Genomic DNA, 138456 nt, shown 5'->3' with positions numbered 1-138456 from the left:
AAATTCTCCGGCTGCTGGGAAGACCAGAAGCATCACCTCACAATGCCAGAGAAGACACAACTGTGGCTCACAGCGGCACACCCACCCCAGATCTTAGTCCTTAAGGCCCAGCTGAACAGCCAAGCCCAGGTTTTATGTGGCCATCTCTTATTCCTCCAGTGAGATGTTCCATTCTGATTCTGATTCTCTTTTGCAAGCTACAGATCAGTCCCAAACCTGCTAAAGGGTGTGTTTTACCCCTGAGCTACATCCCCAGCCTGTTTTGAATAAGAAAAGTCAAGCTGCTTTCAATTACTTGTAACTGAAGGAGCTTGACTCAGAAAAGTGAGGTTCTAACCTAAGACGTGCAGGTGGAGAAGCCTGAAGCTGGGGCTCCTTCATTTCTGTGGGTGCCATTTCACTAGGGCTTCTCCCACCACCACACCCATGGGCTCACTTCCACTTTTTCCACACAGGACATTTTCCTACAGAAAATGAGGTCTTGCTAACATTCACAGCAGCTGGGAAGCTAAGGATGAGGACGGGGGTAAGCCGAGAGAGGCTGGCACCGAGGTTCGGCGTGTCAGAATGAAGCATCACGAGTGAATGCAAATTTTCACTGCCGTCTCCATAGTAACATGGAGACAGGTAGTGACAGACAGGTAAAGGGGAGAGTGAATCGCTTAGTTTTTTTAAGCAGGGCTTTATCCACAAGATTCCCAGATCCACATCATGCCCCTTAGCAAGGGCACTATGCCTCTCAGGCTTGGCCCAGCAATGCCATCCAGCCAGGGTGAAGCCCATAGAAAACTGGGTCAAAGGTTTCTCTGCTCAGCTCCGTTCGCTGCAGCTGCTCCCTTGGAACCACTTGCAGGCTGCAGTTCCCGAAGCCCTGGCTACTGAGTCTGTTTATTTCTCTCATTTGTCAAGGACTGTCTGCATACTCCGGCCTGCCTCCTAAGCGCCCAGCTTCTGTTTCACCTCGCAGCCTTCACCAATTCAATTAGCACATTTTATACTCAATCTTTGGAGTCATTAATGAAAATACGACTGAATGCTGAGTAGAAGCCAGGTCCCTGGGGCCTCCCCTCCGCCGCTTCATCCTCTAGCCTAGCTAGCAAGCCTCATTTCTGATCATCTTCACTTTCTGTTCCAGGATTTCCCCCCTCTCTTTTCATCCACTCATTAATCCAATCATTCGTTTGTTCAGTTGCTAGGATGGAGACTTCGCTTAGGATGTCACGGGCAAAAGACTTAACTACTGCCAGCTACTACTATGGTGAGGTGCCTTGGGGAAGCGAAGAAGTACTTGCTGGACAGACTCTGGCCCTCGGCAATAAAAATGGAAGTAAGAATAGCAGAAGCCACTTACACAGTGCTCTCCAGGTACCTGGCTAATATTGTACAGAGAGTATGCAGGCCGTGTTGGTCATGACCCACACTAATGAGGCAGCTGTTGGTCAGGACTACAACTGCCAATTCTAAATTCCAAGTGCTTATTGTGGCTCTCTCCCTGGCTTCTCTGCCTTAAGTGGCCCTTTGTAAAGATGCCCTTACCTCATAGGGTTGCTGTGGGGATTTAAATTATTCAATAAGATAATGGAGAACAGATATTTGAAGTACTGCCCGGTACAGAATATGCATTCCATAAATGATGGCGATTATTATTTAATGTAATACAACTGTCCCGAATCAGGAATTACAATCTGTGTTCTGCCAGCGAAAAGGTTGATTCATAGGGTAATTTACCCAAAGTTCTGCAGATGATAATGAGATAATGAAACCACTCTACCAACTCAAGACTGTTTGATTCCATTCTGCTTTGCTTTATGTTGCAATCTGGGAAAAATGAAAGCAAGCATCAGTAATTCTTTCCCAAGCTAGAAAAGCAAAGAGGACTGCAAAGCACGGGACATTCTCACCGCACAAAGCAGATGCTCGGCAGAGTACCAGGTGGTAGTGATGAAGATGAGGAGGAGGAAGACAGAACAGTCGTGATGATGATGACAGTGGTAGTGGCGGTGGTGGCAGCAATGATGATGATAAAAGCTTGTCGTATTAAAGTTCAAAAAAATGTTAGGAGTTCTTTATTGTGTGTATAGACAGGGGCTCACTCTCTGGCACAGGCTCAGAAGTGCTGGGATTGCAGGTATGCACCGCCACACTGGGCTCAAGAGGGCTCCTTCCCGAGCAGAGGAATAAGGGAGACTTTCATACAGACAGCAGCATTTGAATAGATTGAAAGAATAGATGGGAGTTAGACACAGCAAGAAAAGAGAGATCCCTATGGAGAGAAAAGAATTCTTGAGCAGAGGTATGAAGACAGGAATGCATAGGGTGTGTTTAGAAATTTCGTTTTGGATCCAATGTGGCAGGTGAAAGGAAATAGTGAAGAAGAAGACAAAGCTACATTAGTAAATGAAGCCTTGGAAAACACGTTTGGTCAAGGCATAGATATTTCTCCCAGTTTTGAGTCTCCTGGAACTTTCGCTGCCGGAAGAAGGAGGGTCAGGGAGACAAGGAATGGGATTTAAGCAAGACAGCCATGCAGCCGACTCTTGTATAAACTGCAAATGGTTAAAAATACTAAAGAGGGTTTTTTCCAGGCTAGTAAATGGCACTTCCTTGAGCCACCTGAGGCCTCTTGCTCTGACTACAGGACCTTCTTGACAGCCTGCCATAAATGATTAATGTCTGGCACTATTAATGATACTTTTAATTAATGATAATAGTACTTTTGCTAGTATTTTACTCAAGAGTGAAAACGTGAATGGGGGGCGGAGCAGGTAGGGCGTTGCTGATGAGTGTGGAAAAGTCGAGTCGGCCAGTACACACCAGCCTTGGCTAGTGGCTGGGCGAGCTCCCTGCCAACAACTCTCTTCCTGCTTAGTCACTGGGGCTGCAGTCTGCTGACCACACGTCTGACCTGTTGTGTGGAGTCTGTTTCCCTCCTGGGTCAGTGGAGAAAGGGTCTACAATGGGACATGGACATTGCCACCACTTTAGGTACACATCTGACTGTTCTTTTGAGTTCCTCGTTTGTCTGTGGCTCCTGGCATCTGATTGACCTGTTCTTGTCATTGGCCTGGCAATACTGTAGAAGATGCCAGAATACAGGGAAGCTTTTGCTCAGGCATACCTCCTGGTACCTCCTCTCCTCTCAGCACAGCACCCTTGGGCATGAGCTCAGGTGATAGAGAGGGTGCTTCGGGGCTGCTCTAGCCTCTGCTATATGTAACTTCCTGTTCTAAGCAACAGACTTCATCTACCCTGCAGTTGAGCTTGGTGGCTCCCAGTCCCCCTTTACCTTCTCCAGCCCACCCTTCACAAAAGAGAACCATAAGCAGGGAGGGAAGGGTCCCCAAGGCAGAGCAGTGTCTCTGAGGAGAGCAGGGCCCACAGCCACTCTGCACCTGTGTGACTCTGGAGATGTCCCAGGATGAATGGCACTCATGAACCCTTAGGTGTGGGCCCTGGGTACCATCTAGTACTCCGCCCTTGGAGAGACAGTCCTACTCTTGAGGAAGGATGTCTGGATCTGCAAATTGGCTCACTTGCAGGGTGAAGATATTTCTTTTTCAAATTATTTTTAAAATTAGACTTATTCGTTTTATTTCACATACAAATGTTTTGCCTGCATGTAGGTTTGCGTACCCTGTAAGTGCTTGGTGCCCTCAGAGGTCAGACAAAGGCATCGTATCCCCTTCATATAGGTTCCGATTCCACCTGCACACCCTCACACGGGTTCCAGCTCCGCACCCTTGTACACATTCCCAGGGCACCCCATTTCCTTCGCGTCCCCTGACAGCTGCACAAGCTCTCGGCTCCCCTAGGTCAGTAGCCTGCTGCTCATCCCGTGGCTCCATCTAGACAGGACTTCCTACCTCAGCTGCACTCCCATTCCAACAGTGCCCCCAAGTACCAGCCACTGTGCTAAGGAGCCATCTGGTCAGCCTTCCTTCCTGGTCACCACTCATCACTACCCGACGGCTGCTAACTCAGCCTGTTGCGGCATACTTGAATGCCCTATGAAGTGTAGTCACCACGGAGCTGTTGAGAGGTCCGCCCGTCTAAGTCAGGACATTTCCCCTTCTTTTCCACCTTCTAGAGCTACAGCAGACCAACTAATTTTCACGTAGATAACAATTCCCAAAACTTCTCAAGGGCTAGGCCAGTGGTTCTCAACCTTCCTAATGCTGCAACCCTTTAATACAGTTCCTTGTGCTGTGGTGAGCCCCAGCCATAAAATTATTTTCATTGCTACTTCATAACTGTAATTTTGCTCCTGTTATGAATTGTGATGTAAACATCTGATAGGCAGGATATCTGATATGTGACCCCACGAAGGGGTCATTTGACCCCAAAGGGGTCGTGGCCCACAGATTGTGAAGAGCTGGTCTAAGTCCTGATCCAAACTTTTATTTGCTTCATTCACATAATCCTCTCAGTAGCGCCTAGTGCTCAACTCTGTGAAGTAGACTTTTAGTGCCAATGTATAGGCAGAGGGAACTTGAGTTTGAAGGAGTTTAAGGATGTAGCCAGAGCTTCATGTAGGGAGGAAGGTCCAGATTCCAGCCCAGACTGTTGAAGTCTGGAGTGCTTTGTCTCCCAGAACACCATGTCACCAGGCAACCACAGGTACACAGGACTGATGTCCAATCTTCTCCCCAAAACAGCCAAGAACAGGTCATGTACCAAGCGTGCGTGCATGTGTGCGTGCGTACATGTGTGTGTATGAAGGAAAGGGGGTGAGGCATGCGGGTTGGAGGAAAGGAACACCGAAAGGCTAGTTGGAGAGAAGAGGGGGAATGGAGGAATGGGTCCACGGGGAAGATGGATGGGAGGGGCTGGCTGCAGGGCTGGCAGGTGGTTCAGAGGTGCACAGCTCCCTCTGGATGGCTGTTCAGATCCACTGTGACAGCTGCAGGTTAAACTATAAATGACAATAGCAACTGGCTCATGTTTGCAGCCTTCTTCGTTTATTTTTATTATTATTTTAACATAGGGTCTCACGGATCCCAGGCTGGCCTTGAACTCACTATGTTGCCAAGACCTTGAGCTGTTGATCCTCCTGCCTTGGCCTCTGGGGTGCTGGGATTACTGGGGTGTTCCATCACACCTGGTTTATTTGGTGCTGGGATCAAACCCAAGGCTCCTTGCATGCTAGGCAAACACTCTACCAACTGGGCTACATCCACAGTCCCACTGGCTTCTTCCTGACCCATTTTTCCTAAAGCCTTGAGACACCAGTGCCCTCTCAACAAGGCTACCCATGCCCTGGGATTTGCAAGGGGGCCCACGCTCCTGCCAACAGGACTCAGGCCTGACTACAGTGCTGGTTCTCTGGCAGATGACGGAACTGGCACCAGGGAAGGCTCAGGGAAGGAGTGTCTTGTCAACAGGCAGTGCCCTTTAGAAACTGCTCCAGAGAAAACAGAGACAAAGGGTTTCCTTCCCCTCCCTCACATTAGCAATTCCCCTGGGGTTCTCTCAGGAGCCACGGGTCTGCCTTTACCATCCTCGGCACTGGTCTAAGTTCTTAAACTGTAAACAGGAAATAAAGAGGGAAGCAAGTCTAAAAAAGATGTTGGTGCTGGGGTCTGGGGAGGGGAAGGGGGGCTGGTTTATGACACTGTGGATAAAGTAGAGGAAACGCAGATTTTTCCGTGTTGCATTTGATGGACTTGGGAGCTTGGACCAAAAGCCTGGAGCCCTGTCTCCCTCTGGGAGAGTGGGAAGGGAAGGGAGGAGGGGGAACTTGGAAAATTGGAGTCATCCTGACTTGTCTGCACTTCCCCCTGTCTCTCCCTTCCTCTGCAATCTCCTAGTCAGCAAGTTCTTCCCCATCGCACTTAGGTCTCTCCATTTCCTGAATCCCCACCACCACCAGCATTCCAAATCCTTCCTGCCTCTCCTGGGGCCCATGACTCAGAGTTAAAGTTAGGGTGGTCTTTATAGCTTCGGTTTCTCTTTCTCCAGCTCACCTTTCTCAGCACTTGTAATCCAGCCTCCTAGACGACCCTGCTTAGCTTCACTGTTTACTTTGGTGTAATAAAAAGAGATGAACACTGTTTGGGTGGAAGTGTCACCCCAGTCCCTGGCATCCGAAGGAACCTGGAATGTTCCAGTGAAAGTTCCATCTCAAGCCCCCTCCTCTGGGAGTTGCCTCAGTCCAGACTCTACCCCTGAGAAAGCCTACCAAACGATGACCCCTCCCCAGAGATGCTCAAGACCACTCCCACAGGGTTTTTAAACTGCACCCCAGAGAACAAACATATGGTTTTGGGGTCTTCCTTCCCCAGTTCGCTCTGGGGTTTTGGAAGGCCACCCGTGAGCGTTGGTATCCATTTAACCTGGGCCTTTTCTAATTCAGTTTGATTTGGTTTGATTTGGATTATTGTGTTGGCGGAGAGGCATATGGGGTGCAGAAACTTTTCAAACTCTTAATAGACTAGATCTCAGTACCTCAGAACAACTGATACTGGAGGTAGATACGTAGTCCACAAGGCTGTCCTACACATTGTAAACTTTGTCTAGAATAACACACAGATTAGCTAGCATCACCCCGTGCTTAGGAGCCTTTATCCCTCCCCACCACTTTCACTGTCACAACCCCAAATTCCTCTAGACATTGGCAAATGTCTCCTAGGGGCACAAATTGCAACTCTGTCACTGACTGAGTTCCCTTAGCTACATGATATAAGTTCCCTGAGCTTTAATTTCTTTACAATTAATACAAGGTTAAATAACACCTACCTTAGGAACCATTGTGGGAAATGAATAAAAGAATTCCTAAATAATTAAATAAATAGATTATATATATATATATATATATATATATATATATATATATATATATATAAAAGAATCCCTAGCCTGTGATAAATCATCAAACACAACATGGAAAAAAATCCGTGCTTCCTCAGCTTTGCTTACAGTGACTCAGGCCGTGCAAGAGTCTAGCACACACAGGATGAATGAGTGTGGACGAATGTGTTCGCCTGGAATCTCCAGCTCACTCTGGCTTGAACTGGAAAGCCCCATGCTTCTCTCTCCAAGCCCTGCCCTGTCAGAGAATCTCCAACAAAGAAAAGGCACCAAAAAGCAGCCCAGTCTGCATTCTCAGCAGCTCCTTCCCTGAAGTTGCTAGTCGCCCAAGACCCTGCTTAAACCAGTCAGTTTTTGGCTATCTTTGGGCACAAACCCAGCTTGTGGAGGACACATAATCACCCCCCCCTCCCACCTACAGGGTATCTAAGCTCCCTGCTTTAGTTCGGGCATGTGACCTCTCCTGTTTCAATTTCTGGGACTGGAGAACTCATCTGGGAGTTGCTTTGCTCAAATAAACCTGTTCTTTTACTTTTTTCAGTTTGTCTTGATCTGGCTTACTGTGTCGGTGGAGAAACCTTTATTGGGGTACAGAAAACTATTAGAATGAACAAAGTATAGAATAAATAACCCAAGACCAAACCAAAGAAAATGAACATATCATATCTTTTTGTTCATTTTTTTCCCTCAGACAGGTTCGCATTTATAGCCCTGGCTGACCTTGAATTTGGAATCCTTCTACCTCCTCTTCCTGAGTTTCGGGGTCCCTCCTTGCCCCCACCCACCATACCCGGAACAATATTTACTACTCTTCCTACTCTATTCTTTCATCCAAAAGGCCTGGTCACTGTCACTTTGTATGGTACAAACCAGAGGCTCCACCACGATGTCACCTCACCCTGGGTGTATTCCTAATGGTGTCTATCTACCTGTTATTATAAGAGATAAAATAATGGTGCATTGATAAGCTAGGGATTACCAAAGGGAAACAGAGACATCCAGTCAGAGGAAACTAGACAGTACTGGGCTTTTTTTTCCCCCAAGAATTCACTTCCCCAGGAATGACATAAATCTATTCTGGGGGCTGGGATACTCCCAGGCTTATCATCTATCAACAACTGACCTCTTAATCACAAGGACAATTAAACTTCAGTGGGTGCTTTGGGGAGGGACACTCACATAGAGGGCTTCATCTGAGCTTCTGAAAGTAACCAGGGGCATTGCCCTGTCCGTAACAAGCACAGTGGGGGATACTGAGAAAACATTTATGTAAAAGGCACAGAAAGAGATAGAATAGCCACACTGAACTCACTGCTGTCCATGGGATCTCTCGGGAACATTCTGACACGCATATTCCTCTTGCCTCTTTTTAGTTCTTTGGATTCTGTATTAGGTACTTTTTTTGTTGACCAGAGCAACTTAAAGGAAGAAAGAGTTTATTTTGGTTTATGGTTCCAGAGGGATGAGTCCATCATGGGGTGGGCGGGGGTGGGGGAGGCAAGGCGTGGGGACAGGAGGGAGGAAGCTGACTGATCCTGTTTTTGTTGTTGTTTCTCACACACACAGGAAACAGAGAGAGCAAACAGCAGGGTGAGGCTAAACCCAAAACCTGTTTCCATTAAAGTACTTCCTCCAACAAGACTCCACCTCCTCATGCCTTTAATCCCAGGCAGAGGCTGGTGGATCTCTGTGAGTTTGAGGCCAGCCTTGACTACAGAGCTAGTTCCAGGACAGCCAGAACTACACAGAGAAATCCTGTCTAGAATAACAAACAAAAAGACTCTACCTCCTGAAGGTTCCATAACCCCCCAAAACAGCATCACTGACTTGGGAACAAGTATTCAAATATATGAGGCTGGGGCAGGGGTGGCAGTGGTGGTGGTGGTGGTGTGTGTGTGTGTGTGTCTGCACTTCTTATTTAAACCACAATAGCTTCTACGACTCCATTCTCCCTTAGTTCTGTTCTCTGTTCTGAGGACACCCCTCTCTCTCCCTCCACCTGTGGCCCTCCTGTAAAAAGTCAGCATTCCTCAGTGAGCTTCTTAGCCAAAGTGAAATTACCTGGTGCAAGTGAGAAGGAAGCACGAAACACACAACAAACCCGCTTAGGAGTTCATTCAATCAGACGTGCACAGGCCTGATGATGTCGGTGTACAGAGAGGGCGGGCTGAAGATGGCGCATCCAGCTTTTAAAGGCTGCCTAGCGCATGCGCACAGGGGGATGACGTAGCTCACGCATGCACGCAAGGGTTTACATAGCTGCGTCATGCGTAGGTGATGCAACCATGCCGCATGTGGGTCACACAGGGCCATTTAAGGTTCCTGGGGTGGCTAGGTATTTTTGTCTGAGGGATTGTCTGCACATGCGTGGCCCTGGAACCCGGAAGTGCCAGCCAGGTTGGTTGGCTAGAATCATGACACAAAGTTCCTTCCATCGTGACCCATGTACAACCGCAGCTGGTGCTCACCTTCTACCTGAGTCTTTGCTTCTGGATTCTGGGAATTTCCTATGATGCCCTCAGCCAAGTTCGGTGCCATTGCCCAGGTCTCTTGCCCTAGGATTCTGCATTCATCCCTGTTTTTCTATACTCTGCTCTAGCCCCGAGAGTGATCTCTCAAAGACTCTCTTTACAAATATCATTTCCCTGAGATCACGAACTTTTCTTCCCCAGCAGTCACTGCTCACATTTTCGAGTCAGGACTTTTCTGTTTCTTTCAGTTGCTAGCCAGAGCCTCATTCTGCTTTCTCTGGTACGTTGGGCTCTTTCACCCTTTCTCCGAAGCTGTCTCCCAGTTGCCGTTTGACTATTTGCTGATCCCCCCATACCTATCTCCAAAAGGCCTGCATTTCTCTTCCTTTCCTCCATTTCCCTCCAGGCAGCTGCCAGGTGCTATGGCTTGCCTGCCGTGTGCTGTGACTTTTCTTTTAAATTCTAATATAATTGTTCTCAAGCTTTAAAAAATAAATAAGCTCGAACTCACAGAGATCCGCCTACCTCTGCCTCCCGAGTGCTGGGATTAAAGGCGTGCGCCACCATCGCCCGGCCAAAAAAAAAAAAATAATAATAAATAAATAAATAAATAAGCTCTCCTCACACTACCAATCACTCAATTTAAACTGTCAGGACCTAGCTAGTTATGGCAGAGTCTAGCCATAGATGTTGAACAGACAGATGAATGGAGGAACCCCTCCCCCCCCCCTCCAAGCCTCTAGGCTCGTTTGGTTTATTCAAGGCCTTCCAGTGGAGAACTTGCAACAGAAGTGAGCCGACTCCAGGCCCAACAGATAAGTTGGTCGTTAGGACCCTTAGCAGAAGGGTCATCACAGGAATTGGAAAGGGACCAGTGGGCACAGGTCCTTCTAACACAGACCCCTGAGGCTCTTGGGAGACTGGGTTCCCTCCTGGAAGGGTAGGAAAGGTTCCTTATCTTATTCACTCCCTTGGTGTCACTTTAGAAGAGATTAGACACGCCTCCTTCATCCTCCCACTCCTATCCACAGCCGGAAAGTCTAGCTCAAGAGGTGTGGGAGGGGAAAGCCCGGCAGTCCTCCAATCAGGCTGGACAGAGCAGAGTGGTCAAAAGCACAGTCCGGGTCCACTGTGAGGTGTCCTGTGGCAGTGTTGGAGCTTGTCGATAGCTCATTGCTGAGTAACACAGAGTACTGCGGGCGGGGGAACAATTGCCCAGATAACAATTCAGGCACGAAAAGCCTTTCTAACAAGCTTCGCATCTCTTCGCCTCTGCACACTGCCTCCTGAGGCAAGGGATGCTTCCAAGATGTTGTCAGTGGAGGGATGGGCTCAAAAAGGGGGAGGGGCAGACAGACCCTGCAGATCTGTTACAGGAGATGACTTAAAGAGGCTAGTTACCGTGGGTTAAGCTATCTGTTTTGAGGATTAAGAGTCCTGGGTTTGAACTCAAACAAAAACGGACCTGAATCCTGTGTGACCTTGGGAGGCAATCCAGTTTTCTAATCCTTAACTTCCTTGTTTGCAAAATGGTGATAAAAGGCCATAGAATAAAGTAATCCGTTTGAAGCACCCACTACATTTTGAAACAGACACGGAAGCCCTGGGTTTACAGTAGAGATCATTTTTCTCTGCAGCAGCTTTCCTGGCTGATGTTCACGCCTCCTTTTTAAGCAAAGGACGATATGAACTCAGTTATTTGCTCAAATCTATCTCTATTCACATTTGATCAGCTCCTTCCAAGGAGCCCATCACAGTTCTGAACTCTGGGGATGCCACAGCAAATAACGTCAAAAAACCTCTGCTCTCGGGGCTGGAGGGAGGTTAACAGCACATGCTGTTCTTACAAGGGACCTGAGTTCGGTTCCCAGCACCCACATCTGGCAGCACATAACTCCTGCAAAAGCTCCGGGGGATCTGATAGCCTTTTCTGGCCACCATGGACACTGCATGCAACACACTAAAAGTAAAAATTAAAAAAAACTTTAAAAAAGGGAGGGGTAGGGGGACTGGAGAGATGGCTCAGCAGTTAAGAGCACTGACTGCTCTTTCAAAGGACCCAGGTTCAATTCCCAGCACCCATATGGGCTCACAGCTGTCTATAACTTCAGTTCCAGGGAATCTAATGCCTTCATATAAGACATACATGCAGGCAAAACACTAATGCGTATGAAATAAAGATAAATAAATCATTTTTTTTAAAAAAAAAAAACCACAAACCCTGCCCTTGTTCAGCTTACCCCAAATTTGGGGGAGCCAGGCGATGAACAGAAAGTCTAAGCAATCATGAGATGCTAGAAAAAAAATGTCTTGAGAGAGCCTCAGGGAGCCATAGGCAACGGAGAGGATGCTTTGCTAGGGGATGCCTGCAGTCCAAGGAAAAACGGTCACGAGAAGACTGAGCCAAGGCCCAAAAGGCTATGGCACCAGCACATAAATCTTCCAGAGAAAGAACATTGCAGAGAAAGACAGGCATATGTGCAAAGGCCCGGAGGCATGCACCAAGTGCAGTTAATCTCCATGTTGGGGAGGAAGGGTTCTGCACCCTCAACTGTGGATTCCAACAAGCTCAAATCAAAATTACACGAGGGGAAAAAATGTGACTATACTGAACTTGTATAGAATTGTTTTCTCTTCATATTCCCTCTGCAGCACAGGTTAACAGCTATCTACACAGCATTTCCCCTGCATTAGGTATTATAAACGAGCAAGGTGATTTAATATACAGGAGGATGCTGTAGGCTGTGTGCAAACGCTGCACCACTGGATGCTGGGACTCGAACATCTGCAGGTTTAGGAATCTTCAGGATGGTCTCTTGTAGATACAGAGGGATGGCCGTGCCAGGACAGAGCCCTGCCAGATGAAGAGCACAGGGAGGGCCAAGGAAGGAAAGTAACACTGCACATTATGGTGTTAAAAGCTGTGATCTGAGCTGGGCATAGTGGCGCACACCTTTAATCCCAGCACTAGGGAGGCAGAGGCAGGCGGATCTCTGTGAGTTCGAGGCCAGCCTGGTCTACAGAGCTAGTTCCAGGACAGCCAGAAACCCTATATTGGAAAAAACAAAACAAACCAGCCAACCAAAAGCTGTGCTCTGACTCCAGTTCTGCCTCATCACAGCACCCAGCCGACAGGTTCCAGTGTTTGGATGGGCCGTCCAAGAAGGGCTTTGAAGGACCAAAGTTAGACACCCAGAAGGGGCCAAAGAATCCCATTTGTGAATAATTACGGTCGGGCTTATTTCAGACCCCGAGTCAGAATGTAAGCTTGAAAAATATAGGATCAGGTGGACGAGATGATGTGGCGAGTGAAGATGCTTGCCCCCAAGCTTTACAACCCGAGTTCAAGCTCCAGTACTAACTTGGTGGGAGGAAAGAACCAGGTCCTACAAGCTGTCCCCTGACCTACTGGGGAGGGAGAGACAGGAGAGAAGGAGGGAGTAAATAAAATGCAATTTAAGACAAACTCAAGTACATGGTCAAATAAAGTGGACTAAGAGCCAGATGTGCGACACATCTGCACCCCAGAACTGGGAAAGTAGACACAAGAGACTGTTAAATCCCCAGCCAGCCTGGGTTACGTAACAAGACTGATTCCATACAAAATGGGTGGGGGCAGTGCTGGCAAATGGAGTATTTGAAACCAAAGCACCTGAGGAACCCAGGATAAATACTTCTTGATCCCCCCCCCCCCCCCAGCAGAGATGAGTGTCTGTTTAGCTGACTCTGATAGCTCCCTTCACTGGCCTGGGGCGGGGAGAGGGGGAGGGAACTGGCCTTCTTGAAAATTCACTACCTGCTAGGGCAGCAACAAAGTCCAAATTGACAGAACACAGGGTCAGGAGGTGGCCAGGGAGCTCCAGAGACGAGTCCTCATTTCAGGCCAATTTTGCCACCTGCCGTGTGCCTCAAGACTTTCTGTCTCGGTTTCCCTCCTCTGGGAAGAGACCCTCCATCTGGTTGTCCACCCTTGAGGGTGTTCTAGGACTGGATCAAAGAACCTCTTGAAAGGGCTGGCTGCTACTCCGGATAATTACAAGGTAAACACACATGGGCCTGTGCAGGCAGAGCTGAAGGAGGAAATTGCTCACTTTTGGGGAGGGGCAGACCCGTCCAGGTTATTAGAGTCCACTGGGTGTCTTTGCCAGGGTAAAATGCTTTCCCTATGACTTGAAAAGTGAACTATCATTTGCCCTTTCACAAGGCATTCGGTTACCTGGGTTACAGTACTACCCCCCCCCCCCCCCCCAGTCCATGAGACATGCAGAGCAGGGTCACGGTTCTGACAGAAAGGCTGGGGAAAACAGCAAAGGGTCACAAGAGCTTGGGGTGCTTTGTTAAAGGGGGAAGGGGTACAGTGTGGAGCTAGAGAAGAAGCCAAATAAGGGAGCTGGAGTTATTCCGGAAAGAGCTGTGGCCGTGGCTTCAGTGCCTCTCATATCTCAGCACTCCCCAGCAGCCGAGTACCTGGAGAAGTTCAGCTGATGGCACCTGTCCCCAGATACTGTTGTCTTGTTTGAGTCAGGGTCTTGCTATGCAGTCCTGACTGATCTCAGACTCACAGTGTAGCTCAAGCTGGCCTTCAATTCTCCACAGCTATGAGCCACCACTCCCAGCTTGTCTTCAGCAGGTCTTCTACAGAGAGAAGAACATAGTTACTGCATCCACGCTTGAGGTTAGAATACTACGACTTTAACTAAAAGAGTTTGCAGGGGCCTCAGGAGAGATGGGGAGGACTGCTGATGGAGGTGAACCGAGGGGCCTATGTTTAGCATCAAGAAAATGCTCTTAAACATCTCAATAGCAAATGCCTTTGAACCCCAGACAGGGTTGCTCCTACACACAGCAGAAACACACTCTAAGTGTTTTTCTATTGTGCCTGGAACTTGGAGGTCTAGAGGTAAAATACATAAATAGAGTTAGGGACAGAGACAGCTCAGCACCTGAAGGCTAACACCGGAAGACTACTCTCACGAGCTGCAGCAACAGCTTGGGTCCCAGCTGGTCCTATAGAGCCCTCTCATTTAATCACATGCTCACAGACCTACGATTTAAAATCCTGGCAGCCACGTTCCATGCAAAACTAACAAACAGGCTTTCCTCGTGCCCCTAATACTCGGTCAGAGATTGCGTTACTCATGCCCCTAAAGGTCAGAGATTTTCATGACTCTTCACACAGTTCCCTCTAACATTTAAGGCTCTTACTACGGTGCTCAGTTCCCTTCCCAGATGCCTGTTAGTTACTGCCCAACTTGTGGCATTGTCAGGAGCCATTGGTCACTCGTGGTCAGCTGTTATTCAAAGCAATAAACTGTCTTGTTTCTTCCTTGGTTGTGGGTAACTATCCCACCCCCCCCACACCTCTCATTGAGGATCTTGGGATTCTGGACAGAAGTGGGGGTGCTGACTAAATTTTGTTTGTTTATGTGCTATTGGGCATCACATGCTTGCAGTACCTGTGGAGGCCAGAAGGGGGTGCTGAGTTCCCAGAGACTAGAGCTACCAGTGGCTGTGAACAGTCAGTTGGGGGCTGGGAATTGAACCATGGTCCTCTGCAGGGCGCACCTTTCGCTTTGAGGATGCTTAGTAAGCAACAGTGGAAAAGAGACAGCAGAGGGGAAACAGAAAGAGCAACCATGGTTAAACAGCATCCCAACATCACTCTCTGTCAGCTTCTACAGCTACAATTCCCAGCCCCATTTGATGAGGAAGATCAGTCAGTACCGTTTGTGACATCTTAGAGAAAAAGCTGAGTGCACTTTGAAAACTTTAAAAGCTGGGCATGGGAAGCTTGGCATGAAGTCACATATCAGGATAGGCATTGTTTCTGCCAACCTAGGACACAAGGCCGAGGAAAGTCATGTCTATTTCCGTGGCGGCTGCAGCCTCAGCATCTTGCATAGTGCCTCGCAAAAGTGGTTGTGAATGAGTGCGTGAATAAATATCAGAGAACACAAACTCCAGCTTGCGGGTGCAGCGGTACGCGATGCTCACTTCTCTGGCAGCCTAAAAACTCACTTATTCAGCCAGTCCCCAGTTTCAATTCTCGCTCCTATTACCCATGCCCCCATTTGAAGTTCCTCACACAAAACTGAAGGTAGCTCTGCTATTCTGTTCCCCGAAGGCCTCGCCGATGCTCTCAAAGTTAACCACCCAGCTACTTCCTAGGGCTCCCAGCTTACTGCTGCGGAGCTTTGGGCTGCAGCCGCAGTGCTTCTAAAATGCACTCCTTCCAGGAATGGTTGCTCACATTTTGCCTTTAAGCCCCAGACGTCCATATTATCTTATTAGAACACGGTGGATGGGGCTCTTTCCAGCACCTTCCGCTTAATCTTCTTTGTTGCTTGGGTTGCAGGAAGTGCCTTTGTGGAATATGCATAGCGTTTGACAGAAGAAATTAAGAAGAGAGTCCCAAGTCCAATATACCACTTGGCATAAATCACCTAACTTCTCTAGGTTCTGAAAAAACTATTGAGTAAGTCTCATGTTTATGAGTTTTTTGTTCCCCATGGAATCTACAAATAACATTGCTATTAAGAAATCGACTATAAATGTACCACTTCAAATCCCCCTCACCCTTACTCCACTTTGACTCTTCTCTGCCCCCCCATCTGCTCTTTAGTCTCGTCAGCTCCATCTAGTGGCATGTCTCATATTTTACTACTTCTAAAAATCAAATGTACCTGCGTTAATCATATGTAAATAGCCTATTATAAAATAAATAAAAATACCAATTCATCTCAAAATGATAATAATATGCCCATTAAACGTTTAAAATATTATTATCAATTATTACTATTGTTATTAATGTAGGGTAAAAGGACCAGTCAAAGAAACCCATCCTAGCCTTGAATCCAAAGCTAGTGAAATAAACATATCCTGGATCTAAAACCAGAGCCAGTGAAAGAAACACTCTAGCCCTGAACCCCTGAATCCAGTGTAAATTTTTTTTTTGGCCTGATAAGCCTCTCCACCTATGCAATAATCCAAATCAGACCAAATCAATCTGAATTAGAAAAAGACCAGGTTTAACGGATGCCAGTGCTCCCCGGTGGCCCTCTGGGAAAACACGGAGGAGGGCTTGGGGTGGAACTTCCAGCCAAACACCCAGAACCAAAGAAACACACCCTGACTCTGAAACCAGAGCCAAAGAAACACACTTTGCCCTGGAACCAGAGTCAGTGAAAGAAATATGCCCTGGTCCTAAAACCAGAGTCAAAAAGCTAAAAAGGGCCAGTGAAAGAAACACAGTTTGGCCCTCAAACCAGAGCCAACTCTACCCGGACCAACTAAACCAACCAATCCCTGAGCAGAAAATCTTCTCCCTGGGAAAAGTGCTCCCCTACGAAGCCCTATATAAGCCCCTCTATCTGTTCAATAGTGGGGTGTCCTCTCCCATGCTGACAGAGGCAGCCACTCTCCGGACTCCTTCCCAGATAAATCTGGGGTGAAGATCTTTCACCAGTGCAGAGAAGAACCTTTGCTGAGACTTCCCGTTAAGGGGGCTGAACAGAAAAAAAAACAAGAAGAAACAGTTACATCTGCTGGGAAACTCCCTTGGGAGTGGAGCAGAAAAAGTAAATTTTCATTGTAGCCAGAGGAGATTGCTACATTCCTACAGGGGTTTCCCCTTTAACAGAATGAAGCAGAAGTAACATCCTGGGCCAGAGCACAGCAGAAGAAATAGCTAGCTAGCTCTTCTAGGACGTTCCCTTAGGGGAACAGAGCAGAGTTCAGCTGTAGTGGCTCTCTCTAGAAGAGGAGTAGGATCGCTACCTCCGACGGGGAGACCATCCCCCACTGTACCCCAACTTCAGGTATATTCTGACTTCCTGATGAGTCAGGATAATTTTCCCTCCATAGCTGTCCCTTCACAGCTTCAGGCATTGCCTGATTTCCGGATGAGACAGGATACATTTCCCCCAGTGAAGTCCCCTTGCAGTTTCAGGTATCACCTGACTTCTTAATGAGTCAGGATATCTTTCTCTCCAGAGCTGTCTGTCCCTTGGCATCTTCAGGTATAGCCTAACTTCCAGACAGACAAGTCAGGATATCTTTCCCTCCAGAGCTGCAACACTGGCAATTATCATGGTTGGTTTTTTGAGACAAGGTTTCTCTGTGTAGCCCTGGCTGTCCTAGAACTTGCTCTGTAGACCAGACTGTCCTTGAACTCAGAGATCCACCTGACTCTGCCTCCCAAGTGCTGGGATTAAAGAGATGCTCTGCCGTCACCTAGCCAGAAATTCACCCGCCTATGCTTCCCGAGTGATGGGATTAAAGGCGTGTGCCACCACCGCCCGGCTGGAACTCTGTTTCATAACCACCCACCTTTCTCTAATTATGACCCTTGAGACTGTCCCAGGGTGTTTGGTAAACATCAGTCTGGGTTTTTCTTCCTTCTTTCTCCTGTATAGCAATTCCTTGCCTCCTCCCCAACAAATCCCACCACTTAATTTGGGGAGTGTTGAACCTGGGCTCTTGTCTGCTCAGACACCTAGGTAGATAGCAGAAAGCGTGGTTAAAAGAAAGACAACACTTTTGGGTATCAGGAACTTGGAGAAGTGAAGCTTTTGCTTTGCAAGCACGAGGGACTGAGTTTAATTCCTGGCACCTTATGCACGAGATAGTCACGCATGCACAAAAGTTGTATATGCTTTGCAATAGCAGGGATGGGGAAGCAGAGACAGGAGAGCTGCTGGGGCTTGTTGGCCAGTCAGTCTATCCTAACTGATGAACTCAGGATTTACTTGAGATCCTGTCTCAAAGGAGGTGGACTGTGTGGAGAGAGTGAGGTCCCGCGTGAATGTGTATTGCTGACATGGCCAAGGATCCAAAGCCTCAGATCTAAGGGAATGGCTAAGACTCACTTCCAGTAGCTTTTGAAAATCATTAAGAGTTCATAATTTTTGTGCTTTCTGTGACTGAATGTTTTGTAAACCTATCTTATATTCTAGGTAATTAATAGAATCTCTGCTTGTAATTTTTCAGGAGCAATTTGTAATCCCCAACAAGGCAAAATTTTCTTCTTCAAACATTTTTTTTTACTAAGGTATCTGCATGTGAATCAGCTAGTAAAATATCATTCATATAATGGTAAATTATATACTGAGGAACAGTTTATGGATTACTTCTAATGGCTGTTGTACAAAATGTCGACACAAGGTAGGGGTATTTAAACACCTTTGTGGAAGAACTTTCCACTAATACCTTTTTACAGACTGAGACTTATAGGCACTGTAGGCACTGTGAAGACAAATATTTCTCTATCCTGTTCTTTAAAAGGTATAGTAAAAAAGCAGTCTTTTAGGTTAATCACTATAATAGACCATCCTTTAGGTAATAAGGTAGAGGAATTCTGGGCTGTAAAGAGCCCACTGGCAGTATCTCCTTGTTAATAGTTGTTAGATTTGTTACCATTCTCCATTTTCCAGATTTCTTGTCAATGACAAATATAGGAGAATTCTAAGGACTAGTTGATTCTTCAATATGTTGAACATTTAGCTGCTCCTGTACCAGCTGTTCTAGTGTTTGATATCTAGTGATATCAAAGACCATTGTTCCTCCAGACAGGTTTGTTAGTTAACCATTTCAAAGGTAGGGATATTGGTACCTTTGAAAGATCACCAGCTTCTGTCTCCTTATGTAATCTGAATGGTCTGTGGCTGGTCCTGATAATACCTTTTCATATTTTCTCAGAGGCATTTTTTATTTTATGGCTTGTTTCTGAGATTGGAGGAATGTTAATTTGTTTTTCATTATTGTAACAACTCACACCCCCATAAATCACTTGTTATGTTAGCCACATATAGTAATAATTTCCCTGTCTGTCCTTCTGGCCCTATACAATTGACCCACCTTGGAGTTTGTTTTACCTGAGATTAAGTTCCAACTCCTAGAAACTGAATATTTACCTTCTGAAGATGCCAATCTGGATGCCAAGCTTTTGGTGAAATTATTGTTATATCCATACCTGTGTCTAGCAAACCTTTAATTAAAATGCCATTTATTCATATCTTTAGTTTTGGTCTTTGAGCATTTATAGACGTTTGCCAAAAACACTTGTTTTATGGCCTCTCCTGAAATTTTTTGTTTTATTTATTGAAACTTTTCTATCATCCAGAGCAGTATGGTTTTAACAACAGGCATTAGGTCTTTGAATTGCTCTGTAGAGGAGTTTCCTAAATGTCAACAGGTAATGATTGAACCGAACTTGACATTGGGGTCTGTGAGAGAATCTCCCCCTAAGATATTTATCAGTGGCAAAATGCTACCTTGCCTGTTCCTTGTTCTGCATTCATTAGCTCAATGATGGCCTTTGCCGGGCCTTCTGTTTGGATCTTCTCTAGAATAAACATTGTTTCTAGGAATGCCTGCCTACAATCCCTTTTCAGATGACCTTGTTTACCACAATTAAAACATCTGACGTTTTCATTTGTCTTGAAATTTTCAGAAATTATTTCTACTATTAAATTAGCATCATAAATGTGAGACCCAATATCAGTCATGTTTCTAATCCACCTATGGGTGCTAATCTTGCCTTTAAAAACCTAGTCATCCTTTTAAATTCTGAATTAGCATCTTTAAAGGCCAAAGATTCAATTAACATTCATCTGACTTCTGGATCTGATACTATTTTATTTGTAGCTGAAGTCAATCATTGTAAAAAAAAAAAAAGTCAGTGGCCAGGTGGGGGTGGTATACACCTCTAATCCCAGCACTCGGGAGGCAGAGGAAGGCATATCTCTGTGAGTTCGAGGCCAGACTGGTCTACAGAGCTAGTTCTAGGACAGCTAGGGCTGTTGCACAGAGAAACCCTGTTTCAAAACAACAACAACAAAACCCACCACCACTACCAACAACAACAACAAGGTCAGTGGAGGCTTCTTTTTGGCTTTGTATAATTTTAATAAATGAATCAGACTTCTTCCCTGATTCTTCAACCTTGTCCCAAGCATTTAAAGTTGCTGCATCAAGTGATGGGGATAAGCCAGTGGCATTGGTGGCTCCACACCACTTTGGCACAATCTAAGACCAGGCTTTGGATGCCAGATACTGTGGATTCTTGTTTAACTAATAAATAAAGCTTGGGAATTAAATATTAGGGTATTAGCCTAACAGATCCACAGAGCGATGGAGAAAAGAATCAGGTGCCTTTTTCTCCACCTTAGACTGAAAAAGACCATGAATCTTTTCAAGTCCCTTCTTATGCCTCTCTATCTATCTTCCTCTGAGTCCTCCAGAAAACTCTATGGTTCATTCCAGTCAGCTGAATGTGGATTCTTTCTACCCTCTGATTCAAGACCCAACTCCATTGGCGGTCTCAGAGTGATAATACAAACAAGTCTCCTGCAACAGATATGACCTGTTCCATTTCTCCTGGGGCTGATCTCATGTCCCACTCCTCTCTTCCAAAGAAGAACCCAATGCCTCCCACAACAGGTTATCCTGGTTGGATGACAGAGGGTGACCTGGGCAGAGCAGCAGATACCTATGGTGCATGCCACTTCAGTCCCCTGTGCCAAAACACGTTAACTTCACTTCCCTGTGCCAAAAAACGTGTTCCCCAACTTCAGCTAGTTAAACTAGACTGGGTGGGGACAGAGGGCTCGTCAGATTAGACGTCACTATTGAAAGAAACACATTCCATTGTCAGGTAAACAGGGAGGGTGTGGTAGAGGTGGACCCAGCCCAGCTTCTTTCCAGAGGGCTGAGCTCTGTTGTAAGAACTTGCTGTCTACCCATCCAGTCCCTGACATTCCTACCCAGCAGAGGCCCCTAGACTGGCCCAGCACCTCTCTTCCTGGAACTTTCTCTGCTCACGTATCCTCTCCAATTCCTGCTTGTAGTTTGTGGGTGACTCACATTCTGGTCACCCCTCCTCTGGGAGGAAGGAATAAAGAAGAGAGGTGGGAGGAACTTCCCCTAGGATTGAGGGCACTTTTGCAAAGCTCCAGTTCTACCTCCTATGAGTTGGGCTTTATCAGTCACCAGCTTACTATTTAGGGCAAGAGGAAGCTTCGAATCAAGAAGTCTGGGTCTCTGGAATATCTGGAGAAGAAGTTAATATCAGAGAAATTATCTCCAAGCTACTTTTTTTGTACTCTACTAAATATAAAAATAACCTATATTTATTGCAAAAAATAAGTTTAGAAAATTCTAAGAGCATTCTAAAATTATCCATGTTACATTTCCACAAACATCAAAATTGGTTATTTCCCAGTTTTTCTGGTTTGCCTATAAGTGTTTTTAAAAAGATCTGAACATGTGTGTATGTACGTGTGTGTGTGTGTATACATACATACATATACATATAGGCATCTTTTTCTTTTTCATTTTTTTTTCAAGACAATGGTTTCTCTGTGGTTTCTCTGGCTGCCCTGGAACTCACTTTGCAGATCAGGCTGGTCTTGAACTCAGAGATCCACCTACCTCTGCCTCCGAGTGCTGGGATTAGATTACCGCTCTGCGGGGCCAATTTTTTTTAAAACTATTGTTTCCATTTCAATTATTTGAGGCAGAGTTTTATTGTGCAGCTCAGGTTAGCCTCAAACTTGTGAGCCTCCTGCCTAAGCTCCCTTGGCTGGGATATAGCCGTGCACTGCCACACTGGCTTCTGTCCTTGACAGTTTTTATGCCTTGCCTTTTAACTTCCCGTGGACACTTCCGTTTCCTCGATTACTCTTGAACAATCTTTTTTTGTTGTTGTTGTTTTTTTTTGTTTGTTTTTCGAGACAGGGTTTCTCTGTGGTTTTGGAGCCTGTCCTGGAACTAGCTCTGTAGACCAGGCTGGTCTCGAACTCACAGAGATCCACCTGCCTCTGCCTCCCGAGTGCTGGGATTACAGGCGTGCGCCACCACCGCCCGGCCCACTCTTGAACAATCTTAATGGTTCTATTACAATCCAGTCAATGATAAAGTAGACTTCTGAGCCAGGGGTGAAGCAGGGTTTGCTTTTAGAACAAAGGGAGGCATGAGCAGGGTGCTGTATAATCACTATAATCCTATTGCTTAAGAGGCTGGGGCAGGAGTCTGAGGCAGCTTGGACTACACAGGAGACTGTCTCAAAAAACCAAAAGAAACAGAGATTGATATGAGAGGGAGCCATTTCATCATTTCCTCCCTCCCTCCTTCCCCCATCCTCACCTTTCTCTCCCTCCCCGCTTCATGTGTGTGTGTCCATGTACACATATGTTCGTGGAGGTCAGAGGACCCTGGGTATTATTTTTCAATGCCATCTGCCTGCCCCCTTTTGAGACAGACTTTCTCACTGGTTGGATCTGTGGCTCTCACTGTAAGCTAGTCTGACTGCCCAGGGAGCCCTGCCTACTCCTGCCTTCGTACCACTGGCATTACATGCACACACCACCACGTTCACCTTATGTGGGTTCTGGGGATCAAACTAAGGTCTAACGCTTGCAAGGCACCAACTGAGATATTTTGTCAGCTTCTCTTCCATCCTTCAGGACTCTTAAGGACATCTCTATGAAACCGTCTGTGAGGCCCAAGTTCAGGTTCCATCTGGTCCATAGTACCCCCACAGCATCCCATCATCCCACTATATTTTATTAAACAGACTTCTTTGGACTGGCAAGATGGCTCAGATAATAAGGGCACTTGCTGCCAACCCTGATGACCTACGTTTGCTTCCCCAGAACCCCTGATAGAAGGAGCAGATGGAGGCTTTTCTGTTCCCCTGCAATGTGAGCTCCGCAGCCTCTGCCCGACCCTACCATCCATCAGCATCCCTCTTTTAGGCTCCTGTGGTCAGTCTGGAGTCTCAAGGACCCACTGAGGCCTCTCACCTGCGCCTTTTTTCTACAGCATCTTCCTTCTCTCCATACTCTTTTCTTATGGGTAACACTTCCCTGGGAACAGCCTGGTTACTTAGACATGTGGTTTAATTAAAGAGAGTGGGTTACAACAAGTTACACAGGACCAGCAAACCAGGAGTAACCACTATGACAGTTTTATTCAAGTCTCTGAGAGCCCTGGTGTTGGACCAGGCCAAGATCAGCATCACACTGTGATACAGGGGGAGGCTTGGCCACAAAACCAAGCCTGCTTGGCATCCCTCGTCAGCAATGTACAGTACCTCGAAAGAAATGAAAAGAAAAAGCCAAAGGAAAGAACCTGATAATAAGCTTCCTTCAGGATATTTCCATCTTTAAATATTTCTGGCAACACACAATAATTTAAATTCCAAAGGAAATGGGGGCTCAAGGAGGGACTCTGGGTACATAGAGATGGGGAAAACAGACACAGGAGACTTGTAGTTAAGATACTGGAGGACAAAACAAACAGAACTTTCACTTTCCTTTCTAGACTCAAGGGCCCTAAGGGGAGAAAGCCCTGAGAAAGCTTTTTCAGAAAACCAGGACCCAACCAATGCCTCCCCGGAGACTTTGGACAGAGTCTCAGACCTCTGTGTGTGGAGTTGTGGCTGTGGACAAAGGAGAATGGGGGGCAGGGGGAACAGAACATCAGTGAGTTCACCTCTCTGGATAGCAAGGCTCAAGGTGACAAAGGGGCGGCAGCAGCACTTCCCTAGAGGACAGGAGCTGGAGCAGGCTCTGGGAACAAAGGAAAGTGGAGTTGCAATGACATCAGGGAAGCGATGAACAGGAATCAGGAAAGAAAAACCGAGCCTTAGGTGGTGCTGGGAGGGAGGCGAGCTAGACATCCCAGTGAGCTCAGAATCCCCGCAGAACTGAGAGAAAGGAGAAGGAAGAAAGAGCCACCATCAGCAAAAAATGAAGTTTGCTGAGCTCTGGGGAGATCACAGGTCAGCCAGGGGACACAATTCCTTAGGAAGAAGGTGATTTCAGAAGCTACACGGGTCCAAGCTGGGCGAATTTCACCTCAAGGCTTTTCAACACTGGTCTAGAAATGTGCCCACAGGCTAGAATCATGTCTTAAACAGAGCAGATCAGCAACTTGCTCCCCAGCTCTGTGACTCCAGGATGAACAGCCCGTGTCTGTTCACACATCCAACTGTGGGGCACACTGCAAGAAGACACAAACGTCTGTGCCTGTGTCCAGAGCCTCCTGCGTGGAAGATTTAGTGCTTTCTTAAGATTTGCCATTTAATTCCAGATCTGGCCAGGATAAATCCATGTCTCTGACAGTAAAGAAGAAAACAAAGGCATACGCCTGTCCTATCTGCTGTTGGGAAGTGGAAGCAGAAGGATCAGAAGTACAAGGTCATCTCGGGCTATGCAGCAAGTTTGAAGCCTGTCTGGGCTACATGAGACCCTGTCCGAAGTAATAATAATAATACTAATAATAAAAAAATAAAAGCCATGGCAGACATGGCCTTCAGTGGAGGTAGAGTGAAATGACGACGTGAACCCGGCACTGGTGGGGCTGTGAAGGTATTATTTAGAAGGCTGGCTGGGTAGGGATAGAGATTAACATGGGGTGGGGAGGGACAATGACGACAGAAAAGCGCCCATTCACTCGCTTCTGAGATCTTGGATGAATGAGGTCTATTCACTTCTAGAATTCCCAGAGACGCTGAAGTTAAAGATTCACAGGCTTCTCTATGACCACTTTCCCTCTCCTGGAATACACAGACACCCAGAAAGTGGCCTGAAAGACAGCCAGAGAACATGAAGGAAGGAAAAGACCCCCAGCTACAGTGCCAATGTTGAGAACTGAAGGCTTCACTCTTGTATTTGAATGCAAGTAAGTGCTCCTGGGGGTGGCGGACTGCACTCAGAACGTGCTGTGTGGATTAGCAATGAGAATAAACATAAAGCCTATGTCAAATGCCACAGTCCGATCTGGAGATCCAGGAGAGGCAGGCAGGGCCCATCCCAGGTGGAGGCGAGTGAGACACTTGTATTGGATACAAACCCCAAGGGCATGTTAAAAAAATAAAATTAAAAAAAAAATAATCAAAGGCTAAACCATACTTCAATGTAACTGAATTTTCTAAAATGCCAAAACTAATAAAAAAGCATCCATGATGAGACCAGTGCTCAGCCTAAAGGCTGCCTGTGCAGGTGGCAAGGTGTGAAGGGGTTCAGGAATGAGGGTAACGCAGAACTTTTGAAACCTGCCTGGTCTCAAGCAACTACAAAGCACACCGTACCTCTCCCATGGGGTCTTCACATCTCAGGGTTTCCACCTGTCCTGTCCCAGAGGAAAGGCTGGTCTCTGAACGCTCCATTTGTATTGGTATTTCCCACCCGGAGACACCACCTAGCTGTCATGTCCATACCTGACAATCAAATGTAAGAGCAATCAGAAGGGAATTCAGGGGCAAGGAAACTGGAGCAGTGTGGAGCTCCCACTTAGACAGCTTCATTCAACCCCCAGGATCTTCTCTTTCCAACACAAGACTCAAGGGAACGCAGGGACCAAGGCAGTAAGAAATCAAGAAGGAGCAGTCAGTCCCAGGGCAAAGCTCAAGAGAATCCAGTATCCTAACAAGGCGGTCTATGGCTTCCCAGGAGCTTAAGGAGGCCAGGGTAGAAACGGCCAGAGAAGGCAATGAAAAGTAAAAGAAACTCACCTGGTCTGCAGAGCCAAGCAGGAACCCGGGTCTGGGTTAGACTAGTTAGACCCATATTAATTAGCCTCAATCAAACAAGATTCCAGCTCCTGGTTCCTGCCCTCCAACTCAGTACCAGAGATGCTGAACCTCCATGCAGCAATGCCAGGAAGAGTCCAAGGAGAAGGGCATTTCCCCTTTTATGTGCAGATTTTATTATAATTTGTGAACTAGGAAAATATTGTATTGCCATCGGGAAATGTTTCCAACAACAGCTGTATCTTGACAAGAAGGTCATTCTCAGGTCAAGTTGAGGACAATGACAAGTGATACATGATTGAGCCATATGGCCAGTGTTGGCCTTTGACCTCCAATCATATGTCCATTCACACTTTTCTCCACCAAGGAAAGCAATCTTGCATGATGGAGCTATCTACGCTGGACTTGGAGCTCTGACACCACACACCGAAGAGACAGGCTCTTGCTGTGCTGCCCCAGGCTGGCATCACACCCGAGGCTGAAGCAAGTGTCCTGCCTCGGCCTCAAGTAGCTGGGTTTCCAAGGATGCATCACTAGCTGGACCTAGGTTTTACAGTTAGAAGGGTTTTTAATACGATAGTGAGCATCACCGGCAGCTCACAGGAGGGCTTCTGAGGGCCAGATACTGGCAAATTTGCAACTTAAAAATGGACAGCTTAAGCCGCCAGGTTCTTGCCACCCACAACTCCCTGAGGGCCACTCTTACCTGAATCCAGTCTGGACAAGTCCTTAAGACAAAGTCCAGTACTTCACCAACAAGTAGGACCTGCCTCTCTTCCCAGGTCTTCTAAAGGCAATGAGATGGGTGCTTCTGAACCGTCACACTGTACCATTCCCCCAAACCAATCCAAAGGTACATGATCAAATAAACACATGATCAAATGGTCAGGGTTCTGCATCCATATCCACAGATGGACACTTACACCCTAGGTGTCCACCCACAGCCACCCAGGCTTCAGAGCCCACTGTTCTTTTCTCTGCTAAAAGGAAGCTTGATATTGGTTGGTCTTTGCCTAGCATATGGGAGGCCCAGCTATGGGGGTGGTGTGTAGCAGAGGAAAGAAGAACAGAAGAGATGAATTTCATGAAGAATGACCCTTCTCAACCGGGCAGTAATGGCACACGTCTTTAATCCCAGTACTCAGGAGGCAGAGACAGGTGGATCTCTGTGAGTCCAAGGCCAATCTGGTCTACAGAGTGAGTTCCGGGACAGTCTACAAAGCTACAGAGAAACCCTGTCTCAAACAAAAATAAAAACAAAAGAAAAAAACGAAAAAAGAATGGCCCTTCTCATGGGGCAATTAGTGTCTACAACTAAGAAAGGGGCAAGTCTACACAGCGGGCAATGTCTGTGTCCCTGAGCAACAGCCTGAAGGTCAAGGGGCTTTGTGAGGAGCATCATACTTTGGCACATGATGTCCCATGGACTAGGAGCCACTTTCCCAAAGATTCTTCCAGATCTGGTTTGATTTCAGATTCTTATCAAATCTGACCCTAGGGATGAGCCTAAAAAAGCAGAGACAGCAAGCTGCCACCAAGCTCCCATCTCCTCAATAAAACACAAACGGTAAGGACACCCAGATGACCAGGTTAAGAGAAGGGAATTGGAAAATAAATGATGCTATTGTCACCTGGGCTACATAATCTGGGGGAAGAGCATATGCTGTGTTAAGCCAACCCCAAATCACTCCTCTTCCAGAAGCCAAAGGCTAAAGCTAAGGGAAGACGCCCTGAGGCGAAGGTGGTGAGAACCACACTGCTGGCTTCAGCGTTCAGCTGGCAAGGGAAGAAGCTGCTGGCAGGGAGCCACAGCATATCACACCCTCACAAGGGAAGGATGTGGTGAAGGGTTTTACAAGGAAACCTGACAGGGGTCAAGACACTGGACTGAAGTCATGCAAGAAAAGCAGAACAGGGGAGTAGGGCCAACTTATGCTGTCTCAGAGCCTGGGGGCCAGACTCAATCATTCAGAGTCTGTCTGTCTGTGTTTTTGAGACAAATGTATCGAATGTGAAGGAAAACGATGTCATTCTGTAAATGTCAGAAGAAAAAGCTAGCCCTGTTCTGAGCTGTCCAAAGGCAGGCTATTGTTACTACGATGCCTACCCAATCACAGGATGTCAGGAGCATCCACTACGCTTCCTAGAAATAGCTGTAAGGGTAACGCAGGCATCTACTCAGTTCTTAGCCATACAGATTCCCCAAGGGTAAGCTCTGGGAAGTGAAGACCTGAGGAGGAGACACAGTCCCTGATGCTGTTAGCAGCCCCAAGATAACGATTCTGCTCTAAGTAGAAGGCAAGTCTTTGAGGAAAGGGTGGTGAAAGAAAAGGGAGAAGCTGGCTAATGTCACTCAAGTGGGTTTATTCACAGCTACCAGGCCTGTTCCTAACCATGACCACAGATGGAGGGAACCTAAGTCACATAAACTGTGACTTCCTTAACGTGCATCCCATCTCTAGGCTCGCACGGAGCTGAAGAGGAAATCACCCTCACCACGCACACATCTTAATGCATACTCCCAACCCCGCCTTCTCTTCTCTCAGGTACAATCATTTCTTTAGTAAGGCCTTCTTCTGTCCGAATGCTGGGTGGACAAGTAAGAACCAGAGTCCACCTGCCACTCAATGGCAGGTCAGTGTCATGCAGTGTACACTGCATCTGTAACACTATGTCTTTCCCAGAAAGCTGGCCACAATCAAACATGGACAGGAAAAAAAAAACCCTGCCTGAGGCTGGAGCCTGGGCTGGAGTCGGCTGCAGTCTGTGTCAAAGCCTTAGTGCATCCAAGATGGGTAGATGTATTTGTAGCTTAAGAATAGGAGTCTTGAAAGATCCAGGGAAGGGCACACAACAGACTATCTAGTCCTCAAGAACGAAGCATCATCACCGGGTTGGGTGGCACTACTGAGAGGGTTCACACGCTCTCCTCTCCTAGCTGAGGAGTCAGAGCACAGGGGTAAGGGGAATTGCTTACATTCTCATTTCACGGAACCAAGAGGAAAGAGGAGATAGTCAGCAAAACACTGGCCGACACCACCAGCACCGCTTCCTTGTCGGAGACTAGGGGGCTGCAGGGTCAGGCCAAAGGGAAAAGGGCTCATAAAGAACTTGTGGAAACCAATGTCCTCTCTTAGGTGCTCCCCAGGGCAGGATTTCTATCAGTTACAGAGAAGAGCAGTGATAAAATCTGTTCCATGTGCACCTAGTCCTTCTGGGCATCTAGGCAGCAAAGACAGACTCCAACACCACTGGGGACTGGCTGTTACTGTCACCTAAGTGCCACAGTGCACATACAACACAGGGGGCTCAGAGGAAGTGGACAGTGAAGGAAATACGTGAGAAATCTTTAGATGAAGCTTAGTATTCAAGTTCAAGAAACAAATACTAAACAAGTCAGCACTAGCCTCATCCGGCTGGTCTCTGCTGTCTAGCTCACAGTGCAGGCCCAGCACACACAAGGGCTGTCTGTGCTGAGACAAAGGTGGCCTCAATCAGGTGCCCACCAATGGACCACTGAGGGCCTGAAGAACTGTATCATGCTACTGCCTCCAAACACCCAAAGGTTATTACTAAGGGATCCCGTTAACTTCAAGGGCATCACAAAATGCACAAGTCCAATGAAGAAATCCCCACAGTTCCACATCCCAAGGTCCAGGACCCACCCCCATATGTTTTCCTGACACACTTCAGCTGTGTCTGTGAATCACTTATGACCTAAAGGCCACTGATTCCGGAACTAGAGGAAAGAACAGAGTCTCAACTAGACAGGTACATGTAGGCACTGTGTCTGACCTCAGACCTAGCATCAGTGAGTGTGTCTCCCAAAGAGCTGTTTCTGAGATGAACATGCTTAGATTCAAACCTGGTGTAGCCATGGCCTGAACCCAGGGGGTAGACAGAGCCATTCAATAAGTGTTGATTTCTGCCTTTGTTTCTAAAACCCAAACCCAACCCAAACCAAGGATTCGAGCACCTTTCCACCCACCCTGACCGCTTCCCCTGACTGCCTCCTCGATCCTCCTACCCTGCACTCTCAGCTCTCAGAGATTTGCACAGGTAGGCAGTTCCAGGTCTGTCAAGCCCTCTGGCCCTCATAAGGCCAACCTGTCCCCGTCAGCTGGCACAAAAGGACTTAGGACACAAGACACTCATCGATACCAAAGGAGACACCGAGTCATGGGAAGAGCGGAAGACAAGCCAAATGAACCAATCATAGTGCATCAGTACCAGTGTGTGGACAGTAGAACTCATGGCTGACAAAGGGACCCCAGGACACCTCTGGCTGAGGAGAAGAGGCAGTGGACAGATTTGGCTGATGACTGCAGTGTCACCCTAAAGATGAGGAAGACTGGAGGGTGGGGACAAGCCCTCCCTCTCCTACACAGCCAGAGCTGACACAGCCCCTCCAGTGAACGTGGGGAAAAGATCCTGCAGGGCAGGAGACCCTCTGCAGTGGCTGGCCCTGTCTCCATCCCTTCCATCTTCAAAGTGCATTCTCAGTGCAAGGAGGAGGTCTGGATCCCAGGGGGCCTAACCGAGACAGGGCTGTGCCAGCCAGCTCCCTCCATCTCCTCCGGCGTCCCCCTTGCCCACCCTGACCCTTCTGACACTAAGACCAGAACTCCTGCTGGATCTCATAGGGGGAAGGCCCATGCGTGTTCAGTTCTGCTCTGCACAGGGGCACCGTGCTATCCTGGCTCTGCCCCTCTGCATCCAGGTCCAGAAGCGTCCGCTCAGCGGGGGGCAGTGGCCCTGCTTGTAGAGGGAGCAGAGCTGGGAGTCCAGGCCGCTCTTCTACGGTGCTGCTGCTGCTGGCAAAGCAGGAGTCCAGGTTGCTGGGTGTCTCCGTGCTGGAGCTGTTGGCTGGGGAGGCGCTGCGGGCATGGCTGGGGGACACAAACCACCAAGGGTCCAGCCGCTGCCGGTTGGCAGAAGGACGTGGCCGAGGCAGAAACTCCAAGGTCTTGGGTCTCTCTAAGGTGGAGTCCCCTTGTGTGTTCCAGCGCCTTGGAGTTGGGGGGAAGACCACATTGGGGTCAGGGAGACGGGGGAATTCACCTGGGTCTCGGCTGGGACTGGGAGTTTTCAACATTCCTGGTCAGGGAGACAACGGGGAAAGACATCAGATGATGGTATTGTATTTCCAGGCAAGATGTGCACCTCCCCCATATGCCTAGGCATGTGGGTCAAAGGAATTAAATGTTTAAAGAACACCTACTGTGTGTCATGCAGTGTGCTGCGAGGGGCTAGGGATCTGGCAGTGAACTAGAAACCACCTTGTCTTGGGTCTAGTAATAGTAACAAATAGGGTGTCACATGTATAATGAACTAATTTAAGACAGATGCTGGGAAGGACTCTTAAGATGGTCCCCTGTGTTTGTGAATAAAGTTTTACTGGGACATATTTTCGATGTACTCTAGCTGCTTTCCATTTACAGTAGTATGGCTGAGTAGGTTTTGTTTTTTTTTTTAAACTACTTAACTTTTTAAGAAACTTATCCAAGCCGGGCGGTGGTGGCGCATGCCTTTAATCCCAGCACTCGGGAGGCAGAGGCAGGCGGATCTCTGTGAGTTCGAGCCCAGCCTGGTCTACAGAGCTAGTTCCAGGACAGGCTCCAAAGCCACAGAGAAACCCTGTCTCGAAAAACCAAAAAAAAAAAAAAAAAGAAACTTATCCAAATCCACAAAATCCAAAATATTTACCATCTGGTCCTTTTCCAAAATAGTTTGGGGGCCCCTATTTAAGAGAATGCCTGTCGGTCATGTATGTAATGATCACATGGCAGGGAAAGAGTTAGCAAAAAACATAAAGGTGATTTATGCTGTCCTTATTTCTAAAGGGGTCACACACCCAGGTACAACAGACCTAAGGAGCAAGAGTCAGACACACAGCGGGGTAACGACTGTCGTGCACACTCAAGTCTCACCAAAAGGAAGTGACCATGTCTGCTTCTCTGACTAGACGAGGGGCTGCTTCTTAGCCAGACTTGGGTCTTTAAGGGAGCAAGGGACGGGGACAGCAAAGTCCTAGATTGAAAGTACGAATTCATTGGAGTCTCAGGGGTCAGATGCAAGGCAAGCGTGTGCGCATGGACAGCCACCCACTGGACATGTCTCCAGGCCTGAAGGGGCAGGCGTGACTCAAGGATTGGCAATGGAGAACATAATGGGTGGGTGGCAGCTGACCTTAGGTGTGTGTCTGAACTAATGCTGTAATGGCACAGGCCCAAGTATGTAGCAGAAAACACCCTTCCTAGGTGTGGCAAAGATCCCTTCCTTGTAGCTGAGAATCTTCCGGGAACAATAAGCTTGCCTGCTGTCCCCGGATGATGGAATCACTGCCCTGTGCCAGAGTGGATTCTCAGCATGCCTCGGGCCCGCGTCTGGCTCTTTCTACAACCAGCCTGTCTCCTTTCAAGATCAGGAGAAGATGCCCATGGTGCAGGGCAGAGAGAAGTCAGCCAGCTCTGGACACCCTGCCAATCCCAGGTCATATCTCTTGCATGGTTGAACAAGAGAAGAAATTCAAATTTCTTTGGGGTTATCCAAATCCAGAAGTAGAAAGAGGAAATGAGTCACCTACAAACATCTTTACTCCCTGAGGAGCCGCAGAAGAAGCAAAGAGAAAAGAGGAAGTGGCCAGAACTCACCTGTCCCAGGACTGGGGCTCATTCCATTGCTGGAGGGGCTCCGGCTCGCTAGTGCTGGGGGGGCTCCTGTTGGCTTAAGCGCCCCATCAGAAGGAGTCCGCCTGTGACCACTTGACTGTGTAGGGGCTGTGAGGGTGACATGGGTGGGAGTCAGGGACTGATTAGGGTCTCGCTTGAAGCGCTCCACTCGGACATTAACGAGAGGGTTGTGGGTGCACGAGGTGAGGGGTGGAGCTTCAACTGGACTGACTGGCATTTCATACACAACGATCTCATCACTGTCAGAGCGCAGCAAGGAGCGGGTAGAGTTGCATTCGGAGATGGAGGAAAGAGAGAGCAGTGTCAAGGAGGCGGACGGGTCTCCTAGCAACATCATGGGCTCCTCCTTCTTGAAGAGCTTTCTGGAAGGGGGGCTGGTACTCCGACGAGGGCGGCTGGCCCTTTGGAAAAGACCCTCGCGCTTTTTCTTCTCTTCTCGGGCTGGTGGCTCAGGCTCCTCTGGGGGAAGCAATTGGCACTTGCCAGCTTCCAACAAGTCAAACCCTAGGCCTGTGGCTGCCAGAACAGCTCCACAGCCAAGCAGAGCCACCTCACAGCGCCGGTGGTGGGTCCCACTGCGTTTGAGGCTGTTGGTTGGCGTCAGCTGAGGGGTACTGGTGGCTGAGTTGACTGGGGTGAGCTCCTCATGAACTCCATCACTGGAAGGACCATCCCCATCCTCTCCACGAGGAAATGGGATACAGAGGTAGGACTGGTTGGGCGAATGCTGGAGATGACTCTCTCCATTTCCTGGGCCTTCACCATCTTCATCCTCTGAAAACAAGAGGAACAGCAGAGAAATACAGAATGAAGAGTCTGATCCTTCTCCCAGCTCTGGCTTTCCTGACTCTGCCAGAAACTGAGCATGGAGCCAACGGGACCTGTTTTCTGCCACTCAACTGAGACCAGCATGGGAAACTCATCTGCATTCCAGAGCCCATTTCCCTATTTGCAGAAAAGCAGATCTGCTAATTTGCGGCCTCCTTCATAGGGACTCCTCCTTTGAGTGCGGATGTAATGCCAGAGACAATCTCACATACCTTTAGCCCCATGGGTACTCTTACAAGAACATGCAGTATGCATTCCCAGAACACTAGATAAAAAGAAACATTTCTAATATTTTTTGTATCATAAAACTGGAAGGGCTTTGAATTTCTAGCACAATGCTTAGCAACATGTCTTAAAGTTGGTCTGCACAAGAAGTCAGAATCCTCTACATGGGTGAAGGGCAATCTCTTCAACAGATGGGCCTATTATGACTTGGAAATCTACAGAGAAAAGAAAACTGGAGGAGCTTCTAGAGAACTCAGCCACCATTCATAGCCAGAGAGCCACACTGGAGAGGCTTGGAAAAGGGAAATGTCTGGTTCAAGTCCTCAACCTTGCACACTGCCCTGGAGAAATGACTGCTGAACTCTTGGGGCAGGAAGCCAAAGATAGGTTCCATGGCTATAATACAAGGGAACTGGTTTAGGAAGAGCTAGTAAAATGGAAGCGACAGAGATCAGAGGAAAGGAACAAAAATAAGACAAACCCTACACATAATACTAGGAATGCTTAAACAATCCTGGAAGTCTGGCCATGAATTCTCTAAGAAAACGGAAAAAAACAAAACAAAACAAAACACTTACCTATTTCCATAAGACTGGTGAACCCAGGTAGAGCAGGGCTATTCCTTGGGCCCTTCCCCAAGTTGGGGGCACTGGATGACCACTGTTTGTATCCATCTACCAGGGACTTGAGGCTGGAGGGATGAGGAGGAGACATGTCAACACTGGCTATTTCTCTTACTCTAGCCTCCATGGGCATTTGGGAAATGTCTGTCTACTTAATCACACTGAAAAGCCATGGGGACCAGACAACTCGTCCCGAGCCCACCTATTTCACAAACAAGTGCGCATGCTCTAGGAGATGAAAAGAGGTGGTTTAGTGCAGTCCTCACATGCTGTGGAGCCATTGAAAGATCGAGTGAGCAGGCGGGCAAGCAGAGTTAAGGACTGAGCTTGTGGAAGATCTTGTATGAGCCATTCTTAAGGGAAAAGCATTCAACCCCTAGGCTCTGAACACAATACACTCATAACATTACAAGTATTTCAATGCAAACACCTGCAGTGCAAGGCAAGCATGGGGCAGATGAACCAGCAGAAATGGCCCCGGGCCACTCCACTCATAATGTTTCTCAGGTTCTCCTTCCACGCTTCTATCTCACATGCTTAAGCTTCCAAAGCCATTCACTCTTCAAAAGGAAAAAAAAAAAATCAAGCAAAAAAGTGGCACCAACCCAGTGACTTGGGACAGAACTACACAGGGAGGACACTATGTGGCATTCAAGCCAGCCATTTGTCTGGGCATGGAGACAAAGAAACCCTGCCGTCAGCCACTGGGCAAGCCTGGTAAACCTCCAGAAACAGAATGGATCCCCATCAGCTCCCTTACAAAGAGGGATCTGAGGTCTGGAAGCACTGGTCTTTGCCCTAGAGGGCAACAAAAGGAAGCACTGAGGACTCTTGAATGCTATGGTGGCATTGAAAGCCTAGCATGTCAATCACTGGGGACCCTACCCGTCCCCTGAAGCCTGTCTCTCAGAGTCCCAAGCCACCAAAGGGAGGGAGAAGGATCCCTTCTGCCCCAGTCTCAGAACTCTATTTTAAGTGCTGTCAGAAAGGTGAGGTCAAATAAGACACAGCCCAGACGTGGCTGGTTTCAAATAGAACACAGGGCTGGAGAGAAACAAGCTGCTAAATCCACTGTTTGGGACTCCTATCTGCACGGTTATAACATTTCCTCTAGTAATTGGGGCCCAAAGAAGCCCAGATTAGCAAATAAAAGCCAGTATTCAAGGATATATAGCCAAGTGGCCTTCTCTAGAAACAGCAACTGGGGTGGGTCAACAGAGGGACTGTCCCAAAGTGCACAAAGGTACCGCTCTTAAGAACATAATCAGCTCCTCCCTTGCAGTGATGAGAAATGAACAAATGAAGGGAAGGGCAGCTGCTAACAAGAACAGACTCACCCCAAGTGGAAATGTGCAGACTCTGACGGGGTACTTAAGCCATTAGTTTTTTCCCGTCTCTGAGGAGATCTTCAATGAATAAAGACAATCAGCAATAGGCAGTGCAGACCGTCAGCTCACCCTCTCCCATCCTCAGACTGCCCAGGCTGGACCAGTTAGGTGGCCTGTCCAATCAGCAAACCCACCCCAGGAAAAGAGTGCCATATTGGAGCTGTTTCAGGCCCATGCCCTTCCAATGTAAGGGACAAAGGCCCCCGATGGTCAGAGGGCAACTGCTAGGGGCTGTGAATCATAAATACCCCAGCTGCCTACAGTGAACTATTTTCCTACAGATATACACTGTTGGATAAAAGGGGAGACAGGAATCTTCTTTTCTGAACTCAAGGTTTGTCATTATAAATTTTCTTCAGTCATCAGGCACTAAAGTTAGAAATACTATTAAGGAGAAATCACTAACATTTCTGATATCAAAGACATCTGGACTCAAGTGTGCTAGAAAACACTTTCGTTTCTTCAATAAGAAGTGAGAATAATGAAAAATCAAAGCACATGCTCCCTAATTGTCTCAAAAGTCTGCAAGGACAAATCTACATAAGGAGAAAGAAAAGTGAAAAGTTAGCATTTAGTAGTGTAAAAAAGAAGACTGATCTACTATTAAGACAAAAACCAAACAAAAACCAAACCAAACCAAAAACCAAAATAACAACAAAAACTTTACATGAAACAGAACCAAAAAATTCACTAGAATCCTATCTGATAAGAGGAAGGATCTTGTAAGAAAGGGTCGAGTGGGAAGGGGAAAGGGGGAAAGTGGTGAGGGAGTAAGAAAAACTATAATGATCTATCTATATGAAAATGCTACAAAAATCCATCACTTTGTATGTTCAGTGAAAAAAATTAGTTGAAAAAAATCAATTACCAGAATCCATAGCTGGTATGGTTAACCTGAGAATTATACTAATGTCAGAAATAGCAAATGATTCAGGGTGACTGAGTTTCTCTGAACCAAGCCATAAAGGACAGACTGCAAGGTTCTTGCCCCTCCTCTGCTCTCCTGAGTTCTGTAGATTTGCTGGCCTTAAGTTCTGCATTCACACACGGCACACACAGATGGCTTGCCCCACAAGTGTCCCTCTTCTATTCAAAGGAACTCCGTGGTGGTTTCAAAGCCTTACTTGACAGAGCTAGTTCTTTATAAATCAAATTGTTATTTTTTTCCCCTCGAGCTCAGACACAGGAAGAGTTTGAACGTGAAATGTTAGTATTCAAATGATTACCAAAGTCAGTTTGACAGGTTTAGAGGCTCCACCCAGTGGCTAATGGGAGGTCACCGAAAGCTGACAGGACTACTGCCGTGACAGACAGAATAGCCAGGGGTATTCTAAAAGAAGTCCAAACTATGATGTCCACACTGTGGGTACTGAGTAGATGGCATGAAAGGCAGAGAACCGTCATCCCGACTGACAACTCGGTACATTCACCATGGGCCAGCTAAAGTGATGCACTTCACAAAGAACCCTAACATCCACGCCACACTGTAGGTGAGAAAACATGAGCTCCCACGGTTAGTTTTGGGGCTGAGTCTCATGGCCAGAAGTCTCCCTGGCCTGTGGGAAACTGATGCAGAGAATCTGCACCCTGGCCTCAAGCCTACAAGTGAGGACACAGCGCAGTTAAGACACCAAGACCCTTTGCCTGGCAGGGTGCTGACACATGTGGTTATGGGTAAGGTACGAAAGAAGGTCAGTGGCTGTTGCGGGAGGTCCTCCCACCTATCCTGTGTTCTCGGGTCTACTCTGCTTGCTAGAGGCAAGCAAGCGCCTCATCTAAGAGAGGCTTCCTGACTCAGCTTTAGCTGCAAAACCCTGCAGCTCATTAAGAGGTCCTGCCACGAAACACTTAAATGGTGTTGACGAAAAGCTGAACTCATGCTTTTCGGTTTTCAGCCATAGCAGGAAAACAGCTGCGCCGTTTAAAAATGCCGGCTTTCTGGGCCATCCTGCCAGGGCAAACTCTGACTGTTTGAGGCAGGAGGGCCGGCTACCGAGAGAGGACTTGAGTGTTGTCTGCTGTAGCTCACTTGCTGGCAGGGACCTTGAAATGCCATAGAGTTGTTGCAGTAAACATGGCTACAGCCAGTACCTCAGCCATGAGGCTGGAAAGCTAAGGAATGGACTGGATCTAGCTGGCAAAGCCACGCCTTTAATCCTACCCATATTGCTCAGTAATTTAAAGACTCATGTGGTCAGAAAAAGAGAGATATACAGTAAAGAGAGATTCAAAGACAAAGAAAATTTTTAAATGGTTTACAGTGTGTTAAAAATATATGCAGACTAAAAGTTGAAGTTCTTAAAGTAAAAAACAAAAAAAGGAAGAGAGTTGTTGTGTGTGGTAACACACACCTTTAATCCCAGTGCCTAGAAGGCAGAGACAAACAGATCTCTGTGAGTTCAAGGTGTGTAGTAGTGTACACCTTTAATCCCGAATGCCTGGGAGGCAAACACAGGCGGATCTCTGAGAGTTCAAAGACAGCCTGGTCTACAGAGTTACTTCAGGTCAAAGATACAGAGAACCTATCTCAAAAAGCAAAGAGTTAAAAGTAAAAATAAACAAAATAGAGGTTAAAATAAAACAAAGATGGAAAATACACAGAGAATTTTGATACTGTATGCTATTATGCTCTCTTTAAATTATTTAAATGCTGAGGAAGGAGCAACAGCTGCTAAAAGATATTTATTTATAAATGCTGCTGAACTAATCCAACATAGATATTTTGATGCCTTGAATTTGAAATTTGGATCTAAGGACATGATACTTTGGAAAGGAGTTTCTTATTTTGTTTTCACAGAGGATGAGACGCTGTTCATTTCTTCTATTCCGATTTGGTATGATGGACCACGCCCTCCTGAAGGGTTGGTGTGAACACCTTCAGAAAATTGCTTTGCTCAACTGCCAACTGAGATGAAACTAGCACACAGGTTATACCATGAAAGACCTAATTAACGACGCCCCCATTCAGCAGGAAGCAGTTTGGAGAGAAAAAACTGCGCCCATATTCCCAAATATGGTTTATAAACGTTCTTTTACATTTAAAGGGGGATATGATATAGATATGAATAATTTGCATTAGTATAGATTTTGCTTTATTGATAGAGATTTAAGGTCAATTTTGTTATATATATAAGTGTTTCTGATTTTGATTAAGGTATTGTGATTGTGTAGTTCATTTAAATATGTACTGTATAATTAAGAAATATAGGTTGTTAATGGAGAATCATCGATAATAGTAAAGCTTGTAGTCATGTTAGTTAGATTTTCTAGATATATAGAGATATATTTTAGATAGACATTCTTCATGTCTTTCAAAGATTACAGAATAGGACATTTAATGTTTTAATAACTTAGGACTTTTCATGACAATGAGACACTCTGCTCCTGGCAGCACCAATGTACTTCAAGAGGAAGATGAGCATCGAAGAGGCACCTTATGGAGTTTGATAGCCATTTGGGCAAGAAACTGCTCTTGCCTGGACTATTGCATAAACTGGACACAGAGAACCCGCAGAGAGAGGGCTACTGAACTTGCCTAAGGTGAGATGATCTTTCGGGGTTCCTGATTCATGAAAGAGTCTGCGAGACATTCTGCAGGACACAACAGATAGTGACTGAACTGACTTTGAATTTTCCTGCTTTGTGGAAATGAAATGTCTGCTAAAAACTATGGACCTGAAGGCTGAAGATGGATGCCCCAACGGTACAGAGGAACTTTGGGTGACTGTCCAGGCAGCGAGATGTCTTTGTCATTTCTAGAGTTTGAAGTTTCTTAGTTCTTGTTTACTTAGGTAATATTATATCTTTCTGGAGTCTTTGATGGAGTTAAGAATAGTTAGTTATAGTTATAGTTTTCCTTAGTTATGATAAAGATTATTGTAACTTTTACTTGATAACTGTTTTGTTATATGTAATTTTGCTATGTTAAAGTTAAAGCTTTTTTTTTTTTTTTTGTTTAAACCGAAAAAAGGGGAAATGATGGAGGAAGGTCATTGGCTAATAAAGGCACTGCCCTGGCCCATTTTATTGGTTAGGAGATAGGTGGGAGGAGTAAACACAACAGAACGCTGGGAGGAAGAGGAAGTGAGCTCAGTCTCGACAGCTCTCCTCTAGGGAGCAGACGCCTCAGAGAGACGCCATGCCCAGCTCCCAGGATGAAGCTCCGACCCAGGATGGACTAGGCTAGAATCTTCCCGGTAAGCGCACCTTGGGGTGCCATACACAGATGATTAGAAATGGGCTAAATTAATGTGAGAATTAGCCTAGAAGAGAATGGGCCAAGCAGTGATTAAAAGAATACAGTGTCCGTGTAATTATTTCGGGGCATAAGCTAGCCGTGAGGGTGGCCGGGTGCCGGGGACGCAGCCCCGCCGCCCCTATTACTTCAAGTGGCCCCACAGTCAGGGCCGATTAACGGTGCCCACCTCCACTAACAGGTTAACAGGAGAAAGCCCTGCTAACCCTGCTCTTCCTCCCTTTCCGCTCAACAGATGTCTTAAGGGTGAAGATTCAGGCGTGAGCAGACCACTTAGGCCAACATCCTACATTTCCTTCCTATCTGGGATAGTTGCTGCTTTGAGAACACCTGCAGGGGGCAGCAGACCAGCAGACTGAGTCCAATCCTGTCTGCCGCTTGTCTTTGTAACGTCTGATTGTTCTCATTCATTTATGTGCTGCCCAAAGTCTAGGGCAGTTTTTAGATGTCTCTGTCACTATGCAGACCCAAGAGCCTAAAATGTTATCTGGCCTTTTGTGGAAAGAGCTTGACAATTCCTGCGCCAAGAGGGAACCCAGGACCCAGGAGGCTGGAAAACTCTAGAAAGGTCAGGAAGAGCTTTGTGGTAACGCATATTTGTAATTCCAGCACTCAGGAAGGTAGGAAGATAGAGAGCTTGAGGACAGCTGGGGCTAGCCTACCATAAATAAATAAATAAATAAACAAACAAACAAACCAAAAAAACCCCTGTATTTTCCCAGAACATATTAAAATATACACAAGAGAAACGAAAGTGTTTCCTATCACATTTTAAACTGTTGTGACAGTCTTTCAGGGAGAGAGAATTTCACATCAGCCGGCTCTTACCCTTCATCTCCTGAGGTGAGCTCTTTCTGCCCAAGTGTTCCTGGTCCCCATGTCCGGCCCTTCTTCTTTGGGAGCCTCTTGTCCTCCTCCTCCCCTTCCTCTTTTGGGACAACTGAGCTCCGGCCCCAGGTTTTACTGCTTTCACCTGGTGTCACTGTGAATAACAAAGGTTGAATGAGATAAGTCTCTCCAAAACTGGCAGATGGACCACACAGACACAGATACACGCAGACACACACACACATACAGACACACGCATACACAGATACACACACACACACACACACACTCATTTTTAAGCAAATACTACAGTAAAAATATAAACAGTCCGGGCCTGGCACATGCTAAAGCTGTGGCAAACTTTCTTAGGCCCTAGGCTTTAGAAGTACAGACAGAAGAAAGACAGTGAGGCCCAGCAGGGCAGACAGTATGGAGGTCCTCAAGGTGGGTACCAATCTGCATTTACATCATTCCAGTTTGCACATTGCTTTGCAATTCACTAAGGAGCTTCCTCTACCCATGAGCCCCTGTTGAAGGTGGAGAGACAGCAGTGAAGTTAACGGGGACAAGGAGCAGGAAGTCTGCCATGCACATGCACGTATGTACACACTGTTGAGGAAGATGGCAGAAGTTATGGCTGGAACAAGCCTGAATTAGTCAGTGGCTGAGCAGAGCGGGGGACAAGTGTCCCTGGTGTGTTCTGAAAACCTGTCTCACACTGGATGGCTCGAAGGCGAGGGATGATGGTGGGGCTAGCAGGAGGGCTCGATCGGCTGCTGAGGAGACTCTTCCTTTTATCCATGGTTGGGGAGGCTTGCACCGTGAACTTGTGCTGGAAATCTGCTTGGGAAGAGACAAATGTGTGCATTAGGATCGTCACACAGTCAGTTTCATTCAAGAATCTGATGTGTGCTGGCAGGCCTGAAGGGTAAGCCTTGGTTTTCTGAAAAGCTTTGTTTATCTGAGAAATGTTTTCTTCAGAGTCATCTTTTTCCCCCCAAAGGGACACATCACAGGATAAACACATAACAAAACGAACACACAGATGGCAGTCTTCATAAAGCTCTCATTTAATGGACACAGGTGGAGCAACTGCAAACTGAGAGTCGCTTCTCAGTGCACGTCACCTGATGGATTATTCTAGCAAATGTTATTTGAAAGTATGTTTCAGATGATCAGTCACCATCCATGTCCCTTTCAGGTGCCAAACAGGAAGCATTTGGTGCTGCTCCCAAGGTGCAGGCAGAGAGGGTATTAAAACCAGCCCATGGTGAGAATGCGGGAATTCAACAGAAATGAGGAGATGACTCTAATTCTCACACACCTCAAAGGCAGTTGTGATACTTTTGAAGAACACGAAACTTTCAGCTCTTAGGTTCTGAATTTCAGCCTCTTCATCTAACAGAAGCACTGGGGTCTGCCCACTAGGCTAAACTCTCCCTGCAGATGGGAATGATAGCTTCATATCTGCATTGCTAGTGTACAGCAGTGTCCTAGCACAGCCTAGAGGTTCCAGAGGTACCTAACTACTTGCAAAACCAAAAAACAAAACTGCAATAACAAAACAAAAACACAACCACAGCAGTGTACACTCCCATGAGCATATTCTCTCAATCCGATGACTTAATTCCCTTGGTCTGCATTTAAATCATCATTCCAAAGCTTAAACACCACCCAGAGCCCCTCGGACTATGCCATTTTTCTTTGCTTCCTTACAGTTCTAATAAACTTGCTACCCAAGGCCTTACAGACTTAGCACACAGAGAACTGTTTTAATCTATAGATATACTCACCTGCCCCCTTGGGCACATTACACTCCACCAAGACTCTAATCTAGTTTCCTACTCCTCTGCATTTCCCCCAGGTAACATTACCAAAGTGTACCTTTATGAATGTACTTCTGAGAAGCTATACATAAATCTTATAATATGAATTTTTACATTTTAGCCTAATGTTAAGTGCACTGAGGGCTAATTATGAAAAGAAACTTGAGATGAGCAGCTTTGCAGGATTAAGATATGTGCATACCCAGAATTCCCTCACCCTTCTCTAGCTTTTGCCTACAGTGAAGTGTGCTTTCGTGATCCGCCATGATTTGAACGGCTTGGGTCTAGTGTGTCTGTAATTGCTATAAGCTCTGCAGTCACTCACAATGAACAGTTCCCCAGGAAACCTGTCCTCCACTGGGCAAGACGGCCAGTTCCAACAGGTTTTACTGAGAGTCATGGTCTGTGCTTCAAGCACAGTCTAACTCCCACAAACCCCTGCCACACCCCCCCCCCACGACCCCCACTCTCTGGCTGCCACCCACCGGAGGGGAGGCTGATGCGGTTTCCATCCTTGAGCTTCAGTCGGCTCTTCCTGAACTTGCCCTTGCGTTTCTTCACCCGGGGCTTCTCCTGGCACAACTGGTGAATGATGATGTTGAGCTCTCGTTCCAGGATGTCAATCTCCCGCTCGGCCAGCTCCTGCTCCCTGCGTCGCAGCAGCTCCTCCTGGTTCTTCTGCTGGAGCGCAGCCCGGGTCAGCTCCTCCTCCCAGGTGCGGAGCTCCTACCGAAAGGAACCAGCAGGGAGAAGAGTGCATCTCAGGGAGTGAGACACCAGAGAGCCCAGGGGAGAGGGCGCTCAGCAGCTGGTGGTAACTGAACACATGCAAGCCCTAGTGAAAGGAAAGTGCAGCACAGCCATACTGAATACACTGAAGAGCCCTGTGAATACAGCCAGAGAGGCTACTGCCACGGAGCAAGCCTGGAGACCGGCTGCCCCTTCCTTGAACAATAGTGCCTCCTTATCCCTGGGGATCATGTCCAAGACCACAGGGAACACTTGAAACCACAGATTCTTCTTGTTTCCCACCTGGGCCGGTTCACCCCTCCTTAGGCAACCTGGTGGTCCCCCGCTCCCGGAAGGTCACCATATTGATGCAGAACTTAGTGCGGACACCCGATCGGCATAGCGCACTACAGCCCAGAACTCCTGGACTCAAGCGATCCTCCTGTCTCAGCCTCCCGAGTAGCTGGGACTACAGGCGTGCACCACCGCGCCCGGCTCTTCTCAACTCTGTATGTTCTATGTGTCTTCCTCTAAAATAAATACCTCCATCATAAAATTTAACCTATAAATTAGGCATCGTTAAGAGATTGGCAGCTAATATTAATAGAGTATAATGATAACAACATATTACACTAAAATCACCACTGTTACTACTCTTGTCCTTTGAAACCATTATTAAATAAAATCAGGGCTGGCTGAACTCAAAACGTCCATATCACAATAACCAACAAGAAACCCAAGATCACTGTGCTATCTAGCTAGGGCAGTGTGCAGTGTCAGGAGGATGATCGTTCCCAGGAAGGGCAGAGCAAAACTGGATTGTGACGCTTAGAAAAGAATGCGATTTAAAACAAGAAACTGTTTACCTCTGGAATGTTCTATTTAATACTCTGGACAGTGGTTGACAGTGGTAAATCAAGCCACAGAAAGCAAAACCACAAATGGGGTGGGGCAGGGAGGATTATTGTAACTACTTATTGACAATTTCCATGTTTCCTATTGGCGCGTGTCACTTATAGATTGTGTTATGATTTTATTAATCCAAAAACAGAGAGAGGTGGTCATGACTCGGTGATTCAGCAATCCAACAAAAGCTAATCTCTTTGAATCAGATCCAGAAATTATTTTTCAGTAATTTGCGTAGGGGGATACAATGGTATTGCAAAGAACACAGGGCTTAGAGTCAGATGGCCCACGGTCAAGGACCTGTTTCCTCACTTACTAGCTCCATGAAGGCGGAAGCCACCGGCCCTCAGCTGTGAGATGGAAACACCTGCCCCACATACCATGACACTAGCCGGACAAAGAGGTCTCATAAAACTTTTCAAGCGAAAACAAAGTGAGAAAAAAAATTAGATTCTATTATTACCACATTGCTATTTAGTTATTCATTTAGTCCCTGAAACCAAGTTTTAGCCTAGGCTAGTCTTGAAATCACTTGATAGCCCTGGCTGGTCTAGAACTTACAATGTATTACAGTTTGGTCTCAAACTTACAACCCTCCTTTCTCAGCCTCCTAAGGGCTGAGATTATAGGCATGTGCCAACTTATCACAACGCTATTAACTCCCCCAAATTTCCACAGTACAGAGTGAGCAGAAAAAAAAGGAAATTAGCCAAGACTATAACACAACCACCTTCAGGCCTCTGAATTCAGCCCCTTCCAGACAGCACAGGACATACAATTACACACAACCAGTCTCAGCCGTGTGGATACTGACTGCTAGGGTCATACCACAAGAAAAGAGAGGGGCCACTGGAGGAATGACCACCAAACCCAGAAGCAGACTCCAGCAAGCCAAGAGGTGCCAAAGTCCCCGAGATCATTTCAGCTTGGAACTCTTTCCATAAAAACACAAAAAATTCTAGTTTCAGGCTCCTATCCTCTTTCTGACTGACTCGAAAAGACAACAGCAAGATGTTCTACTAGCGACTTGAAGTGCTGATGTACCCCTCTATGAAACGGTCTTCCCTCTAGAAGTCCCCTGTGGAACCTGGATACCCTTCCAGAACTGTCCATTTTGAGGTGGCAGGAGGAAACACTTGCTGGCAGCTGCCCACAGCTGCTCCTGGGCTGTGGACAATCAAGCCGACCCCGAGGAGGCAGGTACTGGTGTTAGTGGTTGGATACACTGAGTCCACAACCCCCAGAAAGCATCTCTGCTAAGACAAGGCATGCCTTTTCTTCTTCTCTACCTTTTCTTTGGCCCTGAGTTGGTCAAACATTTCCTGAATCTCCTGTTTCCAGTCATCCTGCAGGCAGTGGAAGGAGTCCTTGGGCATCTCGAAGAAACCAGACTCTTCTATGGTCGTGAGCTGGTCCAGGATACTGGTGAAAGATGGACGTGAGTGGGGGTCAGGATTCCAGCAGTCTGAATGGAAGAAGGGAAAGTAGAGGTCAAAGGTGCTATGCTGTACACTCTGCTAAGTAAGCACATGGAAAGCGAGACAAAGCTTCTGGTGCCTGACACCGACGCTAGCTCACCACTTACAAGTGAATTGGGATAACTATGCCCCAATTTCCCACACATACACAAGTTACCAGCCCCAAGAAAAGCATCAAGGTGAGTCAGAAGAGTGAACTCCACCCAGTCGCTGCCTGGCCACCAGCACGGTAGGCCTTTCCCTCTGCAGTTTGCTTGGCTCTGCATTTCTCACAGAGTTATGTTTCTCTCAGTGATTTTAGAGTCCCTTTCTTCCCAGATGACCTTCCGGTCTACACACAAGAGCCTCGGGTCTGGGAACAAATGCCATTGTGGCTTACTTGGTATTACATAATAAGATACTGGAATGCAAGATAGCAGGTTTGAGTTACTAATTTCTATAGTCACTGCAGAAATGAACCTGCTTTGGCGGGGCGAGGGCGCTGTCTAGAAACAGCGCTCCCAACTCTTCCCCTGGGTGGCTAATATTTCTTCTCCCCTTCTGCAGCAGACCTCGTGGCATTAGGAAACATCATCTTCGTGCCGTGTAAAGAAGGTACACAGTCACCGATTTTCCTCGGGCTGGGAGTTACTTACCTTCCATGAGTTTGGCAAAGGGTTCTGGACATGTAGATGGGATAGGAAGGGCGAGTTTATTCATGGCCACTCCATAGGCCACTGCTAAGCCATCAATGCCTCGAAAGGGCACCTCGCCAGTCAGCAGTTCCCAAAGCAGCACTCCATAGCTGGGGAAAAAGAACAAGGCAGAAACTCTGTAAGAAATAACAGCTACTGGCTCACCAAAATAGCTACAAAGGTTTTTTTTTTTTTTTTTTTTGGTTTTTCGAGACAGGGTTTCTCTGTGGTTTTGGAGCCTGTCCTGGAACTAGCTCTTGTAGACCAGGCTGGTCTCGAACTCACAGAGATCCGCCTGCCTCTGCCTCCCGAGTGCTGGGATTAAAGACGTGCGCCATCACCGCCCGGCTGCTACAAAGGTTTTTTGCAGGCATCCCACGTCACCCTCAACGCATAGGAAGATGAATGAAATAGAAACACTAACATAAAGGGAAGTCACAAAGCCTACTAGATAGAAGTAAAGACTCTGGAGCCAGGTACACCTGGTTTAAAGTGTTGTTCCATCTCCTTGCCTATGAATCCACTGGGCAAATCACTACATTGTTCTGAGCCTCTAATCCCTCCTCTGTAGAGATCAAATAACATTATTAGTCTCACAAGGTGTCATAAAATCAAATGCATCTTTATGACCTTAAATAAATACTCAATGGCTACAGAAATTTTATTGTTTTAAAACAAGGTCTCACTATGTAGCTTAGCCTTGGCCTGGAACTCCTAATCCTCCTGTCTCAGCCTCCTGAGGGCTAGGATTATAGGCGTGCACCACTATGACAGACTGTTTAGAAGAGACTCTCCCAAACAGAACCTTTCTGTTTTTAGACAACTTCTGTCACAGATACAGTTTTTAAGCTTTAGAAAACCAATGAGCATCTATTTAACATGGGTTTTTTTGCTCCTGCAAAATATTTCTTTGGATATTATAACCACTAGGTTATACATATTTCTGACTCTAGCGCAGTGTAAGTAGGATCTTCACGGAAGCCTCTGTCTAGTTCTGGGGATAAAGTTCCACAGGGTAGACTGGGTCAGCAGGGCAGAGCAGCACAGTAGCTGTGAGAACTTCAGTGTCTCCTGACTTAGTAAGTTCACAGGAATGTGGAGACAGGCACAACGGAAGGATTAGTGGATAGATCCCCAACCAAAACCAGGCAAAACCACACAGCAGCACTCAGTCCTTCCAAGAATAAGTGAGGACAAGAAAATAAGGCTATGGACACCCAGAAGGCAGGCTCCACTTGCCACTCCAACCTCACACATATTATAACGCTCCTCAGTAGTGTGCAGCTGCCACAAAGGCCAATTAAACCATGATGATTATGATGGATCTAGAGGGATTTCTTGTTACTCTTGCATAGGATTCAGATTCAGTGCCATCACCTATATGGTGGCTAATAACCATCCTTAACTCCAGTTCCAGAGGATCCGACACCCCCTTCTCAATTCAATAGCACCAGGCATGCACATAGTACACACATATACATACATACATACAAAACATTCACACATATAAAATAAGTCTAACTTAAAATTTTTGTAAAGGCAAAATGATAATGAGGACAATTATCAACCCAGTATGCATTTATCAGAACACCTTGTTTGTTTAAAGGACCTTGCTACGTTGGCTGTTTCACACTTTCTATCCTGCCCCAGTCTTCCGAGTCCTAGGTTTACAGGTGTGTGCAACACACTAGACTCTTATTTTCCTTCATATTTTCAGCACATGCTAGACAAGTACTCTGACACTGTGCCCCTCCGCCAAACCTACCATACTTTGTTTTTTGTTTGTTGCTTCTTTGCTTGTTTTCTCTGTGTAGCCCTGGATTTTCCTGGAACTTGCTCTGTAGGCCAGGCTGGCCTCAGACTCAGAGATCTGCCTGCCTCTGCCTCCCGAGTACTGGGATTAAGGGCATGAGCCACCGTGCCCGGCGCCCTCATGACACTTTGTGTGTGCAGGTAGTATGGCATTTTACATACATGAATCTGTGGGAGGACGCAGGCAAGTGGGAGCACTACTTGGCAAGTGAAGAAAGTGAAGTCTTGGATGGGCTTAGTGGTTTCTACAAATGCCCAGCTCCAGATACTAAAAAACAGGGTAAAAGACATAGATCTTCCACACAGAAACTAGTAAGAGGCACAGAAAAAACAAAGTCAGGATAGGAGACAGAGATAAGCCACAACAGATATACGAGGGACAAAGAAACCCTTACATCAGATCAGTGTGGGAAAAGCAAAGGACCTTTGAGCTAATTCTTGATGGCTAAGTGAAAGAGGAAAGTCAGCGCTCCGAGCATAAGAAGGGGCAGCCGTGAAGACGACTGTGCACAGTTTGCTCACAATCACTCCCCATTGTCTAGCGTGACTCCAACAATGCAGCAGCCTATGTACCAGGGCCTACAAACGGCTCCTTGGGGTGGTCCAGCCATCCTGGCTTTACTCTGTTAAGACTTCCAGATACTGCCACTCTCGTTACAAATCTCGACAGGAAATGGCCAGTTGTAAGACTTGTCTCTACAGGAGTCAAATTTTAGTTGGCAGCTCATGAGAACATCAGATACTTAATCAAGTCTACCACGGCATCCTATGTTCTAACCGCTATGCAGTGTAGCTGTTTGTTTGCCGGTCTACGATTCCTAAAGAGTGGGAATACTACGAATAGCGTTTAATCCTTGAATTCTCAGGGCCTCTGGCTCAGGCATAGGTGTCTATAGACACAGAACTGCAGCTCTCACCTCTCAGCACAGGATCTTCTTTTTGCAATAGATGGTGACTATTACAGACAGCTGGTCAAAATACAGAGAAAGTGACTATGGGGTGTCCAACCCCAAGGGGCACATCTCCAGCACAACCCCTACACCTAAGACACACAGAAAATTGTGAAAGAAGAAGCAGAAAATTCTAAAGTCGGAGGGCCAGGACACCCGCTGCTAGATGGTACATTCTAAACATAGCAGGGAAGTCACTCAGGAGGCTGTGTGTGTATAAAACAATAATAATTTAAAAAGAGGTCATACATTTGAGGGGGAGGAGGAGGGACGGGGGAGGAGTGAAAATGATGTAACATAGTTCTTGTGTATGAAATTCTCAAAAAAAAAAAAAAGCCATATGAGTTGTTAGGCAGATGTGGGAATGAGTGCAAGCATGGTGGGTGTGCTACCACAACCCCTGAACACCATCAAGAATTACACTTCTAGGGCTGGAGAGATGGCTCAGCAGTTAAGAGCACAGACTGTTGTTCTAGAGGTCCTGAGTTCAGTTCCCAGCAACCATGTGGTGGTTCACAGCCATCTGTAATGAGATCTGGTGCCCTCTTCTGGCCTACAGGCAGGATACTGTATAAATAAATAAATAAATCTAAAAAAAAAAAACCGATTTTAATAAAAAAAAAAAAAAGAATTACACTTCTAGAGCTGAGGATGTGGCTCAGTGGTAGAGTATCTGTCTAGTATACAGACCACAGCTTCCAGCCTTAGCATGGAGACAGGGAATGAAGGAGGAACAGGATGGGGTGGGAAATAAAGAAAAACTAAACGTCTGCCAAACCTTGAGTATGACTTGTAGTCACACTTGGAAGCTTTTAGCAAGCAACCTCAAAGAGCCCTCAGCAGCCCTGGCCAGATTCCTAGGTTAGAGCTATTCCCACCCTCAGTTTAAATGCCCATTTTAGTATAAATACCCATTTCTACACACACACACACACATACACACACACACACACACAACAATTTTTAAACAAAAAACAATGACCATATACCCATTGACCCCTGTCCTCCATCCAGGCAAAGATGATTAGTGTCTGAGCCCTAAATACAGAGTGTTTCAAAGGCATAAGCATGCCTGGTTTGTGTCCTGGCATCCCTCCTCTGGTGGTTTCCCACTAGGCCTTCTAGGTAGCCTATGAAGAAGTCCAGGCCACCTGTAAGAAGGAGGGAGAAGTCAGGGTTCTACCCTCCGCAGCATCAGTGAGGGATGTCTACTCTATGGGGCTATCGCCTGTGAGCTGCTCCACCTGGAGGCTTAAGAGCTGAGGAGAGGGAGGATGGCACACAGTAAAAATTCAATAAATGACACTTGTAAAAGAATCACAAATCAGTTTAGAACCAGCTTTCTACAAGTTCATCCATGTCCATCCTCACTGGGACCCCTGCTGGATCTGAGCCGCGGTAGGCCAATCAATATGGAAGAGGTTGCTCAAAGCACAGGAACAAGAGTGCAGAGTTTGTGACATGCTTTAGTATCTAAGTGTGGCTGTATGGTGACATGTTTCCAGTATCTAAGTGTGGCTGTACAGTGACATGCTCCCAGTATCTAAGTGTTGCTGTATGGTGACATGCTCCCAGTATCTAAGTGTGGCTGTATGGTGACATGCTCCCAGTATCTAAGTGTTGCTGTATGGTGACATGTTTCCAGTATCTAAGTGTTGCTGTATGGTGACATGCTCCCAGTATCTAAGTGTTGCTGTATGGTGACATGCTCCCAGTATCTAAGCGTTGCTGTGTGAATAGCGATGAACAGGTATTTCCTCTGGTAAACATGAGAGATTGTCTGGAGTCATTCAGAGTATGCTTGAGGGGAGAGGGGTGAAGGCCCATATAAAGGAGTCAGTAGACCATATCTTCAAGAAACTCCCACAGCATAGGAGAATGCTGGGAAGAAGCAGGCATACTATGTTTCCATGCAGTCATCCAGACTGGAACAAGGGCTTATGTCCTAGGTAAATTTTTAAAAATTTACTTAATATTTTTTAATTAGGGGGAAGCATACGTACACTTGTGAGTGCAGGTGCCTCCAGAGTTCAGGAGAGCACTGGATCCTCTCCAGGTAGTTACTGGCAGTTGTAAGTTGTGTGCTGTAAACTAAACTTGGATCTTCTGCAAGAACAGTATGTACTTTTTTTGGGTAAGTTTTTCAAGACAGGGTTTTTCTATATAGATTTGGCCATCCTGGAACTAGCTCTGTAGACCAGGCTGGCCTCGAACTCACAGAGATGAGATCCATCCACCTCTGCTTCCCAAATGCTGGGACTAAAGGTGTGCTCCACTATGCCTGGCCAGTATGTACTGAGACATTTCTCCAGCCTCCCTGAGAACAATCTAAGCTAGAGTCACTGGTTGTGCTGGCTAGTTTTATGTCAACTTGACACAAGTTAGAATTATGTGCAGGAAGAAACCTCAATTGAGAAAATGCCTCCATAAGATCAGGTTATAGGGAAGCCTATAGGGCATTTCTTAACTAGTAACTGATGGGAAAGGGCCCAGCCCATTGTGGGTGGCGCCACCCCTGGGCAGGTGGTTCTGGGTTCTATATATAAGAAAGCAGACTGAGCAAGCCGTGAGGAGCAAGTCAGTAAGCAGCACTCCTCCATAGCTCCCGTATCAGTACCTGCCTCCAGGTTCCTTCCCTGTTTGAATTCCTGTCCTGGTTCCCTTCCACAATGGATAGTGTTGAGGAAGCATAAGCTGAACAAACCGATTCCTCTCCAAGTTGCTCTTTGCTTCATCGCAGCAAAAGAAACCCCATCTGAGATACTGGCAGACCATGTGACAATACTCAGGGTGTTTTCCCTGAAGATGTTTTCCGCTCATCTGCAGTTCACCGCTAAGCTGGTCCTGTTAGGGAACTGAACGATTTCACCGGATGCCTCTCACAACAGCTCCTGCAAGTGGCTTTCAACAGCAGTGATGTTAGGAATAAGGCTCAAATCCTGTATCATGGGGTTTGGGTAAAAGTTGAAAGAGTTTGGCCTATTCCCCCATGAAACACAATCCCCTGTAGTAGCCCTGTCCTTTACTGACTGTCACCATAAGACCCTCAGTTAGGTGTTCACACTCCCTTTCCACTAAGAACAGGCACAGAAGCTGGTGAGAGGCTATCCACATCACAGCAACAGAGTGACTGAGTAAAGAACAAACCCCGAGAGAAGTGAGACAGGAGAATAGCACGTTATCCTGTGAAGGGGTAAGGGAAAGAGAGAGCACCCAGTGGCTGGGACTAAGGGGTCCCTGTTCCTGAGAGAGCTTTAGCTGGACACACAGTAGCTGAAGGTGCGTTTGGTCTCTTCATAGCCAGCCAGATAAGAGAGCACAGGCAACGGGACACAGAGGGCTGTGTGCAAGAGAGCATAGGCAATGGGAGGAAGGGCTGAGTACAAGAGAGCGCAGGCAATGGGAGGAAGGGCTGAGTACAAGAGAGCGCAGGCAATGGGATGGACGGGCTGTGTACAAGAGAGCACAGACAATGGGAGGAGGGGCTGTGTACAAGAGAGCACAGACAATGGGACGGAGGGGCTATGTACAAGAGAGCACAGACAATTGGACGGAGGGGCTGTGTACAAGAGAGCGCAGGCAATGGGAGGAGGGGCTGTGTATAAGAGAGTGCAAGCAATGAAATAGAGGAGCTGTGTACAACACACAGATTATCTCCACATCAAAGGCAAGTCTCTGGCCATGGATAAGCTTGGCCTCCTTTCCTACAGACTATAACACAGAAGGAACCACAGCTCAGGCCAAACCATTGGGACAAGGACAGGAAGGGAACCTGGAGAACCTGGGTCTCACAGGGCACAGCTATCCTGCCAGCCTGGGACGCCTGAACTACTCCTTGAAGCAGAAATACACTTCGCTTATGTAAACTTCCATATCAATGGGTCTCCTTGCAATAATAGGTTAATTAATATATCAACAAGGATTAATTAGTATCAGTCTTACCACTTAACATTCCAAGTGTTAAGCCGCAACGAGACTGCTATTTTAGAGATCTATAGCAGTTGACTATCAGGCCAAATATTTTACAAAAAGAAAAACCACTCCCAAGTAGGTAGTTCACTCTGTAGCTAACATAGGGCCAGATGAGAATGGACATACAGAGTACTAAATAACTCTGAAAGAAATTAAACAAATCAGAAATCTCACATTTATGGACTGAAAAACACTATGTCTATGATGTCCATAGTCCCCCAAATAACTCACAGACTAAACACAATCCCTCTGAAAATCCTAGGTGATGGCACCTATAATCCCAGTACTTGGGGATACAAAAGCAGAAGTAGCAGGTATTCAAGGGCATTTTGCCTATATATCTAATCTGAAGTGAGCTGGAGCTATACAAGGCCACTCTTTAAAACAAAAATCACAATTGCTTATCTTACAAAATTAACAAAATGATACTAAGATTTATAAAGAACTGCAGTGGATTCAGAATGACCAAAACAATTCTGAAAAGGCAAAATTGGAGGGCACTCATATCCTAAACTTCAAAACTTACTACCAAGCTGCATATTAACGTGCAGACACAGACACGCTAACAGAACTGTGAACCCAGGAACAAGCCCTCACAGTTCTCCTGGGATGTTTCTGGTAGAGATGACCGAGTGTTTCAATGGGAAGGGAAGTCTCTTCAACGCGTGGTCCTGGCACAGTGAGCAGATATGAAAATATAAAGTTTGACCTCTGGTGCAGGACAATTGTCTATATTCTGTCAATTATGTTTTAAACAAACACTAATTGGCCAGTAGCCAGGCAGGAAGTATAGGCAGAACAACCAGACAGGAAGTAGAGGTGGGTCAATGAGAACAGGAAAATTCTGGAAAGAGGGAAGCTCCCTCTGCAGTCCTGACCAGACACAGAAGAAGCAAAATGTGACTACGTTGCTGAAAAAGGTACTGAGCCATGTGGCTAACACGATAAGAATAATGGGCTAATGTAAGTTATAAGAGTAAATAAGAAGCCTGAGCTGATGGGCCAATCAGTTAATGATTAATGTAGACCACTATATGATTTCTTTGGGACTTAACGACAGCTGGAACCAGGCAGAACAAGGACTGGGCAGGACAGAAACCTCCAACAAATGGTGCCCAACCAACAGGCCTCCACCTCATACCAAATGAAAATCAAGTCAACATGGATCAGAAGCCCCAGGGTAAGAACCAAGATTATAAAATTCTCAGAAGAAAACAGAGCTAGGAATCTTCACAGCCTTGGCTGAAAAAATGCTTCTTAGGATGACAACAAAGTCAGGCTGTAAGAAAAAATAAAGAAACACTTGGGCTTCAGAGTACACTACCAACAATTATCCAAAGGACATAGAATGGAAAAAAATTAAAACGTGTTAAAATACATGCAATAATAAACTATTTTAAAACTAAAAAAGAAACAACCCAAAAGACAAGCCAGTTTTTAACTGGCAAAAGAGTTGAACAGACACATCTCCTGAGAAGATACACAATGCCCAATGAACACAAGAGAGACTCAACTTTGAGAGTCATTCAGGAAATGCACATTAAAAATACTGTAAAGACTGAGAGAAACAATCAATAAATGGGATCTCCTGAAACTGAAAAGCAAGCCGATCGGTAGTGATGCATGCCTTTAATCCCAGCACTCGGGACACAGAGGCAGAAACAGGCAGATCTCTGTGAGTTCAAGGCCAGCCTGGTCTACAAGAGCTAGTTCCAGGACAGGCTCCAAAGCTACAGAGAAACCCTGTCTCAAAAAAAAAAAAAAAGAAAAAAAAAAAGAAAAAGAAAAAGAAACTGAAAAGCTTCTGCAAAGCAAAGGACACGGTCAACAAGACAAAACAACAGCCCACAGAATGGGAAAAGATCTTCACTAACCCCACATCAGACAGATATACAAATATATATATTGGTCATCAAAAGACCAAATAATCCAACTAAAATAAAATGAAGTACAAACCTAAACAGAGAACTCTCAACAGAGGAATCTAAAATGGCTGAAAGACACTTAAGGAAATGTTCAACATCCTTAATCATCAGAAAAATGCAAATCAAAACAATTCTGAGATTGCATCTTACACCTGTAAGAACAGCCAAGATCAAAAACATTGATGACAACTTATGCTGGAAAGGTTGTGGGGTAAAGGGAACACTTTTGCATTGCTGGTGGGAGTGCAAGCTGGTACAACCCCCTTGGATGTCAGTGTGGCAATTTCTCAGAAAATTAGGAAATCACCTACCTCAAGACCCAGTAATACCAGTTTTGTGTATATATCAAAAGGATACTCAATCGTGCCAAAAGGACATGTGCTCAACTATGTTCATAGCAGCACTGCTTGTCATAGCCAGAACGTGGAAACAACCTAAATGCCCCTCAACCAAAGAATGGATAAGGAAAATGTGGTACATTTACACAATGGAGTACTACACAGAAGAAAATAATAACGATATCTTGAAATTTGCAGGCAAATGGATGAGCTAAAAAACATTATTTTGAGTAAGGTAACCCAGCCCAGAAAGTCAATTATCATATGTACTCACTCATAAGTGGTTTTTAAACATAAAGAAAATAAGCCTACAAATCACAATCCTAGAGAACCTAGACAACTATGAGGACCCTAAGAGAAACATACATAGATCTAATCTACATGGGAAGTAGAAAAAGATAAGCTCTCTTAAGTAAATTGGGAGCTTGGGGACCTTGGGAGTGGGTTGAAGGGGAGGGGAGAGGCAGGGAGGAGAGCAGAGAAAAATGTAGAGCTCAATAAATATCAATAAAATAAAAAAAAATACAGTGAAGAGCCAGGCAGTGCTCTTATAATTCCAGTACAAGGGATGGAGAGGCAAGCCTGGCCTACAGAGTGAGTTCCAGGACAGCCAGGGCTACACAGGGAAACCCTGTCTCTAAAAACAAACAAACAAACAAACAAACAAAAAACCCAGTAAAATCCTGCTTCACAGACTAGGATGGCTATAACCATAACAACAGCACCAAGAGTAGATGCTTGAGATAGAGGAGTTAGTGGAGTGGACCAATGGCATTTAAACGGAGTATCTGTGCATGAAACAGTGCGCTAGGCCCTCAAAAAGTTAACACATATACTTAATGGTATGAAGGCACAGGCCCAAGTCAGCAGAAAACATGCAGTCACAACAGAATATGTGTGTCCATGTCCACGGCAGTCTTATTCATAACATCCCGAAAGAGAAAACTCACTCTCTATCACGTAATGAATGAACAAACATGGCCTGCCTATATCATGGAATACTAAAAAGCCATAAAAGGAATGAATGTCTAATGAAGCTACAACATGGCTGGACTTATGAACACGTTACATCTAAGAAGTGAGTGACAGAAGAACACGCATTGTGTGATTCCCCTGATGGGAAATGGTGATGAGGCTAATCCAGAGACAGCAACAGATCAGACGTGGAGGAAGTATGACAGGCAGAAGGCATGGGGTCTCTCTGAGGTTTAGAACAATCTGGGAAACAGCGATCACATTGGGTGGGATGGTGGCCCTAACAATATCTGTTGATGTTCTTGAACTTAGAATCTGTAAGTGGACGGGGGTCTCCTCTGGGATCTTTAGGATGGGGCCCTGCTGTACTTATTTCAAACTCTGGCCTCCAGAGCTATGAAAGAGCAAATCTCTGTGGCTTTAACTCATCTGGTGGGTGGAAACGTGGTACAGCGGCTTAGGAAGCAGGTAACAGTGGCAAGTGACGCTCAGTTTACTCATGTATTTAAGCTTGTTTAGGTTTCGTTGGATCTTTGTTGTTTTTATGAGACAGGGTCTCACCTATCCCAGGCTGGCCTCACCTATGATCCACCCACCTCCACCTCTGGAGTACTGGGATTACATACCCACACCACCACTCCCAGTTCTCTGGTGTTGGAGATCAAATCCAGGGTCCCGTGCACACTACTACTGTGCACACTCGTTTACCTACTGAACTGCATCCCAGTCTTGGAAGTCAGCTTTATAAACGTTAAAAAGTTCTGGCCTACATACTGTAAAGGGTGTGCTTTATGATCTATGAATATCTCAAGGCAGTTAAAGGAAATACATATATACAGAAGCACACACACATGCACACATGGTCACTGCCACATGCCAGGAAGCACTGATCCTAGACTGAGGTGCACTGATCACCCACAGTCTTTTCTTGTCTAGGACATCTATCTGATGGTAACTTATCCTTCCTCAATGGCAACATGATTTTTTAAAATTCTACGTCCTTGTGACCTCTTGGACTGACACTTGCTAATAGAGATTGCTAGCCATGTCTATTCTGTACTCCACAGCTCTTAGGGTCTGCTGCGGACTCATCTATTCCCATTTCTAGATAAATGTCCAACACACAGAGCCCTGTGTAAAAGAACAACTAGATAGCTGGAAGGGACCATTTCCAAGTCATCAAGTGACTCAGGAGCATACAGGGAGGACACCAGGTTAAGTCCACCCGGAGTCTCACAGTAGCAGCCGCTGAAGGCCAGCAACGTGGCAGGGCCAAAGTTCCTGCTTGGTGTAGGGTGACTTCCCACCCTTCAGTCAGAGACAGAAGTGCATGGTGCCCTGGACTCTGCTGCCCTTTCCTGAGGAGTGACCTACCACATGAAGTGCCTGCAGAGATGACGTAATTGCCGCAGCATCCCTTAGCAACCCAGAATTCAGTGGAGGTCCCTCTGAGAGGTCACATAGCCTGACTTGGGCTGCCCACAGGCCACACAGACCTGGGAACTTGGAGGCTGCACCTCTGGATCTTACCTCCACACGTCACTGCCTTTGGAAAACATGGAAGCACGGATGACCTCGGGTGCCATCCAAGCGTATGTCCCTGCCGCGCTCATCTTGGTGGTCCGGTGCCATTCCCGAGCCAGCCCAAAGTCAGTTATCTTCAGAATCTTGTTACTCAGATCTCCATTCTCCACTTTCTGCAGGATCAGAACTGACGAAGACAGCAACAAAAAGAGAATGGATAAGCCTGAATCGCAGGGTCTCTGCCATCCACCTGCCCCCTCCTGCAGGCGCCACTGTCCTGCCGTGGTGCCCTGGCGGCAGAAACACCATTTCACCACCACCCACAATACATTCATTCTGCACCATGGATTTTTGTTGGCATCCTCTCAAGTCTCCACAATGCAGGCATTCCAAGCTGAACATCCCTTATCCAAAAGCTATTTAGAGGTGAAATCTACAAAGGTTCTTGCAGATCTAAAAGGACCCCAAATTCTGAAACATACATTTGGGCTTAGGAGTATTCAGCCTGAACTGTCATCTTTGTGCCACAAGCCAGGGCTGGAGACCAGGCCCGACTTGAGAGGCTGCCCTCCTGCCGCAGAGTGTCAGGAGAACTGTGAAGTCACAAGGACCCGTCTGAGCAGCAGCCCCCTGGACTTCCTGCATCAAAGCACATCTAGATTATACCCACTCACAGGCCCTGGGACTGGAGATGCACGTTGGATTTTCAAAGTTTCAGATACAATGTCTAGACAGCATCTGTGACCCCCTCACAAGCCCATCCCACCTACCTTCTGACACGGCGACACTTACGTCATCCACAGAGCTCATGTTCAAGAACCATACCACTGAGTTACAAAATAAATACTGCAAAAAACCCATCCCCTACTCCACCCCCAAAATTTGTGTTTTAAATAAATTTGCCATTTTATGTTGGGCCATATTCATAGCTATCTTAGACACATGAGGCTCATATGCTTATGGGTGGGACACCACTGACACTCTGAAGAAAGCCTGTCTGTTGGACCCTGGAGATTTTCTCATAATCCAGGCAGGTCCCACACAACCAAGTGAGAAATGGCTAATGAACTGGGGAGGGTCAGAGGCACACACACACACACACATGATATCCTCAGTGAGCATGCTCAGGGAAGAGGAGCTGGTACAGGGATGACTCCAAAGCACTGCAGTGTGGGAGGCGGCTGGGCTCTCCTAGGACGGCAGCTGAAATAGCCACCTCACCCATATGTAGTCCCAGACATAAACGTAGCCCAATAGGAGACAGGCTAGCTAAAAATCACCCCAAACATAATGGACTAAGATGCCACACTTAGGGAGCTGTGCCGGTGCCTACAGGACAATCCTTCTGTCAAGTGGCATGGTTCAAAAGCTTTGTGTCAGCACAGCTTCTTTAGCTGGACACAGCCTTGCCTGAATCTGAGTATGTGGAAGTTCAGAGCAAGAAGGAAGGTTCCCTCTTTACCCTGTGAAGAAGAAACCGGCTGGAGACAGTGTAGCAACTAAATTTTAAAAGGGAATTCATCAGCTAGGCCCAGGAAAACAGTAAAAATGATACAAGTTAGCTCTCAGCCCAGTGTACCAAGCTGGCTTAGAGGTTTCCTATTCTCCTCCAAGAACTGCAGGGCTTCTGAAGTCGGCTGTACAGAGATGTCTTACTCTCACTGCAGACCCTGACAGCAAAGACCCTTCCATAGCTAAAGAACAGAGTCTAGGAGTGCAATACTTGGGTCAACTTGAAGGATAGGAGGAGGTGCTTCAAGACAGCCACAGCCCTCTTCTCTACCCCTACTCCAGTCCACTGAACTGTCACATCTTGAAGGGCTATGGGCCAAGGAGCTCCAGGTCGGATGTGCTTCCCAGGAAAGCAGCAGTATGGCGGATTACCAGTAGCTGCAGAGCTGGAGGCTGAAAAGAAAACAACCCCACCCTAGACCTAATGGACTAAGCCTCCCTCTCCTCCTCCACACCCTCTCTACTCCAGACACATTCCTTCCCATCCTAGCTTCCCCCACCCAGGAGCTTGAGCAGACACAAAACAAGAGAAGAAAAAAACTTCCTCTCCACATTTAGTGGTTAAAACAACAACAAAACAAAACAAAAAAACAAAACAGACCTTCCAGAATCTTCCCAGGCAAAAAAAAAAAAAAAGAGAGAGAGAGGAAAGCAGACATTCAAAAGCCAGGCAAGTGACACTAAGGGAATTTCCCAAGCCCATTCCAGAGGCCACTGGCCACCAACTATCCTCAAAGCAGCTCAGATACAAGAAACTCAGAGAGAGTGCCTCCCCTACACACAGAGAGTAAGGTCCAGTCACCCAGAGCCCTAAGTGGCAGGGATAGGGTATACTAGGGAGAGAGATGACATTTGATATTAGTCTATCTGAGGGCTTAAATGAGATGCAAGATTGACAGGGCAGGAATCAGCCACGGATTGTCTTTCTGCGTGGAGTAGTCCAGCTACCTACAAGTCAGTTCCACTTACTCAGCACTGCCCACGCACCTCATACTCAGCTGACCACACACTCACACTGTTTGGACTCTATGGCCTAGGGTCCTACCGTCATCCACAGACAGGGACTATAATCTGAGACCGGTCTGCCGCTCAGCAGGCAGTGGCAGGCCACTGGCTCCCACGTACTTAGTTAACTCAGCACCAGCGCGTGTACACCTCACATGCTGATGGACACCTGTTAGCTGAGGTGAAATATGAGAGATGAAATCAAGCAGTGTACAGCCAAGCATCCAGTGGAGTGCCGCTCACCTTCAGCATTGACAGCTGCCACCTCTATCTGTTCTATTTTCACTGCCCCAAAGGAAGTCCTGCAAGCACTATGCAGATATTCCCCATTCGCCTCTCCTCCCATGAGGAACCACCGATCTGCTTTTGACGTACCCACTGTGAAAAGTTCATGAAATAGAATGCTGTCTTATTTTACTTACCGTTTTCAAGGTTGGTCACACTATAGCTTAACAATACTCCACTGTAATAAATTCCTGCGATGTATGTAAATAGGACAGCTGCTCATTTGGGATCACGTGCTGAGTAACTGAACATGGCTGCCTACTAACATCTGAGTTCTCTAGTCATCTCTAAGATGCAGGGGATGACTCTCTCTGTTTCATCCATTTGAAAGAGAAGTGAAAAGATTAGGCCAGCTGTGTCCAGTTGATGAGGGTTGGGGACAGGGACAGAATTCACACCTCTCACTTCCCAGCCTTGTCCTTCACCTCTGTGCCAGGTGATCCAGAGACAGAGAGAAATTCTGTCTTTAAGGTTTAACTCAATTTCCTCAATGCTATGGCTGACTGACTACTCATCTCTTCTGCTATCCCACTGCTACTTCCTCAGCAGCCAAAACCAACTGTACAAAATTCAACTACCCCCTGCTGAGGCATGGTAAGTGCCTATCATCTTTTTCTCTAGAATGCCATGGAATGTGACTCCCAGAGGGTAAAAGCTTCATTCTCGTCTAGAATCCATGATATCCTGCTCCAGGAACCACAGGGCCAGGCTCTTGGCAAGAACTCCCTCCTGCCTGGCCAGTTACTGGCTGAGAAGTACCTGTGCATTTTCTCTGACTATTGCTTACCCTTGTGAATGTTGAAACGTACTGGGGGATGATTATGCAGAAGGGAGCAGAGTCAGAGAAAGTAACGCCTCAGCCAGGGGCCCCCAGTAACCAGCATATCTTGATGCAATGAGAGGTGTGGGTTAAAGAAGAAGGGATAATTTGGAGATACGGCCTGCAATGTCTGCGCCAGTTACTTCGGCACCCTCTGGCCAAGACACCTGACAGAATCAACCTAAGGAGGAAAAATATTCTCAGGTTCTCTGTTTCAGAGGACCTCAGACCACCACAGTGGTGAGGGCACGGTGCTCACTGCGGAGCACTGAGTGGTAGTGAGTTGCCATGTCACAGTCTGAGCTACAACTTTTTCAAATCCTGCCCTTTGCGACTTACTTCTGACAGCGGGCCTTCATGTCCCAAAGGCTCAACCACTACCTATTAGTTTGGCAATGGGCTTTATGGACTAGTTCTCCAGCCTTAAAAATAAAAAATTATATTTATTTGTGTGTGCACGTGTACATGCGTGTGTGCATGCATGCATGTGTGTGTTTGTATGTGTAGAAACACTCATGCTATAGCATGCGAGTACAAGTTGCAGGTCTGCTGCAGGGATCAAACTCAAGCCCCTTCAAACTCTAAGCCGCCCAATTTCCTTCTCTTTCCTCATCTACTTTTTAAAATATTCTTTGCTCTTCTTTTCTTTCTGAGCTACGTCACACTGACTTCCTGGTCCTTCAATTGAGCTTTTATTCCCCATCATGGTTTTCTAAATCGGAAAAGTTCTTTCTCATTTTCTCATTTGTTTCTGGAATGAGAAGTACAAACGCCCCTTCCTGGGTGGCAGGGGCTTCTGTATGATGGGTCTAACGTTTCCTCTCTGCCTTTTTGTTTGTTTTCTACCACTGTAGTTTCTCGAAGGGTTTTTCCAGCCTCTGCTTTAATCTCTGGAGGACTTTGCTGAGTCAGACTCATCCTGGGCTCTCTGATGCGACTCAGCACATAGTTGTGCTTGTCTTCAAAAGGGCGCACACACTGAAACATTTACACAGGAACTGATGGGGTGTTGGTGATTTCCTTCAAAATAATAATAGGTGGGAATGAGTGGGGTGACAGATGGAAGAAGAGCTATGAGGCTGAGTACATTCTCTTCACAAGGGCACAAGTCTTCCTTAGGAAGAGGAAGAAACAGGGAGAGGGAGGAGAGAGGAAGAGAGGGTGGGCGGGAGGGAGACAAATCAGAGTGTCAATATCTCTTTTACCTAAAGGAGAACTCCCCAGAGCCATAGCAAGACAGGAAAAGAAAACAGCAACAGACATGGACCCAAGGATAGCGGGTCCCAGCTCCAGCCCTGCGACATCCTCCCAGGACTCCATTTCTCTATCTCTGACACTCTCGAAGCCTGCAATTCCCTGAACGCGCGCGTCATCAGTCTCCCAGAACTCAGACAAGCTCTGCCAACTGTCATGAGATAAGAAGGGTAAAACTCACAGTTAAGGGGGAGTTAGGGGATGATTCTGCCCCAGAGGCCTTCGGGGTGTCCATGGTGACATTTGAGAGATTTCATTCCTGCACTACAATGCCTCCAAGGAAGAAGAAGAACAATCCAGAACCCCAGCCACAGCCAGAAGCCGCGAGTGCCCACAGAGCAGCTGCTAACATGAAGCAGCCCCTCTGCGCTGACTCAGCAAGCGCCCAACAGGAGAGCCTGGCCAGGGACCACTAGCAGGCACAAAAGTACAGTCAGGGCATATCCCCCAGCCTCTCCCAGTCTGGCCCTCTGCCCACTCTATCCCTTCAGGCATAGCCAAGGGAGAGCAGACTTGCTTACTTGGCAAATGATTCACTGCCTAGACTCCCTGACTCCAGGCTTCGGCAGAGGTGTGGTGCTGCCTGAGCATGGCAGGGAGATGCCAGCAATCGCTGGGGCCCTGGCTGGGTTCACGCTGTCAGCAGAGTCTCACTGAGTTCCACCTGCACAGCCAACAGAGCTGGGCTTCCCCACAAGCATCCAAACCTACAGAGGAGTGGAGAAAATGGAGACTCAGGGCACTAAAGACCTTGCCCCTCTTCGGAGAAAAGAGGAAATCAAAACGAACAGACAAGTGTACAGCCAAGAAAACTTAATGCAATGGCCTTTCTCTGGGTCTCAGATAAAGCAAAGGTGAACCACAATGGCCTCTCCTGCATGAACCATGAGGTACTCGATAAATGTGTGTCCTCACTGAGTGTGAGTGTGTGTGTGTGTGTGTGTGTGTGTGTGTGTGTATCAAGCAAACACAGAATGTTTCTCTTAAGTTTCTTCAGGACTATAAGTACTTGTTCTAGGCCTCCATCAGTCACCTAAGAAGCTATACTAATGATTTCTAACTTTTAAAACTATGTCCTTTCTGCTTTAGAAAATGTCTTTACAGTGCTACTTAGTGTCCACTAACTTAGAAGAGAAAACGTAGGCACAGCTGATAATTATGGAGGCCTTAGAGCCCGGTTCTGTACTAAGTGATTTACACCCATCATCATCTTTAATCTTCTCAACAGGAAGGCAGGTGTATTGCTAAGCCTACTGTCAAATATGGAGCCTGGAATCCACATAGGCTGGTTCACAAGAAAAGCAGAAGCCAGACATCACTGAGTCCTCAATCAAGGCTCCAGACCACTGTGCTATAGTGGGCAGCCCTAAGAGAACACTTAAAGGGAATTTACATTTCATCAACACACCACCACCTATGCACATTTGAAAACAAGAAGCAGAAATAGCCATGCTTTGTATAGAAACATCCAGCTGCTCCCTTTGGGGGAAACCATTCATTTCAATGGTTTAACAGAAATTAGGTAAACAGAAGGCAGCACATTCCAGCCTCTAAGACAGCTGCCTAATGCTTTTCCCACCTATGCAGATATCCAACTCCAGGGGTGCTAACAAATGAGAGAGATCTCTAAGTAAGGGTTAAAGCAGAAGGTTAGAGTCAGCAGTGAGAGAAGCCAAACTGAAAACAAAGCAGAAACAGACTGCGGCACTAGCGATCCTGGCAGCCTGTCACGGAAGGACTGGGATTAATGACAGGAAGAGCCTGAAAGCTGTGACCCATTGCTGGTCAGTTGTTCTCTCTCCCCACACTGTAACAGGATCCACCTAGACACAGTTCCAGAAGGCCATGGTGACTTACAACATAACCCAGTCTCCTTGTCCCAAGGACAGCCGGTTAAGTGATGAGTGGCTAGCCGCTCAGGGCCTCTGGCCCCAGCCCTCATCCATCCCTACACTGTGTGGCCTGGACGGCAGCTCCCATCAAGGACCATCAAGCCAGGACCACACCCCGAGCTGGCAGAGTTGTGAACGGAACAGAGATGCTGCACCAGCCCTGTTAGCTTTCTACTGCTGTGATAAACACGGGGAGCAAAGGGTTGGTTTCATCATACAGCTCACAGCCCCTGATAAGGAAAGTCAGTTTCTAGAGGCAGAAACCGAAGCAGAGGCCATGGAGGGGTGCTCCTTACTGGATTCTCATGACTTACTCAACCTGCTTTCTTATGCAACCCAGGACCACCAGCCCGGGGTGGCACCACCCGTATGGTCAGCCCCTCTACAGGCCAATCTGATGGAAGAGTTTTCTCAGCTGACATTCCCTCTTCTAAAGTGACTCCAGCTCATGTCACGTTGACAAAAACGCTAGGCACAAAAGAAGCGTGGCCGGCTGTCTACATGTGTATCTCCACTCTGGTCTTCAGAGCTTCCACCGGAATATCCCCTTAGGTTCTGCACGCAGCACCACAGCCTACAGCTTCAAACTCTGCCACACTGCTCCACAGAGTTCCAAACAGTCGGGCTCATCACGGTGACAGCTCCGTTTCTCGGGACCATCTTGTGCGTCATTACTTTTCTCATTGCTGCATCAGAACACTGGACAGAAACAACTTCAGAGGAGAAGGTTTACTCTGGCTCGTGGCTGGGGGATGCAGTCCATCACAGTGGGAGGACAAGGCATGGGTTACATAGGATCAGCACTCAGGAAGTGCAGAGCTGGGGCAGGAGCCAGGAGTAGGCTATAACCCTCTAGCCCCAAACCCACGGTCCAGTTTCTGCCATTTACACTCCACGTCCAAAAGGCTCCACAGTCTCCCCAAACCGCACCACCAGCTGAGGACCAAGTGTGCAAACGCATGAGCCCGCGAGGGTCATTTCACATCCAAACCACAACAGACATGGGTTAAAACCCCGTGTCTAAACAGGGGGAACATCCCAGGGAACCAGATCTCAGAACAGAGATCTGCAGAGCCCCTCTGTGCTGCTGTGAAAGGAACCAACCTGAAACATATGCTTCAGCTGTGCACTTATTAAAGTATTGTGTCACATTCTATAATAAGTTTTGATAAGAACCTTTTTACATGGAAAAAAGTCTGCACATTGAAAACCCGTGTGAATCAGATACCACGCTAAGCACCACGCTAAGAAGAAATTGAACTAGGACTCATAAAGATGTTCAGCTGGCCAGGAAGTCAGAGACCTTTGCTGTCTATTGTAAGCCACACATATGCTTCGGTCCTCCATCTTTCCCTCTGCTTTTGCTTATGCAGATCCCATGTACCCCTGGCCGGCCTTTAACTCACTATGTAGCCCAGGATGGCCTTGATCTTATATGTCTGCCTCTGTTTCCAGAGTACTGGGATTCCAGGCATGCATCGCTAAGCTCAGTTTCTCTCATCCTTTTTTTCTCCTCTTCTTCTTCTTCTTCTTCTTCTTCTTCTTCTTCTTCTTCTCCTCCTCCTCCTCCTTCCTTTTTCCTCTTCTTCTTCTTCTTTTTTTAAGAAGGCCATTCACTGTTAACCAGCCAACACAAGCTAGCCTTTAATGCCTCAGCCCATGAAATCCTCCTGCCTCAGACTCCCAATAGATGGGAATACAGGTGCATGCCACTAGATCTGGCACAATTCTGTTTTGCCTTAAAGAGATTTTGTAGCATTGTACTTTACATCTAATTAGATGGTGTTAGCAATGTGAAAGGGATACCTAAGCAACAGAGACCTGTTTCATCTTTTTAAGCTAGATCATCCGCGTGTTACTTAAAATTCTGTTTAGTGTGCACAAGGCCCTGAGTTCATCCCCAACACAGCAACAACAAAGATTATGTTCAAAAGATATAGCAGGGGCTGGGGACACAGCTCAGTGAGTGAACGCACTTCCCATGAAAGTCTGAGAGCCTGAGTCTCAATGCCCAGAACTCAAGCAAAGGCAAAGTACATAGTGTGAGCGTGCGTAATCCTAGTGTTCCTATGGGAGGACAGGAGGCAGAGCCAGGACGACCCCTAGCAGCCACAGGACAGCTGACCTGGCCCACACAGCAGGAAAACAACCAAGAGACCCTGTCTCAAAAAAGGTGGACGGTGAAGACTGACACCTGAGGTTATCCTCGGACACATACATGTGCGGCATGACATGTATGTGCCTGATTCATTCACTCATACAAATGCAACACACATTTATACTCACACATTCTACACACACACAAGATAGAGTAGGCAATTTAGTACTATCTGTAGCTACATTATAATAAAAAGTAGCATGCCAGAATAAATAGTTCAACTTAAATTTTAAGGCTTCTGTCTTCTGTCACATATAAAAATCACTTGACAGACATCTATCAAAATGCTAACACTGGGGAATCTGTGTAACAGGAGTCCAGGTGACAAGTTTTCTTTATGTTCATCCATACTGTCAAACTCATCACATTTCTGCATAGACTCGCATTATTATCAAAATTTAAGTCACTTGGGAGGAGACAAGGGAGAGGGAACTGGAATGGGCATGCAAAAAAATTAATTAATTTTTAAAATTAGGTCACTTAATAGCAGCGGCTACAATTTCTTTCATGCCTTCTCTTTCTCTGGTGCGGTATGGAAATTCCACACACATTCCACATGACCCACTCTTTCTGGCATCCCTGCAAGCTGCGTACCATTCCCATTTTACCCATGAGAAAGCTGGGGCTCAAAGCTAAGTGACTTTTCTACATCGAAGACGAAAAGGCAGGCCTGGAACGTCACCCTGGCTTCTCCGTCTAGCTCCCCTACCACCCCACACAAGCTGGACGTCAAGCAGTTATGTCTTCACAATACCCTGTTTCTCCTCAGCACTGGAACCTCATCTTCTTGTCATGGGGCAGTCTCAGATTATAGAAAATTGGGCAGGAACCTCCTCTAATTCAGTGGTTCTCAACCTTCCTAATGCTGCAACCCTTTAATACAGTTCCTCATGTTGTGGTGACTCCCAGCCATAAAATTATTATTCATTGCCATTTTATAACTACAACTTTGCTACTGTTATGAATTGTAATGTAAATATCTGATATGTGGGATATCTGATATGTGACCCCCTAGGGGGTCACGACCCACAGGTTGAGAGTCGCTGTTCTAGCCTAGTGCTGACATCTCTGTTAGTCACACCAGCTCTGCAGGTGGCTTTCTGGATAGCACTGCCCAGGGGACAGGTGTTTCTCAATGACAAGACAAAGGAAGAAAACCTGTGTTTAGAAGAAGAAAGAATTAACAGTCGCTACCAAAGCCATCACCAAGTCTACTTCTACCCTCAAGTGCACTTCCCACTGGAACCCTGGGGACTTAGCCTAAAAGCAAACGACTTGAGTACTATCCTGTGGCAGCCTTGTCTACCTAGGTTAGAAGCAGGTGTCTGGGACTCTCATGAGCATGAAAGATCAAACCAGGGCACTCTAGCCACACGTGGTGGTAAAGCTTGCTGGCGGACGTTTCTCCTGTTATCCAGGCACAACTCAGGACAAACATGTGCCAAAAGCACCAGGCTCAAGACAGTACATCAGCTTGAGAGTTGGGGTAACAGTGCCGAAAGGCAGGGCAAACAACCTTCTGACACCAGGTGTGCAGTCAGTAGAGAAGATCTGCGTTCTGCTGTGAGCGGTGGGGCCAGACCCTGCAAGACATGCTCAATCTGGGAAACCCAGGCAAACCCTCAGAACAGCAGTGTTGTGACGGCTGCCAAATGCACGGAAAAGAACGAACAAAGCAGAGGACTCGAACGACCTGCTTTCCCCACGAGAATGTGACTCTCGTGATGGGACTGGGCAGCCTGCAGGCCCAACACAACACCATCAATCCAGGATCTCCTGTCTTGACTTCCAGAACCTGAACCTTCTCCTACCAGCTTATCAGACCTTAGGCTATGAGAACTACCAGACAGGACTAACCCATCTCTCATTTCCTGCCAACCTCTCAGGCCCTGTGGCTTCCAAGATCCACTGCCCTTCACCTGTGACAAGTCACCCTCAAATTACCTATTCTCTTTTCTAAGATGCCGCATCTTACCCAGTGACTCTGCCCAGGACAGCAGGAAGGGCCTCGGAGAGTGGTGACTCACACACAGCACAAGGCAAAGAGCAGGCATCCGGCTCAGACTTCAGGACTCCAGCCCCACTGCGCACCAGCAGCCTCAGCCAACCCCAAGAGAAACTCACTGCTCATTCCCCCAGAGAGGTTCCATCTGTCAACTCCAAAAGGCAGAAGGGACATGTGGCTAGCTGTGGTCCCTACGAGTACACCAAAGCTCATGCTGACCTCTAGGCTCCCTCAGTATCACAAGTACCTGTTCCACACTTCAGAGTCCATGCTAGCCTCCTAGCCCTTCTCACTCCGTCCAGCTCACGGGCTTCCCTCTACACAGCTACTCATTCTCTTTACAACCCTACTATTTCAGCTTATACCCTCACTCCCTCTTTCTCTCTCTCCCTCCCTCTCTTTCTCTCTTTCTGTTCTCTCTTTCATAGCTGCAATAAAAATACCATGCCATCAGTCGACACACCATTCACAAGAAGTGGATTTCCTTACTCCATCCTGTTAGGTCACAGAAACCCAGGACAAATGGCTGAGGTATGTACCTAGTAATATATCAAAGCTGATGCTAGCAAGCTCTCCCAGACTCCTACCCTAAACCTCTCCCTCCTAGGGCCTGGGCTTCTGCTTCCCTTCCTCCAGTCCAATCCCTGTATAGCTCAGCCATTTTGGCTATGCCCTCTCTTGGCCTCTGAGCCCTGGGCCACCTCTCTTGGCTATTCTCTTGCTCTCCCTCCCCACCTCTCTTCTCATGGTCCAGTTTAGTCTGCCAGCCATACTCAGCCTGGGCTCTTCTGACTGCTTTCTCCCTTATGTCTACAATAAAAACCTTCTCCATACTTTAGGAGTAGCCGCATCCTTCCTTCTTATTTCACTTTTTCATTCATATCCCAGCCCAAGGTTGTCCTAGTCACCCATACTTTTTTTTTTGATTATACAGCACTTTTTGATCATGTTTTTTCTCCCTTCTGAGATGTCTTCATCAAACCCCTCCCCTCAAGGCTTAGGTTCCATGCTGAAAAGGAAGCAGAAAGATTGTAAGAGCTAGAGGAGGCAGATGACTTCAGTGACCCATTCTTATGCCTACAGAAGTGATCGGGTTGGCTGTGTAGAGCCCTGAAGCACAAGACACTCCCTCTGCCCAGGGAGTCACCTGCCTAGCACACTGACCCTTAACACACTGAGCTTTGTCCTCGGAAGGCAATGAGCAGAAAGAACATCAAGGCCCCACCCTGCCTAACTGCAGTGTCCACTTGGCTCTCTGGGCAGGAGTCACAACAATAACCACAGCAGCGCTATTTCTTGCATCTTCTTAGATCCCAGGTGCCGTTTAAGAACTTCACATCCACACTGCCTCACCCACTCCTTTTAGCAACCCTGCAACCCGCATGGCACCACCAGTTTACCCATGAGAAAACTGGGGCTTGAAGGGCTCTGGGGTTAGCTAAAGCCTCTAAAATATAGTCCCTATCCAAGATCAGCACTAGAACCAGGAGAAAAATCCAGGCTGTTACTCCAAGAAATCAAGGTTCCTCCCAGACAGTACTCATAGTTGAGAATTCACAGATCTTGGCAAGCCAAAGAGCAGCTGCTCTGGTCACTGAAAGGTCAGCAGTCAGCACAGGGAGAGGAGGTGAGAGGGACCTACAGGTGATCCACACAGGAGGGAACGGCCCCTATTCCCTATTCTCACAACCCCACCCCCTTCACACTGTCTGTAAGTTACATCCCCGCCATCACTACTATTTACTGAGCACTTACTCCATGTCAAGTATCTTTACATAATTTCCTCCTGCGGACACTGTGAGAGAAATGCCTCCTGCTCTGTATTTGCAGGTGAAGCAGCGGCCGTTATCCCCAAAGTTTCATGAAGAGGAAGTTGTGAAGTGGGGTGCTTTGTTCCTCCCAAGACATCTCTCTATCTCATCTGCTCACCGTGTTTGAGCATAACGGTGGAAGGTTCTGGGGAGACAAAAACACAGAGGGAGAAGTGCCCGGGAGGAAGACAGAGCCCCTTCCGGAGCTATAAGGATGGGGCTTGCTCCAGGGAGGAGAACCATGAGAAAGCCACTCTCAGCTTTTAGAGAGAATCATGAGATTCCAGCCCAAAGGGTAAGCTGAGTGTGAAGACATCCAGGAAGCAGTCCCTTGTAGCTGGGGAGGAACGTTAATGGAGAAGAGAGGCCGAGCCAGGGGGTGCAGACCTGTAATCCCAGCTACTCAGGAGGCTGGGGTAGGAGAACCACAAACTCAAGACCAGCTGGGATAACTTAGCCTGTGTCAAAATGAAAAGAGGCAAGCAGGCTGGGGAAATAGTTCAGTGGTTGAGTATGCGAAGCCCTAGGTTCGATCCTTCCAGAGAGTAGGGGTGGAGTGCAGTGAAGGACGGGAGCAGGACTAGAACAGCAGGAGGTTTTAGGCAGGGAAGATGTGATAAGATCTGAGTTTCAGTGGAACCACCATGGGAGCAACTGAAAGAGCAATAGACGGGCAGGAAGGGCACAGTAAACAGCCAACAACTGTCCGGAGGGAAGACTATTGGAATGGATATCATCATTGTTGCTTTGACTGGATTCAGAATCACCTCAGGGTGTTTGGATTCTATAGAGGTTTAACTGAGGAGGAAGACAGAACCATTCCATAGGCTGGAGAGTACTAGACTAGACAAAAAGGCAACTCTTGCTGTCACACCTTCCTCAACGTGAACCAAAAGCAGTCTGTGCTTCCTTCCTGCCATCGCTTCTGTCAGTCATTTGTCTCAGCGATGAGGAAACAACTAATAAAATGGTTGATGCCAACTACTGGTTGGGAACACAACTAAGAGGAGAAAGAGATAGTAACTAATTCATATACAGAGACCAAGCTTCTCCCCCACCCCCAGAAGACCCAGTCTGGGACTCAGGGTATCCAGAAAGGCAAGTTACTTCACAGGACCAGGACACTGGGGCTTCAGTTCAAATACTCAAGGGTTTCAGGTTCCATCCTTCCCAGCTCAAATCTGGTATGTACCAGAGAGAGAGAGAGAGAGAGAGAGAGAGAGAGAGAGAGAGATATCAAAGAAAGCATCCACCTTCATCGTGTGCCACACCTGTGGTTGCTACATGATTCAACAGCCTTTCTGAGTTGGAGGTCAGGAGACAAGACAGGGAACTGACATATTTATAGGTCGCAATTCATCAGTCTTGAAAAGTGACGCTGGCCAGCCCCAGCTTCCCCTGGGGACTTCACTTTCATCTCTTCCCTGGCCACTGTACCCCTTCCCAGGGCTCCCATACTGCTGAGAAAAGGCTGCTTTGTGGTTCAAATAGAAATAGGTGCCAGCGCTCAGCTAAGCCTCCCGACACGCACCTCCTCTCTCACACATCCTAAAATATAACTGCTTCAAAGATGTCAATTTAGACATTGACAGTCATGGCCATTTTGTGTGAATTAAGCCCAGATAACACAGCTGGGGCTTCATCCCTAAGACCAGTGAGACACAGACACCACTAGGGAGAAACAGAAAAATCAGAAGCAGGTTTTTCAGGCAACCACTGTCTTAAAGGGGGGGAAAAATCATGTCAAACATCTTCCTATCCTGCTTCCTTCTCCCACCTTACCAGCTCAGACTGACCAGGGGCAGTCCATCTCTCCAGGTCTGGACATACCCAGCTATAAATAGGGTAAGAATAACCAGGAAAGAGGAAGTAGACTGGACCCTCGATGGTTTTGTCAACATGTTCCTCTTTCCTGACATGATAACACACTGTGTGGCTGCTGCAGAGACTCCCCAGGATCTCCAAGCCGGGCCCCCTTAGTGAGCACCGAGGAATGCATTTCGTGTTCACACGCATCTCCCACCTCCTGTGCTTTTCTCAGGTGTGACCGTGACAGCTTTGCTGAGGTGGGTGTGTCTTCTCCACTGGCCTCTGCTTAGGCTTGAGGCTCCCTGTAACTACAGAGTGTGCAGAAGTGGTACCTCGCAGCTTCTAAACGACCACAGAAAAGATGGTGCATTTCCACCCCATTCATGGGTACACTTCTGCTTGCAGACTTGAGCTGTCACAGAAGGTGAAGGGCTTTGAAAGGGCCAAGCCCATGATCCTCGCTGTCAAAGCCTCCTGGTGCAGGCACCAGACATTATAGGAAACAGTCTTAAGATGGACAATCCTCCCTGTCTCTTCCTGTGGCCTCACACTGAGTCTTCTGCTGCTAAAGCCAAGGACACCAAGAAGTAGGAGGGATAAGACGTCCTACTGAACCCTTTTCAAACTCCTGACCCAAGGTCCCACGAGCATAATCAAAGGCTCTTGTCTTGGCGGGAGATTCTGGAGCAATGGTAATGAAAACAGTAGATGACAATGTGTAGTCCTAACTGCAGCCACTAGAGAAGCAGCTGCCCCTGGAAATAAACCCTGCAATGGAGGAGCATTCGCTTCGTGTTAGGTATGATGTTAAAAGCTTACATTCGTAACTTCATTTACTTCTCATTACAATGCCGAGTTAATAGTAGGGTTGTCCTCATTACAGAAAAGGAAATGAGTTCAGAGGTTGAGGATTCTGCCCAAGGCCTGACTGCTTGATTCAGAACTCACAACACTGAAACAGGCCACATGAAGGTAAGCCTTCTCCATGAAAGATTTAACCTATGTGGAAGCATCATATGCATGTTCGGGACTTCATGTTTGGGAATTTCCAGTTTTCAATGAACACATGGCACCATCACAGTTAGTGCAAGCCTCTGCCCTGTTCCCTCCCCACCCTATCACCATTTCCTCCTAAATCTCATTCTGTTTTTTTTTTTTAAAAAAAAAAAAAACGCCTAATTCTTCCACCAAGGCCTTGCTCTGAGTTCTCCTTCTGCCTACTCCTAAGCCATAAATCTTTGGCTCACTATTTTGTTTTGTGCCACATATGATTTTCTGGCTGTCTGGGTGTGTTTACACAGTATGCCTCCTGAGGACAGAAAGAATGTGCTAGAAGTAATGCCTATGCTATGCAGATGGCAGATGACACATTGCATGTCCTACAACATCTACACAATAGCAAGCACACCCCATTTTCACAAAGACCTGCCAAGTAATCAAACTGGTTAGGAACCACAGCTCACACAAAATGCAAACGCTTCAGGCTGTCACCTGCACATCACCCAGGATATGGAGAAGAGAAAGGATCCGAGGGCTGAAGAAGCAGTGCTATATACCACAGAGACCACAGATCTCACAGGCCAGGAGGCCCAGATCCAAAGGCTTGAAACGCTGGGAGGTACCATTTTAACCACAGTGTATCTTCAATGGCTGTGGAAAGTTGTGACATCCAGAGTAAAATTTCCTATGAATCATTCTCATCCTCTCCATCGAAGAGTAGAAAACCAATCCCAAGCTTTGCTCACTGGATGTCCTTCACACTATGCTATGGAGGCTTTTCTGGTTTTCTCACACCTCCATGCCCACTGAGGAGGAAGATGAAGCTTGTATATACAGAGTTCCAGTCTCCCTTCAACATAACTACAGGCCCTCTTCTCCAAGAGACAGTATCTTAGGGGTTGGGGGAGTAGGCCTTGAGTGTTACGGCCTGGCCCCAGTTGAGGAAGAGCAATCTGCTTTCTGATTGGTGCCATAACCAACATGTCCAACTAGCATGGCTGGACAAACTCAAAACCATACTGATCCTAAGGAGTAAGCAGGGCAGAAGGAGGACAGTCTATTCTTTTTTTCTCCATGTGGGAACACAGGTAGACATAAGAAACATAATCAAAACTTGCCAAGGAAATGTTCTAATGCTTTATTCCCTGTCCAAAATGAACCCCCAGGTGAAATAAGAAGGTTTTAAAATATTTCTTTTGTGGGGAAAGGGATAAGGCAGGAGGTGATATGGATGTTCTTCTGTATATGTGTTGCTTTTATTGGATAATGAATAAAACTATTTTGGCCAATGGCTTAGCAGAGCAAAGCCAGGTGGGAAATCTGATATAAAGAGAGTAGGCAGAGTCAAAGAGACATCTTGTAGCTGCCAAAGGAGCAGACACCAGAGCCTTACAGGTAAGCCACAGTCTCGTGGTGATACATAGATTAATAAAAATGGGTTAATTTAAGATGTAAGAGCTAGCTAGGAATATGCCTAAGCTACAGGCCAAGTAATGTTGTAATTAATATAGTTTCTGTGTGATTATTTGTGTCTGGGCAGCAGGAAAAAGAACAAGCAGTCTCCATTTATAAGCAGAGAGCATAAAACATAGAAAGATATATAAAAGAAGTCATAGGGACAACAGCAGCATAGCATGATATTCCTACAGGTACAACAGTGGCACCCTCATCTTGGTGGTAATGAACAGATGCTAACTGGACTTAAGGCCCACTCAACAGAAGGGAAATCATGCCTGGTACTGGAAACATATTAACTACTTGGGGCTAGTGAGGTTATGGATCTTTGAGGAGAAACTGCTGCCACCACTTTACTAAACCTGCATAGTCTGTAACTATATTCTAAATACTAATCCTCACACTCACAGGTAACTACAGCTCCCACAGCTCCTCATGCTTCCCGTTACCGCAGATGGAGGGCATATTTCAGAAAACCACAACTGGTCAAAGCCTAGAGAACAGCAGGTGATGGGGTGTCCAGTCCCAGCGCTTCCAGCTGGAGCTCCTGCATCTAAAGCTCGGGGAAGGCCTAGGAAAAGGGGATGGAAGGACTGTAAGGGCCAGAGGACCAAGAAGGACATCTGCTGTGAGACTGTGCCTCCCAGAAACGACAAGGAAGCTGTACCCATGACATCTAAGCATGGCTGCCTAAACAAGACCTGAACAAGGACACCACCAACAGAGATGCTAACATGGAAGGGGGAATCCAGGGGGGTCCCATTCCAAACAAAAGAACTACAGACAACTAGTAACCGCTGAGAGAGAGAATGAGTCTTTCCCAGGATGTGCCCCCTAATTGGTTATACAGTACCAAGTGGTCAGCCCTGAAATAGACATACAAACAACACTAGATAGTCTCAGCAGGCTTTGTATATGTATTTATGGGTATGCACACATATATACACACATATACAGTTGCTTAACTCATTTTAAAAAATGAGGCCATGGGGGGCTGGAGAGATGGCTCAGTGGTTAAGAGCATTGCCTGCTCTTCCAAAGGTCCTGAGTTCAATTCCCAGCAACCACATGGTGGCTCACAACCATCTGGAATGAGGTCTGGTGCCCTCTTCTGGCCTGTAGACATACACACAGACAGAATATTGCATACATAATAAATAAATAAATATTTTTAAAAAATGAGGCCATGAATTTGAGGTGGGGCATAGGAAGACTGGAGGGAGAAAAGGGGAGTAGGGGCAGATCCATGTGTTTCTATTTTAATTTTTAAAAAAGTCCTTTTAAAAACTCATAGGGAAATGTACTATCTTATAACCCAATTTAAAAGATACATATACAAACACACACATACAGATATCCTGAAAGGCTCTCTAACACTGCTTCTAGAAGCTATTGATTATTAGACAGAAATTCTAATGCCAGGTATGGCTAAGGAAGTAAGTCTTAGAGGCTCCTGCCACTCCTCGTGGTAGCTCACCAGAACTGGACAATAAGATCCTATTGCTTCAGACACTATACACCTTGATTGCAAGATAGAAAGAAGTCAAGCTGGCCCTGAAAAGGAAACTTCCTCCGTGCTGTCTGTCTGACTAGTGTCAGAAGATATTAGCAGGTTGCTGGGGGAGAAAAGGTGTCAATAGTCTGCCCCAGCTGCGAACCCTACCGACTACAACAGCAAACTGACAGCAAGACACATGCGATGGTGCAATAGTGGCAACCGTTGTTACTGGGGGTAACCAACCCCTCTCTGATCGGGTTTGAGGCTACAGGAGGTAACCTAGTAATAGACAAACAAACAAAACTGCCTACTAGATATTTATGTGTACACTCCCAGACAAATGCCACCCTCAGACTTATTCAGTAAGCCCTTCTTTCCAGGGGATTATAGCGAATGCAGAAATGCCTGGATGCTCAAGGTGCCCACCAGTGAGAGCTGACAGCTCACTCCTAAATAAGACATATATATATATATATATATATATATATATATATATATATTACTTATATATAGAAGTATGTGTATATATATATGGAATGCAAGACACAATGGCAATCGTGAACTTACACCAGCTGCAGTTGCCTCATTGGGTCTGCAGCCAGTCCACTGCCAACCCAGAATAGACCCATTGACAGTCAGGTGTGGGTTCAGGAAGGGTTTAGCCCTTAAGGGTAGATTCTGGGATATGGGGGGTTGCTGCCTTGTACCTACCAGTGAGGCATTAACTCCAAGTGGACAGCCACACAGACAATCCTGGTTAAACTCAATGGGTCACAAAATAAACAGATAAAATATGAATCTGGATAGGAATGGGAGGGGATAAAGGAGCGTGGGGAAAGAAAGAAACCAGCACGCATTACATACATGTATAAAATTGCCAATGAATACATGTAATTAACTGGAAAGAGGAGAAGGAGGACTGTCTCCTTTTTCCCCAAGAAGCGGCACCTTTACTCTTCAGAAAGCCATTATCATTATCCTTCCTGCCCCCCAACTCTCCTCCAACACACTACATATCAAATAAAGCACCAAAAAGCTCATGAGGAACCTATAATTCATGGTTCATATAGCCCAGTCACTCCTAAGCTAAAGACTCACATGTAAGAACCCCAGGGCAGAGCTGGATCCAATCAAAAGAAAGGCAGAAGACAATATTTTAAAGTAAGTTTTTCTGACTCTCATTTTTTTCCTCAGCATCCAGAACAGCATGGCTTCCAATGTTCCCTTCAGTCCCACTCTGTCTTCACCTAAAGGAGCTCCTCCACTGCATGCTCAGATACCTTTTTAAAGACTGTCCCTGGGGCTGGATATGTACAGAGCACCTGCGAGGTCCTGGGTTCAAACCCCCCAAAAGACACACACACACACACACACACACACACACACACAGAGACAGAGACGAGTCTGTCACACCAGTTTTGCAGGATTCTAGTTACTGTGCCCTCCCTCTTCCTTCTACTACAGAAGTTCAGAAGTCCGAGAGCAGAGAGGCCAAGATTCTCACTGGGAGCTGAGCAGGGGAGACAGCTGGGGCACTCTCTGCGGCCAGCTGGGTGCTATCTCAGTAGCAGACCCAAATGGAAGCATTAGGAATGAGTAGTGAAGTCAGAGTTTTCTCTCACGGGATTAATCCAAACACCATGAGTGGGCACTGCAGGGCACGCTCAGCTCCCCTCCCTGAGGGACAGTCACACTGGTCAGAAACCTGACGACACACTCGGCTGTAAGGACCCTGCTCCCAGAAGAGCGGGCTCCAAGGCTCTAACAAACTCTTTTCACTGTTTGCAATAGTTTTCAGGCTAATTTTTTTTTTAATTTTATAAAGCATTTTCTGAAATCTAGTTATACTTTCTTGGTTTAAATAAAAACAAAACTACAACTCAAATTAAAGTGAAAACAAGAGCCCAATAAAGTAAGAATTGTATGGTAGACGATGTTTTGGAGAGCTGTATGTAGAAACAATATTAGTTTAGGAGAAATATGAACAAAAGTAAAATAGAGGTTCATTTTGTGATTTTGGAGGGGCCTAGGGCAAGGGGCCCGGGCAGAAGGGGGGTTGGATTTTAGGACCATGAGATCTAAAGGTGGCAGAGTCCTTGGGTAGGACTCCTGCAGTTCCTTAGATGGAAATAATGAATCCCACAAAGGTTCCAAGACCAAGATTAAACTTGGTCAAACTAAATCATACCAGATTCTGGATGACAGATGTGTCCTGTGAAGTGCTCGACAGGGTCTCCCACCGCAGCAAAGAGTAGGGAAACTCCACCCAGGCATTTGAGAGCTCAGGACTTGCCATTTGGTAGCTGTATGGATGCTCTTAAGCAAAGCAGTCAAGTACCCTAAAACTCAGTTTTCTCTACTGTAAAACAGGGTACTACCATGTGCCCTAGTGTGAAGTATTTCAGATAGGCACTGTTTCAAATAAAAAAGTTTTTGTTTTATTTTTGCCGTTGCTTTGAGATGGGTGTCTCATGTAGCCCAGGCTGACCTGGCATTCACTATGGCTGAGGATGACCTTGCACTCCTACCTAGAGCCTCTTGAGTGCTGGGATTGCATGCAGGTGCCAGTACACCTGGCTGTTCAAGTGAAGTACTAAAGAACCAAACAGAAAAGATGATTATTCTTTACCCCCATCTCCAGGCTATCCCACTTCATGTAAAAATCACATCATCCAAAGGAAAATTCTACGGGGAAAGCCTGCCTCTGTATTTGGAGCCCACTGTCAGCCTCTGGATTGGGTCTCTTCCCTTTTTGCCAGCCACTGCACAGGAAAACGGTAAACTAGTCTTATTAACTGTGATTAGAAGGGCAGGCCTCCTATGGCACTTGAGAGGGGAATTCTTTTTTACACAACCATGCCAACAGCTGAGAGAAAAAGACTTCTGTGCCCCACCATTCCTGTCCTTATGTATATAGGTAGCCAGGAGTTCACTGCCCAAACAATCATAACATTTTTTTCATAAAAATTATACTACCCACAAGAGCAATGAACATTCGATCCTTCAGCAGAGCACAACAAAGAAAACGATGAAGGACACACACCACTTCAGTCCCCATCATTGACCTTGCCTTACAAGGCCTTATGCATCCTGATTCCTTGGACCAGGCTTGGATCCTCTTTCCACTATCATCTGCAACACTCTGGAATTAGCAAAGTAACAGGACTGTGATACTGACTGAATGGGGCTGAAGAGCTGGCTCAAGCAAAGAGCACTTGTTGTTGGGGGCGGGGAGAGCAGGTCCCATCACCGGGAAGCCAACAGTGTGAAAAGATAAGAATGAAAACTCCGTGCAGATTGACTTCATCAGCCTGGACCAGGCTTCGGGGAGTCTAATAACAGGCAGTTTATTCCCCACGTAGTTAAGCCCAGCATAAATTAGAGACGAGTTTCCTGGTGTGATAAAATCCCCACTGCATGAGGAAGGGCAACTGAAGGAACAGGGTTCTAGAGATAGGTTACCTGTACTAACTTAAGGGCTAAGGGTCTCTAGCCTGGTCTCTGATCATACAGATAGCACAGAGGTCATGGGAGCTGTTAGTACTAACTTAAGGGTCTAAGAGTCTCTAGCCTGGTCTCAGTCATATAGATAGCACAGAGGTCATGTGGGATATTAGCCACCTCTGGCCCTGGTGTGTGGGAGCTATCAGAGGCATTTAGATTACTAGCCACCTCGGATCTTCACTGTGAGAGTTTGATATGGCCCGACCCAACAGACACTGCAGATCACAAAGCTGTTGATCACGTCCATTCTCAGCGTTTTTCATCTTCCCATTGGGAAGCCTATGTGCCTAACATTCCTGGTTTCCCTGGAGACCCATGGGCTCAAGGACCTTTGTGCTCTGCTCCCAACAGTTGCTCTTGCAGAGGATTCGGTTTCAGTTTCCAGCACCCATGCTGAGGCTCACTACCATCTGCAACTCAGTTCCAGAGAATCTAACAACCTCTCTTTACCTCTGCAGGCAAAACACACACACACACACAATTAATTTTAAAAATAGTTAAAGTATCACCACGAGACTCAGGAATGACAACTGCAAGACCCTGGCAAGCCACTCAGCTTCTAATCACAGCGATAAGGCTCAATAAACTCTACTCATTTCAACAAACACAAAAAGTTAAGAATGACCGGAAACTAAAAATTATCACTATTTTCCCTACCATGATCCTTTTTTTTTCTTCCTCCTAAGATTAATGGGATGCAGAAACCAGAAACTCTAAGTATTCAGAGAGCAAGTACAGCATGACTTCACAGGATATGAGGCATGCAGACAAGAATAGGAGAACTGAGTATAAAGATGCAGACAGTTGGGTCTGCCCACTGGATTATATCGACATTTTTGGCTGTTACATTGCTTTACAGGCACATTTACTTCCAAGCCATCACAAAAATTCATAGACAAAGATTACTAGGACTAGTCACTGAGGGTGCCCTGCTGCCCCAATGGCTGAGGGATATGTGGATGGTATTGCTGAGAGGCAAACACTAGGCTTAGGACTACATAAGGCAATCCAAGAAAGTCCTCAGAGTCCCAGGTTCCCAAATGGTTTATGAAAAGAGAACCAAAAGCAAAGGTCCAAGCCAGGCATAATGACACACACCTTCAGAGGCAGGTGGATCTCTGTGAGTTCAAGGCTAGCCTGATCTACAGAGCGAGTTCTAGGTTAACCAGGACTACAGAGTACAAAGAGAGACAGACAAAGGTTCAAAGAGAACAATACACCTTGACAGAAGCAGAATCTATCTAGAAAGGAACTAGGGCCAAGAGGTGAGAGCAAAATTTCTTAAGGACCCTGGAACTGATGATGCTAAACACCAGGACCCATGCCAGTGGCTACATAATATACACAATACTGGGGGTGGGAGAAAGCCAAGAACGCCTTTGGTGTCAAGAATTCTGATTTTCAAAAATCCTTAAAAGAAGAAAATAACAAAGATGATAAAAAAGAATCCTACTGAGATTCTTACATTTTCATAGAAAAAGAAAACTTGATTGCAATTTGTTTCTTAGGAATAAACTTGGGGTTTATTTAGGAAGGATGGCAAGTGACTTCTTTTGTGTGTCACTGTCTTTTAGCCATGTGTGGATTACATTACACTTTGAATTTTTAAAATCTATAGTGAAACCGAAGAGAACACACCAAAGCACGGAAAGCACATAGAAGACTAAATTCCAAAGGCAGCAGCATGAAGTGTGATCTATAAAGGCTAGGGAGCAAGTGCAGCGGCCAAGGGTCTAGCTTGACAGTCAACGGGGGAAAAGCTAGAGCTCACTGAATGTCAGGGACAGTTGCGAGTTCATCAGGCAGTCCTGTTCAATCCTCACTTCCATCCTGTAAAATCAGACGGGTGCTATCATAATTATTGCTACTTCACATTGGCAAAACTGAAGGGACACAGACTAGGTCCCCTGCACAAGGCCCTCAGCTAGCAGAGCCAGAGGCGAAGTCAAGCCAGGCACGGCTACAGCTCACATAGGTCATTTCCATAGGAAAAGGGGGTTCACCACCTAAGACAAGGCTCTAAGAAAAAGAGTGAGTTTAAAGGATGTCCCTGTGTGGAGGGAGCATGAAAAAACACACAGGACGAGCTCTGCAGTGCTTACAACTATAAACATTTCTGGGGGAACCTAGGGGATACTGTTCACCACAGACTTGGAGAGCACTGTATAAAACAGAGCTGTTACACAGAAATGGAAAGAAGCAAACATACTAGACTTCCCTTCCTGAAAGACCACAAAAATAATGAAAAAGCAGAGAATTCAGCTCACCCTGAATATCCCCAAGTCTTTTTTTAATTTTTTTATTAAATATTTATTTATTTATTAGGTATACATTATTCTGTTTGCTTGTATGCCTGCAGGGCAGAAGAGGGCACCAGACCTCATTACAAATGGTTGTGAGCCACCATGTGGTTGCTGGGAATTGAACTCAGGACCTCTGGAAGAGCAGGCAATGCTCTTAACCACTGAGCCATCTCTCCAGCCCTATCCCCAAGTCTTAAGTGAGACTGCAGAACAGGCTTGTATGGGACAGCCAGATGTGAAAGGAGGCATTCGCTTTGACCTCAGCAGCAGACTGCAAAAGAAAGGTAGGGAGGGGACAGCAGAGAAGAGATCCTGCCTTAGTCCTGGAGTGTATGTCAATTATCAACTGAGCGTCCAGCAGAGCCCAAAACTGGCCAGATGTCCTACTCCATCAGACCACAGGTCCTAACAGACAAGATGGGTAGCATTTTCCAGGGGGTCAAGTACCCCGGGTTAAGGCTGAGTACTTAACCCGCGGGGCTCTTCCACAAGAGGGGCTTGCACCATCATCAGGAGGTTGTGAGATCTCTAGCACTTTTTCCAGCTCCCAAGGAGACAAATCTATTTGTCTCAGTGTGAAGGTGAACGATACCAGGCCAGCTCAGGAGGCAGGAGGCGCCTGACTTCAGCAAAGCAATTCACAGTCAAGTACAACTACACCTGTGTCTATCTAAAGTCATCAGAGATGGCACCAAGTTCTTTTTCTTGGGGGAAAAAAAAATAGAACAATTTACTGAATATGGTACCCGGGTGGGATTCATTCGGCCCCACATTATCCCACCTCACTGCTGCCGTATGTATTGTCCACAGTTTTTTATAGGTAGGATTCCTGGACAGCATTAGGCACTTGAGAAGTGAAAAGACTTGATCTGTCCTTGTTTGGTTTCTGTTGGTGTGATAAACACCATAGCCAAAAGCAACTTGGGGAGAAAAGGGCTTTGTCTGGTTACATGTCCTTGTCACAGTCCACCACCCAGGGAAGCCGGAGTAGGAAGGGCTCAAGGTAGGAACTGAAGCGGGAGCCATGGAGGAACGCTGCTTACTGGCTTGTTCTAGCCACAGCTTGCTCAGCCTGCTTCTTACATAAACCAGGACCACCTGTCCAGTGGTGGCACAGATGTGCCTAATGGCCATTCTGATAGAGGCGTTTTCTCAATTGAAGTTCCCTCTTCCAGGCAGCCCTGGCTTATATCAAGCTGACAAAAAAACTAACCACGATCATTCAAAGTCTGTCTGACTCCCAAGCCATTGTTCTTTCCATCAAAACTGCCACATCTCCCAAAAAGAGGGTAAAGCCTGGAGAAGTGGGGGGGGGGGGGGGGTAACCCACGACTCAGTTTATAATATGTCTAATTTCTGTTACTCTCACAGGGCCCCACACAGGGCCCCAGGGTCCTCCTGAAATTATGTTGGTGAGGTTACAGAAAAACACAATTAAAACCACACATATGGTCTTGAGCCCCACGAGAAGAAGACCTATCTGGATTCAGAGTAAAAGAGGCAAGCTGAGCCACCAACACCCCTTGCTTAGCTCCAAGGACAGAAGTGGCAGACAGCTAACTGTGTCCTGCTTTTAGGATGACAACTGTCCTTGGTCTGTTGTAAATCCCATCGTGATTCATGTGACCGGAGCATCTTCTGTCTCCGAAAGGCCATCTGTCACAGCCTGAGCAGCAATGGGGACAGAGGAGCATGCACAGGTTCCTGTCAACTGTTTCTCCATTAAAGTACACAGCCCTTTCAGGGGACCTAGACCCTTCACGGAGCCCTGAAGCAGGGGAATCTGGGCATCCTGCAATCTGTTGTGTGGATGCAGATAAACCACGTAGTCACTGCCTGCCCCTGACAACACTGACATTTGCTCTAATTCTGGGAAGGATCTCAGACAACATCTCGTCCAAACCTCTCACTGTACAAAGGAAGAATCTGAGGTAGTTAGGGACATTGCAAGGTGCATCCAACAATACCTAGCTAGTTGATGTCAAGGATGCAATTGGTATTCACATTCCTTCTACTATCCCAGGCCACCTCTGAAACAGATGTCCAATTCAAAGTCTCTCTGATGAGGATCGCTTGTGACCATCTCTGACACTTGTATTAATAAAAAACTAAGCTGCTGTGTGATAATGCTCTTGTACCCTGTAAAGATGTCATTCGTACTGGCTTAATAAAATGCTGACTGGCCAGTAGCCAGGCAGGACGTATAGGCAGGGCGACCAGACTAGGAGAATTCTGGGAAGAGGAAAGGCTCAATCTGCAGTCGTCACCCAGATGCAGAGGAAGCAAGATGAGAATGCTGCACTGAGAAAAGGCACCAAGCCACGTGGCTAAACATAGACAAGAATTATGGGTTAATTTAAGTTGTAAGAGATAGTTAAAAATAAGCCTGAGCTAACAGGCCAAAAAGTTTATAATTGTTATAAGCTTCTGCATGTTTCTTTGGGACTGAATGGCTGTGGGACCAGGTGGGACAGACACCTCCATCTACACTAAGCCCTCTCATCCTAACCCTGCAGAGGTTCCAGAGTAGACAGGCCCTATGTTAATAACCCTGACTTAGTAAGAGGTGCAGAGTATGGTTCAACAAGAGGGTTCCAGGGTCCCAGAGGGGACTCTGTAAAGAGCTGTGTTCTCTGGGCCTAGGCAAGAGGCTGTATTCTTCAGACTGTGATCTCATGACTTTGTGTTCATAAGCAACCCTGAGCTACATCACAGAGAGGACAAGGTTCATTAGAAGCCTGCGCTAATAGGCTAAGCAGTTTTGTAATTAATACAGTTCCTGTGTCATTATTTCGGGTCTGGGAAGTTGGGAAATGAACAAATAGCCTCCAACTACAGGTGTGGGAGGTCTCTCTTTCTGGAACCTTCTCATCCCCCTTTTCTCCCCACTTTCTAGTCATCAACTGTTCTTCCCTCTTCAGGTCAGTCTCCTACAAAAAAAAAAAGTCCCTAGGAAATCCCACAATGCCCCTGTTGAGCATATGCCTTGATCATCTTTCTTACGGTACTAATGTCCCTTCCACCCTTCTTGTCATTGACTAGCCCTGACTTTAAGCTTCTGTGTGAGTTTGTTTTAATCAACATCCTTTTCTCTGACCTCACAGGGAACTCCTTGAGGGCAGGGCTTAACCCTGTGTTCTAGCTTACTGCTATAGCCCTAACACCCAAAGAGAGCCAGGGCCTATGGTTATTGCTCAGTGGTAAAGAACTACCCAAGATTCAGTCTCCAAGGCCACCAAAGGAAAAAAGGAAGGGGACAGGGAGGGAGGCTAGGTGGGCTAATAGGTAGGTAGGTGAGAGCCAGGAAGGCCCTGGGGAAGGGACCGGACGCTGTTTTCTTCTGCAGAGTCATGTCTGCTGGCTTGCTGTTTGCCTCACTCTGGCTTTATTCGATTACGTATGTATTTTGGCTGCAGAAAGTACTTCCCATCAACTGAGCACAATGCTCTGGGACATGCCTGGTAGCCACTAGCTAAACTTAGACACAGCCTCCAGTGACAAAAGGTAAGTCCAAGGTTTTTACTATCGGCATACTTTTCCCCAGCAAAACCTAAAATATCTAGTCTTTTCTATTCTAACTCAAGTCAGGCTTGGGTGGCAAGCACATTTACCTTCCGAGCTATCTTGACAGCATGGGGTTTCATTCTTGAGGCACACGCAAAGTCACCCGCCTACCTCTCAAGGAAGATGAGGAGCTGATCCCTACAGCTGATCCCTTGCTAAATACCAGACCCATTCTGGGATAGTTTGTGGTTTCTTATTTTAGTCACCCACCTATAGGAAATCTCTGCTTTTCTTTTTTTTTTTTTTTGGTATTTTTTGAGTCAGGGTTTCTCTCTGTAATTCTAGTTGTCCCGGAACTTGCTCTGTAGACCAGGTTGGCCTCAAACTCAGAGATCCACCCGCCTCTTCCCCAAATTTGCTTCCCCAAATGCTGGAATTAAAGGCACGTGCCACCATCACCAGACTTTTAGGTTTTTGTGGCTAGTCTTCATCCTCTTCCAGGCAAGTCTGAGGCCACAATGCCCCCTTACAGGGTGCCTATGTCTTACCTGCTCCATCTACAGGCAGGAATACGACCTATCAGGAGTATAGGGTGAAAATGCTGGCATCCATCTAGTGTATGAGCCATGGAAAATCCTACACAGAGACCGAGGCAGAGCCTTTGGCTAATGTCTGGCCCATGTACTCCAGAGTGAGAAGATTCGAGGAAGAAAAGGTGAGGCCGACAAGAAGATGGCAGTTGAGTCCCCACACTGTAAGAAGACTTGTCTTCGGCTTCCTGGGCTTGTGAGGTGGCACAGGACTGCAGGTGGTGGTGGGCGAACATGAACTCTGAGCTGCAGGAGAAGCTGCAGCCAAGTTAACACAATGGAAACAGGGTGGCATGAACAGCAAGCTAGCGGGCCCCAAGTCGGCCTGAGGAGCAGAGGCTGGCCCGAGCAGACGGGTACTTCCGACCAGTGACATTGCAGTAGTAGCTGTTCGGGCAGGTCCCGGCAGCCAATGGCTGACTCCCATGTAGACACTTGGCAGCAAGTTAGCCAGGCTGGCACTTACGAAGACATGGAGACAGGGGGCAGAGACATTCGAGAATGGGAATGAAAACACTGCTTAATGCCACACTCAGGCATCCAGAGCAGACTGGTGGGCTCAAACAGAAAAGGCCAAGGCCCTGGGGATCACAATGACAATTAAAAGCAAACTCTATGCAAGTGAGATGTGAATGGCATCCTTGAATAAAAGGAATTTACATTTTAAGAACCCAGAGTAATTCAGTTCATGTAACCACTCATTCATTCATTCACTCATCCATCCATCCATCCATTCATTCTATATATGCACATACTGAGGGCCACAGCATATCCCTGGAACCATGCTGGTAGCAAAAGACAGACAACTGTTCTAGGGAGAAAGTCCCTCTGGAGGAAGACAGAGATGGGCCAGCAAGGACCTCAGGAGAATGTCAAGCTGTCATATAAAAGGGGGGCAGGTGTACCTAGCCCCAAATCAAGTACACTTCCATTTACCTCTGCAAGGATTAAAGAATGAGTTGCTTAGGGGCTGAAGAGATGGCTCAGAGGTTAAGAGCATTGCCCGCTCTTCCAAAGGTCCTGAGTTCAATTCTCAGCAACCACATGGTGGCTCACAACCATCTGTAATGGGATCTGGCCTGCAGGCATATACATAGACACAATATTGTATACAAAATAAATAAATATTAAAAAAAAAGAATGAGTTGCTTAGCCTTGCCTACAGAGCTAATTCAAGGCCAGCCTAGACTATTATAGGAGACTCTAACTCAAAAGCTTGAAAACAAACATCAACAACCTCCTTAAGATTTCCTGAAGGCACAGGCAGGAGGTAAACTAAACTTGAATACAATTTGGATGCTATATGACTCAACAAACAGGCCAATACTATTCATAAATACAAAAAATTAAAAATCTTACAAAAGGGCCATACAACGTAATAGTGAGACACCCTGCTGTCCACAGAGTAACAGTGAGACACCCTGCTTGCTGTCCATGAAGTAACAGTAAGATGCCCTGCTGGCCACGGAGTAACAGCGAGATACCCTCTGTCCACAGAGTAACAGTGAGACACCTTGCTGTCCATGGAGTACCAGTGAGACACCTTGCTGTCCACGGAGTAATAGTAAGAACCCTGCTGTCCACGGAGTAACAGGGAGACACCCTGCTGTCCACAGAGTAACAGTGAGACACCCTACTGTACAACAGCAGCAGGCAAGTACCAGTCTAGGGCCCAGGAACATAACAGGCAAATTAACAGGACCAGAAAGAAAAGCACACACCAAGCAGTGTGTTTATCAGAATACTAGAGGTAGGCATTTCAAAATTCATATGCACATAGAAAAAAACTAGAAACATTATTTTACCCTGTGTTTTTTTTTTTTAGAAAAGGAAAGAAGTTATTCAATTAAACTGAAGTAGCAACAGTATCTTCTAAGTCCTTATATTTTCTAAAGCTTTTTCATAGCATCTTATGTTATTTTTTTTGGTTTTTCAAGACAGGGTTTCTCTCTGTAACAGTCCTGGAACTCACTTTGTAGCTTTGTAGGCTGGCCTCAAACCCACAAAGATATGCCTACCTCTGTCTCCCGAGTGCTGGGATTAAAGATGTGTGCCACCACTGCCTGGCTCATTTTACTTTTATTTTGGGCAGGGCTGGGGCTTGAACCCAAGGCATGTTCATGCTAGGTGAGCACTATACCACTGAGACATATCACCAACCTCATAATTTAAAAAAATAATAATTTACTTTATTTACTCTCTCTCTCTCTCTCTCTCTCTCTCTCTCTCTCTCTCTGTGTGTGTGTGTGTGTGTGTGTGTGTGTGTGTGTTTGTGTGTGTGTGTATACAACATCTGGGAGTCAGTTTCTCTTTTCACCATGCAAGTCCCAGGAACTGAACTCAGCTCATCCAGTTTGGAGCAGATGGCCTACTGGGCCATCTCACCAGCCATACCTTGTAGCTTTTCATGGAACTATTCAACTGCAATATTGCTGAATGCTTTCATACCAAACCACCCACCACACAATATCCTGAAGTCCACCTACTACCCCCAAAAGATGAGATTTCCTTTAACCGATTATCATTCTCCAGTGCCTCTAGTAACAAGTAACTGGTCTTCCCCAGTGGGAAGAACTAGGCTGACACAGATCCGTTTTTATAGGCAGTGGTTTTTTACAAGTACTTTTAAGAGGTGATGTTCAAGTCACTGATGTAATACCGTAAAGTAATGCAAGCCATTACTTTTAAAAGAGGTCCAGGTCTTCCATCTCAGGGCCTGGCTGACTTCCTCAGCTGTGTGATACTAAACAACTGTGATAAGGGTTTTCCCTGTATGAAGCCTCCACAGCAAGGCTGCTGGCTGCTTCTTCCATGACCTATGCCCACCTGTAGTAACAAGCCTTGATTATTAGTGACATCAAGCTGTTACGAAGTCTTAGTAAAGTGGCTAATTAAAATGTTTTATTATGAAGCCCCTCCTTCGGCTAGCACATTCTGCCCAATTAATGTAAGAACATGGGTTTAAACAGGGTCTCTGGGAAGCTACTGGGCATGGACTCAGCTGAGGGAATGTCAGCCCCGGCATAAACTATCTCTCTCTGGACCAGCGTGGAGGTGCAGGAATAAAGACACAACTCATATGGCTTTATTGGGAGGGAGATTTTTACTAATCCCTCATGAAAACCTGAGTTCACATGTTGAAAATTTCTCTCGTTTATTCTCCAAGCAGCCTTTATACCAAAAGGTAAACTGAGGGGAAAATTCATTAGCATTTTGTTTTCTAGGTGACAGGGCGAAAGGCTTTTAGTCACTTCTGCACCGTTGACCACACCTTTCTACGTCTCCCTATCTTCCTGCTCTGTACGCTAGCTCTCAAATAGGCCTGAATTAGCATCTCTATCCCAGGCATCCTCCAAATTACAAAGAAGGAGCAAAACAACATCCTGTCCCTTTGTTAAGGTGGCGACAGCCTGTCTGTAAGGCTACTTGACCACCTCAGGTGCGCTATGGCTTGAGAGCCTGGCTGCCATACCATGTAGAAATGTGGGGCCTGTATAATATTGCCCCACAATTTACTCTCTTAATAATTTTAAAATAAAAACCTGTGTTTTTGCAACAGGTCATAAGATTATGCCTGTCTTGGGCAGAGACTTTTATTATACAGGCCACATATTTCTAGTTACCTAGAAAACAGGATGCCAATAAACTTGCCCCTCAGCTTACATTTTGGTATAAAGGCTGTTTGGAAAATAAACATGGAGAAATTTTCAAAATGTAAACTCAAGATTTCATGAGGGATCACTAAAAATCTCCCTTCCGACAAAGCCATGTGAGTTGTGTCTTTATTCCCGCGCCTCCACACAGGTCCAGAGAGATAGCTTATGTTGGGGTTTGGACCCCAACAAGGGAAACAGGCATTCTATGCTTCTGCTTTCCCTCCTCCTTCAGGCCTGTACCTGGATCAAATAATAGGTACCCTTCATGGCCATCCTGGACCAGAAGGAGACTGAGGCTGGAAGCCAAGTGCTGGGATGATGGCATAAGAAACGGGAGTATGGATCTCTGAATACACTGTGCAGCAGCCCCGAAAGCCTCAGACGTCTTTTCAAAGGTAGATTGAGGGTATCTCTCGGTTGCTGTCACCCTGTTTGTACACTGAGTCCAACTGACACCCAATGACAATTACATGCTAACAAAGGTTACTCTACCCCATACACATCCCATTGCCAGTAAACACCAAATGGCTGAAACATATGACCAAGATAATAAAACATTTTAATCAATCACTTTTTACTAAGACTTCATAACAGCTGGATGCCCATCACTACTTTCTCTTTTCCATATAGACAGCCGTATTCTTGACTAGTTCAAACTCAACTGACATATACTTTCTGGTATTTTGTCCTCATATGACAGTGATCAAAAATCCAACCTTCCATAACCCCTAATAAAAACAAAACAAAACAGAAGTGTGTCTCCAGTTTACAAAACACGAAGAAATCACAATTCCCAAAATGGAAGCAATGAGCAAAATGGTGGCAGACTATTTCTGAAATGACTTCAATGAGGCTCTTACTGATAAATGCCTTCCCAGGCAAACACTCACCCACAAACTACTGTTCACAAGCCAAATCTACAGCCTATACCAACATTGGCAACAGCGGGGTGGTAGGTAGCACATACATCTTGACAAAGTCCTTTGAGAAGTCCACTCCTTCCCAAAAAGCTCCCGGCTGCAAAGATGGATGGAAGCAGAGCCCCACTTCCTGGAAAAGAGACCTGCAATCTCCTGCCTTCTTCTACAGCAGCACAACTTGGCAAGGCAACGTCTCCTTTACAAAAGCCTTGTTTCCACAACAGTAATCTGGTAGAAGGGAAATTTTCTATGCGTAGCACAGATTATGGTCAAAGTTTAAAGTTTTACACTTCCATTACCCTGGCCCAGATTTCTCAATGGGCTAAATTATATAACGTTATTTCACGCTGCCTAGCTCTCTCAGAATAGTAAGGACATAGAGAAAGTTAAAGACAATTCAGCTTCTACCTCACTTTTTCTATCAACACATCTGCCTCTGACCCCACCACCTCTGGGCTGACAGTCAGAAACTCAAAGTCTCAATTCAGTTAATCTATTTAAAGAGCAGAGTTTCGGAGACGGGATGAGAAAACCATAAAATCTCAGCAAAGAAAAAGGAGGAGGTAAGATTTTATCTCATATAATACGAATCTTTCACACCCACCATTAAAGTTATACCTAATAGTTTATATTCTCACAAAGAGGAAGTCTTCTATTATTAAAGGAGCAGAGTACAGACAGAAGGGATAAAGGAAACAAAAATCACTTTAAAGAAATCACAAAGTATAATCTCTCTCTCTCCCCCTCTACACACACACACGCGCACACACACACACACGCGCACACACACACACACACACACACACACACCAAACAAACAAACAAAAAGCCAAGTCTGAAGAACCTCTGGGCTCAAAGCACACAGATGCAGAGAAATACCCTCCTCTCAGGGGCAGGCTACTCAAAATAAATGCAATACCATTAATCGCACGTATCCTCTCTGCAGTCAGCCTGAACAAGTGAGAGCACCAGGAAAATTATCCCTAGCTGTTCTGCCAGCCCACGTGCAAGACTTGAGTCTCCACCAACTTATCATTTAATTATACCTAACACTGACTTTACAGCCAGTTTATGGAGTCTGTGTATTTAATACACAGTTACTTCCCAGTTCCCTGCAATTGCACACTAGTTATGGAATTAATTAATAGCACCCCTGGGCTAACAGGAGGTCTAAAACACCACCAGTCAGGTCATGCTCTCCAATTGACACTGCCACCTGCACTGGGTCTCAGTTAAACACACACCTCTTCTTCTGATGGTTCCCTCTCTCCTGTGGCTGAGAAGTGGAGGTAGAAATGCAGGCAGGCTAAAAGGGTTTGCTTTGGGCTGGAGAGATGGCTCAGTGGTTAAGAGCATTGCCTGCTCTTCCAAAGGTCCTGAGTTTAATTCCCAGCAACCACATGGTGGCTCACAACCATCTGTGGAGAGGTCTGGCGCCCTCTTCCGGCCTTCAGGCATACAGACAGACTATTGTATACATAATAAATAAATAAATACAAAAAAATAAAAAATAAAAGGGTTTGCTTTTTTGCTGCTCCAGAAAGGGGAGATCCTCCTTTGGGGGATTACACACACATTTCCCACAAATAGGAAAAGAAATCTATTTCTGCATATCTCAATCCAACACTGACAACGCTCCCTGCTAATTATCAGTTCACAAACCCCTCAGGTGCCCCATTCCTCTCTCCCCACACTGCCACTCCATGAAACCCACATTTACTAAAGCCACAGAGCACGGGGGTGGCTGCTCTCCACACCCAACCCAGCCCAGCTCCCCATACTCACTGTTGCTGGACTTAAGGTCTCGGTGGATGATGGGGACAATTGCCTCATCGTGCAGGTAGTTCATCCCTCTAGCAATCTGTACAGCCCAGTTCACCAGGATATCTGGGGGAATCCTCTTCCCAGACAGCACTCTGTTCAAAGGCCCTCCACGAGCAAACTCCATGACCAAGCAGAGGTTGGGTTCCTTCAAGCACACCCCTCTGAGGGCGATGATGTTCGGGTGCTTCAGCATGGCAAAGAGCTTGGCCTCTTGGCGAACATTCTCTATGGTCTGGCTGATGTCCTCATCGGGGTCATGGCGAGCTGCTTTCACGGCGACCTCGTCGCCTACCCAGAAAGCACGGTAAACTTTCCCAAAGCCCCCAATGCCGATGATCTCCTCCAGGGTTAGCTCCGCAAAATCAATCTCTAACACTGAGAAAGAAGAAAACAGGAAGTCAACCATATCCTTTGAACCATACTTCCACTGGATAGGCAAACACAGCCACAGTAGGAAAGCGGGACCTCCCTGTCTCCCCACTGTAAACTACATAAGCAGTGGAGATAGTGGTTAATATGTGCATTATTCTTAGTGACTACCAAATAGCAGACATTTGATAGGTGTTTACTGTAACATAAATCCTACTTGGAAAATCGGGAGACTCTTGTACCAAGACCACCCCACTTTAACTCAAGAGAATACTGGGGTGACCTATTTTGAAAATTGCTTTGGTTCATTTGTTCTTGGTGGTGGGAGGCACACAACCCAGGGCTAAGCAGACACACAGCAGCTACAGTTTAGTTTGTAAACAGCATTTGGAGAAACAGGATCACCGGATAAAGAAGGGCACTAACTAACTCCCACAGCAGGATGGGGGCAGGGGTGAACGGAAAAGGGACATGTGAAGAAAGGCCTAGAGAAAGAGTAGAGAGGGACTCTCATCACATCACAGACAGGGTAAAGGACAATCTAGGTGGAGAGGAGGGCATGGTGACATAAAAGCACGCGACACCTGGAGGACATTAGGGAGTCCGCAGTAGCTAGACTGTTGTACTGGGATAAGAGGTTTAAGCCTTGTTGGGAGTAACCAGATGGCAAGAAACTTTCAAGCAATTCTGAAGGGCTTAAAAGTACTCATGTACCCTTAAGAAAGGGAGTTCTGTGGCTTAGAAAGGATACCATCTCTGTCAGCCATGAACAACATAATGGGAAAGGAAGTCTGGAGCAAAGAGCCACTAAGGGACCAGAGTGCAGCTCAGTGGGTAGAACCTGACGTGCATGAAGCTCAGGGTTTAATCCACAGCACTGCATAAAACAGTGTGGTGGCGCAGGCCAACAACCCTGCACTCAGGAGATTGAGACAGGAGGATCAGGAGTTCAAGGTCAACCTAAGCTCCTAGCCTGTTTGAGGTGAGCCTGCTCTAAACCCTGTCTCGAAAGGAAGAACCACTAAGGAGGCCCTGGCAGTGAGTGATGCAGACCTGCTGAGCCTCAGAGGTCCTGAACACGGAAGAACTGAGTCCACGTGAAAGACTTCCAGGACTTGGTTCTATCGGGATCTGGTTCCTGAGACGTCCAGGAAAGGAGCCTCGTGGAAAACATCTCACTCCAGCAGACCTCAGAGCCTCAGGCCCATCCTCGACAGTCACTTCAACCACTCATTGTGCTTCCAAGATCTAGAATCTGAGCCTAAGGAATCTGATTAATTATACCTTAGGTACCAGTTAGAAAAGACAGATAACAGTGGCCACCAGTGATTATAAATGTTGGGCTAGATAGACTATTGAAAACTAACTGAGCAGGAGAGGAGGGAGGGGAGATTGGTTGGTATGTAAAATAAATGGGAAAAAAATGTTATTTAAATAAAAAAATTAAAAATGCAAAAAAAGAACGAGCATACCGCTGTTTCACGTCTCTCCTGAAACCTGTTCTCTGTTCTCTTTAGATTCACCCTCACGTTTGAACTGAAACGTCCATTTTACAGAGAAACCTTAAGACCAAATGAGGGCAAGTTCCCACTAAACACCTTTGCAGCATCCTCCATTCCACAAGACTCGTCAAGAGTATGGCTATTTAATTACTCGTCCACTCTTATCATTGTGACACGATGAGAGCCACAGGGCAGAGATTCTGCCTGCCACCATTGCGTGCTCTGTGACAAATATTTAGTGGGTGACCAGCAAACAAATTTATATCTGTTTGAAAGGGGTGGAAAAGGGGTGGGCAGGGTTTCTGAGAGAATAACCACACTCCACCAAAATAAACAAGCAGACAGACAGATAAACCAAGCAACAAACAAACCCAGGAAGACAAAGATGTATTTCTAGAGTTCGGCAAGAGCAAACTGGATGGCTGTTCTCCCTGATGTGGCCTGCCCCATCACACTCCACTGCTCACTTGGAAGCTGATGAGGCTCAAATTTTTGTTTTTACTTAATCTTAATTCTTCTCATTTTCTCTCTACTTGTATTTTGCAAAGCAGCTGTCAGTCTGCACAAAGAAAACTCTCAGGAGAAGATGAATGGTCTTTACGTACTCATGAAGCAGAGTCTATCTGGACCCTCAAAGTTCCATAAGGCTAACTTAACCCCTTGGGGATGCAACGGAGTTCCCTGGGAAAGTCCACTCTTAGCATTTGTATAGTCCTGGGTTTAGTCCCTGATACCACGAAATAAAGAAAAGAGGGAAAAGCTATTGCCTCTTGGGGTATGGGGGGGGGGGGTCCCCCTGAAGAATAAATGACATGGCAGAAGCTAGCAATTGACACCCATCCCAATATCCTTCCAGCACCTGACCCTCTTAGTATGAGAGGCTAGAAAGCTAAAAAAAAACCCTACAAAACCCAGGATCCCTTATGGCAAAGGTACTGGATGTGAATTAAGGGACACACAAGATTGGCAAAGCCTAAAGGTGGAGACCATCTTCTGGCTGCCTCCCCTGGCAGGTGTGGCTGTCTGCAGCAGCATGCCGGTGTCCAGTCACTAGCTCTACAGCTGTGCAAATGAATGTTCTCTAGTGAAGTGGCTGCCGAGTCTCCAGGCTGCAGATACAACAGGATATCCCGGAAGCTGCCATCTCCAACAGCAGCTCCAAATGCTAAATTTCATTGGTAAAAACAGTGCCAACTTGCTTGCTGGGTCAGCTCTGCAGCGCCCAGAATGCTCCCCTTAAGAGTGGCTTCTCCAAGCCCTCCCAAGAATTCTCCAAGCACCCAATTTCCTGTGCTGAATCTATTTCTTGCTTAAAATAGCTTCTGTTTCTGAGTCCTAAAAATGAATCCTGACTAATTACTAACTTTTGCCTGATGTCATTCACATGAATGAGAAAACATGCCAACATTAAAGAGAGATTTAGAAACCCCTTTGAAAGATATGTGTCTACTTGGTCTTTGGCAGCAAGGAATATTCTTTTTATTTTTTTTTTCCTACCAGTCCTTACTCTAGTGAAAAACTCTGTGCCTCATCAATAAACTGTATTGATTGCCTTATTTCTTCAACCAAGTCTTTGAACTAATAAACTATACTATTTCCCTTATGTGCACCCTGGGCTCTGAAGCATACTTGTCAACACACAGTAGGTGCTCAATGTTTACCAGAGGGTGCAAAAGATGGGACTCTGGTCTTGGGTGCTGAAAGGACAGCTCCTCCAGCAGCACTGCCCACAAAGGCTAGCGGGGAAGCAGTGACCTCTCTTGGGGCAGAAGCTAGGACCTCAGCTTTTCCCTACTAAGTCAAGAGACATAAGAAAGCCAGCCTGTAAGAAAAGTATAGAAGATAACAAAGGACTGTCTTCTTCTTTCCCTGCAGAGAAGTCCCTTCCAATGGGCTTCCAGGGACAGATCTTCAGCTTCAGAGAACTTGCGGGCTCTCCTTTCCTTCTCTGCTCCAGTCAAGACCTGGTTTTAAGCAAGAATCAGGTCAACTTGCCTTCAGTACACTTTTTTTTTTTTAATTTTCTGTGGGAGGCTATTTCTAGGAATATCAACAGAACCCTATTTCATGTTGGAGTCAGGATGTTATTTCCTCTAGAATGTATTCTTGGAGACCGACTGAACCAGTCAAACTACCTCATGGGCTTGGGGGGCGAGGGAATGGTATATTTTGTTAATTTTAAATTCTTCTACACAGAGCCAGGGGTGTAATACATAGCTGTAATCCCAGCACTCAGGAAGTAGATGCAGGAGGACCATAAGTTCAAGGACAGCTTGAGCTACATGCTGAGATCCTGTTTCAAAAAGGAAAGTTAAAATATGCTAGGGCAGGGGACAGAAAGGTGAGGCTTGCTAGGACTTACGGCCGCCAGTCTAGTTGAAAATGCTCCAAGTTCAGTAAGAGACAGTCTCAAGGCAGACATCTTTAGAAGACTCCCAGCATCCTCCATTCATGGTACAAGTGTGCATGGGTACATGTATCTGCACACACACATGTACACACACACAAACACATGTACACACACACACACACAAATCTTAAGCTTATCTAAAAATCCATCCTTACACTGGTAGTGAATTCAGGGAAAACAACCGGAACTTAACAAACAGTGCTCTCAGTGCTGTGCTGCAAACAGCCTGACAGCACCCTAAAGAAACATTTCAATAGTTATGCATCTCCCAGGTGACCAACTGCAGCTTACATGTTTCACCTATTACAAAACAGAGGATGAGAGATCTCCGAGGTTATACAGATTTGTCATTCATGGAGAGCCAAGCCCTGGTACCTACAGTGGCAGGATAAGAGCACAATATAAAATGGCTTATATTATCCCTAGCATATTTTTCTTTGATAAAAGATTAATTTCTCCTTCTGTATTGAATAAAGCTTGAAGCAAAACTTTCACTTGAAAACAACACTGTAAAACTAAAGCTGGCTCTCACTGCTTGACTGGGCATAGGTATTCCATTCGCAATCCTGAACATATCACATGCTATATGCCCCAGAGGGGAAGTTTAAAAGGGTAACTCTGGGGAAGAATCATCAGTGGCTTTACTATTCCAAGTCCTGGGGGACAGGCTTTGTCAATCATCTTTGTTTTCTGAGTGACACTAACTCAACTGGTGGACAGAGCTCCCAGGCGAGACATTCCGACCTTTTCAAAGCACTGACGGAAATTTCACATTCACTTCGCAGTCTACCTGGTGTGCTCAGGAGCGCCTCCTCCATCCTTCCATTCCTTGACTCTTAACATAGTAGCCCCCACTCTCCACGCACTCAAGAACGAGCTTTCGACTGGAGCTTCGTGAACTGTCAAGCATACTGCAAGGCCAAGCCAGAGCACTTGCCACAACTTTCAATGCCAATCTCCTCAAATGAGTCTTTCCCCAAGCACAGGGTCCTCCCATCTGGGTTCCAGACTTAGGAATCACTCTACCCAAGGTACCGTCTATTCCAATAAGGTGAGTCCTGACCACATTCCAGGGAATCGTCTCTGAATGCAGCAAGCTGTTGACAAGTCTGGCACTCAGTGGAAAGGTTCCTTTAACCCAAGTCATATTGGCTCCTGACTGCTGTGACCCCCAGGAGCAAAGCTGTTGAGGAACCTGAGCGGCTGCTTGTGAACCTCACATAACTTGTACACTCTCACGTTAGCTGTCCCTAAAAACAATGTCACAGAACTCCACCCACAAAGAGCCTCAAAACCTCAAAACCTCTTTCAACGTATGGCCAAGTTTGTCTCCAACAGTAATTCCAAACAACTTTGATTGGTCTTTGTCTCACCAGTGTTACCAAATATGCCAGAAATACCTAGCAACCAGAAACATTCTAAAGTGACTTGCCATTTCTAGGCATTGTACATTTCAAAATGTATAAACAAGAAACTTGGAAGGAAATGGGGGGACAGATCTAAGGAGAACTAGAGAGCTAAACAATTTGACAGTCAAAGGGCCAAAAGGAAAGGAGAAAAAAAGCTGCAATTATATTTAAAACTCATCTTAATGCAATTGTTCCTGTAAAAATAACAGAAAGATTAACTACTGCAGATGAAAATTTTAAAACTAAGTATCAAAATTAGCCCTTTGTAGTGACAAAAAAAAAAAAACCAAACAAGGTGGATGCAAAGTACATAAAATAAGGAACTAACTACTAAGTATGTAGTAAGAACGTCTTCTAATTGGAACTATGGAAACTTTCAAATTCTATAAACTGCACTTGGAGAGATTCACTTTTTTCTAAAATAACCAAGTATATATAAGTGATTAAGGAATTACAATGGCAATTTAACTCCTTTGAAAAATAGCAAAGGAAATTTCGTAAGGGGCATGGAACAGGGGGTCCCTGGGAAACTGATGAAAACCAGGACACAGGGAGAAAGGCCCTGGGAGGGAACTCTGGGCCCTCCCCGCCACCCCCCTCCCGAGATTTAGCCAATTCCAAATATAGGCAAGGATTTTGGGTGAAAAAAAAATGTGTTCCTGAACTGTATGGCTGTAAGGTATAGGAACTTGGGCACTGTACCTGGTGATCCTGAACTCCCACGAGACAGACATACTTTTTCTAATTATTTCTCCACTCATGGCTTTGCGCCCTCCCCCCCCACCCCACACACACACCTTTCCTAACATATTATTTGGTGAGACTTCTCAAGGAACAACTTTGAGATACAGTACGAGAACCCAAGAAACGAACACGAGATTTCAAAGGCACCTGACTCTTGAGTTCCTTCTTACATGCTTCCGGGACTTGTGAGCCTGCCCAGGCAGGCGGTAGACACCTCCACTGCTCTCAGGACAAATACCTTTAAGAGGCGGGGACAAGCGACAGAAGAGGTCCGCCAGGTCGTTGGTTGGGGGACTAAGGTTACTGGTGACATTAGTAACCACCGGCTCTCCAGAAACCCTTCCAGATCTGGAGGGGCACAAGGAGGGGGGAAGGGATTGGGGTTTCAGGAGTTGCTACTAGAGCGAGTCAGGTGAAGGTGAAGAAGTTCCAGGCAGGGCCTGCGGCTCTGGAGCTTCTCGGTGGCACCAGCTAAAACCCCTGCAGCCCTCACACCCACCCGCGCCCCGGCCAATCGCTCCCCACCTCTGACCTCTCCTCGCCCATCCCAGGCCTCACCCTCCCCTTCCCTCTCCACCGGGCTTCGGTGCCGCCTTCTCCTTACGCTGAATGGGCGGGTAGCAACTGGGGTCCTCGGCGCCGGGCTGGCAGCGGCTGGAGAAGGCGCTGCGCGGAGTCACGTAGTTGCTGGGGAAGATGCCCACCCGCTGGTTCAGCTGTCCGGTCCACCAGCCCTCGTCGCCGGACACCTGCGAGTCCTTGGACAGCACCTCTACCACATCGCCTAGCCGCAGGGTCAGCTCGTCCTCGCCCGCCGCCTCGTACTCGAATACAGCCGTCCAGTAGGGCAGCGCGGCGTGGGAGCCCAGCTCGGCGGCCGCCGCCTCCTCCTCATCCTCCTCCTCCTCGGCTCCCGTGCCCGTGGCATCCTCCCCCGGCGGGGCAGCAGCGGCGCTCGCCAGGCAGCCGAGAAGCGATCTGGAGGACTCCATAGAGCGGCCGGTCCATAGGGTGCGGGGCGGCCGCCCGCAGGAGCCGCCGCCGCCTATTGTTCATGCGGCTCGGCAGCGCTGGGGGCTCCGCGCCCCCGACGGCCGCCGCAGGTAGGGCCCGGGCAGGCGGGGTGCGCGAGAGCCGCGGACGCCCGGTGCGCACCCGCGAGCGCGCACCGCGGACAGGGGAGCGGCGCAGTGCCCGCCGCCTGGCGCCCTCGCGGGCGGCCTCGCCCCTCCGCGGCTCCCACCTGCTCGTGCCGCCCGTGCCCGCCGCCCGCTGGCCGCTCCCTCCCCGCCCCGCCCCGCGCGCCCCGCCTCCCCGCACTCCCGGGACCACCTGACGCGAGCCTGGCTCCGCCCCAACCCTGCGGACCCGGGGGCGGGGCCTCCGGGACAGGCCCGCCCCCTTCGCCAGTCCGTCCTCCCATTGGCCCGCCGCTGCTGTCCGTTTCCTGGGAGAGGCTGAGGCCTCATTGGGTGGCTCCCAAAGGTGAGGCTGAACGTGCGCTCGGACTGTGGAGCCCGCTACGGACCCTGCTCTCTTTGTCTGCAAGCCTAGTCCTACGGGCTGCGCCAGTTCCAGGTTCAGATGGCCAAGGTCTTGGAGCTGCTTCTGCCCTGGCCGGCCCTGGGGACCAGCTTCCGTCCTCTCCCGCCTCCATGCACACACACACGCCCCGGAACCTTATGGCACGCGATGGAAGGACTCTTCGGATCGCGCTGCTGGCCTTGCTGAAGACTGCACGCGTCTCTGTGAGAAGAAGTTGTTAGAATTCCGAAAGGGAGATCACCTAGGGGGGCTACCGCAGGCTGGGGAAGTCTTGCAGAACCAACTGGTACGCGCTTGCCTTGTGGAGCTGGCTGTTTCTAGGACCCTGGTGACGGCCACGTAGATCACACCAAGGGCTAAAGCAGAGTCTTGGGCAAGGGCCGACCTATACTATGTCCTTTTGTTACTCATCTTCCGTGCTTTCAACTTCCCTATTTCAAAACAAGCCAGTACTGAGGAATCCGGCCTGATAGCTACTAAACTGTATTGCCTTTTCCAAGGCAGGAATAGTGTGATCTATTTAGCAAGAGTTAGTTCTTCACTGTGTGTTTGTGTTTTTGAGACAAGGTCTCACTATGTAGCCCAGGCTGGCCTCACACCATCTTGCTGCCTCATCTGCCTGAGTACTAGGATTACAGGCATGTGCCTCCGTGTCCAGCCAGACTATTACTTTGTTTTAATGTTAGTTTGAGGTTTATTATTAGGCAAACGAGCAATTTGGAAAAATAGCCTGGCAGCTTACATGACCTTGGGCAGTGGTTAAACACTGCTGCGTCCTCCTCCCGGAAGTGAGGAGCGGAGGGATAGGCCTCCTGTGTTCTAAGTTGGACATCAGGTGGTTTTGCTGGTGACTGTGGGTAAAAAGTTGCTGTACCCAGATGAGCTTCTCCGCTGACACAACAATCCAAATCAGACCAAATCAAACCGAATTAGAAAAAGCCCAGGTTTAAGGGATACAAACGCTCCCGGATGATTTTTCCAGCCCCCCAGAGAGAACATAGAAAAGGAAGACCGAAAACCACGTATTTGTTTTCTAGGGGCAGTTTAAGATGGAGCAGGTTTGGAGAGACATGGGGGGAGGGGCTTGGGGGCGAACTTCCACCCAAACATTACAGACTCTTTGAGTAGGGGGGCTGGGCTCGGGTGAAGCTCCCACCAGAACAGCGACTACACTGTAAATGTAGACTGTGCACATTTAAGGTCTTAGGAAAGAGGTGAGATGGTACTGTCCAAAAGAGCATCCAGGAGGCCCCAAAGATGGAGTCCCAGAAGTAAATTCTCAGTGGTCAAGAGTTGGCTGCTCTTTCTAAAGACCCAGGTTGCATCCCCAGGACAGCGCACAAACATCTGTAACTCCAGCATCAGGGGAACTGACATGCTCTGCTGGTCTCCATGGGCACCAGGAATGCACATGAAGTATGTGCATACACACATATGGACAACACACTCACACACATAGAACTTTTGTTTGGTTTTGGTTTTCAAGACAAGTGTTTTCACAGTAGCTTCAGCCACTGTGGAACTCACTTTGTAGGCTGGCTTCAGACTCCCAGAGATCCGCCTGCCTCTGCCTCCTGAGTGCTGGGATTAAAGATGTGCACTTCCACACCTGGCTTTTTATTTTTAAGAATATTTTTAAAAAGAAAGAAACACAAGAAAGAAAAATGTTAGCTGTGGGTCTTCAAGTAGTAGGATTATGAGTAATTGGGACTTTTAATTGTCATTTTGTTTCTCTACTTATGCATGCTCTTTTCCAAGAAAGCAGATGAGAACAATCCTTGGTCCTGGAAGAATAAGGAAGCTAACTCCCTGCACAATTTAAATGTTTAACACATGTGCTTAAGATCCCGTGAAGAGCCTCTCAAGTCACCTGTAAATATTTGTTGAATGGATGAGTGCTAGGAATTCAAACCAGGGGAGATTCTTTAGACAAGAGTTGCCTGGCAGAGATTAATGGTAGGTGCAGAAACAGAACTGGTCCCAGAGAGGTGTAGGGTGGAGCAGGAAAGGGGGAAGGGATGGAGAGGGGTGGGAAATCGTGGGACAGTGAGCCCATGGTGATGGCATGAAAGGATAAGAAAGAACGCTCGAAACCTGACACAGGATTGCAGAGGGCTTTGTCATTATTTGATTCATATTAATAATTATTTAATTGATCATTTGAAATTATTTAATGACGAAGGTGTTTGCCATCAGGGACAGGAACCGGTCTGACTTGTTCCTTACAGCTTTCTGGCATCTCAGAATACCTGGTTCGCAGCTAGTCGCCTATCTGGACGCAGTCACACCTGATGGCTGACTTGGCTACACACCTAGGAAGTCTGGGTTTTGTTTAGCAAACCAGGGTTATCACAGGGTCAAGGAAATGGTCCAGTGGGTAGGAATGCTTGCTCCACAAGCAATCCCTCGCGAAAAAGCTAGATTTGGCTGTGTGTGCCCGAAACCCCAGCAATGGAGAACAGACAGGCAAACGGCGGAGCTCGTGGGCTCGCCAACCTCCCTGAACCACTAGGAGGTTTAGAGCAGGTCTTTGGGGTAAAAATGACAGATTATTGGCACCCTTAGGTTCCTCAGCCTGGAATTGACAAATGTCACCCAGAAAAGCAACCTTTTCTCCACCACACTGGAAAGACTAGAACCAAGCAGGGAGAAGACAAGTGTCACTCAGTGACCACTCAGCACTAGGCAGATCGGATCGTGGGATATCCTGACTGTATCCTGAGAAGCATCTGACTTTGTACAAGACAAGATTTACTGTTGTTTTTATTAATTACATAATTATACACAATATCTTTCATTATGATACTTTCATACTTGTATATTTTTTTTCCTCTTCCATCCCCCATTACTGTCTCTTGTTCCCTTCCCACTCCTAACTGGTCTTTGCCTACAATCATGTTTGTGAGTTGTGTGTGTGTGATGTTTGTGAGTGTGTGTGTGAGATCTCACTGAACCTCATTGGAGTTGCTTACGGGATCATGGGCACCTTTCTCCTGGCTACCTCACTGAAGAAAATGGCAAGACAAATTTTTGAAGCTGTTTCCTCATTTATGTAGTAGTGGAACATACTTTTTATGGATGTGGTAATGTTAAACAAGACACGATGCCCAAAGCGTGCTATTTAGCACCCAGTGGCCATATTTCTTTTTCTCGGTTTCCACCTTTAGCAGCACCTTAGAATGTAGTGGGTGTTGACTGGAGCTAACCTAGAGTTGGTCTCAAAAGATTAAAATTAAATTAAAAGTAAAAAATAAGGAAGGCAGGAAAAAGGAAAGAGATGAAGAGAAAGAAGGAGAGAGTAAGGGAGGACCAATAAGAGAATGAGGACTTGAATTTGAATTCTGGTTGATGCTTATAGGCAAGTTAACCTGTATCCCAGATCCCTCCTGTGAAAATCAAGGCTAGTAACACGGTACCTCTGGCCTCCCAGACGAAGTAAGGGACGTGATGCATGGTTTATACTTTGCACAGTCTAGTACCTAATTATCACCATTCATCCTAAAATTCAGCTTAGCAAGTGAATGCCACCTCCCCTTAGTTCTTTTAGGAAACATCTTATTGTAATTTATGTTGGCATATATTCATGGTTCATAGTGATGGGCTTCATAACGTCTGTATTCAAGTGTAACGTCTACTTTTAACCACATCCATCCCCGCCTTCTCTTCTCTTCAGTCTTCTCTCCTCTCTAGTTTTTCTCCCCCAATCACCCTTCTGCCTTCGTGTCATCTGTGTGTGTTTAAATGTATATGTTACCACACATAGCTTTATGACATAGCTATATAAAATGTAATCTCCACAAATAAAAAAAACACAACATGTCTATATTTGTTTAAGCTTTTCAGCAAATGATGTAAATTTTTAGAGGTATTTACTATCGTGTGTGTGTGTGTGTGTGTACGTGGAGGTCAGAGGACAACTTCATGAAACCTGTTTTCCACCTTTATGTGGGTTTATATTTTCATGACAAATGCTTTTGCCTACTGAACCATCTCTCTAGCCCTAAAAATGACCTACTTTTGTCTATGGTCAAATTGAATTCTGTTGTGTGCACAGTCAACACTCTGTCCATTCCCCTGTTGATGGACAGGTAGCTGACTCGGCTCCAGTGAATAACGCTGCCATAAACGTGGTGTGCAAGCTGCCTGGGCCGTGCCTTAGCTCTGCTTTTCAGTTTCCTGAGAAAATCAGCTGCAAGCTGATTTTCACAGGCTCCGAGCTGATTTACATTCCCACTCGCAGGGTGTGCTGGGAACCATCTTAAATGAGTCCTTCGGTTCTTAAATCCCTCAAGCAGACACTGATCATTTCTAACACAGTCAACAGCGTGTCCCTCCCTCCCCACACGTCGTCACCGCAGGGAAGGAGCATCCAGCTCTGAATTCAGATACTCTGCTCCTGTGGACCGCGACCGGAAGCACATGTTTTGGGAGAGTGCGGCAGGGCGATGAAACAGAAGTTTGGGGACACACGGACACCACTGGCTCAGATTCCTGGCTGAGGAGGGATGGGTCCAGTGAGGTACTTCCCTACTTATTCCACTATTCCCAAAAGACAGGTGTAGACAATTGGGTTTCTGTAGATCAGTGGTTCTCAAACTATGGGTCGTGACCCCTTGGAGTTAAACAGTTCTTTCACAGGGGTTACCTGTAGTGATAAGAGTGGCGGGGCTGCGTCCCCAGCACCCCGGCTGCCCACATGGCTAGCTTATGCTCCGAAATAACAACACACAAATTGTATTCATTTAAACACTGCTTGGCCCTTTAGCTCTAGCCCTTGCTGGCTAATTCTGATATACCGATCAACCCATCTCTAATCTGTGAGCACCGGTCTTACGGGGAAGATTCTAGCCTACGTCCATCCTGGGTCGGAGCTTCATTGCGGGAGCGGGGCATGGCATATCTCTGAGGCGTCTGCTCCCGAGAGGAGAGCTGTAGAGTCTGAGCTCACTTCCTCTTCCTCCCAGCGTTCTGTTCTGTTTACTCCTCCCACCTATCTTCTAACCAATGAGGGCCAAGCAGTTTTCTTTTTATTTAACCAATGACCTTCCTCCATCAGGTTACCTATCGGATATCCTGCATCTCAGATATTTACATCGTGATTCACAGCAGTAGCAAAATTACAGTCACCACGACATGAGGAACTGTATTAAAGTGTCGCAGTGTTAGGAAGGCTGAGAACCACGGCTGTAGATGGAGCAAGTGGTCTCTGGACAGTACTTACGGATCTCATTGCAAAGGATAGTGTGTTCATCCTTGTCTGCTGACAATTAGTGATAGCAAGTGTCCCCTCCTTTCTCCTCTCTCTCTTGAAGACCTGGGTTCAGGGAAGGAACAGGTGACAAGAGCTGTCTCATTTGTTCATTCCCTGGAGAGTCCCATCTTAGCAGTCATCAGAGCCTTTCAAACAGACTCACAACAGAGCCAGCCCCCGGCAGAGCCAGCCCCCGGCACAGCTCTCTGTGAAATGGCACACTAGGCTTGCAAGGCCTTCCTGTGAGCCTTCCAGTCAAATAGGTTCAGGGAAATGGAGGGAGAGGCTGGTGAAGGAGTCACCATTATAATTAATCATAGAGAAGATATAATGCCTGGGGAAATAATCACGCAGAGTGAAAACATGACCACACTATCATAATTTTAAATTCAACAAATCTGGAGGAAATATATTCCTAGTTTTATGGAAAATAATGTTCATCGATATTAGTAAAAGAAACACCCTGGAATGTGAATGGCAGCCATCTTCATCTAGATAAGGGGTTAGGAGTAACTATTTTCCTCATCTTGATCTGTTTAGTAGTTTCTACATTAAAATGTACAGATTTCTCAGTATAAAAGTGTTAGACTCTGAAAGACATACCTACATGATCTCAGTTACATGTGGACCCTGAAATAGTTCAATTCATGAAACAGTAAAATGATAAGAGGCTAGGGGCTGGGACGAGCAGGACTGGGAGCTGGGGAGGAGCAGGGTTGGGGGCTGGGAGGATCAGCCTGGGGGCTGGGAGGATGGGGCTGAGAGCTGGGAGGATCCGGACTGGGAGCATTGGGCCTGGGAGAATCAGGGAGATAATGGTCAAAGCACACAAGATTTCTGTAAGAAAAAAAAACAAGCAATATAATGTAAAGCAGGGTGAATATTAATTAATAATGATATATTTTAAACTTGAAAATCATTGAGTATGTTAACTGTCTTCACCTTACATGTATGTGGCAGAACATACATTTACTAATCTGATTTAACCTGTCACAAATTCTACAAACATATTGTTCATCATAAATATATAAGCTTTATGCTATTTAAAATTGTTAAGAACGATGGTGGTTGGAGAAGGGCTCAGAGGTTAAGAGCACAGGCTACTGTTGAAAAACAGAGTTGGATTCCCAGAACCCCCATCAGGCTAATAAATTCTAGCTCCAGGGGAATTTGATGCCCTCTTATGGTCATGGCAGGCACTGCACTGTGTGTGTGTGTGTGTGTGTGTGTGTGTTGTGAGAGAAAGAGAGAGGCACATAAACACACCTCACACACACACATAATTTTAAAAAATAATAAAATTTAAAAAGAGGCTGGAAGTAATGACACCATTTTTTAACCTCAACACTCGGGAGGTAGAGACGGACAGATCTCTGAGTTCAAGGCCAGCTTGGTCCACATAGAGTATTCCAGGACAGCTGGGAGTACATAGGGAGACCCTATCTCAAAATAAATACATAAAATTATTTAAAAAGAGAGGCTACCACCAAAAAGGAGCAGTTATTGATTGTTAGGAAGCATTTAAAAGACATGGGAATGTGTAGGATATGATCACTAGAGAACAACGGGAAACACTTCGTGCACTGTCACACATGGATGTGCATCAAATCTTAGTTTTCTGGACCAAGCAATGGAATGGGGGGAATTCTTCATTTTTACAAATTTCCCACGTAGCTAAAATAACCATGTAATACTGGTGTCAGTAGAACAACGCACCAGAGAATCACATCTACTGTTGTACATGTGTACTGAACATGGAATCACGTCTACTGTGTACATGTGTACTGAGAGCATGGAATCATGTCTACTGTTGTACATGTGTGGGAAAGGAAAAATACCCCTGCCAAGAATGACACTAATAATATTTTTGAGAAAAAAAAAAAACAGTCACGGTAAAGCCACTGACTGCAGGCTCACCGGCACAGCCTTTATTACTGATCACAGCTTTAAGTTCTCGCAGGTTAACAAATGGTCCCAGACTCTTAATACCCCATTCATTCCCTCCGCCTCCCACCTCACAGAGGGAACGGCCTTGGTTGTGCACACAGATGTGTAGGCTGATTAGCACAGCGTGGCGTTGCTCATCTGATGCTGAAAGACCTTCCTTTGAGTTTTCAATTTTTTCTACCTTGATTTTAAATAATTTTGCTTTTGTGGGGCGTGGGAGGGCAAGTTTTAGTTTAAACATCAACTTACTGTTTGGTTATGAGATTTCAGCCTTATCTGAAGCAACAGTAATTTAAAGATTTTTTTATTTGATATTTAACAAGCCAGTATGATTTGATGAATTACTGAGCCTCACTGTTGTCCCTGTGCACATTTTATGTACAAGGTGGCCAAAGCTGCTTCATAAAGGAACTGGCCCAGCAATACTGTGAGACAATAGTCGATAGTGCCACCGTGTGGCATTGTGGGGTATGGCACCTCTCTGGGCTTTTTTTTTTTTTTTAAGGTTTTACATTTTGAGTTCTACTAACTTAAGTAGTCACTAGCCGGCGCCCTTTAGGTTTGTTAGAAACCAAGTCCTAGATGGGAATAAACACTGCTGGAACTTGAACTTTTCAGCTTAACTCGATTACATCTGGAGGGAAATTTAGACTCGGATGCACAGGTTTGCATGCAAAGAAACCAGACAGGGTAATGACTTGCTAATGTGTCTAGAGCTAACTTGAGGTCCCTGATTTTTTTTTTTTCAATTTTTATTTATGTGCCGCTGCATTTCACGTGTGAGGATCAGGGGCCATCCGCAGGAGTCAGATATCGAACTTGTTGGGTTCGGGGGGGGGGGGGGGTCGCACAAAGATAGGGACAGACCACCAAAGACTAATAAACCAGAAGCAAACTTAATTCCAGAAACCAGAGTCCAGGGAAAATAAAATAAAAATCTCCATGGGGTACAAAAAGCTTATCAGCTAGCTGAGACCACAGCCAGAGATTTTTGTTGTTGTTGTTGTTTGTCTAGGCTATGGCAGAAGCCAGTCTTGAACCCATCTTTTTATAGTAGGGGCACCAAGCATTAGGTCTGAACAAAGGAATTTTTATAATCTCAAGGTAAAGATACAGATTGTCTTACTTTATAATCTCCGTTAACAGAGTTTCTCAGTTAAACTAGTGTTTGTACTTAATCTACTGTCTTTCTTGGTACTTTCAGGCAGTGTTTACTGAAGCCCTGTGGTCTCCCCTTTGATGCTGCCAGTTTCACATAGCAAGGATAACGCATAACCCAGAGGTCACATATCTATCCCCTAAAAGTTGACTCAGCTCATATCCGTAGGCTAGCTCTCGGTTTGCAGAGACATGCTTTGGCCTTCTAATAGAGCTACGGGTTGTAAAGCGAGATAGCCCACTGTTAATTGTTAATCCTCAAGCTTCCGAGAAAGCTGCTGACAGTCTGTTCTCATTCTCCTAGACTTATAACTTTATATTTCTTGATTTCTACATTCTTATTTTTGGAATCTACATTTTTATATTCTTATTCTAGGACCCTTCAGAACTTGGGTCATGTCTAGCTTGGTGACTGCCTGTACCTGATGAGCCTTCTTGCTGGCCTAGGCCTCTCATTTTTTATTATAGTCATTCATTCACTCATCAAACAGTTATACACATGAATACAATGTATATAAAAGCACTTGGGTTTAACAACAGTGAACAAAACAGGCACACACACACAGGAAAAAAAAACCCACAGACACACAACTCTTAAAGCTCTTGTTCCAAAAGGAGACTTGCAAGGTTCTGAAAGGAGACTTACAAGGGGGACAGTGTTAGAGAGGGTGTATGCGAAGCAGAAAAGAAAAAAAAAGGTGGAGATGGAGGACGTGAAATGTTACCCTCAGTGAGGCCATAAAAAGCCTTTTGACAAAGTGATCTTTTAATACAGATCTCCCCCCCCCCCCGCCCCCAAGAACTGAGCAAACCGCTATACAGATGTGGGGGAGGAGCATTCAGGTACATTTGCATGACTGCAGTAGAAAATGCACCAGAAAGGAGAGCCAGAGCAAGCAGTCAGGGCTGTTGCAAGGAGGCCACTTGTTCTTCCTGGCTGCCCGGCTATCTTAGGCCCAAAATAATCACACAGAAACTATATTATTTAAATCACTGCTTGGCCCATTAGCTCTAGCTTCTTATTGGCTAACTCTTACATATTAATTTAACCCATTTGTATTAATCTGTGTATCGCCACATGGCTGTGGCTTACTGGCTAAAGTTCCCAGCATCCGTCTTCAGCCTGCTAAGTGGTTTCTCTATGACTCCGCCCTTCTTTCCCCCAGCATTCAGTTTAGTTTTCCCCGCCTATGTAAGTGTAAGTTCTGCCCTGCTATAGGTCCAAAGCAGTTTCTTTATTCATTAATGGTAATCACAGCACACAGAGGGGACTCCTACATCGTGGTGAGGGCTGCAAGGAATGGCAGGGTCATGTGGGGCTTGCTGGCTGGTCGGAGGGAGACTTTGGCTGCTGCTCTTACTAGGACAGGGCTGTTGAAGAGCTTTGAGTGGAGGAGAGGCATGGTGAAAAGAGTAGGCTCACAGTCACCCAGAAGGGGAAAGCAAAGGCAGGAGGCAGGCTGTGCAGGATGCTGTTGAGGGAAGTGTAGATCAGCCAAGCAACAGTGGTATAGAAGTAGATGGCTAAACCCTCCAGAGGTGTTTCAAGGACTGAGCACCTGGCTTTGCTAATGGATAAGACTGAGGACAAAAGAGAGACAGGAGTCAAGGATGATACCAAGGTTTTTGGCCAGATCAACTGATGGGCTAGCTCTTATGTAATAATGGAAGATGGTACAGTACCAATCTGGGGGAGAATCTCCACAGTTTAATGTTAGACACGCTAAGCCAGAGATCATACACTATTAAAGCCCCAGCTAGAGATGTCAGATAGGTAGTTGATTATGTAGGTCTGGAGTCCAGTCAAGGACTGTCGAATCAGGACATTGCAAACAGGGAAGACACGAGCTTCATAAAACTACCAAGGACAAAATAATGACTAGAAAAATTTCGAGCCCAGATGATAAAATACTTTGCATTTAGTGGGTGGGTTCCAACACACCTACCCAGTGAAGTGATTTGAAATGTCTCTGCCTCTCCTCAATGAAGGACTTAAGACAAGTCTTAGTTCTTCTCTACCACTGTCAGAAGACACTGGGACCAAGGCAACTTATAAAAGAAAGCTTTCAGTGGGGCGTGCAGCTCCAGAAGGTTAGAGTCCACGACTGTCATGGCGGGGGGTATGGCAGGTCACAGGCGAGGCACTGGAGCAGTAGCTGAGAGCGTTCACCCACAAGCATTGGGGCAGAGACAGAGAGACAGCTAACTGGGAATGCCATAGGCTTTTAAAGCTCAAAGCCCGCCCCCCAATGATACACCTCCTCCAAAAAGTCACATCTCCTAGTCTTTCCCAATCAGTTGCACCAACTAGGAACCAAGTATTCAAATCTATGATCCTGTTGAGGGGCATTTACATGGAAGCCATCCCAAAGTGAGTCTCCTAACACTAGATAGCTCCTCAGGGCGTTTGTCACCTAGGCATCTGGGGCTCGCTTTTACTAAGAGTGGAGATGTAAAGGCCTGAAGATCCACATTCCCTCTCTGCTTCTAGCTGTGTGGCCCTCTCTCTCCTACCACATTACCCAGGGTAACAGAGATGTAGAGCTTATGAGGACCAGGCAGCAGCGAATTGACGCGCACACCCTTGGTTAGTCTAAAAGACAAAAACCACTTGCCTGACCGCTACCATGAGTCTAATGACAACCAGCATTTTCTGATAGTATTTGTGGTTCGGGAAATGCCTTCACAAATAGGTACTAACCAGAAGCGTTGGCTCTAGAACCAGGTTAACCTCCTCCTTCTACGTGGTCTAGAAGCTCATGTCTAGTTACCGGCACCTGCTTCTGACACCAGCTTTTCCCACTTACAATGTGCCATAGCATCAATCACCCCACCCCCGTCCACGTTGGCGATTTACTCCCCAGAGTCACACGTTAGTTGGCATTTGGAGATGAGGGGTGAGCTAGTTCACTCTGACACTGATGGGTTAGCAAGGGTGTGGCTTTGTTGTAAAAGCCAGCTCTCCTTGGGACACACTTGCTGTCTTCCCCACATGATGCCCTATACTACTTGGGACTGTGCACGGTCCCCATAAGCCAGAAAAGTCACCAGATGTGGCTCAGTTACCACATGTGGCTCACTTACCAAGAGCTGTTCAGTCTTCTGAAGCTTGAGCCTACCTAACCTTTATTTGTTTTTAATTTTTATTTATTTATTTATTTATTTTTGAGACACGGTTTCTCTGTAGCTTTGGAGGCTGTCCTGGAACTAGCTCTTGTAGACAAGGCTGGCCTCAAACTCACAGAGATCCCCCTGCCTTTACCCCCCGCCCCCATGCTGGGAATAAAGCCACCACCTCCTGGCTACTTAACCTTTATTTTTTAAAAAGTACTAAACTTGTGGTATTTGGTTCTAACACAAAAACAAGCTACAAATGCATATCCTGTGAGCATACGCTCTTTGTCTGAAGCCAAGCTTTCTTGTACCTCTCCTATTTCCTGTTGACTTTGCTGGATTTGGAGGGCGAATAACAGCAAAAATAATCTTGTGGCGAGCACCCGGTCAGGGTGTCAGGCCAGAAGCAAACACTTCACATGCCTTTCCCATTCACCAAAAATCTAGGCAGCACGCACTTTTAATATCTCTTGTTAAAACTGGGACACAAAGCAATTAAGTAAAAGGAGTGGTTGCGCAGGAAACAGGATGGGGACTCCGCAGTTTCTGACCAAAGCCCTAGGGTTTCGGTACAAGAAGCTCTGCCTGCCACAGTTAAACTCTGTATGAAGATCACCATACACTCTAGAGGCCCCTCTTTCAGGACGTCACAGGGATGGGAGAGATGAGATTGGTCTGCGACCTTTGGGCCAGTTTCTGACCAAAGCCCTAGGGTTTCGGTACAAGAAGCTCTGCCTGCCACAGTTAAACTCTGTATGAAGATCACCATACACTCTAGAGGCCCCTCTTTCAGGACGTCACAGGGATGGGAGAGATGAGATTGGTCTGCGACCTTTGGGCGCAACTGCAGCCAGCCCGGATGCCCATAGTAGCACTGTACCTACTAGCCTTACACCCAGAACCATACTTCCGTTCCCTCCCCCGAAACTGCAAGAGGGCGCACCCCAGGCCCAGCCCTCCACTCCCACCTTAGAGTCCGCAGTACCTAAAATTCTGCCAGCGTGGGGTCAAACTGGGACCTGTGAGATTCGTCTGGTCCCCAGGCTCCTGACTGGTGACCTTGCCTGCCCCTCACACCTGCTAGGCACTTTAGGGAGGTGGATCAGATGTGGATCATTGCCTTTATGTTTACAGACCCAAGGGTTCCAAGCCCCAGAGTGGAACAAGTAAAGTCTCACTTAAAGGGGGCAGTTTCCTCCCCCGTGAAGCTGGGGGCAGGAGGAAGTCTGGAAACCGCAGAGGCAGCTGACTGAGTTTACGTATTGATATGAGATCAGCACCTTCCCCCTTCCTCCTCTTTCTCTTCTTCCTCTTCTTTCTTCTTTTTCCCCTTCCCTGCTTCCCTTCTTCGCCTACATCTGCAGCCCACAGCCTGAGCAAGCACCCGCCGCCTCAGCCCCTTAACCTAACGGACACTGGGTTAAGAAATCTCACTTAAGCTTAGGGAGTCTTTTGTGTGGGTCTTGGATGCATCTAGGTGACCGTTCTGTCCTTCGTTTAGGTCACTGGATGTAAATACACGTTCTCGTCCCTATTAATAACCCGCACTCCGTACACTTGCCTCCTGTCACTCCAACTAATTCCACAGTGCCTCTTCTCTTCCTTCCCCTCCTCCCTGAAGTTCCCTCCAAACAGACTGAGGAACCGGGAGCAGCTCGTGGGCCTGGGTACACCGACCTGCTTCGCTCTCATCTTCCCCACCACGCTTTCTCCCTCACTTCCCTGTTCATGTTCCCAGGGCTCTGACAGCAGATCGTTGGCTGGGGCAGGGGGATGGCAGGGAAGAGAGAGGGAAAATAGAAGATAACACAATAGTTACTCTGATAAGCCCTCGGAATCACCCATGCCAGCACCTTCGTTTGTTCTGAATGCTGGTCCTGTTTCTCAGAGCTCTGGAAAGCAATGGTTAGTATCAGGGTAGAATTACTTCAGACGGGGCTGGAGAGATTGGCTCAGGGGTTATGAGCCTTGCCTACTCTTTCAGAGGTTCTGAGTTCAATTCCCAGCCACCATACGGTGGCTCACAACCATCTGTAATGAGATCTGGCGCCCTCTTCTGGCCTGCAAGCATGCCTGCATGCAGAATACTGTATGTGTAAAAAGTAAATCTTTAAAAAAGAAAAAAAATATTGCTCCAGAGGAGTGAACCCACCCCAGTCTAGGCAGGCGTCTTCCTGGTTGGAAAGCTTCAGCTTGACTCCCACCTCTGTCCCATTCTGCTTGCTTCTTCCTTGCCTCCACTTCTCTCCTTTTTTATAATAGGACACCAAAAAGGGTTTGAAACTTCGAGTGTAAATACACTCTAACCTAAGTAGGGCCTGAGACAGGAACTCAACATCTGCAGGGAACAAAGAGAAGTCTCTTCGTGGAGGGCAGGGCTCTCCAGAAGATGTTGCCCTGACTCCTGTCTCCAGTAGCTGGAGAAGCTTCTCTTTCCCGCAGGTGGCTGCAGAGCAGAGAGCTGTACCAGATCACGTCCTAGGGTCTTGCCTAGCTCGGAGAAACCAGGGATGCACAGTGGGGTAGATGCTGCCAGCTACCAAGGAAAAGAAGCCAGACTCTCCAAATGTGGCCATAGCCCCTTCACCTGCAGGCTGGCGTTGCCCTTAGAATTGCTCTGTCCCCTGCGAACACACCCTATCCTCCCGAGCAGTCAGAGACCTTGTGGGAAGTTTCCTTAGCGGGGGACTTCGCAGAGTCCACTGTGTGACCACCGCTGTCTAACCATCTCTCTGGCTATACTTCCGGAAGCAGAGCACTTAACACTCTGGGCCTCAGCTGTTTCGCCTGGAAAACAGAAATTCAATGTAAACAATGTCCAACATGTAAAGAGAGTGTGGCAGAGAAATCCAGAGGCAAAGGTAAATGAGATGAGTCTCTTCCCTCAAAATTTCAAGTTAACAGAAGGGAAAGATTTTTTTTTATATAAATTTTATTTATTTATTATGTATACAGTGCTCTGCCCACATATATTTCTGTAGGCCAGAAGAGGGCACCAAATCTCATTACAGATGGTTGTGAGCCACCATGTGGCTGCTGGGAATTGAACTCAGGACCCTTGGAAGAGCAGGCAGAGCTCTTAACCACTGAGCCATCTCCACAGCCCCGGGAAAGATTTTTTTTTTAATGGAATCTAGAGCGGGATAAAGTTGACTTAGAAGCAAGAACTCTACTCACTGGACAGTGTACATAACTCTAATCCAGGGTCTGGGGGCTTACGTCTAGGAGTTCCAGTGTACATAACTCTAATCCAGGGTCTGGGGGCTTACGTCTAGGAGTTCCAGTGTACATAACTCTAATCCAGGGTCTGGGGGCCTACGTCTAGGAGTTCCAGTGCACATAACTCTAATCCAGGGTCTGGGGGCTTACGTCTAGGAGTTCCAGTGTACATAACTCTAATCCAGGGTCTGGGGGCCTACGTCTAGGAGTTCCAGTGCACATAACTCTAATCCAGGGTCTGGGGGCCTACGTCTAGGAGTTCCAGTGCACATAACTCTAATCCAGGGTCTGGGGGCCTACGTCTAGGAGTTCCAGTGTACATAACTCTAATCCAGGCTCTGGGGGCTTACGTCTAGGAGTTCCAGTGTACATAACTCTAATCCAGGGTCTGGGGGCTTACGTCTAGGAGTTCCAGTGTACATAACTCTAATCCAGGGTCTGGGGGCCTACGTCTAGGAGTTCCAGTGTACATAACTCTAATCCAGGGTCTGGGGGCTTACGTCTAGGAGTTCCAGTGTACATAACTCTAATCCAGGGTCTGGGGGCTTACGTCTAGGAGTTCCAGTGTACATAACTCTAATCCAGGCTCTGGGGGCTTACGTCTAGGAGTTCCAGTGTACATAACTCTAATCCAGGGTCTGGGGGCTTACGTCTAGGAGTTCCAGTGTACATAACTCTAATCCAGGGTCTGGGGGCTTACGTCTAGGAGTTCCAGTGTACATAACTCTAATCCAGGGTCTGGGGGCTTACGTCTAGGAGTTCCAGTGTACATAACTCTAATCCAGGGTCTGGGGGCCTACGTCTAGGAGTTCCAGTGTACATAACTCTAATCCAGGGTCTGGGGGCCTACGTCTAGGAGTTCCAGTGTACATAACTCTAATCCAGGGTCTGGGGGCCTACGTCTAGGAGTTCCAGTGTACATAACTCTAATCCAGGGTCTGGGGGCCTACGTCTAGGAGTTCCAGTGTACATAACTCTAATCCAGGGTCTGGGGGCCTACGTCTAGGAGTTCCAGTGTACATAACTCTAATCCAGGGTCTGGGGGCCTACGTCTAGGAGTTCCAGTGTACATAACTCTAATCCAGGGTCTGGGGGCCTACGTCTAGGAGTTCCAGTGTACATAACTCTAATCCAGGGTCTGGGGGCCTACGTCTAGGAGTTCCAGTGTACATAACTCTAATCCAGGGTCTGGGGGCCTACGTCTAGGAGTTCCAGTGTACATAACTCTAATCCAGGGTCTGGGGGCCTACGTCTAGGAGTTCCAGTGTACATAACTCTAATCCAGGGTCTGGGGGCCTACGTCTAGGAGTTCCAGTGTACATAACTCTAATCCAGGGTCTGGGGGCCTACGTCTAGGAGTTCCAGTGTACATAACTCTAATCCAGGGTCTGGGGGCCTACGTCTAGGAGTTCCAGTGTACATAACTCTAATCCAGGGTCTGGGGGCCTACGTCTAGGAGTTCCAGTGTACATAACTCTAATCCAGGGTCTGGGGGCCTACGTCTAGGAGTTCCAGTGTACATAACTCTAATCCAGGGTCTGGGGGCCTACGTCTAGGAGTTCCAGTGTACATAACTCTAATCCAGGGTCTGGGGGCCTACGTCTAGGAGTTCCAGTGTACATAACTCTAATCCAGGGTCTGGGGGCCTACGTCTAGGAGTTCCAGTGTACATAACTCTAATCCAGGGTCTGGGGGCCTACGTCTAGGAGTTCCAGTGTACATAACTCTAATCCAGGGTCTGGGGGCCTACGTCTAGGAGTTCCAGTGTACATAACTCTAATCCAGGGTCTGGGGGCCTACGTCTAGGAGTTCCAGTGTACATAACTCTAATCCAGGGTCTGGGGGCCTACGTCTAGGAGTTCCAGTGTACATAACTCTAATCCAGGGTCTGGGGGCTTACGTCTAGGAGTTCCAGTGTACATAACTCTAATCCAGGGTCTGGGGGCTTACGTCTAGGAGTTCCAGTGTACATAACTCTAATCCAGGGTCTGGGGGCTTACGTCTAGGAGTTTGAGGCCAGCCTGGGCAACATAGCAAAACCCAGTTACACTTCTCTCTCTCTCTCTCTCTCTCTCTCTCTCTCTCTCTCTCTCTCTCTACCTGCTTTTCCCTTTTCTCAAGGTTACTCCAAGAATCAGGTGAAAGAATGGTTTCCTCCCTTTTGTAAGGTACTACACAAATGTAAGCAGATTCTATGTCCTCACCCTGGCTGAGTCGTCTGCACAAACATCTTTACCAAAACAGCTCTTACAGCTGAATCTCTACAGTAACTGTGGCATCCTCCACCCCTCGGGTACCATCTTGGCTATTCGGTTAACTGAGTCAAGTGCACAGGCTGAACCAAGCTGAGCCCCTGGGAGCCCTTGTTCTGGGTTTAGGATGGGAATGAAGGGAATCCAGTCTCATTCTGGGTGGGATGAAATCAAAGAGTGCCAGCCTGGCTTCTTGAGACAGGGTTTCTCTGTGTAGCTTTGGAGCCTGTCCTGGAACTAGCTCTTGTAGACCAGGCTGGCCTCAAACTCACAGAGATCCACCTTCCTCTGCCTCCTGAGAGCTGGGATTAAAGGCATGCACCACCACCGCCCTTAGAAAGGGCATCTTTTGCCAAAGACAGCTGTGGTGTGATTCAGGCGGGGTCCTGACAGAATGATTTGCGATCAGTTTCTAAAGTAGCGTGTCGAAGCTTGTATGGAGTACAAGCTAAGAATTGTGCCTCTCACTCAGTCGGTGACTGAGTGTCGAAGTCAATGCCAACTATGCCCATGAAAAGGAGAAGATGGATTCACCCTCAATGGTATAAGTCAGCCATGGGTGGCAGCCTTCTGGCCAGCTTGATTTCAAGGCTCCCCACGTCACCCAGTGTGCCCTGGGAACATGGCTGACACTTGGAGCTATCACTTGTGACTGACCCTGAGAACTTCTGCCGTCTTTCATATCCTGTTGCTGCTCTGTCCATCCAAAGGTAACAACCCTCCACCATACACACTTCGGGGTGCTCCCTCATCCATTTCCATATTCTTCAGGTAATGTCCCTGCCCTAACCAGGAAGTTAACGTAAGGCTCTTCCTGGTCAGGGATGGAGGGATGGCTCGATGGTTAGGAGCACTTGCTGCTCTTCCAGCAGACCCAGGTTCGATTCCTGGCACCCACATTGTGGCTCACAGCTGTCATTAGCTCTGGTTTCAGGGGGAGCCAATTGTGGGGGGTCTCCATGACCTTAATGGACTGCAGACATGAGTTGTGGGAGGCAAAACAGCAGTTAGGCTCAACACAACTCGGAAACTGGTGTTGGTTCAAACTTCTGAAGTTTGACTCCAAGCGGTTTATGTTAGGCATATTTAAGCACAGAACAATTTGGTGAAAATTACTCTGGTGATAATTAACACAATCCCACACAAACAATAAAGCATACAGAGATCTCCTTGAGGAACAAAATAAGCTAAATACAGATCAAATGTGACTGCATAGAAACTCTATGTAAGGTCCATAAAGATAGGTTCTGTAGACTGACTGAGAAAAATAAATTTACAGTGAGGGTCTGGGGGAGAATCTGGTGCTGGACAAGTCTCTACACAGACAGGGCAAAGGTCACCAGGTTAGAAAGCATGCCCACTTCCCACCTTCTGGATGGATAATAGGTATTGCATTCCTTCCCTTGAAGGAACAACCAACCCGGTGTGCTTAACATTCCAGGTTCCCCTAGTGTTAATCTGTGAGCACAAAGACCTCTGTGCTTCCTACATCTCCCCCCACCTTTGTTTTCCAAAGAGAAATATTGTTTTGTAAGAGAAGCCAGGGTTGAATGCATCTCCTGCATGGCTAGTCTGACTGTTATAGGTAAGCACAATAGAACTGTAAGAACAGACAGCAGAGGACCAATGTTGTGGAATATTACTTCAACGATATAAAGGTGTGTTACATTTGTTTTTGCTGCATTTGTTTAACAATGTAAAGATGTGTTGCTTTGCCTGCCTAAGGCACTTGACTGGTCTAACAAAAAGCTGAATGGTCAATAGCTAGACAGTAGAAGGATAGGCAGGGCTGGTGGGCAGAGAGAACAAGTAGGATGAAGAATCTAGGTCTAGGCACGAGAGAGAGAGAGAGAGAGAGAGAGAGAGAGAGAGAGAGAGAGAGAGGAAAAAGAGAGGGAGATGCCACCAGCTAGCAAGACATGGAGGAAGCAGGAAAGAATGAAGGAAAAGTAAAAAAAAATCCCTGGGGCAAAATGCAGATGAAGAGAAAAAGGTTAAGTTACAAGAGCTGGGGGGACAAGCCTAAGTTAAGGTTGAGCATTCACAATCAAGTCTTTGTGTCATGGGAGCTGGAGGTCCAAGAAAGCCTGCTACAGACCGAAGGGGAAAGTCATCTTAATCACAATAGCCCTTCAAAAGCCACTTGAGAGATTTTGTTTATCTCTTCTGCAGATCATCAATCTGCCGCATTAAAGCAACACATGCCAGGAAGTGAAGCATGGATTCTGCTCTGACAAGCTGAAAATTAACACGTAATATAGTCAGTAAACATCTCATCATTTCGAGGTCAGTAGATTGGGGTCCTTATTGTCACCCCACCATCTTGGCTTGGTGTTAAAATCTTGATGTCTCTTCAAATCATTGGCTTATCATTCTTCTTGGGTCATCTCCTCTGGATGGGTTTGGTTTTCTTCTTTGGATGCTTCATTTGGTCAGTGGTCTCCAGGGTCCTGGCCTGGCCACAGGCATGGGAGACAGAACCATCTGGGACTTCATTTATGTTCTGGAAAGACACAAGCATAACCTTGCCCTGACGTTAGAAGAACATCTGTCCCTTCCCACTGAAAGTTTCTAGATCTTTGCTTTTAACATACACGTTAGGTTTTGTCCCCTTTAGGGCAAAATGCTTTGGACAGCAGCAGAAGCATTATCGCTTAAAGTGAAAACAAGGGAAGTAAGCATGGATAAACACAGCACAGCACGTGGGCTTTATGTGGCTGTATAGACCTCCTTTTCATTTTTAATATTTGTCATTTAAGTATTTGATGGTGTTGTTCCACAAGAGCTTGACACTATGAATGGTAAGGGATTCCAGTAACATAATTCATATCCTTTAAATTGTCAAATTTCTTGAAGCATTTGCGAGTATAAGCAGAACCATTGTCAGTTTTCAGTTGTAATGGGACTCCTAGGAGGGGAAGGTGTATAACACATGATTAATGACATCCGAGGTTGTTCTGCGAGCAGAAGCAACAATCACATTAGGAAAAGTATCAACCGTGACATGAGCATATTTTAAACGTCAAAATTCTGAGACATGAGTAATATCTGTTTGCCAAATGGCATTAGATTTTATCGTTCAAGGATTAGCTCCACCAGCAGGTGGCAGTGGGGTGAAAGGGACAAACGGGGCAGCCTTGAGTGATTTGCCAAGCTTACCCACCAGGTAAAGAGAATTAACCTGTAACAGTTCTGTATTTTGATGGAAAAGTTCATGAGATTTTTAAGAGGCCCGGAAAGCAAGCATGAGGGGTGAGGAGGGAGCCAGAGCATCGGCTTGAGAGTCGGCAGATGTTAATGAAGCTGACATGTGAGGATGAGCATGAATATGAGTTACGAAAAGACGTGGAGATGATTGTAGTGTAGACGTCTGAAGGGACAGAAATAAGTGTGAGGAAGCCTTAGTCGTGGGGCGGTAGGGCTGGGTTTAAGTCTTGTCGTTCCTAGAAGAGAAACAGATGGAGACTCAGTTAAAACACTCAACGGCTGAGAAACGTGGGACAAAGCTGTTTGATTACAGCGGCATTTAGACTGTTGAGCTGTATAGCCAGCGTGGGTCCAACCTTTTCTGAGGAGGATGTGGAGTTTGAATATAAAATATAAGCTCCGTGTCCTTTTGAAGGTCCATCTGTAAAAGCATTAAAAGGGATCTCTATAGGATTTTTAAGTGTAATTTTAGGTAATGCGCACGGGGTAATTTCAAAAAGGGGATGTTTAGGATAATGATTATCTATCGAGCCCAAGTAAAATGCTAATGCCACCTGCCACTTATTATCAGCGTGGAACAAATAATCAACCTGCATTTTATTTAGTGGCACAGTGATTTCTACGGATTTTTTTTTTTACCAGTAAATTGTCTAAGATCTGTCCTTCCCATCATTATTAAGCCTGTAATTTCTTGTCAATAAGGGGTTACAGATCACTGCAGAGAATTATGCCATGTGTAAAGTTCTTTTTCCTTTTTTTTAATTGATTTTTATTGAGCTCTACATTTTTCTCTGCTCCCCTCCCTGCCTCTCCTCTCTCCTTCAACCCTCCTCCAAGGTACCCATGCTCCCAATTTACTCAGGAGAGCTTGTCTTTTTCTACTTCCCATGTAGATTAGATCTATGTATGTCTCTCTTAGGGTCTTCATTGTTGTCTAGGTTTTCTGGGATTGTGACCATGTGTAAATTTCTATAATACTTTGTTCATTTATAATCTTAGTAGGTAATGAAGGAGACGGAAGGCTGAGTAACTGGTCAGGGAGTAGGGGATTCTTTCTGTGAGCTACTGCTTTTGCAGCAGCATTACTTAGCAAACTAATAACTCACTCCACTTTGGGTATTATGTTTCTGATAGAGGTTAACCAAGATTCTCCAGAAAGTAAATTAAAGAGCAGGGCTAAATCTTTGATAGTATAAGGCAGATAAGAACATACCCAACTGACACGGCCCCAAAGTTTTTTTGAAGTATTTGAGGGTATGATGTCTGGGAAGATTTAAGCTGAAAGAGGATGATGGCAAATTTGTTGCTGAGTAATAATATATTTTTAATAATTATAAGGTGATTGTTTTTGTATTTTATCTGGAATTATGTTTAAGTTTTGTTCTTTTAGTTTATTTACCATGAAAGTTAAGTGTTCCTTTACGTATTGATTAGGCAAGCATGAGAGGAGACTATCATCCGTAGAATGAATGACTAATACCCCAGGAAATTTAATAGGCACCAGCTGAAGTGCTTTATGTACATAATATTGACATATAGTGGGGCTATATTTTTTTGTCCCTTGTGGTAACACTTTCCCCTGATTTTGAATCATTGGCTATTGATTGTTTAAAGTGGCAACAGATAATGTAAAATATTTCTTATCATCAGGATGTAAAGAAAGGGAAAAAACAGTCTTTTAAATCAAGAATAATTATGTAATGTCCTTGGGGAATGATAGTAGGAATGTGGAACCCTGGCTGGCAGGCAACCATTGTTTTCATAGTAGCCTGTATGCCCCCTGAGATCATGCAACAGTTAAAAATTATTTTTTCTCTTCTTATGACTTAGAGGAGTTCCCAAGGACTAACTGAAGGTTCTATATTATAAGTCACAGCTGTTCCTGAAATAGAAGTTGGGCCTGCTTTAATTTTTTTTCCCATGAAGGGGCCACTGATCAATCCATACCGGGTTGGTTTCCTCCTTGATTCTGGGGCTAGGAGATGCCCCACTTGTAGTTTAAAGTCTTATCATCCTTGTTAAATTTGGATCAATGTTCTGTTTAGCCCAGTGTTTTCCATTTTTATATCATGAGCAAAGGGCCTCAGGTACAGTTGGGGAAGTTGGTGGCAGCCTCAGGGCAGCTTCTGGGTGCTGCCTCCACCATTCGGCCACCTCTAGAAGCTGGGAGCCACCTGGGTCCCTTGGCCTAATTTGCCCCCCTGCCAGGAAATGCCCAGAGAACCCTTTCGGTCTTTCTAAAGAGGGTTCAAACGATATATCACCACAGTCCAGACTGCAAAATAACTGTCAGGGATTTTATGCCCCTTTTCATGGGGTCTTTTTACTCCTATGTGTCCCCAATTGCCTACATCATCCGTCCCTTGTTTAGGAAACCAAGAATTGAATACTACAGTCACTAGTACAACGTTGCAGAGCTGTTTTCTGAATGTTTTGTTCCCCTGGATCTTAACAGACATCTAAAAATAATTGTATAAAATGCTCTGCTTCAGAGGGTTGAGAAAAACCCGTGTTCTTTCACTCTCTCATTTCAGCTGTGACCCTTGGGTGAGAGGACTGAACTCCGACCCTCCATTTCTATTTAAAGAAAAAATATGTTTTTACCTTTCCAGAGGGTCAAGCCCATGTTGAGTGTCAGATGTGGGGATATCTAAGACCCTAATGGGCTGTAGAGAGACAGCTGTGGGAGGCAAAACGGCAGTTAGGCACAAAAAGATTCAGTAGCCATGTTGGTTCAAACTTCTGAAGTTTGACTCCAAGTGGTCTATTTTAGGCATATTTAAGCACAGAACAATTTGGCGAAAATTATTTTGTTGATAATTAACTCGATCCTTTGTGTACAACAAAGCCTACAGGGATCTCCCAGGGGAACGAAGTAAGCTAAATATAGATCAGATGTGATTACATTGAAATTCTTTGTGAAGGTCCATAAAGATGGGTTCTATAGACTGACTGAAAGCGCACGCACACACACACACACACACACACACACACACACACACAAACACACACAAAAAATTTACAGTAAAGGTCTGGGGAAGAATCCAGTGCAAAAAGTCTCTAGCCACACAGATAGTGCAAATGTCACCAGGATGGAAAACAGGCCCACTTCCCACCTTCTAGGTGGATAACAGGTACTGGATTCCTTCCCTTGAAGGAACAACCAACCCGGTGTGCTTAACATTCCAGGTTCCCCTGGTGCTCGTCTGTAAGCACAAAGACCTCTGTGCCTCCTAAGATCAATACCTTCTTCTGGCCCCCAAGGGCATCAAGCATGACCATGGCACACAGACATATATACAGGCACAACACTCATACACATAAAATGAAATAAAAATAAATCTCTAACAACAACAGAAAGACCCATACTGGTCAACCAAAGTTTCTTTAAAGGGAACCTGAACCAGCTGAGAAGCAAATATGGAGGCCTATGGACTTGGTCCTCTCCCATAGCCACTGTGACAAAGTAGCCCCTTTCATGGACATAGTTACCCCTTTAAATATATAGCCATCCTAAAAGTCATCACTCAAAAGATAAAGATCATTTGAGACAAATAAGCCAGTAAGTTATTTTTAACCAAAGACCCTTTACACATCAAATAAAAATCCTCACCGGGCTTGATAGTGCACACCTTTAATCCCCACACTTGGGAGGCAGAGGCAGACAGATCTCTATGAGTTCAAGGCCAGCCTGGTCTACAGAGGTAGTTTCAGGGCAGCCAGGGCTACACAGAGACTCTATCAAAAAGACGAAACAAAACAAACAATCCTAACTTAGAAGTGAAGAAAAGGGAAGGAAACGGTGTAAGAGCCATGTTGCATCATATCCCCTACCCAAGCTGCAGTCACAGCCGGGCTCCTGTTTGGAGACCCTTTAATGGATCTATATTTACCATGTTTTGAAACTTTTGTTTATGGAAATTTACACAAGTCACTTGGCTGAAGGCTGACGCTTATTTCAGGACGGTGAATCTGTTACTTATATGAAGCCCCGCCCACCCCCATCAGCTCCTTCTGCATCTGCTCATTCTGCCAAGCCACCTGTGCTCATTTCCAAAGGGGAAAAATTCAGAACCCAGAATCCAAAGCTAGGCTTAAAAAATAGACCCAGGCACAATGGTATGCACCCAGAGTCCAGGAGGAGGTCAAGGCAGACTGAACCCAGACTCATCTGAGCAATGGAGACTCAGAGAGGGAGGGAGGAAAGGAAAGAGAGAGAGAGAGAGAGAAAGAGAGAGAGAGAGAGAGGGGGGAGGCACTTCTAAACTGGGCATGGTTGTACATGGTTGTACATGTTTGTAGGTCCAGCAATTGGAGGTAGATGGAGAAAGAAGTTTCAGGTCGTTCATTGTATTAGGGGGGTCTGGAACAAAACAGAACTGACAGAATGAACACACACACACACACACACAATACACATATACTATATATTATATTCATATTATATTATTTATTATATATATTATAATCATATGAAATACATACACACATGTGGATTTATTAGAGTGGCTTATGGACTTTGGTCCAAGTAGCCCAATAATGGATGAAAGAAAGGTCAAAGATCTGGTAGTTGTTCAGTCCACAAGACTGGATGTCTCAGCTGTTCCAGTGTGGTGCTGGAGTCCTAAGGAAGCTCTAGAGAGTGGCCATTTCAGTCCACGGTAGAACCCTGAAGAAGTTGTTTCTAACTCCAGTCTCCAGTGAAGGAGTGGCTCAGGGACAGGATAGACAGACTTGCCACTAAGAGTGAGGACAAGCAGACAAAAGGCAGAATCTCCCTGCTCCCATGTCCTTTTATGTGGGCTGCCACCAGAGGGTGTGACCCAGATTTAGGGTGGGTCTTCTGACCTCAAAAGGTCCAACCGAGAAGAATTCCTCCCAGGTGTGTCCAGCTGCTTGGGTTTGAGTTAATTCCAGATGTAGTCAAGATGAACCATTTTATAATTCATCCTCAGCTATATATCTGATGAAGAGATCCACCTTGAGATTGAAGAACACCTTAGTTTCTGCCTGGTTGATGGTTTTAAGATAGGCAGAGCAACATAGTCTCGCAGCACCCACACCCAGGACAGAACATGCCCTGATAACAGTGTCCTGGGCAGGAGGACACTGTAGATAGGGGTCATGACAAAACTTGCCTCAATAACCCAAGGGCCTTGTGGAGAGAAAGCCCAAGAATCAACCATTGCCACCCCAAGGACTCAGTGGAATTAAAGACATATTACTAAGGTGTATTCCATCTCTGTTGAGACATACGACCAGCAAGGATTCCTGGCTCATGTCTGTAATCTCAGCATTCTGGAAGCTGGAGTAGAATTGCTACAAGTTCCAAGATAGCCTGAACTACAGAGCCTGTCACAAGGACAATCAGAAAGCCACATAACCAGTGTGTATTGACCTTTTACATTCTCCCAGCTGTTGTTCTAAGCAAGATGTGCAGATAGTTCATCTCATCGGCCTTGTAGCATGTCTACGTGGGAGGAATTGGTCGAGCATGGACTTCTACACTAAGCCTTTGGATCCATTCCGGACATTCCTCATTCGAGGGAGGAGTCATGGTGTACAGGATGATGTTGGCCAGTTTTCTGTTGCTGCAACAAATAACCCTCGGGAAATGGTACAAAAAAGAAAGGTTTACATTGGCGCGTAGATACAGAGGTCTTAGTCTATGATTGGCTTGCTGCATTGGTGTGGGGCTCATAGTAATAGAATATCGTGGCCGTGGGAAGGCAAAGAAGAGCAGAACTACCCACCTCATAGGAGAGAGGGAATGGAGCTGAGGGTGAGACACTCTCCCGGTGGTGACCCATTTCTTCCAACCAGACGCCAGCTCCCACTGTCTCCCCATGAACACCATCAAATTGTAAGTCCTGCTGAGGTCAGAGCCTACATGATGCAATCACTTCTCAGTGAGTGGACCCACCAACTAGCAAGAGGCCGGCCTTCAAAATGACCCTTTTGACAGGAAACTTCATATCCAAACCATGACTGGAGGAGAAAAATGTCACTCACCACGCCAATACGGCAGGCCAGATTTCAGGCCCTGGCTGTTATGGTGTGAGGGGTCATACCTCCAGACTCCTTGGCTCCTGAAATTCCACTTTGTGTCATTTGAGCACATGGCTATTGCCCCAAAGCCCACTCCAGGGACTGGGTGCTGGGTCAGGATGGCTTTCTAGAGCCTTCATTCTAACCGCACTGGCCTTTCTAACAGGTGCATTGATTCTTGCTGTAGATTTAGCTTGCCTTTGGGGAGTGTAGAAGCCCTTTGCTGCCTCTGGGACGATCCCGGGCATCAGAACAGATCAAATCATGTTAAATCCCAAGGGAGATGCCATCTGGCTGTCATTAGATCCACCTCACTGATTGGGCATTCTTGGTCCCCAGTGAATATTTCTCTCTCCCTCTCCCCAAGTCAACCACATACCAGTGATGAAATCATTCTCAGCCATGTACCTGTCCTATTTTCTGTATTCCTCCAGAGCAGTGGGCTGTCACTTGTCTTAATTCTGTGTAACCTAGGAGCCAATATGGATACTTTTTCAAAGAAGGATCTGAACCCATTCCAGAGAGCACCTCCAGCAGCAGCCTCCCTCTACGGAAATAATGAAATCTTTACCAGGTTTGAGCCCTTCTGCTCGAGCTCGGCAGCCAACAGCATAACTCATTCAGCCTACTTACAGTACCAGCACAGGCAGGGTCCTCTGTGGAGTCAGAGACAGAAAAAAAGATGTGGGTTTTCCTAAGTGGAGGGTACATCATTCACAAGGATGCCCCGAGATGTCAGGAAGGACATGAGGAGGGCAAAGGAAAGCAGAGCAGGCATGTGAGGAGAGAGGAGGCAATCCCAAGAAGTCTGGAGACTGTCTGCAAGGCCTACCGGCACAGCCTGACAGTGCGTCTATTTAAGGACAGCCCCAACAAAGACACCTTATTAGCCAAAGCTATCAAAATAGATACACTTACTAAATATGTAACCAGACTTCTCACTCCCACTCGGCTCCATATAGAAACAGCCTACAGAAATAATGTTTTTTTAATGAACTCTGAGATGTGTAGTGACGTTTCTATTTGAAAAGTCAACTAGACGGATATAGTGGCACATGACGGTCATTGTAGCACTCAGGAGGCTGAGGCAGGAGAATTGGTCAGGCCAGCTTGGGCTATATAGTGAGACCCTATCATAACAGAAGAACTGGGGCTGGAGAATTGGCTCAGTGTTTAAGAGTACATATTGTTCTTGACGAGGACCCTAGTTCAATTCCCAGACCCACATGGTGTTTCACTACAGTCTGTAATGTACAGTCCCAGGGGAGCCAATGCCCTCTTCTGACCTCTGCTGGCACCAGGCACACACAGACACACAAGCAGGCAAAACACTCACCACAGAAAATAATAGATAAATAAATCTTAGCTGGGCTGTGGTGGCACATGCCGTTAATCCCAGCATTTGGGAGGCAAAGGCAGGCAGATCTCTGAGAGTTCGAGGCCAGGTTGGTCTGCAGAGTGAGTTCCAAGATAGCTGGGCCTCTTACACAGAGAAACACAGAAAAACCAGAAAAAAAAACTTTAAAAAAGAAGTAAACAGACTAAATCAAGAATTAAAAGAAAAGCAAATTAATCGAGGGGAGAATGGCGAGCAATTTGCCCATTATTAGAGCGAGGCAGTAAGAATGCTAGACACAGTTCTTGAGGGGCGGGGGGTCCTCCTGGGAACCTGCTGTTGATTTCACAAATGGCCGGCCCAGAGGAATTATGTGTGTGTCATTGCATTTCGGCCACCCCAAGACTCACCTCTTAGAACAACCGTGTTTGCTATGGTTCTCTACCTGCGGCTCACCTAAGTCTCCACCCAGCGTCTCTCATGAGTCCGATGTCTTCTGGAGCGATTGGACAGGATTATCTCAGATGACCTCACTTGCTGGCTTGAGGTTTTGGTGCCTGCTGCCATCAGCTGTTCCTTTCAGCTGATGTCATTCGGTAGCCTAGTTCTGTCTCACACCACCGCAGGAGGAAGCCAAGACGAGCCTTGTGGAAGCTACAAGGTCCCTGTCATTCTCCCAGAACATACTCAGAGGGACAACCCTGTAAGAAGCCATCTGCAGAACCAAGAAGAGGCCTAGACCAGGAACCTTGTCAGAATCTTCAACTTTCCGGACTCAAAAACTGAGATTAATTTCTTTCTTTTAAGCCATCAGGCCTGTGGCATTTTGTTAAGGAAGCTACCTTAGTTCAGGCTACTAAGAGCCCGGGCTCTGGAGGAGCTAACACATTTGTGAACAGTTTTTGTGTGGGGATGGACTTTCATTTCTTCTGGGATATTTACACAAGGGGGGATGACCTGGCTCTGTGGCACAGATGTATTTACCTTTTAAAGAAACTGAGGAAACCTTCCAGCCTTCCAAAGTAGCTATAGCCATCTTACATTCCCACCAGCGGAGACTAAGGCCGACCCTCGTACCCTGTGATCACACTGGTAACAGGAGTGGTAGTTCATGCTGGTTTTATTTCCTTTTCCTGAATGACTCATGGGGTCTGTCAGCTTTCCATGTACCTTTCTTTGGTCACCTTCCTGTCTTCTTTGGTGAACTATCTGTTCAAACCTTTTGTCCTTCTGTTACTGGTTCAGAGTTAATTAGATGTAAATTTGAAAAAAATGTCAGCAGGGGAAATCCAGAATTGTACTGTCTCTCCAGGTCCAGCAGGCTGGGGAGACCAGGATTTGTAGAAAGAGGCGAAAATCATTGAAACCTTACAGGGGTTGTGAGGATGGCAGATAAATTGTGGCAGCTTCATGCTTTTGTCTAAGTTTATCCCTCCCTAACTATTTTCTCACCATGAGCACCGACTTCCTCCAGCTCTCCCGATAGCCCCATCCTTTTGACACTTCCCGCTGGAATTTCCTGGATCAGGAGTACATCATTTCTACCACTCTTCCAGGAAGTTTGCCAAGTCTGCGGACAGATACGAAGCCACCCATAAAAAGGGCCTAGATAAGATTTGGCCCAGAGTGTTGTCTGGGAGCACCAAGCAGTGTCCAAAACACAGTCTACTCTAGGGAGGACTTTGGAAGGGAGGGATGGTGAAGGAGGCATGAGGAGAGATAGGAGCAAGCAAGCCCTTGTCATAACACTGAGGGCTATAATCAAGGACATTGTGTTCAGCCATGGGTAACACCAGGCTGGAAGGAGATAAGGGGGAGACGGTGCAGACCAGAGCAGGACAGATGATTAAGGACCAGGCAGCTGAGTTATGAGGCTTATTTAATAGAATCCACTGAAGCTCATCCATTTAGCAAAATGTCGCTGAAGCTAATTTTCCATCAGAGCCCCAAAGGAACCACTGGGAAAAAGATAAAAGATCAGGGAAACAGCAAATATAAACGTCAGTTTGTCTGGCAAAGCTGAGCAAAAAGATCATGTTTTCCACATGAAGAAGATCTGACACAATCTGAATCTGAACATGTCTCTCTTGTGTTGTGACAAGCCTCTTGGTGACATTTTTCTATTCCATCTCTCTCTCTTTCTCTTTCTCTCCCCTTTTTCTTCTTGTCTTAGGGTTTCTATAGCTGTGATGAAACACCATGACCAAAAAACAAGTTGGGGAGGAAAGGGTTTATTTGGCTTACACTTCAGCATTGCTGCTCGTCAGTGAAGGAAGTCAGGACAGGAACTCAAACAGAGCAGGATCTCAGAAAAGGAGCTGATGCAGAGGCCATGGAGGGAAGCTGCTTGCTGGATTGCTTCCCCTGGCTTGCTCAACCCACCTTCTAATAGACTCTAAATAAAGCAGATTGGTCTCAAGCCTGTGGTAGGCCTCACCCTACCTGTTGAAGGCCCAACTAGAGCAAAAGGCTGCCCTTGCCAAGCAAGAGTGACTTCTCCAGCAGACTGGCAGACTGCCTCTGAACCTCATCCACAATGGCAGCTCTTCCTGGTTCTACAGCTGCTGCCTGTGGACTCAAACTAAACCCCTTCCTGTGTCCCCACCCTGCTGGCCTTTCCCTTTAAACTTTGGAGTCATTGAGCCTCCCTAAGGTGTGGTAAGGCAATTTATAAACACAAATCTCTTTACGAACACACACAAACACACACTTACATATACACTCATATTAGCTGTGTTGATGTGTTATGTAAACTATCACTAGAAATGCAGGTAAGCAAAAATCCTTTTAAAATGTGGCCACATTACAACTTCCACAATTAAGGATCCCAAACTGGAAGCTTTTAGGTATCTGTAATTATTACAAGCTCAGATGTAAGTTGGCATATATGTGTGTGTGTGTGTGTGTGTGTGTGTGTGTGTGTAATTTATTTTTTGTAGGGAGCAGGAGTGGGTGTAGGAAATACATATACTCCACATCACTCATGTGCAGGCCAGAGGACAATACTGGGAGTCAATCCTCTTTCCAGCATGGAAAGATTCCTGGGGTTGAACTCAGGTTATCAAGATTGGCAAGAGGCTCTATTAACTACTGAACCATCTTGCTGGTCCCAAGGTACAAGCTTTTGCAAGCAAATAAGTCAATAGTTTTTTGAGGTATTTTCAGTGATACAAAAGGCCATTGATAAGAGCACACATAGTTCAATTTGCTCTGAGCGTAGAGAATTAAAATGTGTTTCAGCTTTAGTTGAGTCATTAAAATTCATCTCTTTCTATTTAATCATTTCTCTCACAGCTGAAAGACCTTATTTGAAAAGAGATTCCAGTGCCAATTTAATATGGAGATAGCAGCCTTGGCTATAAGATAAGAGAGTATTCACTTCCTCATCAGAATGCTTTGTTAAGTGCCTGTCCTTTGACATGTGCTATACAAAGACCTTTTCACAGTGGCTTGAAAAAGCTATCCATCTAAGTGGCCAATGATGATCATTTATTGAGCATCTACTGTGTGTATAATAAAAGCATTACCTGCACAAAGTCCTTATTCTCACAATGAATCTGTTTGGTAGCATACTATAAAGAATTCATTCATCTTCTCCCTTTAGAACTTCCTAAAGGATCATAGTGTCTTTGTCACTCACGGAGGCCCCTGGGATCCGTTTGAGTTGATGTTAATGAAGTGATACAGATAACATTTGCTCACAGGAGAGACCAACCATGAAGTTAGAGAGTTGGAGCTCTGGGCTTGTGATAGGAGTCAACCGGGTACCATTCCACAGGGCCAGTTTCTTCACCAGCTCCAGCCCATCCTAGATGGCATAGATGCTATCTCCAACACTGGTGGCAGACACAGGATATCCCAGAGGAGTTCCGTTAGGCTCCAGTGATGATGGTGTACCAGAAACCAAGAGGCCTTGAACACAGACCAGTGACTCTTTGCAGTGAACACTTGACAGTAAAGCTGATGGGACAAAGAGGTGTTCTATACGGCACACTGAAGCCTCCATTGCCACCAGGATGAAAACAAGAGGTGTTGGAGAACCCGGAAAGAAGGAGAAGCAAAGAGATATTTCTGTTGTTGGGGTATTTTGTTTTGTTTTGGTTTTATTTGCTTCTTTGTTTGTTTGGGGGATTTTTTTTTGCTTTTGTTCACTTGATTGCTTACTTTGATTTGTTTCCTTATGTTGGGTGTGTGTGGCAGGGATGAGAGGAGGAGGGGGGACCGGGAGGTAAACAGAATTAGGGTGCATGATGTGAAATGCCCAAAGAGTTAATAAAGAAGTTATTAAAGAAAAAAAAAGAGTCAGCCTGGGAAGAATAGAGCTGGGGAGGAGGGTAGGGAGGAGGGTAGGGAGGAGGGTGGGGAGGAGATGAGTTTGATGGTGTGGCTCATTCAGTCACGACTGTGAAGAACCACAGAAGTAGAAACTCTACATGGCATCCTGAATGTGCAGAGGGGCTGACCCGGAAGTTAGACAGTGTCGCCACCCCTGATTAGCACTTGGAGAACAGGAACTCTGAATGGTGAAGTTCAGAGTTCCCCGGTTGGGTCAAGAGCTGATTATAAAGAGCTACTGGGGGATTTGGAGGAGTGACGTCTCTAGCCTACAGCAAGGCTCGCACGGCTATATACTTTTGTTAAAAGTCATAGAATTGTACACTAAATAAGATGACTTTTACTATGAATACGTGTTTCTGTAAATAAATCTGCCCTACACATTTTCTATAGTTATAACCAAAGACTTGAAACTAGATTATTTATTTTTTAAAAGGCTATAGTTCTAGAGGTCGGAAGTCAGATAACACGACGTCACATTTGCTTCATTTCTGGCGAGGGCCTTGTGATTCCTCGGCTTATGGTGGGAAAGGAAGGGACAAGCAGAAGTTGTGGAGGAGGGAAAGGGTGGTAGCTAACCCATCTACAAGAGGGTCTAATGTGAAGGCTCCATTTCCGTGATCCAAATGCATCCCATAGCCCCTACCTCCAGACCCTGCTGCACTGGGAAGGAAGGCTGCAAACACGCATGCTGCTGGGTGGGTGGGTGGGGTATGATAGTCAGCTTTACCTGTCGACTTGACACAGCCTAAACTCACCTGGGCAGAGTGCCTCAGGGAGGAATTGTCTATCAGGATGATTGTGAGTATGTCTGTGGGAGCTGTCTCAATGAACTAGCCCACTGTGGATGGCACCATTTCCTAGACCACCTATAGAAGGGTGGAAACACCGAGCTGAACACAGCAAGCAAGTGCACATGTCCGCATTTCTTTCTCTCTGCTCTTGACTGTGGATGCGACGTGACTAGCTGTTTGAAGTCCCCTGCTTTGACTTCTCCACAGTGATGAACTATAACCTGGACTTGTAAGCTGAAATAAACCCTTTTCTCTCACAAGTTGCTTTTATTCATGTTCTTTCTTTGTTTTTTTTTTTTTTTTTCCTAGCACTGCAATAGAAATGAAACTAGGGCAGGGGGGCACTCATACAATAGCAAAGTGATGTCTTAGTAAAAAAGTGTGTGTGTGTGTGTGTGTGTGTGTGGTGTGTGTGGTGTGTGTGTGTGTGTGTGTGTGTGTGGTGTGTGTGTGTGTAGGGGTGGCTCGCTGAGCTGAAGTGCCTGCTTGCTTGCTACACAAGCCTGATGACCTGAGCTTAGTCCCTGGATCCCACAGCGGAAGGAAGAACAGATTCCCCTCTCCCCTTGACCTCTGACCTTCGCACATGCTCTGTCATATTACACACACACACACAAACTAAAAACAAAACCAAAAATCAGTGCAGAGCAGAGGGGACACTGGCCTCTGAAGCACTACATTTATCCTCAGCAGCAATACGTGTTAGCTAACACGGCAGCTAGCAGGGCCCCTCCAAGGCCTCAGCTTCAGTTTCTGACGCTAGGTTTCCGCCTTGAGTTCCTGCCCTGACTTCATCCGGTGACAGACTGAGATGTGATGTGGAAGTGAAACAAACCCTTTCCTCCCCAAGCTGCTTTTGCTCATGGTGTTAATCACAGCAGCAGAAGCCCTAAGACATCCATTATAATGAGCCTCCTGGCCTCAGGCTGAAAGACCATGGACTGCCATGCCCATGGACTGGGAGCCCAAAGTGAACCTTTCATTTTTTAATGTGGTGACCCCAGGTACTTGTTATAGTATCTGGAAGGTGACTAAATATAATATAATACTAATAGATTCACCTTTACACCAGTGTGGTTGTAAAATACACGTTTAAAACTATTCTCTGTGTGAAAGAAGGACTCGAAAAGGCAAAAGTAGCCCAGGCTCTTTTAAAATCACAGGGTAGCTCTTCCTAAAGCAGCTTTCTGTGTGTCTGTAGCTTACAAAATCTCTCTGGAATAACTAGGTCAGCTTTTAGCTGTCTACCACTTAGCCAGAGGGGAACGAGCCAGATCAGACAGCGCAGCTCTGGCCTCTCCTTCCTGTCCCTTCCTACTCCTTTGTCACCACAGTCCTCTAGACTTCTCAGGTTACACAGCAAGACTCAAGCCAGCAATCAAATGACCATCCCCAGCAGCCATTGCTTTCAGTGTGACGTCGATATACCCATGTCCTCTTAGCCCAGAGTCTTATTCCCAAAACACCTGAGTGTGCAACGTTTCCCTTTGAGTCTCCCGGTTCAGAAAATGATGTTATCACTGTTAATACCTACACCCTTTCTCTACCAGTTCAAATCCAAGTACTCACCAGTTTTTCAAGTAGCCTGACCTAACTGTTTGGGACCAGTATGTTGAGAATCCTTGGAGAGGCATGTGAGGGTTGGGTTTTCCTACACACACACACACACACACACACACACACACACACACACACAGAGAGAGAGAGAGAGAGAGAGAGAGAGAGAGAGAGGAAAAAAATTGGTTCTCCTTATAAAAGATGGAAACCCAGGAACTGATGATGGAGAGGTTCAAAGGAGGCAGGGTCAAGACAGAGTCAGGTGCCCAGGAAGGGCAGCGACAGACAGCATGATGGGCCCTGGGAGAAGCTGATGGGAAATGGGGTAAACAGACAGAGTTCTTTCCGGCTCAGGATGGTAGCCACTAACTCTACAGCTGTGAAGACTATCTCAGAGAGTGTCTCCCATCACGCCATCACGCCAACACTTCACGTGAGCTGGTAGAGGACCAGCGGTCGGCAAGTGAGACACTATCTTACTTCCTCTTTTTTTTTTTTTTTTTTTTTTTTGCCATGACAAACACTAGGCAGAAGTAGGGGAAATGTTTATTGTGGCTCATCCTATGGGGGAAGGCACAATGGAGTCTGTGGCAGCAGGAGTGTGAGTCTGTGGCTCATCACACCTTAACAGATCAGGATGCAGCGGAGAGGATGCTAGCTGACAGCTGGCTTCCCCCTTTCCCCTCTTCATTTTGCCTGAGATCCTAGAATGTGGCGCACATTCAGGGCATGTTTTACCCTTCAGCTAATCCTCTCTGGAAAGACCTTCACAGACACACCGCATTAACACACCAGGTATTTTCTTAACCCAATCAAGTTGACAGTTAACCATCCCTGGTAACTATTTGTAACTTTTGGCTAAAGAGCTCCAACAACTTCACCAGAATGTCGGGCTTTCCCAATAGAAGGCGCCATATGGAGTTGAAACGGTCCTCGGCCTCCTCAAGAAAGAACTCATGGATCACCCATTTTCATATGTAAGGAATAACTTGGATACATAACTCACTAAAACCCCATCGGGCTCTCGCGACATCTTAAACAATCAGTCCCCAGACACAAGTCGAATCCATTGGCTCTGAAAGTCAGAGAATGAACATACTTGCTCCATCTGAAGACCCCAAACCTTGTATTTAATGATTACAATCTAGCAGGGGACTGTACACGACAAGGCAGGGGAGGCATTCTCCATCTTTTCCACCCAGTGATGGAAGTCCATTGCGATTAATGAGGCCAGCCACAGGTCAAGGATGATCTGGGAACTTGGAGTGCTGGTTCTAAATGGTTCTATGACTGTGTGAGTCATGTTACTCCTTGAGCTTTGGTCTCCACACTGGAGACATAAAGACTGCATTGGGTTTCATCACCTGCCATTGTACTATCTTCCTGGGTCTAGTTCGCACAGCACCCATAAACTGGGTGGCTCAGCCAGCGGATACTTTGTTGTATCTTGTACTTCTGGAGGTTCCAAGTCTGAAATCAAGATGTTGGTAGGGTTAGTCTTCCCTGAGGACCTTGGAAATCTGCTTTTTGCATTCTTCTGGTTCCTGTAGTCTTGGGAATTCCTTAGCTTATGAAGACGGATATCTTTACCCTATGGCTTCATGTTGCTGACCCCTGCCCAAATTTCTACTTTTTTGGAAAGACACCATTTGGATAGTATTAGTGCCAACCCTGATGATCTCATCATAACATAATTATCTAAAAAGATCCCATTTTCATCGTTTCATTACTTTTTATTCTGTGTGTATGGGTGTTTTCAACTGCATGCATATCTGTGTACCATGTGCGTGCAGTGCTTACAGAGGCTCAGAAAAGGTTGTTGGATTCTTTGGGACTGGAATTGCAGGTGGTTGTGAACCACCATGTGGGTACTGGGAATCAAACCCCGTTCCTCTGGAAGAGCAGCCAGTGCTCTTAGATACTGAGCCATCTTTCCAGCCCCCAAACATATCCTTTTCAAATATGGAGGCATTCCTAGGTTCTGGAGATCGATACTTCAACATCTTTTTTTCCCCACTGAGATAGGGTTTCTTTGTGTAACCCTGTCTGTCCTGGAACTTGCTCTGTAGACCAGATTGACCTGGAACTCAGATATCCACCTGACTCTGCCTCCCCAGTGCTGGAATTAAAGGTGTGTGCCGCCACTGGCTGATGAGACTTCAACATCTTTCAATGGGAACATCATGTAACTTATATATTAATTTTCTTTAAAAAAATCAGTAAGAGCAAACACAAGAACCCACAAGTCCATTGACATGCCCATAAGAGGAAGGACTGTAGGTAGGAACCACAGTTGCCTACCAGCATAGTCTGTGCTTCACACAGCATCCAGTTGAGCTGTGGTTCTCAATCTATGGGTTGCAACTCCTTTGGGGAGTCAATCAACCTTTCCACGGGGGTTGGTCGCATATCAGGTATCCTGCATATTAGATATTTATATTATGACTCAAAATTATAGTCACGAAGTAGCAATAAAATAACTTTTTGGTTGGGGGGTCACCACAACATGGGGGACAGTGTCAAACGTAGCATCAAGAAGGTTGAGGAACACGGCAGTAGAGGGAGAATGACGGTCTCTCACACCACCAGAAACAGAAATCCAGGAGTGCAGAGGCAGACACATACAGGTCTATTTGCCCTGTGCACACAGATAACCAGCAACTCTCAAGTACTTAAACCCACACTTTCACACTAGAAGAGAAGTCAAAATGAGTGTCTTCTTCATTCACTAACTGGTTCCTTCTGACCATACAAACCCCATCTTTATTTTGCCCACTGGGTGAAAATGGAAATCACATTAGCTCACCCAGTCTCCCAGACTCCTAGCAATAAAAGGTGAGCCTTTTGTGAGCTGCATGTGCAGGCCAGAACCCAGAGACTGTCCTGGGCTCTGAGCGAAGGCCAGTTTCCTCTGCCTGCCCCTCTACCTTTGCCTCTTCGGCTCAGCACTCTGTGAGTCTGTCACATCTCCTTGCCTTACCCACATGATCTCTGAGGAGAAAAGCAACATCTTCGGTGAGTAGCAACCTGTATAACAATGGAAAGAAAAATTCCTCCCTGGATGGCTGGGGACAGATGGGAGCCAAGCCGTTTCCTTCAGTCCCTGAGCACAGTGTTTCTCTCCAGTGACTTCTACATCCAGAAAAAGTTTCAAATGACAGGAAAACAACGTTCTGAACCAGTCCCTTTTATTTTTCTCTCTGGAGAGAGGAAAGAGAAAAACAAAAACAAAAAGACAGTCCTTGAAACACCGCCAGGTACGGTATTCCCAAGCCTGTGTGGATGGAGGTTTGAGTCCAGCGGCCCTTTTTATTGGAAGGAAGGAAAGGAAAAATAGGAGATTGTAAAACGATGGACTCGGCGTGAAGAAAACTCCGGGTGAGTGGAGCAAAGACATTATGCAACAGAGAAGGGACCGAACCAAAGCATTGCTTGAGCAACTGAGACATGTTCCTTTCGCCTGCTTCGCTGACCTGCCTCTCAGTGTGAGCCGGAAAGCTGGTCTAGTTCAAAATTTTGTGTGAGCCATTCTCAGTTGACTCTAACCTAATAAAACATTGTGATGCATAGGAAGGACACTGCACAATGAGAATGCTACTAAACAAATAACTTATGCTTATAATTTGTGACCTCTAAAATATAAACTGTGTGTCAATTTACAGCACATGTTTTTGTTTGTTTTTCTTTCATTTGCC

The 138456-nt window shown here is 46.4% G+C and overlaps 1 protein-coding gene across 2 annotated transcripts; it reads right to left on the bottom strand.

Moving 5' to 3' along the window:
* Positions 1-23220: 23220 nt before the first annotated feature.
* Positions 23221-100287, bottom strand: Map3k9 (mitogen-activated protein kinase kinase kinase 9). Of its 2 annotated transcripts, XM_041658792.1 has the most exons (12): positions 99603-100287; positions 92526-92939; positions 57767-57947; positions 46226-46374; positions 45402-45577; positions 42963-43203; positions 41369-41491; positions 40652-40805; positions 35518-35586; positions 34136-34248; positions 32466-33278; positions 23221-30909 (listed from the first exon to the last, which is right to left on the bottom strand). In XM_041658792.1, the coding sequence occupies exons 1-12, from the start codon at positions 99988-99990 to the stop codon at positions 30425-30427; spliced, it is 3306 nt and encodes a 1101-aa protein (XP_041514726.1). In that variant the 5' UTR covers positions 99991-100287; the 3' UTR covers positions 23221-30424. The 2 variants fall into 2 exon arrangements, with proteins under 2 accessions (XP_041514726.1, XP_041514727.1); XM_041658793.1 differs by lacking the exon at positions 35518-35586.
* Positions 100288-138456: the final 38169 nt, after the last annotated feature.

This window comes from Microtus oregoni, unplaced genomic scaffold (assembly GCF_018167655.1).
Source record: "Microtus oregoni isolate MIOR12 unplaced genomic scaffold, Mior012 000009F_ref0000495, whole genome shotgun sequence".
Lineage (NCBI taxonomy): Eukaryota > Metazoa > Chordata > Mammalia > Rodentia > Cricetidae > Microtus > Microtus oregoni.
Note: the sequence above shows the minus strand (reverse complement) of the source record. Positions and strands in the feature narration are given on the sequence as shown.

Excerpts from the sequence above, each read along its gene's own strand:
- Map3k9 (XM_041658792.1), bottom strand. The coding sequence starts at position 99,990 with ATGGAGTCCTCCAGATCGCTTCTCGGCTGCCTGGCGAGCGCCGCTGCT. Across the intron at positions 46,375-57,766 it reads AAAGGCAGTGACGTGTGGAG|CTATGGAGTGCTGCTTTGGG; the intron begins GTAAGATCCAGA and ends CTTTTTCCCCAG. Across the intron at positions 30,910-32,465 it reads GAGCCCCAGTCCTGGGACAG|GAATGTTGAAAACTCCCAGT; the intron begins GTGAGTTCTGGC and ends CTCCCTGACCAG.